This window comes from Erpetoichthys calabaricus (genome assembly GCF_900747795.2).
Source record: "Erpetoichthys calabaricus chromosome 1 unlocalized genomic scaffold, fErpCal1.3 SUPER_1_unloc_2, whole genome shotgun sequence".
Lineage (NCBI taxonomy): Eukaryota > Metazoa > Chordata > Cladistia > Polypteriformes > Polypteridae > Erpetoichthys > Erpetoichthys calabaricus.
This window is the reverse complement of record NW_026261585.1, coordinates 889,065-1,017,927: the sequence shown is the minus strand read 5'-3', so window position 1 is coordinate 1,017,927 and position 128,863 is coordinate 889,065. Positions and strand designations below refer to the sequence as shown.

Here is a 128,863-nt window from a genome sequence, read left to right as displayed (position 1 = left end):
TCTATATGCGCAAAGCATAGAATTATTCAACTAAAAATTATATATTGAGCTCATCTGTCTCGCTTAAAACTGTCCAAAATGTTTCCAGGCCAGGATCCAACCTGCGAGCGCTGCAACCAAGCTCCTGCCTCACTGGGTCACATGTTCTGGGCCTACACCAAACTAACATCATTTTGGACAAAAATTTTTAAGTGCCTCTCAGACAGCCTTGGGGTCACAATCCCTCCTAACCCACTAACAGCTGTGTTTGGGGTCCTTCCAGATGGACTTGAATGGAGAAGGACAAGCAAACGGTGATTGCATTCACTACACTCTTGGCACGCAGACTTATTTTGTTAAATTGGAAGAATCCTAATTCTCCTCTTATAAGTCAGTGGAAACTGATGTTTTATATTATTTGAAATTGGAAAAAATCAAATTCTCAGTTAGAGGATCTGTACAAAATTTTTTCAAAACTGGCAGGATTTAATCAATATTATTTAGAATAAGAGAAATAACTATTACCGCATTTAACTCCCTTCTCCATCTCTTATTTATATAGATATTTACTTCTCCCCTTCTTTTGTCTAATGTTGCCTTATTAAAAAGCTTAAAGAAATTTTCCTTTAGCTAAGCTCTCCTTCTCAGGGGTGGGGTTTGATTTGTTTTCAAATTTGTTGGGTTATAAATTGATCTGTTTGTATGGTATGATTACAATGAAAATTAATAAAATAAAAATATTAAAAAAAATATATATAAGCTGTGAATAAGCGGATGTCTTAATGGTATTCACTTCATGTGTATTTTGGATCTATTATTTATTTATTTATTTATTTATTTATTTATTTATAAAAGTGTTCAATGACATCTCTATTATTACTGAATCAGGCGGCGCTGCAGTCCTTGTCCTCCTTGACCTGTCCGCTGCCTTTGACACCATTGACCATGAAATATTGCTATTGTTGGACTTAAAGGGGCTGCTCTTAACTGGTTCAGGTCAGATCTAACTGGTAGACACTGTTCAGTGACTTTAAATTCCTCTTCTTCATCTACTGCTCCTCTTAAATGTGGTGTTCCTCAGGGATCCATTTTGGGTCCTATCTTATTCTCCATATACCTTCACCCTTTTGGAGTTTTTTTTAGGAAATTTAACATTTCCTTTCGCTGCTATGCTGATGATACACAGGTTTATATTCCCGTCTGCAACTCTGCAATAAATCAACTGCACAACTGTCTTTCTGAACTAAGATCCTGGATGGCTAATAATTTTCTTAATCTGAATCAAAATAAAACGGATCTTTCTGTGCAACTTAATACAGGATGTCCATATATGGCCTTATTTATATTAGATGAACACGTCATCAGCTGTATGCTAAACATGCCTCGGTATATTCATACACTCCCGTTGTGAGGGACCGCTAGACGTTACTGGGCTGATCGAACCCCAGCTGGACTAACTCTTCAGATAGAAAGAGCAGCAGCCACACCAGAGAGTAGTGTGAACACCAATACAGACTCTGGAGAAAAGATAATAGATAATGTATGTGTGTGTGTGTGTGTGTGTGTGTGTGTGGTTGGGTGGTGTATCTAAACAGAAAAAAAATAAAGAAGGAAAGAACTACATTAAGTACATAAATACCAATGAGCTGCGAATACAAACAAAAACGATCAAAATGGCAGCACTGATCCATTACAGATTACCCAGGCAAACGAATTACAAGCACCACATTTTCAGATCTTTAAACCTAAACTGCTGTTTGTTAAATGACCAGTAGATGGCGCTGTTACTCCAATTTCCCAATGTGGTCACTCCGTGAGGCGCAGGACGGCGTTCGTCTACTAAAAGTGAAATGCCTTACGTTTAAATACAAATCTGTACAATTGAAACAAATCGAAATTAGCTTCTGATATCAAATTAAGCACAACGTATTGCTCTTCAGTGTTATCAGTGATTATTATTAATAACCTGAAACGGGGTTATCATGGCGCACTCACATATACGAGAACAACATGTTATTAGACGTTGAAGTGTTGGTTATAAAGTTAAAGTGCACTAAACGTGTTAATGACTAAAGGAGACAGAAAACTTCAGCAATGGACAACAATCAGTTAGCGGGTTTGGAATCAAACGCTGAACAGAAAGCTCTAACAAGTATGGAGTAGCAGAGGAGCAGCAGCGGTGATCACTTGTAGGTGATCTTGAACTCGACTGAATCCCCCGGTCGGCTTGTCTCTTGTGTTTAAACTTCGTCTTCTTTGCTTCATCACGGCAGGATGGCTCATATTTTATCCATTTACAAGCTGCATCTCATCTACAGTAATAATCTCATCTAATAATATTATATTCACACCACACACAATTTAATATCACAAGTCTTTGTTTGCACATAGTGTGAAAAATATTAATCTAAACCTTTTATACCTTGTCATGTAAAAACACAGAGTATCAGTATGCCCTTATAATAATAATATTTATGTTTCTATTCTTTATTTTTCTCAACACAAATTTGACACGGTTGTTACATTACAGAAAAATGTAATTTCTGTGGTATGAAAATATAATCGATATTCCCCCCATATCCATCTCAAAACCTGTGAAGATAATTAAAGTGAGGTGACATTTATGAGAAAGGTGACATGGAGGGAATGCCAGAGACAAGATTGTGAGAAGAAGGACCACAGTGCTGGTCAGAAATGCTGACATGAAAATAACGAATGTGACACAAGAATGTGACAGTTTTTCTGGCTTTTGTGTTTGATGAGACACTAGAGTGAGGTACATACTGTATAGTGCTTTGGTGGGCTTTTATGCTAAATGTGTCCATGCATTCTCCATTAAACACACATTGGACTGTGACTACGTGGTGATAACGACTGGACATTTCCCAGTGATGCTTTGACTCTTCAGTTATTTGTTACAACTCAAGCAATCGCAAACATTTCTCCAAAATCAAGACATGAATTGTGATCTACAACCTGCAATAAGTCCCCCTTTTGAAGAAGGGTGACCAGAGGATGTGCTCCAACTATAGGGGGTCACACTCCTCAGCCTCCCCTGTAAGGTCTATTCAGGGGTGCTGGAGAAGAGAGTTTGGTCGATGGTCGAATCTCGGATTCAAGAAGAACAATGCAGATTCCGTCCCGGCCGTGGAACACTGGACCAGCTTTACACCCTGGCCAGGATCCTGGAGGGGGCATAGGAGTTTGTCCACATGTGTTTTGTGGATTTGGAGAAGGCATTTGACCATGTCCTTTGAAGCATCCTGTGAGGTGTGCTCCAAGGGTACGGGGTACAAGGCTCGTTGCTATGAGCCATTCAGTCCCAGTACTGGAGGAGCAGGAGCTTGGTCCGCATTCCCAGTAATAAGTCAAACTCATTTCCTGTTGAGGTTTGGACTCCACCAGGGCTTCCCTTTGTCACAGATTGTGTTCATAAGTTTTATAGACAGAATTTCTAGGCGCAGCCAAGGAGCGGAGGGGGTCTTGTTCGGTGACATCAGAATCTCATCTCTGCTATTTGTGGATTACGTGGTTCTGTTGGCTTCATCGGAGAGTGACCTCCAGCTCTCACTGGAGCGGTTCGCAGCCGAGTGTGAAGTGGCGGGGATGAGAGTCAGCACCTCTAAATCCAAGGCCATGGTTCTCAGCCGGAAAAGGTAGAATGCTCTCTCCGGGTTGGGAACACATTACTGCCAAAAGGCGAGGCTGTCGATTTACCAGTCGATCTACGTTCTTACCCTCACCTATGGCCACAAGCTTTGGGTAGTGACCAAAACAGCAAGATCGTGGATACAAGTGGCCGAAATGAGTTTTCTCCGCAGGGTGGCTGGACTTTCTCATAGAGAGAGGGTGAAGAGTTCAGTTATCCCTGAACGCCTCCCTGGGGGGGTGTTCCGGGCATATTCCACTGGGAGAAGGCCAAGGGGCAGACCCAGGACACGCTGGAGGGACTATATCTCCCAGCTGGCCTGGGAACGCATCGGGGTCCTCCCAGAGGAGCTGGAGAAGGTGGCCAGGGAGAGAGAGGTCTGGTCTTCCCTGCTTATGCTGCTGCCCCCGCAACCTGACCTAGGATAAGCAGTGGATAATGGATGGATGGATGAAACCTGCAATGATTGATGAAGGAAACTGATGTAAACCCATGAAGGTAGTTTTTAGGGGGAATGAAATGAATGTATGAAGAAAAGTGATTAACTATCATCAGTAAAGATGTAAAACCCTTAGAAGGAGACAGATCTGTGATAAAGTCCATAGAAACATTCTGCCATGATTGAGATGGATGAAGAAAGGGCTGCCATAACTTTACAAGAAAACCCAAACTTTGCTAAAACATCATCTCTTGTTTCTTTGCACATATTTTCCCATTTCCAAAATGGTGGCCAAGCCATGGTGCAGACAACTCTCTAGGGGAAGAACACCCCAAAATCAGTGTTCCAGGTCACTCCAGGTGCATTGAGCACAGGGCTTACAACCCAATCTCAGAAAACAAAAGTTAACGTAGCAAAGTCAAATAATGAAACAGGTGGGATGGCAGATCAGAAATGAGCCGAGTGTAGGTGAGAAACAACGTGTGGCTGCTGCTATAATTTACACATGTCCAGTCCTTGGGGCTTCACATTTATCCACTCCATTGTTGTGTAAATCAAACAATGTTAATTTTCTAAGTTTTATATTTTCAGAGGTATAATATGAAACTTTAAGACAGACACAGTAAGAAAACTGTGTGTTTCCACAGCTTTATTAATCCACACACACCAACTTATAAAGCTTTCTGTTCACATTAACCCCTGCAACCCAACAACCCATCCTAAAGAAACAATATCCCATTAAAACAGAATCATTATCGACCCCTACTGTTAACACAAAAGCTAATCTTGAACTACAAAGTAAATTTAACATATCTTCAACTTAACAGGACATAAAAAACGTCAATGCAAAGCCTGGCTCACACATACCCGACCCCTAACTGTTTTCTGTTCCTAGAAACAATTACCATAACACACAAATCAAAGTCATTAGAAAATTAAGAAATATGCCTCATTCTGCTTCTTGCAGAAGACAGATCTTAGTGATTTGTCTACCAAATGTCATTGCTATCGTCTTCACATAAACTTTACAGACATATTCATGTTCATCTGGAAGGACTCTGTTTCTAGGTAGGTCCGCCATTAGTTGGTGACCAGTTGTGCTATGCACCATGTGACAACTTTTACACTTGGACAGGACTCGCCTGTTTCAAGAATTAGCTTCGGGAATCTGGGACCTTTGACACAATCGAGAAGAATATGATAGCACCCAACGTGATGTATTTCTTTAGGAATCTCTTGTAGTATTAACTCTGACACATGATGGTCTTTTGCCATGACAGCAGGGCACTTGGCTTTCTCTGGCATGGCCGATAGACTGAGTCTCCCTCCAACACAAAGAGTTCCATCTTGAGGTATCAGATTTAGATTGTAGATGTTACATCTGTCAGCACATGCTCCCAGCTACTCTTCTTCTTTTGTAGAGTTGAGATTTCCTCTTGATACTGACAATGATGGATCATTTTCATCTCCGCTTGCATAAGCTCCTCAGTTCTTTGTTAGTTGCATTTGAGAAGACAACCTTCCTTGGTGCAGCTGGCGTTGTTGTGGAACTTTGTCTGTTTCACTCTGTGCTCTGTTTGCACTCAGCTCCTCTCTCATTTTGGATTGGTTAAGTAATATCATTTTTAATCTAAAGGACCATGCCACTGTTCTTTTAAGTGTCATCCATAAGAAGAAGTACTCTATCAGGTGATTAACTCTATCTACCCTTTCATTAGCCACAACTGAATTAACCAGGACACTTCTCTTTATCTCAGGGTCTTTTGTAGTCAGGTCTGCCAGGGGATCTCGACATTCTGCCCTTCATTGGTTGGTTTGGTATGAAAGTCGGGCCCAAACAGTCAAACCTTGTTCTGCATAAAGACATCCACATTTTGGCCATTAGATGCATAATCAGCAGGAATGATTTGAGAGCTCACATACTTCCATTGAGACACCTTTGACGTTTGTAGAATAGCTGATACCTTATTAGCCATAAATGTGCAGAATCTTGTTGTCTCATTGTTAATATATTTAGTTACTGTCTGTCCAAAACACAGAATGTTGTAATGGCAGCTGTAGTTCCTTCCTTAGCATTCTGTCCATGCATTCTGCTGAAGTTGATGCTGTTAATTCTAATTATGGGATGGTTATGAGCTTGACTGGCCCAACTCTAGCGTTTTCATTGACAAAGCAGTTTGCTACAGTTCTGTTGAAGTAGACATGTGACTGTGTCATACCCTACTTGACTAGCACCAGAGAAATGATGCAACGGAGCAGAAACCGCTTCACCAAAGCATGCTGGCTTGAAACATCCATCAAGTCCAAATTCACCTAACAGATGGAGATCTTACATCCACCTGGACCACTGCTGAGTGAGGTGTCCTGGCACAGTGTCATCCCACCCTATTCTCAACCCACACAACTCTTGTAAAATGCTTCTTGCTGGCAAAATCACTGGTGCTAAGAATCCCAGTGGGTCACATACAGAGCTCACCATGGACAGTAAACTTCTGCTTAGAGATTTGGTGTTGATGTCAACTCTAAACTTGAAGCAGTCAGACTGGATACACGCCTGTACCCCTAGTGCTCTTTCAGTAGGAAGTAAAACTCGATCGAGGTCAAGGCCTGTTATTTCCTTTGCCCTGTCATCTTCAGCAATGTTTTCTAACACAACTTGACCGTTGCTAACCCACCTTGATATCTTAAAGCCTCCTGTCTGAGAGATGCAGCTTTCAGATTGTGATACAGAGACACACTTTGTCCAGCTGATTTCACTGACTTTTATAGAAAAGTATATTCTTAAAGTTGATGATCTGCAGATATTCAAAGAGAATCAGGAGCGTATATGAAAATAAGCCTTATATCCTGGTGCACGTTAGTATAGTCTTAGACCATGAAGGAGTTAATTAAGAAAGGACACCACTGATTTTAACATAAAAGACCAGCCTGCCTGCCCTTTTACTTGCTTTGTTTTGAATTTCTGTGAATCGAGGATGTTGTGTTCTGTGAAGGAGGTGAGCTGACGAGCAGCGAGATTTTGTTTTAGGAACACAAGTGCTGGGCCTTCTGCCTGACATACTGTAGATTAAGCAAGTTTCTCTAAGCATTCAAGGGTTAATGATGGGAACACTATAGGCAAGTGTGTGTATAAATATCTCTATTTATATTGTGGTGGGCGGCCGGGACCTAGGCCAGGCTGGGATGTCTCTTTGACACTGGATCTGGGGGAGCAGCCATGGGATGCATACTACATCCCCCAGAACACTTGCTGGCAGCCACAATTCGGGGCCACAATTGTGTAACACCGGAGCTCATCCCTGTTGGGCTTCATGGCCACCATCAGGGCAAGCTGCACGGCTTCCTGAGCCCATCTGGGCAGCAATACAGTCACACCAGGAGTGCAGCCTTAATTAGGTTAATTATCACCTGAAGCTCTTCTGGGTGGGCTATAAAAGGAGCCTACAGCCACTATTTGGGGCGCCACAGTCGAGAGGAGGAGGACAAAGCTGCCAAGGAGGAGTGGAGGAGAAAGACAAGTGACATTTGTGCTGTTTTTCTTTTGAGTGTGTTTTGGGGACTGTGAAGGGCCTGTGGGACACGAGGAAGACAAAAATTAAATCTTTTTGTTCATTTTAATACGTGCCTCTGCTGTCAGTCTGTGTTGGGTCGATGCCAAGAGAGCGACACAATACATAAAATCCAACGTCTGTCTGTATGTCTGTCCACTTTTCACAAGAGAACTACTTAACTGATTTAGATCGGGTTTCTTTCTATAATTTGCTTCAACATTCCAGTTGATTTTGTGACGTCTCTCATTGCACGAAGTATCATAATTCAGTTATGGTACCAATTTATTTGTGCAAATCCGAGGGGAGAGATGCAGGACCCTCCTCACTCACGTGCCAGCCTCAGAGCTTACCTTACCTCCACTTAGCTAGCGAACGAGAGAACTACTTAACAGATTTAGATCTGGCTTTTTTCTATAATTTGCTTGAACATTCTGGTTGATTTTGTGACTTGTCTCATGGTGCTAAGAATCATAGTTCACTTGTAGGAGGGATATATTACGCTAATCTGAGACTGAGGCTGTGGGTCAACGGTGGGGGGATACGTGACGTCAGCAGTGGGGAGCCAGGCGGGGCCCTCCTCACTCACACACCAGCCTCCGTTCAAGTCGCTCTTCCTCTGGTCACGTTTCTGAGTGTACCTTACCTCCGCTTAGCTAGAGATACCTGTTTGATTTTTAACGTTTGTCCTGTTTCACTGCTACGCTCATATATATATGTAGGTTAAAGAAGCATTTAAGTTTATATGTCTGTGCCTCTTTATGAATAATAATAAAGTTACAGAAGTGTATACTAAACCAGTTTTAAACTATGTAAGCATTAATTGTTATGGGCCTGTGCTTTTATTTCACGTAGTCAAGAGGCAACACGCCAAGCTGTCCACAGCGTAGCCCTTATCAGTGAAGCTGCGCACTGCCACCTAACTGGCATGGCTATCCATTATGTCAGCTATAAGAGATGCTAGTGCAATGAGTAAACATTAACTGAATTATTAATGAAGCAGTTCAGTTTACACAGGTGGGTTCTATGGAGTCCAAAGTAGTGGTGAGAACTAATTAACTAAAAGCCGTCAATCTTTAACAGCTCAGGATTAGGGAGGAGTGATCAGGTGACGCTCACCTCAAAGAGACAAATACATCTTATGAGCCAAAGGGATTTTAATGAAGAAACAGATAGTGAAGGGTAAATTGTTACGAGAAAGTTTATGACGGCAGGATATTATTATGAGAAAGTCGACAACATCTGGTGATTGTTATGAGAAAAGGTGCTGAGCGAGGTCATCATCATGAGAAACCCTGGAAAGCAGATGTTGGGAATCTGTGTGAAGGGGGGATATTTTGTGATGACAATTGTAATAAATCTGAAGCTCACTGAATGCTCGGGTCTCAAGTCATCTGAGCTGAGTTTGTGTGTGCGCCGTACAATAAAGTCTGATTCTGCTGCCTGTCCCGAGACTCCGAGTGACTTCTTTTGGGCTGAGGGTGCTGAGTTGCTTCAGCACTTTATGCAGATATCAACAAAAAAAATTGTGCAAAACTGTGTCTACTAATGGAGCATCAAATAAATGCCTGCTGTCCTCGGCACATTGTCTGAGAGCATAACTAGCACAGCTTGGTGAGGAGGTGGCACCAAACAATGGCACTTGCATTCCTTTAATGTAACTATCTGGCCACCATAAGAATCAGAGTAAATCAGCATCCTCTGAAGGAACACTAACCTGGAGGAACATGGCTTCCACATCAGCCATTAATGCCATAGATTCTTGGCGGACCCTCATAATGACACCAATCAGTGTGCTAGTAAGGTCTGGCCTCTGAAGAAGCTCCTCATTTAGTGTGGTCCTTTGAATAGAAGCTGCACAATTGAATACCACACACGCCTTGTGTTTCTTGGGCTGGTATACCCCATGATGCAGAATGCACCACACATTTCCATCTCTGTGACTGCAGACTTTATTTGGATCTTTTTACTACATAACCTTTAATGGCTATTAAATGTCACGGATTTGCTTGAACCACAACTGAGGTAGAGCAGAGTCTTCTTGTCCACAAAGATCTTCAGCCTTCTCAGCACAGAAGAGGGTGCAGATGGCCATCATGTCTCCTTCAAGGCTGCTGTCCTTGGAAATCAAACTCTCTGCTCAGTGCTGGATTAACCATATAAGCAAAGTAAGCACATGCTTAGGGCATCAAGGGGAAAGGGGGCACCACAAACATTTTTCATTGCCGAATTTATCACATAAATTATTAAATTAATTAAATGTATAGCCATTTTCAGCAAAAACAAAAAATCGTCCCAGTTTGAGGAAAAAATATTCTGGTAAGTCTATTTAATTCTATTCTTGGATATTTTTACATCATTTACATTATGTAAAAGTGAAAACATCTGATTATTATTGGATAAAATTGTTTATAAGCTTTTTACTAATAAAGATTTATTAACAAAATTTTCATAAAATATTCTTCAAATCTTGTACTAAGAACATGTGTAAATAGATTTGCTAAATTGACACAAAAGCCATAAATAAATTAAATAATCAAGATGGTAAATCTACGGTTTTCAAGTGAAAATGAAAACCGTACATTTCAAAAAAACCTTTAAAATCGACCCCAAATGTTAAAATTTGTAAAATTTCGTATGCCATTTTGTCTTCAACAGTAATTTCTCAGCTGAACTTCAGCAGTTTCATTTATATGTGCGCCATAAGTTCAGTGCAACAGAAAATGTAAAAACAAGATTCAGTCATGCAGAACTTTATAAAATAATTTTAGAAGGCAATATTGAGTGTGCTTTTCCAAATGTAGACGTTGCCTTTCATATATTTTTAAAATTAATGGTCACAAACTGCTCAGCTGAGCGCTCATTTTCTCGGTTGAAATATATTAAAAATCCCCTCAGAACAACTATGCATCAAGGCAGGCTGGATGCCATATCTCTGTTATGAAGATCTAATCAAAGAGTTTGCAAGGAAAAAAAGTAGGAGAAAATTATTAAGATAAAAATAAAATGAAGCATACAAAAATAAATATTATTTTCCTTCTTACTATAAGTATGTTTGGTTTAATTTCGAATTTTCGATAATAAAATAAAATTTTATTTTCTAGTTTATTATTGTTTTAATATTTTGAATTACTAGTGTAAGGGGGCACCAAAATTACTTAATGCTTAGGGCATCTAAGGGTCTTAATCCGGCCCTGACTCTGCTCCATTCTGATGTGACTCAGCTTTTCCTCTGTTTCACTTTAAAATGGCCTCTTCCTTCTCTCCTCCATTTATTGTCACCCTTTGTCCTATTTGACTCTCCCCTTCTGTCCCCATCTGTCCCCTATCTCTCCTGTCTCTCTAACCATCTTTCTCTTTGTAGTTCTTCTTCATGCACCCTTGTTTGTCTCTCTGTCTTTTCTCCTCTGTCACACTCAAAGTCCATCTGTCCACACTCTTCTCCTTATTCAGCTGTCCAGGAGATGCCCACCTTCAATCTGTGGTCTCATGCTCCATCATCCAGGCCCTCAGTAATTGGACTGTCATCGCAGTTCCACTCTTATTTCTTATTATGTGTTTGGTGTCCTCCATTCCTCCATTTTCTGAACCCACTCAGTCCAGTTCAAGGTCAACATCGAGTTCAATGCATGAGATTCAACCCTGGGTGGGCTGCCAGTCCCTCACACTTTCTAGACCAGCATGCCTGAGTTCTCCTCGTCTTGTCCTTTTGCTCTCATTTCTTTTAAAATGGCTCAGTTGTTCAGGCCACTGCTTTCTAAAGAGGACACGAGTGAAGGTGACAGCGAGGTGACAATTAGGGAATGACAAAGAAGACAAAGAGACCTGAGCCGTGTGTGTGTTGAAGTGTCACAGAAGTCCAAACCAGCACATGGTAGAGTCTGTTCAGTCACAAACAGAAGATGACATGAATTGTGTGCAAATGAGGCAGTGAACAAGGAGAGGAGCAGACATGGGTTCAAACAACACCACATGATGTTGAGGAGCAGTAGGTTTATGAGGTTTCTGCTCAGACCACCATCAGCTTGACCTGTGATGGCCTGGTGCCTATACAGAATTTGACACCAATGCCAGGATTGGCCTCACTCTCCATCACCCTACAACTGGACTGTCCATCCATGTTTGCTCCTGCTGCTCCCCTCGGTGGGATTCTGACCTCAGCTGGTTTTAGAGGACAATTCTCACTGTGGTCCTCTGGCTGGTGAAACTCAGGGGTCTCTGGTCTGAACTTGTGAAGTTTAGTGACAAGTTCAGGGTGACAGGATGGAGAAGCACAAGTGAGTTTAAAGAAGAAGCACACAGGCTGACATGAGGACATGGAGAGTTTATTAAATGTGTAGGAGAGCTGAGGGGATTATAAAAGAAAAAAGAGGAGAATTTAGAGAGAGTGGACAGGGAGCGCCGTCACTGGGGTCAGTTGATCAGCATGTTCAGTCTTCTCATATCTTGATATTCACCTGTCGTCCAGTCCTGTTCAGCTCCTCCTGTAGTGACCTCAGGTTCTTCTTCTCACTCTCACTGATCTCATTACCAGACAGCCTGTGAAGGACACAAGTGTGAGTTACAAACATAAGAGGACACCACCTCACACACTGTACTATCACAGTGACACGCCCACTCTGGTCAACTTCCCAGAATTCTCCTCAGTGTCCCTAAGTCACATGACATGTGTGTCACCCTGCCGGTCACTCAGTTCACAGTCCAGTCAGGTCAATGTCCTCACAAGGCCTTTTGGTTTCATCTCATCTCAGTGAAGGTGTTCTAGTCAGGCCGGGGGTCCTCTATGCCTCCTGCTGACAGTTTTATGTATTTCTTTATTGTCCTTCATTGTTTTTATAACATTGTTCTGTTCATTTATTATTTGTTTAATTCTGTATTATCTGTTATATTTATTCTATTTCATTATTATTTAGTATCTCTGTGTGTGTCTTGCAGTTCTCTCACATTCCTTGTATTTTGTGGTTTGATCCCAAGACGCAGGACCACCTGCCCCCCAACACTCTAAAGGCTGCGGCTCATTTGACTGCTCTGGTGATTGGTGGTCTTTGTGAGTATTTTGCTCTTTTGTTTTTAATTCTGATTATTGTCTTTGAACCTTTGGCTCTTGAGTTCAGATTCTCTTACAGTTTGTGCTTTTTGAATGTTGTTAGCTTTGGATTGCCTTTGGCAGCCCCTTTGGCTCTTTTGTTAATAAACCTCATCTTTTATAAAGACCACTTGAGGACTTGTCTCTGCTCCAGCTGGAGTTTTCACGGTTCTCCCTCTGGTCAGACTCACTTCACGCCTCTGAGACTCTTTTTGATTTTATTTTGAATTTAAAAGCCTGAGCTCCTGTCTGAGGCCTAGTCAGGCCTGAAGCCTCCTGTTTGCCTAGGGTGGGCTTGCCTGGGGTGACATTTGTTTGGTGGGCTATTCTAGAGGCCTCACCCCTTTGTTATATTGTTCTGTTAGAGCGATCACAACAGAAGGTGGTCTGTCCAGGTGACATGGTGTGGACCCCTCTGTGGTCACTTCCTGTGTCCTGCTCTCTTAATTAATGTTCAGTCTCTCTCTTTATTATTTTCTTTCCCACTCCTCCTCACTCTCATGTCTTCTCTCATTTTCTGTCCTCTTGTTTCTTCTTGTTGTCCTCTCACCACCCTGTCCACTGACATTGGCTCTTCTCTGTCTTGTTAGTTCCAAGTGACCCCCATAACCCTGTCCACCCTCTCCTCCTGTCCACTCTGCCTGCTGTCCTGATCCTGTCACCTCTCCTCCCTGTGTCCTTGTCCCTCTGTCTGTCCACCTTTTCTGCTCTTCCTTTTCTCAGCTCATCTCACACTCCTCCTCTTTGTTGTTCTCCTTCTCTCGTCTCTCATCATCTTTGTTGTCCTCCCTGTCTGTCACCTCCATCCAGCTCCACTTGTCCACTGCTCTTTGTCCTTCTCGTCCCACTGCCTGTCCTTCTCCTTCCTTCAGTCAGTCCATGTGGTGTCCTGTGATCAGTCCGTCCATCAGGCTGTCAGCTGTGACTTCATAACCCCACACACCTCACCCTGTTTACTCACCTCAGTGTCTTTAATTTACAGTTTGGGGTCCGCAGACCCTCACACAACTGATGAGCTCCTGAATCTCCCAGGCTGTTGAATCTCAGGTCCAGTTCAGTCAGCTGTGAGTGTGGAGAAGAGAGGACTGAGGAGAGAGATGAAGAACATCTGGAGGTGAGACCACATGTGTCCAGGCTGTGGAGATAAAGAAAGAGAAGTGAGGACATGAGGAGGGAGACATACAGACAGACAGACAGAAGGCTGCAGAGCTGAAAGGCTCAATGACTGCTGGCATTTTTACTTTTTACTGAGCCTGTTTGAACCCGAGACCACCGCTGTTCTTATAAATAAGGCACCAAACACCTGAGAGGGTCTCCTGTCTTCATGCTGTACTGACAGGTGAGAAATCATTGAAACGGACACACGGACATTAATACTGGAGATGAACCTCAAAGAAATGAGACTGACGGCGTCCTGCACTTGAGAGGCCACATGGACTTGTAGAAGGTGACAATGGGGTGGGGGGGGGGGGGGGGTGACAAAGTGGGATTTCTTTGTGTCATTCAGGACTCAGGATGTGTAGACATTTTGTCTGATTTGTAGGACATCATGGAAAGACAACTGTGAGACATTCTGGTCACTGAAGAGCTTAACACTCAGCTGTTTGTCATGATGGACTCTCCTCATGTCACAGTAATTAGATGATGATGATGACACTCTGTTGGTTTAAAAGGACAAACATCGGGCCTGACTTTAGGAGTGATAACATGATGGACATGGAGGACAAGACTGACACGTGACACTTCTGTCTTCGGCCACTCAAACCTCACATACTGACCAGTAACACTGACCAGCTGACCTTTGTCCACTAAACACCTCAGTGGTGCTGAGCTCAGTTTTCTTATTCCTTCTACTAATTTGTAATAAAGCAGGAGGACGAGCTTCAAAGTGACTGTCAGCATCCCAAAGTCCAGTCAAGTGGGCACAGAGGTGGTCTGAGTGGACTGTGAAGAGACCTCCATGACTGCTGACCACTGCTTTCCATTCACAGCTCTGCCCATAAGTGATTTGATCAAAATGACGACAAAGGAAATCCGCAGCACTTTATCAGCTGACTTCACAGGACATGTGGGGGTCACAGGAGTGACATGTTTGTGTCATCACAGTTTCAATTTGTCACAACAGCAGCTCATTTCTTTATGTCCTGCCTTTTCAGTGACGTCTGTTTGAAAAAGTCAGGACAGGCCAGTGGACAGTAAGGGGGTGGACTAAAGATGGTGGGGTCTTTACAAGCTTTTATTAATAATGTCAGAAATATTCAAAAAAATGTAAAAAATGTTAAAGTCAATGGACTTGGGTTCAAATTATCAGTGCACACCAAAGGCCATCAGTCACACAGACGTCACCAAACCTGCAGGTCCCCAAGTCCTCTGCTCTGCTCAGCTCTGCCCTCTGGTGGTGACGCCCTGTCACTGCTCTCCTTCTATTTATTTCCAGCTCCCACTTCTCTCTTTTTTCTTCTTCTCTTCACTTCCAACTCCCGAATCCAGTCAGGCAGGTTTGAGTCAAGTCTTAAATTTCAAGTCCCAAAGATGTCATAATGTGTTTGACACCAAATTTACATTTGCTATTTCTTAAATTTACAGGAATCATTTATTACATTTATTGTTATATTTCCAAACAATTAACTCCATGTTAATACAAAGATGGACCCAGAAACTCAAAATGAAGGCAAGCGCCATTCACACAACTGCAAAGAAAATTTGTCTATTGGGGTGTGTTTTGTTGGAGTCATCACTTCCACTTTTGCTTTGTTTCATTTGACTTCATTAAAGGGGGACACCCAGTTAGTGCCTGACATTACGAAGCAACTTGTCCAGGTCTGTCCTCCAGTCACCATATCACAGAACAATATTGTCTGTTTGAATTACGTGTATTGTCCTTAATTATATCCATAATATCTGTTCACTGTTGCAATTATCTATAACTTTATACAGGTGCTGGTCATAAAATTAGAATATCATGACAAAGTTGATTTATTTCAGTAATTTCATTCAAAAAGTGAAACTCGTATATTAGATTCATTCATTACACACAGACTGATGTATTTCAAATGTTTATTTCTTTTAATGTTGATGATTATAACTGACAACTAATGAAAGTCCCAAATTCAGTATCTCGGAAAATTAGAATATCAATTAAGACCAATGCAAAAAAAGGATTTTTAGAAATGTTGGCCAACAGAAAGGTATGAACATGAAAAGTATGAGCATGTACAGCACTCAATATTTAGTTGGGGCTCCTTTGGCCTGGATTACTGCAGCAATGCGGCGTGGCATGGAGTCGATCAGTCTGTGGCACTGCTCAGGTGTTATGAGAGCCCATGTTGCTCTGATAGTGGCCTTCAGCTCTTCTGAATTGTTGGGTCTGGCGTATTGCATCTTCCTCTTCACAATACCCCATAGATTTTCTATGGGGTTAAGGTCAGGTGAGTTTTCTGGCCAATTAAGAACAGGGATACCATGGTCCTTAAACCAGGTGCTGGTAGCATTGGCACTGTGTGCAGGTGCCAGGTCCTGTTGGAAAATTAAATCTGCATCTCCATAAAGTTCGTCAGCAGCAGGAAGCATGAAGTGCTCTAAAACTTCCTGGTAGACGGCTGTGTTGACCTTGGACCTCAGAAAACACAATGGACCAACACCAGCAGATGACATGGCACACCAAACCATCACTGACTGTGGAATCTTTACACTGGACCTCACGCAACGTGGATTCTGTGCCTCTCCTCTCTTCCTCCAGACTTTGGGACCTTGATTTCCAAAGGAAATGCAAAATTTACTTTCATCAGAGAACATAACTTTGGACCACTCAGCAGCAGTCCAGTCCTTTTTGTCTTTAGCCCAGGCGTGACGCTTCTGACGCTGTCCCTTGTTCAAGACTGGCTTGACACAAGGAATGCGACAGCTGAAACCCATGTCTTGCATACGTCTGTGCTGGTGGTTCTTGAAGCACTGACTCCAGCTGCAGTCCACTCTTTGTGAATCTCCCCCACATTTTTCAATGGGTTTTGTTTCACAATCCTCTCCAGGGTGTGGTTATTCCTATTGCTTGTCCACTTTTTTCTAGCACATCTTGTCCTTCCCTTCGCCTCTCTATTAATGTGCTTGGACACAGAGCTCTGTGAACAGCCAGCCTCTTTAGCAATGACCTTTTGTGTCTTGCTCTCCTTGTGCAAGGTGTCAATGGTCGTCTTTTGGACAACTGTCAAGTCAGCAGTCTTCCCCATGATTGTGTAGCCTACAGAACTAGACTGAGAGACCATTTAAAGGCTTTTGAGTTAATTAGCTGATTAGAGTGTGGCACCAGGTGTCTTCAATATTGAACCTTTTCACAATATTCTAATTTTCCGAGATACTGAATTTGGGACTTTCATTAGTTGTCAGTTATAATCATCAACATTAAAAGAAATAAACATTTGAAATACATCTGTCTGTGTGTAATCAATGAATCTAATGTACAAGTTTCACTTTTTGAATGGAATTACTGAAATAAATCAACTTTGTCATGATATTCTAATTCTATGACCAGCACCTGTATATAGTGAGCAAGTGGGGTAGCTTGAGGAAGAGAGATTTTGAGTGTATTCTCAAGCTGATCAGGTGAGCAGGATCTGTGGCTGGCATGGAAATGGACTAGATAGATAGATAGATAGATAGATAGATAGATAGATAGATAGATAGATAGATAGATAGATAGATAGATAGATAGATAGATAGATAGATAGATAGATAGATAGATAGATAGATAGATAGATAGATACTTTATTAATCCCAATGGGAAATTCACATACTCCAGCAGCAGCATATTGGTAAAAACAATCCAAAGAATATAAAGAATAATTTTATTTCTTCAAATAATTTCAACCCATTGATATCACGACTATCTCCATCCGTTAATATAAAATATCTAAATCCAAACAATATTTTTTAAGTTCTTCATCTGCCATAAATTTTAATTTTAGAATATTGTACAGAAATCCAAAGTAATTCCCTGTTTAATTGCTGAAATCTTTCTTCAATTGACATCGTTGCTTGATCAATGATTCTTAAAAATAACCAGTATAACATTTCTTCTTAGAATCTTTTATAGTTTAAGACTTAATTTCCCAGCGTGGAGTTTGCATGTTCTCCCTGTGTCTGCGTGGGTTGGTGTGTGTGTCCCCTGAGGTGGGATAGATAGATAGATAGATAGATAGATAGATAGATAGATAGATAGATAGATAGATAGATAGATAGATAGATAGATAGATAGATAGATAGATAGATAGATAGATAGATAGATAGATAGATAGATAGATAGATACTTTATTAATCCCAATGGGAAATTCACCTACTCCAGCAGCAGCATATTGGTAAAAACAATATTAAACTAAAGAGTGATAACAATGCAGGTATACAGACATACAATAACTTTATATAATGTTAACGTTTACCCCCCCGGGTGGAATTGAAGAGTCGCATAGTGTGGGGGAGGAACGATCTCCTCAATGTGTCAGTGGAGCAGGACGGTGACAGCAGTCTGTCACTGAAGCTGCTCCTCTGTCTGGAGATGATCCTGTTTAGTGAATGCAGTGGATTCTCCATAATTGTCAGGAGCCTGCTCAGCGCCCGTCGCTCTGCCCCAGATGTCAAACCGTCCAGCTCCATGCCAACAAGAGAGCCTGCCTTCCTCACCAGTTTGTCCAGGCGTGAGGCGTCCTTCTTCTTTATGCTGCCTCCCCAACACACCACTGCATAGAAGAGGGCACTCGCCACAACCGTCTTATAGAACATCTGCAGCATCTTATTGCAGATGTTGAAGGACACCAGCCTTCTAAGGAAGTATAACCGGCTCTGTCCTCTCTTGCACAGAACATCAGTATTGGCAGTCCAGTTCAGTTTATCATCCAGCTGCACTCCCAGGTATTTATAGGTCTGCACCATTTGCACACAGTCACCTCTGATGATCATGGGGTCCAGGAGGGGCCTGGTCCTCCTAAAATCCACCACCAGCTCCTTGGTTTTGCTGGTGTTCAGTTGTAGGTGGTTTGAGTCGCACCATTTAACAAAGTCCTTGATTAGGTTCCTATCCTCCTCCTGCCCACTCCTGATGCAGCCCACGATAGCAGTGTTATCAGCAAACTTTTGCATGTGACAGGACTCCGAGTTGAATTGGAAGTCCAATGTATATAGGCTGAACAGGACCGGAGTAAGTACAGTCTCTTGCGGCACTCCTGTGTTGCTGACCACAATGTTAGACCTGCAGATCCTGAGAAGAACATACTGAGGTCTGTCTGTATGATAGTCCACAATCCATGCCACCAGGTATGAATCTACTCCCATCTCTTTCAGCTTGTCCCTAAGGAATGAGAGGTTGGTTGGTGTTGAAGGCGCTAGAGAAGTCCAGAAACATAATTCTTACAGCACTACTGCCTCTGTCCAAGTGGGAAAGGGATCGGTTTAGCATTTAGATGATGGCATCCTCCGCTCCCACCTTCTCCTGGTATGCGAACTGCAGAGGGTTGAGGGCGTGGCAGACCTGTGGCCTCTGGTGGTGAAGCAGCAGCCGCTCCATGGTCTTCATCACATGTGATGTCAGAGCGACAGGCCAGAAATCATTCAGCTCACTAGGACGTGATACCTTTGGGACTGGGGTGATGCAAGATGTTTTCCAAAGCTTTGGGACTCTCCCCTGTTCCAGGCTCAGGTTGAAGATGCGCTGTAGAGGACTCCCCAGCTCCAGCGCACAGGCCTTCAACAGTTATGGCGATACTCCATCTGGACCCGCTGCTTTGCTGGCACAAAGTCTCCTCAGCTCTCTGCTTACCTGGGCTGCTGTAATTGTGGGTGGGGATGTCTTTCCTATGCTGGTATCAGCAGAAGGATGGGTGGAGGGTGCAATACTCTGAGGTAAAAGTGAGAGTGGGTTAGGGTGGTCAAACCTGTTAAAGAAGTTGTTCATCTGATTTGCTCTCTCCACGTCTCTCTCGATGCTGGCACCCCGCTTTGAGCTGCAGCCAGTGATGATCTTCATCCCATCCCACACTTCCTTCATGCTGTTATTCTGCAACTTCTGCTCCAGCTTTCTCCTGTACTGCTCTTTCACCGCCCTGAGCTGGACTCGGAGTTCCTTCTGCATGCGCTTGAACTCATGCTGATCACCGCCTTTAAAAGCCCTTTTCTTCTGGTTCAAAAGGCCCTTGATGTCACTTGTAATCCATGGCATGCTGTTTGCATAGCAGCGTACTGTTCTTACTGGAACAACAATGTCCATACAGAAGTTGATGTAGTCAGTAGTGCAGTCAACAACCTCCTCAATGTTCTCAATATGTGAGCCCTGCAGGATATCCCAGTCTGTAGTTCCAGTCTCTCAGAGCCTGCTCTGCCTCAGGGGACCACTTCCTGAATGAGCGTGTGGTTGCAGGTAGGACCTTCACTTTTGGTTTGTAGTGAGGCTGAAGCAGAACCAGGTTATGATCTGCTTTCCCAAGCACTGGCAGCGGGGTGGCGCTGTATGCGTCTTTAACGTTTGCATACAGTAGGTCAATAGTCCTATTTCCCCGGGTGTTACAATCCACATACTGGGAGAAGGCAGGTAATGTTTTGTCCAGCGTCACATGGTTAAAATCTCCAGCGATTAGCAAAAGCGCCTCGGGGTGTTGTGTTTGTAATTTAGCAGCAGCAGAATGGATGATATCATCTGCTATCTCCACGTCCGCCCGAGGAGGGATGTAAACAATAACAACAATGACGTGTCCAAACTCTCTGGGCAAGTAATAGGGACGCAGACTTGACATAGATAGCGAGTCCTCCTCCTTTCCGCTTTCCGCAGGTACTTGCATCTCTGTCCGCTCCAACTGTGCTAAACCCGGGTAGCTCCACGTTAGCATCTGGGATGTTAGTTGTTTGCCATCCATCCATCCATCCATTGTCTCCCGCTTATCCGAGGTCGGGTCGTGGGGGCAGCAGCTTGAGCAGAGATGCCCAGACTTCCCTCTCCCGGCCACTTCTTCTAGCTCTTCCGGGAGAATCCCAAGGCGTTCCCAGGCCAGTCGAGAGACATAGTCCCTCCAATGTGTCCTGGGTCTTCCCTGGGGCCTCCTCCCGGTTGGACGTGCCCGGAACACCTCACCAGGGAGGCGTCCAGGAGGCATCCTGATCAGATGCCCAAGCCACCTCATCTGACTCCTCTCGATGCGGAGAAGCAGCGGCTCTACTCTGAGCCCCTCCCGGATGACTGAGCTTCTCACCCTATCTTTAAGGGAGAGCCCTGACACCCTGCGGAGGAAACTCATTTCAGCCGCTTGTATTCGCGATGTCGTTCTTTCGGTCACTACCCATAGTTCATGACCATAGGTGAGGGTAGGAACATAGATCGACTGGTAAATTGAGAGCTTTACCTTGCGGCTCAGCTCCTTTTTCACCACGACAGACCGATGCAGAGCCCGCATTACTGCGGATGCCGCACTGATCCGCCTGTCAATCTCACGCTCCATTCTTCCCTCACTCGTGAACAAGACCCCGAGATACTTGAACTCCTCCATTTGGGGCAGGATCTCGCTACCAACCCTGAGAGGGCACTCCACCCTTTTCCGGCTGAGGACCATGGTCTCGGATTTGGAGGTGCTGATTCTCATCCCAGCCGCTTCACACTCAGCTGCAAACCGATCCAGAGAGAGCTGAAGATCACGGCCTGATGAAGCAAACAGGACAACATCATCTGCAAAAAGCAGTGACCCAATCCTGAGCCCACCAAACCGGACCCCCTCAACTCCCTGGCTGCGCCTAGAAATTCTGTCCATAAAAGTTATGAACCGAATCGGTGACAAATGGCAGCCCTGGCGGAGTCCAACTCTCACTGGAAACGGGTTCGACTTACTGCCGGCAATGCAGACCAAGCTCTGGCACCGATTGTACAGGGACCGAACAGCCCTTATCAGGGGGGCCGGTACCCCATACTCTCGGAGTACCCCCCACAGGATTCCCCGAGGGACACGGTCGAATGCCTTTTCCAAGTCCACAAAACACATGTAGACTGGTTGGGCAAACTCCCATGCACCCTCCAGGACCCTGCTAAGGGTATAGAGCTGGTCCACTATTCCGCGACCAGGACGAAAACCACACTGTTCCTCCCGAATCCAAGGCTCGACTATCCGACGGACCCTCCTCTCCACGACCCCTGAATAGACTTTTCCAGGGAGGCTGAGGAGTGTGATCCCTCTGTAGTTGGAACACACCCTCCGATCCCCCTTCATAAAGAGGGGGACCACCACCCCGGTCTGCCAATCCAGAGGCACTGTCCCTGATGTCCATGCGATGTTGCAGAGGCGTGTCAACCAAGACAGTCCTACAACATCCAGAGCCTTGAGGAACTCCGGGCGTATCTCATCCACCCCCGGGGCCCTGCCACCAAGGAGTTTTTTGACCACCTCGGTGACCTCAGTCCCAGAGATGGGGGAGCCCAACTCTGAGTTCCCAGGCTCTGCTTCCTCATTGGAAGGCATGTTAATGGGATTGAGGAGGTCTTCGAAGTACTCCCCCCACCGACCCACAACGTCCCGAGTCGAGGTCAGCAGCGCACCATCCCCACCATATACAGTGTTGACATTGCACTGCTTCCCCTTCCCGAGACGCCGGATGGTGGACAAGAATCTCCTTGAAGCCGTCCGAAAGTCGTTCTCCATGGCCTCCCCAAACTCCTCCCATGCCCGAGTTTTTGCCTCAGCAACCACCAAAGCCGCATTCCGCTTGGCCTGCCGGTACCTATCAGCTGCCTCCAGGGTCCCACAGGACAAAAGGGTCCTGTAGGACTCCTTCTTCAGCTTGACGGCATCCTTCACCACCGGTGTCCACCAACGGGTTCGGGGATTGCCGCCACGACAGGCACCGACCACCTTACGGCCACAGCTCCGGTCAGCCGCCTCAACAATAGAGGCACGGAACATGGCCCATTCGGACTCAATGTCCCCCACCTCCCTCGGGATGTGGTCGAAGTTCTGCCGGAGGTGGGAGTTGAAGCTACTTCTGACAGGGGGCTCTGCCAGACGTTCCCAGCAGACCCTCACAACACGTTTGGACCTACCAGGCCTGACCGGCATCCTCCCCCACCATCGAAGCCAACTCACCACCAGGTTAAACAAAACCTCCTATGATGAAAAACAATTTTGGACGGCGTTTTCCCTTGCCCGGACGCGGGTCACCGGGGGGCCACTCTGGAGCCAGGCCTGGAGGTGGGGCTCGATGGCGAGCGCCTGGTGGCCGGGCCTGCACCCATGGGGCTCGGCCGGGCACAGCCCGAAGAGGCAACGTGGGTCCCCCTTCCCATGGGCTCACCACCTATGGGAGGGGCCAAGGAGGTCGGGTGCAGTATGAGTTGGGTGGTGGCCGAAGGCGGGGACCTTGGCGGTCCGATCCTCGGCTACAGAAGCTGGCTCTTGGGACATGGAATGTCACCTCTCTGAAGGGGAAGGAGCCTGAGCTTGTGCGTGAAGTTGAGAGGTTCCGGCTAAATATAGTTGGGCTCACCTCGACGCACAGCTTGGACTCTGGAACCAATCTCCTTGAGAGGGGCTGGACTCACTTTATTTTAGTTTACTTTAATGATATGTCACTTTAGTATTTGTCACATTAATATTATGTTTAATATCATGTGCCACCTGTCACTTTGATAGTCGTATGATTTGCACAATTCTCACTGCGCTGGAATTATTGTATGAATGATGAATGAATGAATGCCATTTATTGTCACTATACACATGTACAATGAGATTAAAAGCAACTCCTGCAGTGCAGACATATGCGTAGAACACAACAAATAAATAAAACAAATGGTGCAAAAAGTTGTAAAAAAGTTGCAAAAAAGTTCTGCGACGCTATATACATATGGAAAGAATAATAACTATTGCACTATTGGGTTATTGCACATTATTTAAATATAGCACAATAATGATGATCATGTGCAGTGAGTAGTGGATGCTGGACCCTGAGAGTAATGATATTGTACAGTATACATATATTGCACAGTTATTATCAGTACCATTTAGATATTGAATATTGCACAGTTGATGGATGGAAGGAAGTCCAGGGGTTGGCAGAGGCGTAGCTAGGGTTTTCAGCTCACGGGGACAACTGAAGATTTCGTGCCCCCTCCTGTTTGCCAAAATGAAATGGGTAAGGGAAATTTAGCACCCCCTGGATGCTGCGCCCAGGGACAGATGTCCCTTCTTGCCCCCCCCTAGCTACGCCACTGGGGGTTGGGAGGTTAGACTGTGTAGTCAGTGCATGTGTGAGTTTAAAATGGTTATGGCTTTTTGGAAAAAACTGTTCTTGAGTCTGTTTGTCCTTGTTGTGATGCCCCTGTAGCGCCTCCCTGAGGGCAGCAAGTCAAACAGATCAGAGCCAGGGTGGAAGCTGTCCTTGATGATGTTTTTGCTCTGCTGAGGCAACGGGAGGTGTAAATGTCCATCAGGGATGGGAGAGGGCAGCCGATGATCTTCTGTGCTGCCTTTACTACTCGCTGAAGCCTCTCCCTGTCTGACATGGTGCAGCTGCCGTATCATACTGTGATACAGTACGTCAGCAGGCTCTCGATGGACGAGCGGTAGAAGGTCAGTATCAGGTTGGAGTCCAGTTTGTGCTCTCTGAGGACCCTCAGGAAGTGTAACTGCTGCTGAGGCTTCTTGATGACTGCTATGATGTTGTCTGTCCAGGAGATGTCAGCGGAGATAAGGACGCCAAGAAAACGGAAGGTATGGACCCTCTCCACACACTCGCCGTTGATGTAAAGGGGGGCTAAGTTGGTGCTGTGCCTCCTGAAGTCAACAATGATCTCCTTGGTTTTCCTGGTGTTCAAAGCCAGATTGTTCTTTGAACACCAGGCTGCCAACTTCAGGACCTCCTCTCTGTAAGCTGCCTCGTCTCCCTTTGAGATGAGTCTGACCACTGTGGTGTTGTCAGCAAACTTGACAATGAAGTTGTTGTTGTGGGCCAGACTGCAGTTGTGGGTGTAGAGACAGTACAGAAGGGGGCTAAGCACACAGCCTTGTGTAAAAACAACAGGAGTTTCTGTACTACCTAAAACTGACATCTCTTCTGCTTACCATTTAACTTCTCCTCAGCAAGCCAAGAGACCACCAGCAAGGGCAGTCATCCTTCACATCGGCTTCTGCCCCAGCCACATTAGCTGGTCACCACTGATGACCCCAAACTCAGCTTGTGTTCCCACCAAAATCCCATGGCCTTCAGCAGGGTGCCTCGTGAGACCTTCTCCTTTATCCTAACGCCATCCCTCAGCCTTCAGCAGAAGCCCACTCGGTGCAGTTGGTCACTCTTGTTCCTTGGACACAAAGTAGGTTTTGAACTTACCCCTTGAGTGCCGTGTGCTCACTCCTCTCACAGCCACTTCTTGACCTCCACTCCCCTGCATCAGATCAGCAAAAATTCTGCATTTGCTTTATTTCTCATTTAACCTCCGTCTCCATCTTCTCATTTGTCTCATTTTAAACTCACTTGGGTGCAGGTGTCTAATTCCACACCCCAGAACACTAATGAGGAAACTGGCTGAACCACACGTGTCTGCAGGTGTAAAGTGCGCTCCGCCAATTCACCACCAACACTCCAGGGCTGCTCTGCTCCCCCACACGACCACATACACCTACGCCCCTCTGAGTCCACCATTTTAATTTAAAAACCTGCACACAACCACTGACCCCTGACATGTGTCACCACACAGCTTTGTATTTAGTAGTAAAGAGAATAATGCAGTGACCAGAGTGACCAGTGGGGCACAGGACTATTGTGACAGGTGTCCTTAGTGACGTCAAATTATTCAACTCTCCAGTCGACCATTTGAGTGTCTGCTGGCATTGAGGAAGACCCTGACTGACTGAAATGACAAAAGAAGGATTTGTGAGGCAGAGGGTTTGGATCTGTGATGACATCAGTGAAGATCATGTGTGTATAAAAATATCAAAAAGGCGCTATATACTGGATTATTGAGAAAGTCATGTGACAGCCCACACTGATCGTGGTGAGATTCTTGTTTTAATGTCCCACAAGAGACACAAGTGTGAGTTACAAACACAAGAGGGCACCACTCCTCACACTGGAGTATCTCACTGACACGCCCACTGAGGTCACCTTCCCAGAATCCTCTCAGTGTCTCTAGACGTCTACTGCACATGATGTGTGTGTCCACCTGTCGGTCACTAAGCCCACTGACAGATATATGTAGATGTCCTGTGTAGACCTGGGGGTTATGTCTTGTAGAATGATGTCGGCCTGTTCAGTCCACTTGGCTATAATGGCGGTCACTTCCTGTGTCTCCCACCTTACTGTCCATACTGCCTTCAGTCCTAATCCTCTCCTCCCTATCACCTTCTCTTTCTGTGTATGGCTGGCTGGTCATTTCTACTGCTGCTGTCCACCTTTCCTCCTGTTCCTCTGTCTGTTCTCCTCTCTCTCCTTCTCTTGTTCCTCTGCCTTGTCCTCCTATATTATTCGTCCTTTCCTTCCATCTGTTCATCTCCTTCTATTCTCTATCCTTATCTTTGCTCTTCTATTCTCTTTGTTCCTATCTGTCACTCCAGTCCAGCTCTTGTTGTCCACTCCTCTTTGTCTTCTGTCACTTTAGTCGTCTCTTCTCCTCACACTGACTGTGTTTCTCCTCCTTCTTCTATTTTAGTGATTTTTAACAAACTTTAGTGAGGACATCAGAGGAGTGTAAGGGGGAAAGTGACAATGGAGGACAGGAACAAGTACAAGATTAAAATAAAGAATGGACAGCGTGGGCTTGTGGGACAAGAAATAAAACAACAGTCTGGTCATAGAGGATGAGGAGAGTGACCAGTGTGGTGGAGGGGCTCAGGGTCACAATGCTGTCTTTATGAATTGAATTATTAAAGGAAATCTGCAGTTGTGTCACCTCACGTCACTCTGTCTGTCCATAAGGGACACTGCAGTCTGTCCTGATTAAACACAGCGTTTGTGTTGTGGGAGTGGAAAAGTCAGAGCCATAATGTGACAAGAAATAAAATTCATGAGACACACACAGACACACACGCACACACACACACACGCACACACACACACTCACACGCACACACACACACACACACTCTTGTTGTTCACTTACTCCAGTCTTTCTAATTTGCAGTTTTCACTCCTCAGCCCCTCACACAGCTGATCCACTCCTGAATCCTCCATGTTGTTGCTGTTGCTCAGGTTCAGATGAGTCAGTTGTGTGTGTGGAGAAGAAAGAGCTGAGGAGAGAGCTGAGCAACATCTGGAGGTGAGACGACAATGAGACAGGCTGTGGAGAAGAAGAGAGAGAAGTGAGGACATCAGGAGAAACAAACAGAGAGACCAACTGAAGGACAAACAACACAAAGTTTCAATGGCCACTTCTATTCTGACTTTTCACTGAAGTGCAGTGTGAACACGAGACCACTGCCATTCTTATAAAGTAAGGAGCTATATACCTGACAGGGTCTCCTGCCTTCATGTTGGACTGACTGGTGCCAAGTCATTCAAACTGACATGTGGACATCAAAACTGGATAAGAACATCACAGAAATGAGAGTGACGGCATCCTGCACTTGTGTGACCAGATGGACTTGTCACAGGTGACCATGGGGTGAAGATGACAAACTGGAATTCTGGTCTGTCATTTACCACTCAGGACTGGCAGCTCTAGTGGTGACCAGCAGCAGGTCAGTTTGTCTCTGTCTTTGTTGAAGTTTTTTTTAATTTTTTGATTAATTTTTATTATGAGTTCATTTTCTGATCAGTTATAAAGGAATATGTGTGTCCCTGAAGTGTTATGGAGTCTCCTCTTTTATTTGTTTGTATTATTTTGGTGACACTTTTTCACTTCACTTGTTGTTGTCCCGATGCGTCTTCTATTCACCTGAGTGATTCAGTTCAGTCAAATATGAATACAAAATGGGAGACACTGAGCTTTAGGAGGAGACCTCTGAAGAGCATTTTGGGGTTTATGTTGACACAACATTGTCATTGACTAAGTAAGGTACAGAAGCAATTAAAAAGATAATATAAAATGTGAGGTTATATCATAAAAACTATTAAATTTAAATCAAGGGACATAATACTCTTACTTTATAATTCACTACTGATAATAATAATTCATTACATTTATATAGCACTTTTCTTAGTACTCAAAGCGCTATCCACACAGGGAGGAACCAGGAAGCGAACCCATAATCTTCCACAGTCTCCTTACTGCAAAGCAGCTGCACTACCACTGCGCCACTGAGAGCACACCTGGAGTACTGAGTGCAGTTCTGGTCTCCTCAGTACAAGAAAGACATAACAGCACTTGAAGATATGAAGAGCAGAGCAACCAAGTGCATTATGGGACTGTCATCATCAAGTTCTTCCATGTGAACCCTGAATACCACGAGGACTGACTGAGGTCACTGATGTTAGGTAGAATGCCTAGAGAGGGCTGGGTGGTCTCGTGGCCTCAGACCCCCCGCAGATTTTATTTTTTTTCCTGCCATCTGGATTTCTTTTTTTGTTTTTTCTGTCCTCCCTGGCCATCGGACCTTACTTTTATTAATGTTAATTAGTGTTCCCTAATTTTAATTTTTATTTATTTCGTCTTTTTGCTCTTTCTTCATCATGTAAAACACTTTGAGCTTCATTATTTGTATATTAAAATATACTATATAAATAAATGTTGTTAGGCAGGTTTTGAGTCAAACCTTAAATTTCAGCTCCCAAAAAAGTCATAATGTGTTTTAAACCAAATTTACATTTGCTATTTCTTAAACTTACAGGAATCATTTCTTACATTTATTGTTACATTTCCAAACTATCAACTCCATGTTAATACAAGGATGAACAAAAATGAAGTGCAAATAAACATGTAATGAGAATCAATTCTCAAAGTGCTGCTGAATACAACAATACAAGAAGTGCAAACAAATGAGCGGCCAGTTCTATGTATTGTCACACATGTGTGCCCACCTGGAGATGACCTTACTGTCTCTGTGAGGTAAGTGATACCACTCTGAGACGAGAGGGGGCGCTCACACTGACTGTCTCTCCTTATCACCTGCAGCTCTGAGAAGAAACCAAATGAGGGGAACTGACTCAGCCGCAGTGCCCAGAGCTGCCACTGTCCTTCTGGGTGGGACTCTTGAAAAGCTGCTGGCCACCCAGAGGATGGAGTCTGCTGTTGGACCTGAAAACTCGACACGAAGCAAGCGCCATCATGTTCACACAACTGCAAAGTCAATTTGTCTATTGGGCTGTAAAGGTGTGTTTTGTTGGGCCATCGCGTCCACTTTTGTTTTGTTTCATTTGACTTCATTAAAGGGGGACACCCAGTTGGTGCCCCGACATTACAAAGCAACTTGTGCAGGTCTGTCCTCCAGTCACCATATCAGCAGACCAATATTGTCTGTTTGGATTATGTGTATTGTTCTTAATGATGTCCATTATATCTGTTCACGTTGTAATTATCTATCACTTTATATAAAGTGACCAAGTGGGGTAGCTTGAAGAAGAGAGATGGTGAGTGTATTGACAAGCTGATCAGATGAGCAGGATCTGTGACTGGCATGGAAATGGACTCTCTGGTGATGGTGGCAGAGAGAAGGACACTGTGCAAGCTGCTATCTGTTATGGACAATGAACATCACCCACTATACACCACCATAATTAATCAGAGGAGTTTGTTTAGCGGTAGGCTGCTATCACAGAACTGCAATATGGACAGATACCAGAGATCTTTAGTCCTCAGAGCCATTAGACTCTTTAACTCTTCATCACAGGGGGTGGTGGTTGAGTTCTGGGCCTGACGCTCCTTCTCTCCTCCTAAGCTGTATTGACTGTATTAGCTGGGCACCACATCTGATATCTCACTATTGGCTCACTGCTCTAGAAGTTTTATTTTGTTTTTTTTGTTATGGGTCACTTCAAACATGTTATCCTATCAGCATAAGTCATGTCACTTTATTTTATTTTACTTTAATGATATGTCACTTTAGTATTTGTCACATTAATATTATGTTTAATATCATGTGCCACCTGTCACTTTGATAGTAGTATTATTGGCACAATTCTCACTGCGCTGGCATTATTGTGTGTATAAACAAAAAGAGTTTCTTTGCCACCTAAAACTGACATCTCCTCTGCTTACCATTTAAGTTCTCCTCAGCAAGCCAAGAGACCACTGGCAAGGGCAGTCATCCTTAACATTGGCTTCTGCCCCAGCCACCTTAGCTGGTCACCGCTGAGGACCCCAAACTCAGCTTGTGTTCCCACCACAATCCCATGGCCTTCAGCAGGGTGCCTCGTGAGACCTTCTCCTTTCTCCTAACGCCATCCCTCAGCCTTCAGCAGAAGCCCACTCGGTGCAGTTGGTCACTCTTGTTCCTTGGACACAAAGTAGGTTTTGAACTTACCCCTTGAGTGTCATGTGCTCACTCCTCTCACAGCCACTTCTTGACCTCCACTCCCCTGCATCAGATCAGCAAAAATTCTGCATTTGCTTTATTTCTCATTTAACCTCCATCTCTATCTTTTCATGTTTCTTTCCTGTTCAGTTTTGCTCTTGACTATCCTGCTCAGCTCATTTTAAACTCACTTGGGTGCAGGTGTCTAATTCCACACCCAGAACACTAATGAGGACACTGGCTGAACCACATGTGTCTGCAGGTGTAAAGTGCGCTCCGCCAATTCACCACCAACACCCCAGGGCTGCTCTGCTCCCCCACACTACCACATCCACCTACGCCCCTCTGAGTCCACCATTTTAATTTAAAAACCTGCACACAACCACTGACCCCTGACATGTGTCACCACACAGCTTTGTCTTTAGTAGTAAAGAGAATCACGCAGTGACCAGAGTGACCAGTAGAGCACAGGACTAGTGTGACAGGTGTCCTTAGTGACGTCAAATTATTCACATCTCCAGTCGGCCATTTGATTGTCTGCTGGCATTGAGGAAGACCCTGACTGACTGAAATGACAAAAGAAGGATTTGTGAGGCAGAGGGTTTGGACCTGTGATGACATCAGTGAAGATCATGTGTGTATAAAAATATCAAAAAGGCGCTATATACTGGATTATTGAGAAAGTCATGTAACAGCCTACACTGATCGTGGTGAGATTCTTGTTTTAATGTCCCACAAGAGACACAAGTGTGAGTTACCAACACAAGAGGGCGCCACTCCTCACACTGGAGTATCTCACTGACACGCCCACTGAGGTCACCTTCCCAGAATCCTCTCAGTGTCTCTAGAAGTCTACTGCACATGATGTGTGTGTCCACCTGTCGGTCACTAAGCCCACTGACAGATACATGTAGATGTCCTGTGTAGACCTGGGGGTTATGTCTTGTAGAATGATGTCGGCCTGTTCAGTCCACTTAGCTATAATGGCGGTCACTTCCTGTGTCTCCCACCTTACTGTCCACACTGCCTTCAGTCCTAATCCTCTCCTCCCTATCACCTTCTCTTTCTGTGTATGGCTGGCTGGTCATTTCTACTTTTGCTGTCCACCTTTCCTCCTGTTCCTTTGTCTGTCCTCCTCTCTCTCCATCTCCTCCTCCTCTGCTTGTCCTCCCAATTTACTCTTCCTCTTTGTAATTCTGTTCATCTTCTTCTCTTGTCTCTCCTTATCTTTGCTATTCTGTTCTCCTTCTCCTTATCTGTCAGTCCAGTCCAGCTCTAGCTGTCCACTCCTCTTTATCTTCTGTCACTTTAGTCGTCTCTTCTCCTCACACTGACTTGTGTTTCTCCTCCTTATTCTATTTTAGTGATTTTAACAAACTTTAGTGAGGACATCAGAGGAGTGTAAGGGGGAAAGTGACAATGAAGGACAGGAACAAGTACGAGATTAAAATAAAGAATGGACAGCGAGGGCTTGTGGGACAAGAAATAAAACAACAGTCTGGACAGAGAGAATGAGGAGAGTGACCAGTGTGGTGGAGGGGCTCAGGGTCACAATGCTGTCTTTATGAATTGAATTATTAAAGGAAATCTGCAGTTGTGTCACCTCATGTTCATCTGTCTGTCCATAAGGGACACTGCAGTCTGTCCTGATTAAACACAGCGTTTGTGTTGTGGGAGTGGAAAAGTCAGAGCCATAATGTGATAAGAAATAAAATTCATGAAACACACAAACACACACACACACACACACACACATACACACACACACAGACACACACACACAGACACACACACACACACACTTGTTGTTCACTTACTTCAGTTTCTCTAATTTGCAGGTTTCACTCCTCAGCCCCTCGCACAGCTGATCCACTCCTGAATCCTCCATGTTGTTGCTGCTCAGGTTCAGTTCAGTCAGTCGTGAGTGTGGAGCAGAAAGAGCTGAGGAGAGAGCTGAGCAAGATCTGGAGGTGAGACGACACCAAGACAGGCTGTGGAGAAGAAGAGAGAAAAGTGAGGACATGAGGAGAGACAGACAGACAGACAGACAGAAGGACAAACAACACAAAGGTTCAATGGCCACTTGTATTCTGACTTTTCACTGAAGTGCAGTGTGAACACGAGACCACTGCCATTCTTATAAAGTAAGGCGCTATATACCTGACAGGGTCTCCTGCCTTCATGTTGGACTGACTAGTGCCAAGTCATTCAGACTGACATGTGGACATCAACACTGGATAAGAACGTCACAGACATGAGACTGATGGCGTCCTGCACTCATGTGACCAGATGGACTTGTCACAGGTGACCACGGGTTGAGGATGACAAACTGGAATTCTTGTCTGTCATTTACCACTCAGGTCTGGCAGCTCTAGTGGTGACCAGCAGCAGGTCTGTTTGTCTCCATCTCTGTTGAATTTTTTTTTTTAATTTTATGATTAATTTTTATTATGGGTTCATTTTCTGAACAGGAATAACGGAATATATGTGTCACTGAAGTGTTATGAAGTCTCCTCTTTTATTTGTTTGTATTATTTTTGTGATACTTTTTCACTTCACTTGCTGTCATCCCGATGCGTCTTCTATTCACGTCAGTGATTCAGTTCAGTCAAATATAAATACAAAATGGGAGACACTGAGCTACAGGAGGAGACCTCTGAAGAGCATTTAGGGGTTTATGTTGACACAACATTTTCATTGTGTAAGTAATGTACAGAAGAAATTAAAAAGATAATATAAAACATGAGGTTATATCATAAAAACTGATGTATTTAAATCAAGTGACATTATACTTTTACTTTATAATACACCAGTGAGAGCACATCTGGAGTACTGAGTGCAGTTCTGGTCTCCTCAGTACAAGAAAGACATAACAGCACTTGAAGATATGAAGAGCAGAGCAAACAAGTGCATTATGGGACCGTTATCATCAAGTTCTTCCATGTGTACCCTGAATACCACGAGGACTGACTGAGGTCACTGATGTTAGGTAGAATGCCTAGAGGGGGCTGGGTGGTCTCGTGGCCTCAGACCCCCTGCAGATTTTTTTTTTTTTTCCTGCCGTCTGGATTTCTTTTTTGTTTTTTCTGTCCTCCCTGGCCATTGGACCTTACTTTTATTAATGTTAATTAGTGTTCCCTAATTTTAATTTTTATTTATTTTGTCTTTTTTCTCTTTCTCATCATGTAAAACAGTTTGAGCTCCATTATTTATATGAAAATATGTTATATAAGTAAATGTTGTAAGGCAGGTTTTGAGTCAAGCCTTAAATTTCAACTCCCAAAGAAGTCATAATGTGTTTAACACCAAATTTACATTTGCTGTTTCTTAAGTTTACAGGAATCATTTCTTACATTTATTATTACATTTCCAAACTATCAACTCCATGTTAAGACAAGTGTGAACAAAAATGAAGTGCAAATAAACATGTAATGAGAATCAATTCTCAAAGTGCTGCTGAATACAACAATACAAGAAGTGCAAACAAATGAGCGGCCAGTTCTATGTATTGTCACACATGTGTGCCCATCTGGAGATGACCTTCCTGTCTCTGTGAGGTAAGTGATACCACTCTGAGACGAGAGGGGGCGCTCACACTGACTGTCTCTCCTTATCCACCTGCAGCTCTGAGAAGAAACCAAATGAGGGGAACTGACTCAGTCACAGTGCCCAGAGCTGCCCCTGTCTTTTTGGGTGGGGGTCTTGAAAAGCTGCTGATCACCCAGAGGATGGAGTCTGATGTTGGACACAGAAACTCAACATGAAGCAAGCGCCATCCTGTTCACACAACTGCACAATAAATTTGTCTATTGGGCTGTAAAGGTGTGTTTTGTTGGGCCATCGTGTCCACTTTTGTTTTGTTTCATTTGACTTCATTAAAGGGGGACACCCAGTTGGTGCCCTGACATTACAAAGCAACTTGTGCAGGTCTGTCCTCCAGTCACCATATCAGCAGAGCAATATTGTCTGTTTGGATTATGTGTATTGTCCTTAATTATGTCCATTATATCTGTTCACCGTTACAATTATCTATCACTTTATATAAAGTGAGCAAGTGGGGTAGCTTGAAGAAGAGAGATGGTGAGTGTATTGACAAGCTGATCAGGTGAGCAGGATCTGTGGCTGGCATGGAAATGGACTCTCTGGTGACGGTGGCAGAGAGAAGGACACTGTGCAAGCTGCTATCTGTTATGGACAATGAACATCACCCACTATACACCACCATAATTAATCAGAGGAGTTTGTTTAGCGGTAGGCTGCTATCACAGAACTGCAATATGGACAGATACCAGAGATCTTTAGTCCTCAGAGCCATTAGACTCTTTAACTCTTCATAACAGGGGGTGGTGGTTGAGTTCTGGGCCTGACGCTCCTTCTCTCCTCCTAAGCTGTATTGACTGGATTAGCTGGGCACCACATCAGATATCTCACTATTGGCTCACTGCTCTAGAAGTTTTATTTTGTTTTTTTTTTGTTATGGGTCACTTCAAACATGTTATCTTATCAGCATAAGTCATGTCACTTTATTTTATTATACTTTAATGTTATGTCACTTTAGTATTTGTCACATTAATATTATGTTTAATACATTTGCCACCTGTCACTTTGATAGTAGTATTATTTGCACAATTCTCACTGCACTGGCATTATTGTATGTAAAACAACAAGAGTTTCTGTGCCACCTAAAACTGACATCTCCTCTGCTTACCATTTAAGTTCTCCTCAGCAAGCCAAGAGACCACCGGCAAGGGCAGCCATCCTTCAGATCAGCTTCTGCCCCATCCACCTTAGCTGGTCACCGCTGAGGACCCCAAACTCAGCTTGTGTTCCCACCACAATCCCATGGCCTTCAGCAGGGTGCCTCGTGAGACCTTCTCCTTTCTCCTAACTCCATCCCTCAGCCTTCAGCAGAAGCCCACTCGGTGCAGTTGGTCACTCTTGGTCTTTGGGCACACAGTAGGTTTTGACCTTACCCCTTGAGTGTCATGTGCTCACTCCTCTCACAGCCACTTCTTGACCTCCACTCCACTGTATCAGCTCAGCCACAATTCTGCATTTACTTTATTTCTCATTTAACCTCCATCTTCATCTTTTCATTTTTCTCATTTTAAACTCACTGAGGTGCAGGTGTCTAATTCCACACCCCAGAACACTAATGAGGACACTGGCTGAACCACACGTGTCTGCAGGTGTAAAGTGCGCTCCGCCAATTCACAATTCACATCTCCAGATGGCCATTTGATTGTCTGCTGGCATTGAGGAAGACCCTGACTGACTGAAATGACAAAAGAAGGATTTGTGAGGCAGAGGGTTTGGACCTGTGATGACATGAGTGAAGACCATGTGTGTATAAAAATGTCAAAAAGGCGCTATATACTGGATTATTGAGAAAGTCATGTGACAGCCTACACTTATCATGTGGTGAGATTATTGTTTTAATGTCCCACAATAGACACAAGTGTGAGTTATAAACACAAGAGGGCGCCACTCCTCACACTGGAGTATCTCACTGACACGCCCACTGAGGTCACCTTCCCAGAATCCTCTCAGTGTCTCTGACGTCTACTGCACATGATGTGTGTGTCCACCTGTTGGTCACTAAGCCCACTGACAGATATATGTCGATGTCCCATGTAGACCTGGGGGTCATGTCTTGTAGAATGATGTTGGCCTGTTCAGTCCACTTGGCTATAATGGCGGTCACTTCCTGTGTCTCCCACCTTACTGTCCACACTGCCTTCAGTCCTATTCCTCTCCTCCCTGTCACCTTCTCTTTCTGTGTATGGCTGGCTGGTCATTTCTACTGCTGCTGTCCACCTTTCCTCCTGTTCCTCTGTCTGTCCTCCTCTCTCTCCTTCTCCTTCTCCTCTGTCTTGTCCTCCTCTTTTATTCATCCTTTTATTCATTCTGTTCATCTCCTTCTCTTCTCTCTCCTTATCTTTGCTATTCTATTCTTCTTGTCCTTATCTGTCACTTCAGTTCAGCTCTAGCTGTCCACTCCTCTTTGTCTTCTGTCACTTTAGTCGTCTCTTCTCCTCACACTGACTGTGTTTCTCCTCCTTATTCTACTTTAGTGATTTTTAACAAACTTTAGTGAGTACATCAGAGGAGTGTAAGGGGGAAAGTGACAATGGAGGACAGGAACAAGTACGAGATTAAAATAAAGAATGGACAGAATGGGCTTGTGGGACAAGAAATAAAACAACAGTCTGGACAGAGAGGATGAGGAGAGTGACCAGTGTGGTGGAGGGGCTCAGGGTCACAATGCTGTCTTTATGAATTGAATTATTAAAGGAAATCTGCAGTTGTGTCACCTCACGTCAATCTGTCTGTCAATAAGGGACACTGCAGTCTGTCCTGATTAAACACAGCGTTTGTGTTGTGGGAGTGGAAAAGTCAGAGCCATAATGTGACAAGAAATAAAATTCATGAGACACACACACACACAGACACACACACACACACACACACACACACACACACACACACACACACACACACACACACACACACACACACACACACACACTCTTGTTGTTCACTTACTCCAGTTTCTCTAATTTGCAGTTTTCACTCCTCAGCCCCTCACACAGCTGATCCACTCCTGAATCCTTCATGTTGTTGTTGTCACTCAGGTTCAGTTCAGTCAGTCGTGAGTGTGGAGAAGAAAGAGCTGAGGAGAGAGCTGAGCAACATCTGGAGGTGAGACCACATTGAGACAGGCTGTGGAGAAGAAGAGAGAGAAGTGAGGACATGAGGAGAGACAGACAGACAGAAGGACAAACTACACAAAGGTTCAATGGCCACTTGTATTCTGACTTTTCACTGAAGTGCAGTGTGAACACGAGACCACTGCCATTCTTATAAAGTAAGGCGCTATATACCTGACAGGGTCTCCTACCTTCACGCTGGACTGACTGATGCCAAGTCATTCAAACTGACATGTGGACATCAACACTGGATAAGAACATCACAGACATGAGAGTGACGGTGTCCTGCACTCATGTGACCAGATGCACTTGTCACAGGTGACCACAGGGTGAGGATGACAAACTGGAATTCTTGTCTGTCATTTACCACTCAGGACTGGCAGCTCTAGTGGTGACCAGCAGCAGGGACATTATACTCAAACTATATAATGCACTAGTGTGACCACATCTTTAGTGTTGTGTGCAGTTCTGGTCACCCTGATATAAGATAGACATAGCAGCACTTGAAGCTGTGCAGAGGAGAGCAACCAAGTGCATCATGGGACTGACAGACATGTCTTACTGTGACAGATACAGTGAATTAAACCTGTTTATCTGAGCAGAGGAGACTGTGTGGGGACCTCATCCAGGTATTTAAAATCCCCAAAGGCATTGATAAAGGAGATCCTGCAGAATTCTTTCAGCTTAAGGGTGAATCTCATACTTGAGGACAGAAATTAAAAGAAAGTGCATTTAGGACTGAAGGCAGGAAGAACTTCAGTATGCAAAGAGTTGCGTGACTCTAAAACAAACTACTAAGACATGGAGTTGAAGCAGAAACCTTGACGAGCTTTAAGAAGAATCCGGATGAGCTATTGAGACAGCTTAGCTGTTAACTAAACACACAGCCTTGATGGACTGAATGGTCTCCTCTCATTTGTCAAGTGTCTTATGTTCTAATGTCACTTTACTTCCTCTCTTGTATGACCCCTTGTAGAGCACCAAGACTCATGTGAGGCTCCTGTTTGTAGATTTCTCTTCAGCCTTTAGCACCATTCAGCCTCACCTTCTAGCACAGAAACTTATTAAAGAATTTAATTTTGACTTCAGTTTGGTAGGATGGCTGATTGACTTTTTAAGAGACAGGACTTGAAGAGTGAAAGTCAATGGCTGTCTGACTGACATGTTGTCCTCATCCACAGGTCCCCTCATGTCTGTTCTTTCTCCTCTTTTGTACTCCTCTACACTAATGGTGGTCTCAATAAATTTGAGGACAGGTTCATCTCAATATGTGCTGATGACTCAGTGATTGTTAGCCTACTGAGTGTGAATGAAACCAGTTCTGGTCCAGTGGGAGATGACTTTGCGAACTGGTATGATGAGTCTTTTCTAAACCTCAATGTTACAAAAACTAATAAACTACTAAACTTAGAAGCAGCACCAGTCACCAACAAGAAACAATCACCAAAGAGCAGGCAGTGGAGATCACTGACAGTCATAAATATCTGAGGACAATCAAAGACTCACAGCTGACTTTTAAGGGAAGCACAGAAGCCATCGGCACAAAGGGACATCAGCAGCTCTACTGTTGTGGATCACAGGGGTGTGTACAGCCATCCTGACACCAACACAGACATGCTGGGCACAAACTGCCACACAGCACACCTTTATTTATAGGTGGGGAAGCTTTGCTTCTTTGCTTCCTATGAAGAACACAAAGTCCTCAAGACAAAAACACAGTTTCTTTCTTTCTTTCTTTCTTTCTTTCTTTCTTTCTTTCTTTCTTTCTTTCTTTCTTTCTTTCTTTCTTTCTTTCTTTCTTTCTTTCTTTCTTTCTTTCTTTTTCTTTCTTCAACTCCTGGGTGTGCTCCAGGTGGCTCATCAGTATTTCCTGGACTCACTCCCAGGTGTGGTGGAAGTCCACTTTAGGTCTCTGCAGCTCCCCCTGGCACCCCCCACAAAACCCAACAGGGCTTCACCAAACTCCAAGTCCCAGTGTGCCCTGTGGGAATCCGTGATGTCACAGCCACCCAGAAGGGCTGCCCTCTAGTGTCCCAGAGGAGGTAGTGCCTCACAGTTGCTCTCTGCCCCTGTCCTTCCAGCTGGGTAATGGCCAACGCCACCCATCACACTGTTTAAGGAAGCTGAGTCTTTGTAATGTGAGTCCTTCCATGATGACACTCTTTTATAAATCTTGTATTTAGTCTTTTGTATTTATAAACTGCTAGCCTGGTTTGGATATCTTAATGTCAAAAACAAAAAGAGAATAAACCAAACTGTAAAATGGAGCAGTAAAATAACAAGGACTGGACAGTCCGATCTCACAGACGTGTTTAACAAGCAAGTGTTACAGACAGCAGAGGGTCTTCTGTCAGACACAACTCGTCTGCCACATTCACAATTCCAGGTTTCACCATCAGGTCACAGGTTGAAAGTTCACAGGATAAAAGGCAATCAGTTCAAATTCTGTTTCACTCCAACTGCTATTAATGTTTAAAATAAATTCAGTTTTAATAAACACCCACATCCTTAAATCATGAGATGATGAAGAGCAGCATTTTCATCAGTCATCAGTTAAAAGTAAATGTTGGTTTAATTCTGATGTCTAATATGTTCCACCAGAAGTATTACACTCACTACTATATATTATTTATTTCTGATAAGTTTATGTTTGATGGCTGTGTATTTTGTGATGTGTCCTTAACATTATGTTGTGGTCTCTTCTGTAAAACCTGATGAAAAACTAAATTTCCCTCTTAGGACAAAAAAACTGAATTGAATTGAAGACACTTTGTCTGATTTGTAGGACGCCATGCAGAATGAGGGTCACTGTTGGACACTGGAGAGCTTGATGCTCGACTGTTTATCCTGATGGACTCTCCTGATGTCACACTAACCAGACGATGAGGACACTCTGTGTGTTTACTGTGACACTGTTAAGGACACAGACTGGACTGAACTTTAGGATCAATGACATAATTGACAGTGAGAACAAGACTAACATGTGACACTTCTGTCCTCGGCCATTCAGACCTGACACGCTCTCCGGTGTCATTGACCAGCTGACCTCCATCACTAAAGATCTCAGTGGTGTTGAGTTCAGTTATTTTAGTCCTTCTACTAATTTGTCATAAAACAGGAAAACAAACTTCAACATAAAACATCAGATAGAGTTAAAGTTCAACCTTCAATCTAATCTTAGTAACAATCCCAGTAAATAATACTAAGCATGACGTCACATACACAAGAACCTCAGATGTTGTGCCACTTCATTCACTCACTTCATTACAGACATACGACAGTTGATCAGCCTTATTACTGGGGTGTAGAAACTGCTCTTAAATCTCACAGTTCAGGTGTTCATAGTTCAGTAGCACCTGTCTGATGGATGGAGGGAGACAAATGTCCATGATGTGCGACTGGGGTCCTTTATGATTTGTTTTGCCTTTCCTAAAGAAGTCTTGGCATCATGGATGAAGTTTATTCCAAGATGACAGATCAAACACATCAAACTTCAAACTCTGAGGTTGCAGGTTTAAAAATTCTACCACTGACACTGTGTGACCACAAGAGAGTCACTTCACCTGCCTGTGCAAAAAGAAAGAAATGGAGCCAATTGAACCTCAAATGTTGTATGTCACCTCTGATAAAGGCATCAGTCAAACAGGAAGTGATAATAAAAATAATAATCAGCCTGATCTGCAGGTCTTCATGCCCCTCGCTCAGCTCTGCCCTCTGGTGGTGAAGCCCTGTCACTGCCCTCCTTGTAAATATTCCCAGCTCTCAGTTCTTTTCCCTTCTCCTACTCCTCTTTTCCCAAGTCCTCAGTTCCCATCTCATTTTCTTTCTCCCACTTCTTCTGTTTCCCATAATGCCTTGTGTCTCTGCTGACCAGTCAGTTGATTGTTCATTCATTTGAATGAAGTTTGTGGTGTTTGGCAAACTCAGACCATTGACTGTAGTCTCAGGTTCAACATCAGTCACCATTAGTCCATCCAAGTTACTAATCTGCTTATCCTGAGCAGGGTTAAGGAACAGCTGGAGTCTATACCAGCATGCATCAGGCACAAGGCTGGAACAACACCTGGACAGGAGGCCAGTCCATCACAGGGTGAACAAACACACACACACACACACACACACAGATCAGTTAATCATCACCAATCCACCTAACATGAAGATCTTTGGACTGTTAAAGGAGACCAGAGTTGCAGGAGGAAACCCATACAGACACTAGGAGGACATGCAGACTCCATGCTGTGGTTGGCTGGTAGCTCCTACTACTGCTGTCAGCCTTTCATCCTGTTCTTTTGTATGTCCAGCTCTCACTCCTTCTCCTAATCTTCTTGTTTTATTTCTCTTTTGACTTTTCTCTCTTTCTCTCCTTTTCTTGTCTCTCCTTATCTCTAATGTCCTACACTCATTGTTCCTGTCTGTCACCTCAGTCCTCCTCCAGTTTGTCCACAGCCACTCTGGTCAGCTCTTCTGCCCCCACTCTCAGTGTTTCTCAGAGCCATAAAGTCAGCAGAAATACAATTCAACAAAACACACACACACACGCACACACAGACACACACACACACACGCGCACACACACACACACACACACACACACGCACACACACTTGTTTTTCTCTTACTTCAGTTTCTCTAATTTGCAGTTTTCACTCCTCAGCCCCTCACGCAGCTGATTCACTCCTGAGTCATCCATGTTCTTATTGTTGCTCAGGTCCAGTTCAGTCAGTCGTGAGTGTGGAGCAGAAAGAGCTGAGGAGAGAGCTGAGCAACATCTGGAGGTGAGACCACACCATGTAAAGCTGTGGAGATGAAGAGAGAGAAGTGAGGACACGTGGACAGAAAGATGTTCGGTGGTCTCAATAAGTGACATGATGACTACAAGCAGAGCTGGATGCTCAGGTGTGTCACTGAACAGCAGGCTGCTGTTAGCATTTGAACTGAAACACAATTTGAACTCCTCACCATTGTTGCCCTTCAAGGCGCTATATACCTGAAGCATCTTCTGTCTGTCAGGTTACCCTGAGTGATGAGAGGACGTTAGCCATCACACTGGACAGGAGTCTCACACAGCAGGACTGACCTTGTCCTCCACTTGAGTGTTCAGATGCACTTCTCTGAGTTGGTGACAGCTGAGTGACAAACTCAGATTTCTGTCCATCATTCAGGACTCAGGGTGAGGACACAACTGAAATGATTGACAGGAGGCCATTTACAAACACCAGCCTCTCCAGATGTTCAGTGACAGCAGCTGTAAATCAGTCAGCCTTTATTTTATAGAGTGCTAGTCACAAACTAACAACACAAACAAGAAGACAAATAAACACAACAAGCACAAAGATAAATAAGTGACAAGGGAGAGGTGACAGGAGAGGTGATGGGACACGGGTGGAAATGACAGTCCAGTCCAGGAGGGACACACAGAGGATCACCGGCTGCTCACAGTGACGCTCCACTCTGTCCAGTCATCTTCTCTAAGGCCTGTCAGCCACCTGAGCTCAATGGACAAACTCCACTCAGCCGGCTGGTGTCACGGGTTCAAGGTGATGGGCTTGTTGTGTCATAGTGATGGTCTCTCTTACTGTCACTGCACACACCAGCTGTCACAGACATGGTGGACTGAAGAGCTTTGGTGGCCAGTAGAGAGTCTGGACCCTGGACAGGCACCCACTGTTCATGTCCAATTAAGCACAAAATTAAAAAACTGAATAATAAATAACAGAGAGGATGAAATAATAAGACATAGAAAAATCAAAATCAAATGAAAAATAACGTGTTTGAGTGTCACTCTGACAAAGTGGACAAATGGACGCAGTTTACAAATTAGAATTTGTGTACAAATATTGATGAAGACATTGCAGATAAAAAATATGAAGAGAGACAAAGCCATCCCCTTTATTTTATATAGCGCCTTTCAATCCAAAGTCACTTTACATTTCCAGTTGTCTCCTTGTGTTCTTACTCTGAGCACAGACAGGTGACGTGACTCACTCAGGGTCACACAACATGTGACAAGCAGCACCTGAACCCGTGTCACTGGGATGTCAAGTGCGGCACCTCAGCCACTGGGCACAGAACTGGGAATTAGGATTGGCCAGAATGACAGAGGAGGTAGGACATGAGCTGTCAGTCAGCCTGAGAAGGTGTGAAGAGAAGGCGGCCATCTCAGTGAATTTGATTTATCAGGCCTTTGATCAAATGGGACGCTTTGGTGTCTTTAGATGACCTAAAAATGTCAACTGACTGAAGTGTTTGATTATTGTGTTGTTAAACATTTGGTCAAAGTGTGAAGGTAAAGGAGGGCTGAAGTGACACACAGACACTCAAATGTGTGACATGAACAGGACAGTGGCACAGTGGTTAGTCACACATCAGGGACCAGGGAGCAAATCTGAACACACGACTGAGCTCTCGGCTCTTGCTGCTGATTCTTTTTTCATTTTTATGCTGATAAGACTTCAGGGGTGTTGGTGGCTTCACATTTATGAGTCAAGTACTCAAAGACGTGGTGACTCTAAACCTCTAAAGTAAAATGTGTAAAAATGAGAGTGACATACAAGTGACAAGGGCCACAAATCAAATGTCATTGAACAAACTCTGAATTGTCACAGATCTACAAACACTGAGCTCAGTTTGTGTGCTCAACTCACAACTGAAATCTTCTTAATGGCCGACGAGAAGATGAGCCAAAGACGAAGTCAGCTGACAAGTCAGCACCGCATTTCAGGCCTTCGTTAGGCTGTGGACTGCAGGACTTGGGTGGCATCGGACATTTCACTCCTTCAAAAGCTTCAAGGCTGAGGTGAGCTGCTCAGTGGTCTTGTACCCCATGTTTGTCTTATTGTGTTATTGTGAAGATTTGCGTTTATTTTTTTTAACTATGTGAATATTGCAAAGTTATTCTTGTATTGTAATTCTTTAGTGTTTTTGAGTTATTTCTGTTTTGACTTCTTCTGAATTCTTTACACTTTGAGGTAGTTGATGATATTTTATGTTTTCCTGTGACGCCATCTTCAGTTCTTGTGTGTCACTATTCTGTGTGTCTGTTGTAAAGGAGTTGCTACAAAGTGACACTCAGGGTCACACTAAGCGTTTTGTCAAAGATCAAGGAGTATAAAGTTCAGTCCATTGGACTTCTGTGTTATCTGAGTTTGTGGATGTGACATAAAGAATAAGCACACGTGTGTGTAAAAGTCAGACGTCACAACTGCTGCTTTGTGTTTCCACTGCGAGTTTGGATTTCACTTTCAGTTTTGACCCTCGGCTTTTTGATCTTTACAGTTCTGATCTCCTGTTCTGGCTCTCGATTCCCATCTTTCTCTCAGTCCCTTTTCTTTCTGTCATTTGATTGTAGTCCTGATTTAAACTCCGATCATTTAAAATGAGTGACTCAGTGAGAGAAGACGAGTTTATAAAGATAAGAAGCCCCTCTAGGGAGAGGTTAAAGATTTAAAGACCCCGATGACACAAATCACAACTACTTTGTGACAAACTCTAACTGATCTTTCTACTTCAAGTGCTCACACAAATCAAGGTGCTGGTGGTCTGCCAGTAGCTGGTGGGAGTCACGTAAAGGACCAGCCAGTCCTCATATGATTTATTTTACCGGAGACCCTAAAGATGGAGGAGATGTTTGAATTAACAAAGGACGTGTTTGATTGTCAGCCAAATCATGATTCTAAAAATCAGCTCATGTTGGTCATTTGATGTCACTGCTTGATGAGAAGCCACCTGAATGGACATTCACAACGACAAGACAAGTCACAGTGCTGGTCATCTGTTGAGGATTTGGTTTGTGAATTTAGAAACATTTTAAATATGGCTGTCAGATTAGAGGTGGCAGTCAGTCGATTACTAGAATTCAGACAAGACATTCAGTCAGTTAGTAATATAAAGTGACATGTGACATGTGAGCCCATGAAGTGGTCAGAATGATGACCTTCTCAGGTCACTGCTGACCACACAAAGCTGGCACACCACATGGTGTCAGGGCTGCCAGTCCTGATGGTGTCGACTCTCAGGTGTGACTCCATCACAAATCTGCTGCTAATGTCCTGCTGTCATATGGACAGGCCAGTCAGCTACGCGACGATCATCGGGGGGTTTACTTCTGAACTGCTTTACACTCTAAAGACCTTAAGTAGTCAGTTAAGATGGTGGGATTTGACCCTGAGGCCTGGAGATATGGGGTAGCAGTGCTCACCTCTGTGCTGCCCCCCATGAAGGGATCACTTTGACTAAAACGAGTTCCAGAGGTGAACTCCATATTTCTACAGTAGGAGTGCGGACAGCCGGAGTTCAGAGGTTAGGATTGTTAATGAAAACTGAAACTAAAGTGGCAAAAAAGTGTTATGTTAAACAAAATAAAAGTGAAAATAAAAGAGTGAAAAATAAAAACTAAACTGAAACTAAAATTGCAAACAGAAAACAAACTGAAATGAAATACAAATCTGCTTTTATCATTTTTTTGAATAACCAGACCAGAGTTCAACAATCAATTAGTTGACAGATTTTGTTGTTTTCCATTCCTGTAGCTCACTCTCTCCGTTGTTTTCTGTGTGTTTTACAAATCTGTTTCTTTACTTGTGCTAATTGTATATTTATGATCATCAATACTCACCTGAGAGTCTGTCCCTGCGCTATACACACACACTGTATGCTATTGTATTGTACTCCGCTCAGCTCTGGGCGACACTCCAAGGCTGGACCTTCACCTCCACTCACCGGCGGGCGGGCGGCCGAGCACTTGGACTGACGGACTTTAGCAGCACAGAAGGGTCTGTGAAGTGTTTGAGGGTCAGTGCTGTCTCTTCATGGCGCCTCTTCATGCTCAGCGCGGACTCCTTCATCACCGACTGATCACCACAAAGATTCTGCTACAGGCTGTTTATTCTCCGCCAACTCTACGCTCTTTATAATCAGCATTTTAATTTCTAAAGACATCACTTTACACTTTCATGACATACAAGGCACAGGATATAAATTACTTTAAAAAAAGTATTAATATGACCGCAGCACACGTGAAATAACTGAGCACTCACGTATGATTACTTTACATTCTACAGCACACGTGATGTCAGCGACAGACGACGACTCTTCTGTGGAGGGCACTGGCACAATGGCAGCCCCCTCAGACTGGCACTTCAATTATTAGATGAGCCATAGTGTGTTTTATAATAACTTTATTTAAAAAGAGATTTAGTTTATAGAAAATTGTTAACAAAGTACGATAATTTTGGAGCTTGTATTTCCATTAAAAAGATTACATTTTTAATCTTGTTTTCTATACAAAGATGTTTCAGTGTTTAGGTGTGAGAGGTTGCAGCCCCACTTGTACTTGAAATGTTTTATCAACCGTAAATAACGAGACCACCTTGAGTTAGTAGCGAGTTCTTTCTTTTCCTTATTTTTGAAAGTACAGTATTCCCTCCTCCATCGCGGGGATTGCATTCCAGAGCCACCCGCGAAATAAGAAAATCCGCGAAGTAGAAACCATATGTTTATGTGGTTATTTTTATATTGTCATGCTTGGGTCACAGATTTGCGCAGAAACGCAGGAGGTTGTAGAGAGACAGGAACGTTATTCAAACACTGCAAACAAACATTTGTGTCTTTTTCAAAAGTTTAAACTGTGCTCCATGACAAGACAGAGATGACAGTTCCGTCTCACAATTAAAAGAATGCAAACATATCTTCCTCTTCAAAGGAGTGTGTCAGGAGCATATAATGTCAGAGAGATAGAGGAAAGCAAACAAATCAATAGGGCTGTTTGGCTTTTAAGTATGCGAAGCACCGCCGGTACAAAGATGTTGAAGGCGGCAGCTCACACCCCCTCTGTCAGGAGCAGAGAGAGAGAGAGAGAAAAACAAACAAGCACAAATCAATACGTGCCCTTCGAGCTTTTAAGTATGCGAAGCACTGTGCAGCATGTCGTTTCAGGAAGCAGCTGCACAGAAGGTAGCAACGTGAAGATAATCTTTCAGCATTTTTAGACGAGCGTCCGTATCATCTAGGTGTGCAAACAGCCCCCCTGCTCAATCCCCCTACGTCAAGATCAGAGAAACTCAGCGCAAGAGAGACAGAAAAGTAAGCCGGGTAGCTTCTCAGCCATCTGCCAATAACGTCCCTTGTATTAAATCAACTGGGCAAACCAACTGAGGAAGCATGTACCAGAAATTAAAAGACCCATTGTCTGCAGAAATCCGCGAACCAGCAAAAAATCCGCGATATATATTTAAATATGCTTACATATAAAATCCGCAATGGAGTGAAGCCGCGAAAGGTGAAGCGCGATATAGCGAGGGATTACTGTATTTACTTTGTTGTCCTAATTAGTCAGAATGATGTAAGTGTGGCATCACTGTGATTTGATTTGGCTTTACACGGCTGGGGGGCTCCATATTCCTGACTACACCCGCGGTGCACGTGAAGGACGCAGCTGCTGCCATCGGACGCCAATATGAGGCTGCTGGTGATTTGTGATTGACGAGTGAGGAGGTGAAATAAAACAAACTCAGCAATCGGGGAGAGACGACCGGCCGGAGGAAGTTGGTTTGTTGCCCCTTTAGTTCTTAGAGGAGTTCATTAGTGCTAACCGTGTTATTCTTATTAATGGAGAACTCCCAGAATGAATAACAAGATGGCCGCATGTTACTTTAGTGTTGCAGACAGCTGGTTCATTTACAAACCTGTGACAGCAGACTGAGGGGGGGTTTTCAGTTCAGGAGGAGAACTGATTTGGGAGAAGCGGCTCAGGTTTAGTGGACGGAGCGCTCAGGTTAGACGGCTGTGGTTTGTCTCGCCATTGGGAGACACTTTAGTCAGCTGATGGCTGCTGGGCTCTTAGAGATTTATTTATTTATTTGTTTATCTATCTATCTATTTCATGTTTTTTTCAAAATTATCGATTTGAATGAGTGCAACAGGTGAATTCTTTCCTTTGGAGTTTTGCTATTGGTTGTTTTTTTTTTATTATTATTATTTTTTTTCCTGTGATGAACATTTTCTTTATTTTTGAATGCAATACGTCTGTTGCTACATTTGTCCTAATTAGTAATTGTGCCATCTCTGACCAGTGTCTGACCCCGTCACCTGCCTGATGACATCTACTGGGGGGCTAAGGAGTGTTTTGCTCGCTTATCTCCTGCCATGGCACACACCACAGGTTTTTAATCGATGAAGACCCCACATGGGTTGTGTCCCCGTCACTTGTCACTGTTCTGTGGACACTGAGTGTGTTTGATCTTTCATATTCTCCATGATGAAGAAGAGTCTCATTATTACCTGTAAGCTTCTTTAGACAAAAGTGAACATTCTACAAATTTGTAACTTACTTATTGTGATTAAAGTTATTGATTCCTGCAGCTATTAATAAAATTGTTTTAAAAATAACACACTACAAAAATTACAAAACAGGCTTTCAATGCACAGACATATCTAACAATAACACAAAAATGTCTTTTCTAAAACTGTCTAATCAGTTCTACTTTTTTCATTTCTCAACAAAGAGGGTCTAATAGTGAATTTCTATATAAATTATTATTTGACTACTGTTGTTATTTAGCTGCTGTTGTGGCTTTCAGGTGGCACTGTGACACACACATGGACCCTCGTCTATTTGTAGGCCTGACACCCCCTGATGGACACACTAATGTCACCCTCTGTGTCCACAGGCAGTCACACTAAACTCATGAAGGTTTTATTACTCACTTGACACGTCTGCAGCAGATGAGCCCCGGCGCCAGTCTCCTGATGCACTCTGAGGTGAGGTTTGTCTCTGACAGGTTGAGCTCCTCAAGTTCTCCACAGCAGCTGATGACAGAGCCCAGCACAGCACAGTCCAGAGGAGATAAAATCATCTTACTAAAGCTCATCTTTAAATCCTTCCCAATGGCGTCTCTGATTAATTTCTTATTCTGAGTCTCATAGAGCCACTGACACACTCGCAGAGCTTCACTTTTATCTTGTCTCTGTAGCGACTCTTCAGCTTTCTTCTTCACCCACTCCAGTATCTGTTTTGCTATCTTTATCTTAAACTCCCCCATGACTCCCTCCAGTGTTTTAAACACAGAATATCTGGCCAGTCCTGCTAAAAATCGAGTGAGAATCTCAAACCGGCCATCTTTACAAGACTCCAGCTTCTCAAGCAGCTCCTCGATGCCCCCTGATGGATCGAGGTAGAAGAAGCAGGCGGCCATGAACTCCTGCAGGGTGAGGTGGTAGAATGTGTACATCGTGTGCTCCAGAGTGCTTTCTCTCTGAAGGATTTCTTTGAGGAACCCTGAGAGGAATGGAGAGGACAGGACTGGCTGGAGACCAAAGGTGGACATCTCAAACTTGTCATAAAACACAAGAGTTCTGTTGGCCACCCCATAATAAGCCATCTTTCCTAGTTTGACCAAAATCTCTCGTTGTTCCTTGTCTTCTCGCTTGTGTTTGGTGAGAATGTTGTGAAGGAACATCACAAAGAGCTCAGTGACAGTTCTGGGGGCAGCTCCTCGCTCTTCTTCAGGTGTCATGAAGTGGCTCTTCAGCACAGAGCAGATAATCCAGCAGTACGAGGGGTTGAAGCACATGGTGTACAGGATGGCATTCTCCTCCATGTACTGAAAAGCCTCACAGCCCTGATCAGCATCTCCAAAGAACTTCTTGAAGTACATCAGCCTTTGTTCAGGGAAGAACCCCAGGATCTCTACAAATCGATCAACTCTCTCCATGTCCAGGTCCTCCAGGGCTGTTGGTCTGGTTGTGATTAGAACTGTACAGCCCTTTAGCAATGTCCTTCTGACCAGGCTGGTAACCAGAGAGTGAACAGGGAAGTAGTCATCTGGGTTTGAGGGGAGCTTCCTGGGTGTGAAGTCCAGTTTGTGTTTGTACTCATCCAGTCCATCAAATATAAAGAGGAGAGATTTGGGTTTCTGAAGGATTTCTGTCAGTCTTGGGTCATTGAGATATTTATAGTGCCTTACAATCAGCCTGGTCAGAGGCATCTGTGGTTCTGTCTCCGTGTCTAGTAGGTTGAGCTCCCTGAATTTAAACAGGAACACAAATGCAAACCTCTGGTACTGAGTGCCTCTGGCCCAGTCAAACATTATCTTCTGGACCATGGTGGTCTTCCCCATTCCAGCCACCCCACTGACCACTACAATGTGAGGGTCTGTCTCACTTCCAGGACTCCTCCTAAAAAGCTGCTCAGTCCAGATTCGCTCACATTTCTCTTTTGTCCGCTCCTCTATGAGCTTTGCATGTTGTCTTCCCATTTTCTCAAGTTCATGGTGCCTCTCACTGTAGGTTCTTTTGAACTGTTTAAAGACCATCAGCTCTGTGTATCGTGTCTCAAAGCCCATGGCTCTGGTGCATTGATCTCCAGGAGATGCCTGATCCTCCAGAATTGTTGTGGAATCAGACACACCATCTCTGTGTGTCTCATGGAGGCCTGAAAGTGATAAAGAGAACTTGTGAAAAACAAATTGGACATTTTGGAGTCTGACTTTGATGTTTGGATGCCAGATGATGCCAGATGATCCATCACCTTGCAGTCAGGATCACTGAACTTGAGGAGGTGGCTAACCTGTGGTGCAGTAGGAGATTACAGATCTTGCCCAGGTGTTTTTCAGGGGGAAAGCGTGAACCTGAGAGGAGACTTCAAGCAGACAGGTAGAAACAGGTGTGTCATTGTTGGACATGCAGTACACACAAGGCTACAGGTGCACACTGGCCAATGGCTCCAACCCGGAGTTGAGAGTTGACAACCACTGTCAGGTCTCTGTGGAGCTTGACGGTGGCTCTGACAATTCTGTGGTGGAGGAGCTCCAGCGGGTCAATTGAAAACCAGTCACCTCAGAAAGACAAACGTAGTGAGAGTACAGGACTCAGTCTCTACAGGGATTGACATTTAGGTTTGTGTTCTTGTGTGCTCAGACTCTTGTAGGGTGTGCTGCCTACCTGATGGAGAGTTGGGACACCTCCTTGGAAGGGTGAACAGTCTGGTGGCAAGAGTGGGGGGGATTTAGTTCTCATTGGCCATATTAGAAAAGAAGACAAATGTGTGGACAGACTGACACTTTGACAATCAAGGAGTTAAGTGCCAAACTGAGGAGTGGAACTGACAAGGTGGTCATTTCTAAAGTTCTGACTTTTCAGTCCATATAAGACTGAGGGGATTAGAAAGTTTAAATGCATGTCTCATCCTGGGGTAGGACAGAAAGGTACTGGTTTATGGGGCATTGGGATGACTTGATAAGATACATTTGATCAGGAGGGACACCAATGTGGTGGGTGTTGGGGTGTTAGGTGGGACATATAAATAGATAACTCAAAGATCAGGGTGGGGGAGAAGGTAGCAGGGAGGCCAGGACAGGCCTGATTTCACATAAATGGATACCCACTACAGTGTAAAAACAAACACAGAATCAATTCAGAAGTTTCTACTCAAAGAGTCAAAGATAATTGAGTAATACATTTAAATCACTGGCATTAAATGCAATGAAAAAATAATAAACTGTATGAGTTGTTCTGTGGAACTGAACAAACAGTGGGCTGAGAAAGTATTCTGACTCCATCCCTTTCTGCAAATTTTACTATGTTGCAGATTTAATTTTAAATAGATACATTTGACATTTCTGCCTGTCCATTAACACTGAATAACCCATAATGACAAAGTGAAAACAGGATTTATTAAATATCAAAAACCATAATCTCTCATTAATACAAGTGTTTATCCACTTAACTAAATACATTGAAGAAGCCCCTTTGGCAGCATTTCCAGCTTCAAATCTTCTTGCTAAGTCTCTATAAGCTTTGCACACCTGGATTTGTTGAGTTTATCCCATTATTCCTGGTAGATCCTATGAAGCTCCATTAGATTGGAATTTCCCCTTGGGATTAATAAAGTATCTATCTATCTATCTATCTATCTATCTATCTATCTATCTATCTATCTATCTATCTATCTATCTATCTATCTATCTATCTATCTATCTATCTATCTATCTATCTATCTATCTATCTATCTATCTATCTATCTATCTGTCTGTTTGTCTAGATTAGATGGTAACTGTCTGTAAACTGCCATCTTCAGGTCTCTCCACACATGTTCTATGGGGTGTAAGACTGGGCTTTGGTTTGCCCACTCAAGGACACTCAGAAACTTGTCCAGAAGCCACTCTAGTGTTGTGGAGTTTATACATTGAAAAAACTGTATGGAGTGATCTCTGCAGCAGGTTTTCTTCATTGATCTCTCAGAATTTGGCTGCATTCCTTATCCCCTCAATTCTGGCCAGTCTCCCTGTCCCTGTACCATCATGCCAAGATTCTGTCCCCACCAACCTTCACCGTAGGATTGTATTAAACAGCTAATGAACAGCACCTGGTCATTGCCAGACAAAGTGCTTGGAGTTCTGCTCAAAGAGTTCAGTTTTTGTCTCCCCAGACCAGAGACTCTTTTTCCTCACGCTCTCAGAGTTCTTTATATGCCTTCTGATTAAGAGGGGCTTCCATCTAGGAAATCTCCAAAAGATGCCTGATTGATGGAGTGCTGCTGAAATGGATATCCTTCTGGCAGGTTCTCCAATCTCAGCAGAGGACTTCTGAAGTTCTAAGAATGATTGTGGGATTGTTGGTCACCTCCTTGACCAAGGCCCTTCCTGCCTATCTACTCATTGTGGATGGATAGAAAAGTCTCCATGAAGAGTCCTGGGGTTTCATGTATAAACAGTAAATGTTGCGTACTCCTGTTTCCACGTTCAATTGTGATATATAAAGCCTAAACTTGCCGTAAAGCCGTGCACATTTTCACACCAGCTAAATGCTTGGTGTACACAAGTTCTCTGCTCTGTTTTGCAAACTGGTGGCACCCAGCGTCAAATCAATGCTTTTGTTCAAGTGTGATTTGCCTTTCTTTTTTAGGTCCACACCCCTGACGTGGCTTTATCAAATACACTGAAATTGACCGCATATTGTTTATTAGTTTAAGGCATCTGATTGTAATTAACCTGTAACAATATAATGGTCCACGGAATGGCCAAACTATTCCAAATATCATAGCTGCTTAAATTAAACGATTTTAAGATGAAGTTTATGATGTTCTACTTTATGACAAAATAAACTACCTGATCAAAGTGGAAATTTTGAGAATAAAGTTGACATTTAGAGCTTTTTTCCCCCCTGTGTCCCAATTTTTTTTTTCTCTGTACCCTAATAAGCTTTCATACGACACTCAGACGGTGGGCTACAACTCCCCTTTTCATGGCGACTTTGATATCTGACAACGTCTTTTTTATTTCAGGCACTGTGCAACTTTGTGAACTTGAGCTTTCGAGTTTCTTCAACACTCTATGTCATTCGATCAATTTCCATTTGTTGTTCATATCACTGTTTAACCCTTTAACCGCCAACTCCCTAAATATTCCCCACGCCAGGCGAAATCTTAACAATTTTCATTTTTTTACTTTTTTACATTTTTTTTTACATTTTTTACATTTATTCAAGCAGTATTGACCACTAAATGTTGTGCAAGTTCTAGAAATGGGCAAACACATAATAAAACACAAAATGTACCTTTTCTCAGGCTTCTGGATTTATTGTCAACTACAAAAACGGAACAGTCAAAAGTAATTGAAAAGTCAAAAGTAGTTCAGTCAATCATAGTTTCATTCCCAGTATTTGAGTTTGCTGTGCCACAGGCCAAAGCAGGGAACTGCACAAAGTCCTGGATTGCTGGGACACTTTGAGCAGAAGGTCTTGACGTCTCTACGCTGACCCTTCTTTGAACAGACATGACAGCGTTTTTCTGAAAGTCCAAAGTCCTTACATTCATCTGGCAACACTGCTGAAATACTACTCATAGGATCTTCTTTGCCAGTGTATACACGAAATCTATAAATGTAACCTGAATTCTCAGCTAAGCAAAACATCTTGATACCAAACCGTGCCCTTTTCAATGGTAGATACTGTCGAAACTGTAAGCGGCCCTTCCACAACAATAAACTTTCATCAACTGCAACTGACGGTCCTGGCATGTAGGGCAACTGAAATGCTTCAAATAAATGATCAATCAAAGGACGTAGCTTGAACAAGTGGTCGCGGTTTGGATCTTTCTTATCTGGCTCGTTTCTGTTGTCATTCAAATGAAAGAATTTCAGCAGCAAAGAGAATCGGTTACGTGTCATGACAGCTGCAAAAATAGGTGTTGCATACATAGGATCTGTAGACCAGTACATCTCAATATCTGGTTTTCTGATTATTCCCATCAACATCAAAATCCCAATGAATTTTTTCATTTCGTTTTCATCAGTGTCAAACCAAGCATGAACACGGGAATGTGGAGGTAAATTGGGATTTTTCTCAATAAACTGTGCTGCATACAGATTTGTCTGATGAACAAAATGTCTGATCAAATCAGGTGACACAAACAGCTCATAAAACTGCTCAGCAGTGTAATTGTTTACATCAACAGTAAAGCCACACGTTCCCTCAAACGAATGCAGAAAAGGTAGTTCACCACGGGCAGCAGCCCAGCTGAGATGCTGGGGATACACCCACTCATCGCCGTCATCCGATGCGTCTTCATTCACAGTATCATGCAGCGCACGTTGCTGCTCATCACTGTCGCTAAAATCTTCTTCAGAACTGCTACAATCATGATCAGAACTGTCCAAAATCGCCTGCAAAGCCTCACTTGAAGTCAGTTTACGTTTCGCCATATTCACAGCTGTTACATGCGAATCACGTCACATAACCGGCCAAAACAACCACAGACTTGTCGAAATACAACGTAGTAATAATACCCACGCCAAACCGTCAGTTATACTACTTGCCAGGCATTCATATAACCACAGGCAAATGTGCCGGATAATTCCGGCAGTATGGCGTTAGCAATAAAACAACGGTGCCGGATATATCCGGCAGAGGGCGGTTAAGGGGTTAAACCAACAAATAGTACGTTTTTCTTTGCCTCCACTTGGTATTCGCTGAAATTCTTCTATTTTCCCCCATACTTTTGCCATTGTCTTTTCACAGAACGCTGAGCTTAAGAGCTATTTATATTGATTTGCATATTCAAAGAGGTGTAATTCTGGGAGGAGTTTGGGGTGGGGCGGCAGGCGCGTGCACAAGTGTTACTTTTCACAATGACCAAGATTTATGGAGCAGAAGTAATGGAAGTTGGCGAACGCACAGATTTAAGCATCTGGATTTTTTTGTGCGTGCGCACATTTCCACTTTTGTCCGTGCACCATGTTTTATTGTGAATTCTACGCACACCGTTATGCATGAGGCTCCAGGTGTTTTTAGACTTCTTCCAAATACACAATAAGTGTGGCCATTGAGCTCCTCTGAACACTCAGAGCTTTAAAAACGGTTTTATCCCTTTGCTTCATTCCATGTTTCACCACAACTTGATTGTACAGAGAGTTCCTTGTACTTCATGGCTTGTTTTTTGTCGTGATATGCAGTTTAATTTGTTGACTCTTTGAAACACAAGGACACGTGTGCCTTTCCGAAGGATGTCCAATCAATTCAGGGGCCATGGGTGGACTCTAATCAAGTTCTTGAAACATCTCAAGAAGAATGAAAACAAACAAGAGGCACCTGAGCACAACATGGAGTGTCACAGCAAAGGGTCTAAAGACTTCTAGAAATGAAAGGTTTCAGTTTTTGATTTTGACTGTTTTTTTGCAAACCTTTTAAAAATCATCATGTCACTTTCTCGTTAAGGGTTATTGAATGTACAATGAAGTGCAGAAATGGCCAATTTCTCCATTTCAAATTAAATCTACAACAAAATAAAATGTGCAGAAAGTGAAGGGGTCTGAATATGCCTGGAATCCACTGCACCTATAATATTACCAGTAATGTACAGTGAATACACTTGACTTGAGCATTCATAGTTTTCATCCTCTTTCTTTCTCTATGTTTAGCATTCGTTTGCTCGGAGGTTGATGCGCTTGTTCCTTCCTGAGCAGCTCGTCTTTTCTCCACCCTAGCGGCCCGCTTCTTCTCTTCTTCCGTTGGTATCTTTTCATGTTAAAACTGATTAAGTCAGTGTTTGTGTTGCAATTACTTAGTACATTTTCCTTAATTTTTCACTTAAGCTGACACTTAAGTCTTCAGTCTGCCTCAAGAATGATTCAAGATATGAAGAAATAGGGGAAGTGACGGCGAAGGTGGTAGGGAATGAGAACGGCGCCCGTACACATGTGCCACACAGCTGCCCTGTTGGCTGCTGCTGTGAGTTGATTTTACATTAAAATAAAATAAAAATAAAAAGAGGAAAATCCTTGGAGGTCAATCATCACTGAAAGTGGAGACTAGATGTCACATAGTGTATGTGTACCAAATTTCAGGTCAATAGGTCAAACGGTTTGCGAGCTACAGGTGATTTAAAATCCTAGACAGACAACCCAACAGCCACAGTAGCGTATTATAGAAGAAGATAGCAGTAGTGGGAAGTTAAGCAAAATGACCCGTTTATTGGCGGACTAGAAAGATTACAATATGCAAGCTTACGAGGAAGGGCGGCACAGTGGCGCAGTGGGTAGCGCTGCTGCCTCGCAGTTGGGAGACCTGGGGACCTGGGTTCGCTTCCCGGGTCCTCCCTGCGTGGAGTTTGCATGTTCTCCCCGTGTCTGCGTGGGTTTCCTCCGGGCGCTCCGGTTTTCTCCCACAGTCCAAAGACATGCAAGTTAGGTGGATTGGCGATTCTAAATTGGCCCTAGTGTGTGCTTGGTGTGTGGGTGTGTTTGTGTGTGTCCTGCGGTGGGTTGGCACCCTGCCCAGGATTGTTTCCTGCCTTGTGCCCTGTGTTGGCTGGGATTGGCTCCAGCAGACCCCTGTGACCCTGTGTTCGGATTCAGCGGGTTGGAAACTGGATGGATGGAAGCTTACGAGGAAACTCAGGCCCCTTCATCATGAAAGATGTTGATTACAAAGGCGTGGGGAGTCACCATGTATATAAAATATAATTTAAATGTAAGGCGTCTTCATTTAGACGGTGAGCTACAGCTTAGTGAGGATGATTGGTACGATGAGACAGCATTAGGGACCAAGGACTCATATCTGGTGTGTGTTACAGACCACCTAATGACATCAATAGTTTCAATTTACATCCTTTTATAATATTAAAAACACCAGTTTAAAGGGGGATTTCACAGTTCTGGGAGACATTAATTACCTGAATGTTCTATGGGTATAGAATTGACTCAAACACAAGAAGCAAACAGATGTGAGGAAAGGAACCATATCAGAACTTGATCACGTTAACAGTGGTGGTCATCAGGGGTCAGTGTTGGGGGTGATGCTCTTTTTAATATAAAAAAAAATGATCAGACACTTCACTTTGACAAAGATAACAAACTGAGTGTATTGGTAGATAATGCAGAACCAGAGGGATCTGGATAGCATAGAGGTTTGGGCAGAAATGTGGCTGATGAGATTTAATGTAAATTAATGATTTATGTGTTACATGTAGGAAATAAACATTTTAGATTAAAATACACAATCAGAGGTCTGAAACTTGAAAGAAGAAAGGCCTGGGAATTGTAGAAAAATGAGCATCACTTACATCAAGACAGTGGACAGAAGCCAAGAATAAGGCTACAGGATGCCAGGTCATATAGCGCCCCCATGTGGAGCACAAGTCACGTTAGGTTATACTAAAGCTTTATGACACACTGGTGAGGCCTCATCTGGAGTGTTGTGTGCAGTTTTGATCTTCAGGCACATAAAGTCTGTTTCAGAGCTAAAGAAAGTCCAGAGAAGATCAACAAGGCTGATTCAGGACTGACAGGTCTGCACTATGAGGAGAGACTGAAGGAGTTCAACCTTTTCCGTTTAAACAGAGGCAGATGAAGATGTTTTAACGTTATGAAAGTAATTTCTATGGTGGATGAATTTTATTATATTAGATGGACAACACAGATGTTAACATTTTTCTCCAGAAAGAGAACAACAGACACAAGGAAAAAGTGTGGACTATAGGACCCTTCAAAAGCTGACAGTTATTTTGAAAAATATTGAATAAGATTAGTGAGCTTTTTGAGATGAATGGCCTGATCTCATCACAATTGTTCTAACTGAGGAGCAGAGTCATGGAGGAGCTGATGACCGGAGACACAAGACCAGTGACTTACCTTTAATACGATCGTCAATGGGAGTGGGCTGGAGACTGGCCTGAATGTTCATCAAGAGGTCTGGTCCTGGTGAAATAACAAGAAAAGTCAGTTACAGCAGTAAAGGGGAAGATTAACAAAAGTATACAGAAGTACACAGTGAGGTATACAACCAGGAAAATATCAAGAATGAAGGTGCACTTTGTCTGGCAACAATGAAGAGTTAACATCTGAAAGTAAAGAACAAACCAGCAATGTGTGTCCATATTGGGAGGTCTGCAATTAACTGTCCAGGAAAAAAGACCAAGAAAATGACACACCAGACAGTATTAGGAACAGCAGACATATTGTGTGTTTATCATGCTGAGGAGAGCAGGAGGCAAAGTGGAGAGCAGGAACTCTTTACTGAGGCCTCAGGGGAACAACAAGCTTCATGGGGATTTGAGGGGGAAAATCTGAAGAAAGAAACATGGATGAGCATGAGTGTGGATATCTGGGGGCATCTAAAGCTAACATTTACACACATCAACATCAGAGGTGTCAGAAAACAACAGAATCTGTGACATTCTATTAAAGTAAAGAAAAAGAAAATATTATTACTGATCATCCAGGTGGGCTGTAGGTGCAGGCTTATAAAATGTAGAAGGGGCGACATGCCAGTTAAATGTGCAATCATGACAGGTGGCACATAGTTGACAGTAGCACACCAGTTACTAAATAATATGGTAGGACCACTGACCACTTTAAAGATTTTAATAGACACAAAAAAGAGAAAATGAGGGGACCTGGAGGAAGGGTTGGCATTGATGGTCAACAATCAGGCGTCTCAGTGTAAGTGACGGACCTGACAGTTGTGTGTCCAGTGGCCTACAGACAGTAATGCTGTGTTTTGTGTTCCTGTGACCCTCACTTTGTTTCCTTTTGTGATTTCTAACATTCAGTGTTTCCTTGTCACACAAGATTCCATTAACTCACCGCCCTCTGTCACCTCCTCCAGTATTCTTGTCATGTTTGGTGAAGGAAATCTCACAAGTTCTTCAGCCAGTGCCTCCCACAGGCTCACCAGCACCACACTGTCCCTCTTCATTATGTCACTGATGAAGGACTCCACACCTGCCCGCCCCTGACCCGCTTCTTTGGCTTTGAATCTCTGAAAGACAAGTGGGTGACCAGAAGGCTAGTTTAAAAAAGACCACTGGGGGAGCAGAGCAGAGTGGTCAGTAGGGTCTGATGACCTCACAATAACAGAAAGACCTGCTATGGAGGGTTGGGCTGTCCCAGATGATTCCCCTGAGCTCACCATTTCTGCTCAGCTCTCTGTGCCTCGTACTAACAGAGAGACCTGCCTACCTTGGCCTCATCATTGGTGAGGATGTTCTTGGTGGCCAGGTTCTGCAGGATACTCCTGATGTCGTATTTAATCACATAAGCCAGGTAGGGCTTGTAGAACTCTGTGATCTTGAGGAGATCCTCATGAGAGAAGGTTTGTATTACTTTAGGAAACCTCTGTGTTAAACCTGAGATGGAAAGAGTAAAGATGAAAATTCAGAGATGCAGGTGTGATGGAGGCTCAGGGATCAGAACTCAGTCTGACATGACCACCTCTCTCAGTCCTAACTAGTGGGCTCATCTATTCACACAGTAAATATGAGAGAATAACATCAGTGACAGGCTGAACTGGTCTCATAACACAGTGGAGCTGGTGTATATTAGAAAGGGCAGAGGAAACACTTTTTACTGAGCAGACTCTGCTCCTTTAATATGAGTAGTTACATTCTTTACATGTTCTACAAGTCTGTGATAGCCAGTGTGGTTTGCTCGGTTAGTAATATCACTTCAAGAGAGGACCACCTAATCAACAAAATGATTATCAAGACACTCAATCACTGACCACAAAGCTCACTGAATGAGCTCTGATCTCCAAGGCTCATAGATCACAGCTGTCTTGGTCACCATAGTGTGGTCAGCTTCCAGCTCCAAAAGAAATGCTCATTCATGACTTTAAAAGAAACAGCAGCCTATGGTGATAAAACTGAATCAAAGGTCCTTTCCAGTCACAGATCCGGTGCTTTATTTGCTCATCAGATTTAACCAGAGTTCAGTTTGGGGTTTCAAGCCTAAACCATGAATGTCCTTTTGTTGTGTGATGGAGTCTCCACAGACATTTCAGCTGATCCTTAAATTATGTCTTCATTCTCAGATGCCTCAGATGACCACAATGCTGGTAGATTCACAGTTTTTCCCTTCATTTTACTGTTCAGGTGGTGGTAGTGCAGTCAGCTTTCTGCTCCTCTTCTTATTCTGATTATCTGGCCTTGTGTGCCACAGAATGCCAAGCCAAATGGGACAATGCCAACTTGTCCTAAACAGGAGTAGAGCTACTGGCTCACATCACAACCAACTTTTGCTCCAGCAGTAAATGTTTTTTTTTCTAACTTTAACGCCCCAACTCTTTCATCAGTGTATGTGTGTGCATTATGATTTTGTGACGTCTATAATATAAGACGTCTATAAGCCTGCACTCCACGAAGAGCGACAGACAAAACAATCTGAACTGAACTGAAACAGCGACGTCACAGGATCAGCCTGTCAGTTTATGTCTGATTATTGAGGTGCTAATGGTCGGCTGTTCCAATGTTTGAAGAGTGAGGTGAGTGGCAATTCAATGTCATGTGATGTTGATGCATCCAATCAGGTTGGCCTCCTATTTTTCATGTCATCTCTCAGCCAATCAAAATGCACACACAACAGTGGTGAAGATGAGGCACAATTGGCAGAGTTGGCTTTTGGGGTAATTTTCATAATAAGTTTGGACTTCTTGAAGAACAAGCCCCCCGTTCTTTAGACAATTGGCTGCAATGCCTCTTTTGTATGTCAGGTGATTTTTAAAGTTGTCTTGTTGTTCTCTGAACAGTTGACTTAATGAATCCTGCATACAAGGGACTGATGGGTACTAACAAGCCTGCCACTCACCTTTTAGTGGTACAACTTTAGGTAGCTACACATTTATCTATATAATAAAAGCCATCGTGGCGTCCGTGTCCGTGTCCGGGTCCAGGTTCCTTTTGGCTGTATAGCCACCCCCGTAGAAAAGCCCCAGTCCTTCCCCTCTCAGAATTCCTGCTTACCCCCCTCCATTCTTTCCCCTTTGTGCACGTGAGTATTTCGAGCCCCGCGTCTGAGTCGGATGGTTCCCCTGGTCACCAATTCGTGTGTTTCAAGCCGCGATTTTCTATTTTCTCCCTTCCGGCCCACTATGCCTTTCCGTCTTCAGATACCCATGCGCACTTGTACGGAGGAGACCTTATCGAACAATGCCGAAACGAAAGGCAACTGAACCTGCTGCTGCGAGAGAGGACACATTACAGCGTCATCACGAAGCAAAGAGACAAAGGCGTGCCAGTCGCTCGCAAGAAACGGACAGTCAGCATTCACACAGATTAGCTCAACGACACGTCTCTACCGCACAACGAAAGGCAACTGAAACCCCTTCTGATTAGTCTGCGTCCCACACTTCGTGAATCATGGGTTTTGTTTTGAAATTTTGTTTCCCATGCAAAAATCAAATGCGGTGCGATGAAGGACCCAGTTCACGACTGGCAGCCGCGTTTAAACAGGGAGTCCTTCAACTGTGGTCATCCAACGCGCAGCGTAGCGTGCGCCGAGTCTCTAGTATTAGTAATAAACTAGAAGAGCATTTAAACGTAAAGGTGTTCAGGAGTCAAATGAGGTCTCTGTCTCTCTCTCTCATGTTTTCGGATTCATTGTGACTCCTAGAAGGAAAACCAACCAACTGCTGGGCCTGGAAACGTGTGTAAGCCATTTGTTAAGCAGAATTTGGGATTTATAAAACACAAACTTGATGTGTAAGTTGTGTTAAAGTTAGAGAAGTATGTGAACATCATTAAATTACACTTAGACTATTGTGGAGTTGGCATTTCAGGTACTGTAAGCAGCAGTGAAGTGAAGTGAACAGAAAATCATTTTTATTGCATCTTTGAATGCAGAGTCAGTCACACTGTGATGTTAGTCTGTTCTTCCATTTGTCCGTTTTCTATACCCGACTCTTCTAAACCCATAACTGAACTGGGATTGAGCCATTCATCTTTGATGGAATCTGTAATGTCGGCTCCAGGATGTCTAAATCTGCTAGTAAGTCAGTCATCTTCACGAAATAAAACACATCTACCATTAAAAACATCTAAATGGCAGAAAAATCTTATATATTTTAAGTCTGTTTCTCTATGTGTTTTAATTGTGGTAAAATGAACACTTTCTTATTTTAAGAAGTTAGAAGACTAAGATCTGTTTTAAAATAAACACTCACATTACAGGCCTTATCTCCCATTCTGTGTTTGTCTCGTCTTTCCATCTTGGTGCTTTTTTCAGTGTGCATAGCATAACATTCAGATGCGACTTAATTAACTGATTTAGTAGGGTGTTGTATCATGTCAGCCATTAGGAATGCAATGAGAAATCAAGCAAAATGACCCCTTTAATTGGCTAACTGAACAGATTACAACATGCCAGCTTTCAAGGCAACTCAGGGCCCTTCAGGTAGTTTGTAATTAACTGATTTGGTTTGACTGATAATTAGCTGTAATTAACTAATTTGAAAGTTGGAGCATTTTCTGTTATTGCTTCATGAAAGAGACAGATATCACATTTTTATTTTTTAACAAGTTATATGTGCGATGTGTGACAAAGGGTTGCTCAGAGCGCTGTGCTGTTGTACAGGCAGGCTTAAGAATCAGGCAGACATGCACCGCCATTTCAATGATTTTACAAACAAGAGAGATCAATAAGGCTGCTGTGTGTTTAGATTTTCTTATAAATGTTATATATATATATATATATATATATATATATATATATCTTATATAAACGTCTATGCATGGAAGTGTGGGTGTCTGTCTGGCCCAGAAGTTGAGCGTTGGAATCGGGGTAAGGTCTCCAACTCCAAGGATACACAAGCGAGATGAGCACGCCGGCAAACGAAACCTCCAAAGAAACTTTCAATTACCTGACATCTCGACATTTCAGTTTTTTTCTTATGATTTCAGTCATTTCTAGGACCTCGTGCTTTTTACAGCACAGGCTTACACATCCAATTTATATATATTGTGGCAAGCGGCTGGGTTGGTACCCAGCCGGGACTCCCAGAAGGTCTGGAGGAGGGCTTATGCCTCGTCCAGACCAGACAGACAGACAGACAGACAGACAGATAGATAGATAGATAGATAGATAGATAGATAGATAGATAGATAGATAGATAGATAGATAGATAGATAGATAGATAGATAGATAGATAGATAGATACTGTACTTTATTAATCCCAAGAGGAAATTCACCACGAGGGGGCGACTGCCATGGTGGCGGGGATCACAGGAACAGAGTTTAGATGCTTAGCCCTATAGTGGCCTGTGGTCACCACCAGGGGACATCCAAATGCCTGAGGAGCCCTGGCCCTCAGCACTTCCACCACACCCACAAGTGCTGGGGACAAGAAGACCAGGGTCACCCGGAGTGTACCAGGGAGTGCCAGCAGTTGCACATTGGGAGGCACCTGGAGCACATCCATGTTGGTTTAAAAGGGGTCGCCTCCCTCCATTTGATGGCTGAAGTCGGGAGAGTAGAAGGACAGAGCTCAGGAGGAGAAGAGTGGAGGTGGCCAGAAGAAAGGCATTGTGTACAGGGCCTGGACTGAGGGTGATTGGTGCTGTGGCACTGGGGTTGTGTGTGCACTTGTAAATATGGAAACTGTAAATAAACGTGTGGTGGTTGGTATACCATCGGTGTCCGCCTGTCTGTGTCAGGGCTGTTCCCCACTATATATATATATATATATATATATATATATATATATATATATATATATATATATATATACAGATCGGAGTCCACACCTGAACTAACATTGGGGAGGCTGTTCCATTAATATGAAGCAGACAGGAAGAACTGGGAATTCATGGACTGGAAATGAGATCATGAGGAGGAGGGTTCTGGGAGGCGGAAGAGATGTCACCTGTAGGCAGGACTTGTAGCCCTGAAGTGACCTTACTGGGAGGGTTCTTTGGTTGGTCTGCAGAGGGACAAAGGGAGAAAGCATTAAATGACAGTGCCAACCCCTGGTTTGGATAAGAAACAACATTATTTAAGAGAGAAACCATTTCCGATTTGCACATGTGTGACTATAAAGTGTTGTTCGCTTTTCTATGATTGTATCCACATCAAGAGCGACTCGTCATGTTTTATTGAAAATTGTTTCATCATGGCTGGGATCTATCACACAATCTACCTTTTTCATTTGCAGAATAAGTTGGTTTTTTTTCACATGTGATGTGACATGCATGTAGCTTGGCTCTTTCAGGAATATGTTAATTTTTTAACAAAAAACGAAAGTCAGTTTATTTAATTTATTTATTTAATTTATTTATAAAGCACTTTAAAAACAACCTCAAGGCTGACCAAAGTGCTGTACAAAGAAAAACAACACATAAGAGCTGAAGACATTCTTAATAGAAAGTATACAAATAGCCACCATATTATACAGGGTTAAAAGCCAGAGAGTAAAAATGTGTTTTTAAAAAGGATTTAAAGGCAGCTAGCGAAGGAGCCTGCCTAACATGCAATGGCAAATCGTTCCAGAGTTTTGGGGCTGCAACTGAAAAAGCTCGCTCACCTCGGAGTTTGCATCGTGCCCTGGGAACGCGTAAAAGCATCTGGTCTGGTGACCTGAGGGAGCGAGAAGGTACGTAAGGGTGCAGCAGTTCCAACAAATAAAGAGGGGCACACCCATTAAGAGATTTAAAAACAAATACAAGGATCTTAAAATGGATTTGAAAACGAATTGGAAGCCAGTGGATGGAAGCCAAAATCGGGGTAACATGCTCATGCTTTCTTGTGCCAGTTAAAAATGGAGCAGCAGCGTTTTGCACCAGCTGTAGGCGAGCCATGGAGGCCTGGCTAATTCCAAAAAGAAGCGCATTACAGTAATCTAGACGAGATGTTATAAAAGCATGTATCACTGTTTCAAGGTTGCGCTTAGACAACACAGGCTTGATTTTTGACAGCCACCTCAACTGGAAAAAGCAAGATTTTACCACTGCATTCACATGGCTATCAAGTTTGAAAGTGGAGTTCAGTTTTACACCTAAATTTGTGATCATTGATTTCTCAAATTGAGCCACAGTGGAAAGGTCGATGCAGGGGGTCCCACTGGTGCTATTGGGCCTAAATAGCATGACTTCTGTTTTGTTCTCATTAAAATTTAGAAAATTTACTGCCATCCAATAAGGCAATCAAGCAGGGGCTGGACAGAACATGGACCTTGGCGCTTCAGAGGGAAATACACCTGACAGTCATCTGCATAAAGATGAAAGGAAATACCGTGTTTCCGAAAAATAGCGCAGAGTGGCAGCAGGTACAAGGAGAACAGAAGAGACCCCAGGATGGAGCCCTGTGGTACCCCCCAGGGGAGGGCAACAGAGGTGGAAGTAAAATCATCAATACTGACACAAAAACTTCTGTCTGAAAGATAGGACCTAAACCATTGGAGAGCTAAACCTGCATGGCGGCACGGTGGCACAGTGGGTAGCGCTGCTGCCTCGCAGTTAGGACACCTGGGTTAGTTTCCCGGTTCTCCCTGCGTGGAGTTTGCCTGTTCTCCCCGTGTCTGCGTGGGTTTCCTCCGGGCGCTCCGGTTTCCTCCCACAGTCCAAAGACATGCAGGTTAGGTGGATTGGCGATTCTAAATTGGCCCTAGTGTGTGCTTGGTGTGTGGGTGTGTTTGTGTGTGTCCTGAGGTTGGTTGTCACCCTGCCCGGGATTGGTTCCTACCTTGTGCCCTGTGTTGGCTGGGATTGGGTCCAGCAGACCCCCGTGACCCTGTGTTCGGATTCAGCGGGTTAGAAAATGGATGGATGGATGGAAGTCAATGCAATAAGTTTATTGTTATGTGTATTAAAATACGATGAAAGTCTTATATGCACTTTTCGTCATGCAGCCCACTGAGAATCTCGTTCTGCTAGCTATGGAAACAATAACACAGAATGTAATGAGCAAAGAAGTAAGCACAGTTTTAGGAAATTAGGAAAAAAATATTATTTTAGTGGCCATCTTTATGGAGCGGCATGGTGGCACAGGGGGTAGTGCTGCTGCAGTTAGAAGACCTAGGTTCACTTCCAGGTTCCCCCCTCTGTGGAGTTTGCATGTTCTTCCCGTGTCTGTGTGGGTTTCCTCCAGGTACTTCGGTTTCCTCCCACAGTCCAAAGATATGCAGGTTGGGTGCATTGGTGATTCTAAATTGTCCCTAGTGAGTGCTTGGTGTGTGTGTGTGTGCGCCCTGCGGTGGGTTGGTGCCCTGCCCGGGGTTTGTTTCCTGCCTGTGATGGCTGGGATTGGCTCCAGCAGACCCCCGTGACACTGTAGTTAGGATATTGTGGGTTGGATAATGGATGAATGGATGGACATGTGCATGTCATTCAAAGCCAAGGCAGAACATAACCACAAAAAAAACAATACTGCAGGAAAACAAGTAGAACATAAGTGATGGGTGGGAAGTGGAGGGAACTTGGGGGTTGTTGGGGTTGTGATTGCAGGAGGGTGGGCCACCGCTGCTACCTGAGCAAGGTTCCCGGGCCAGTTGAGAGATATCATCTGTACAGCATGTCCTGGGTTTGCCCTGAGGTCTCCTCCTAGTTGGGAATGCCTGAAACAGCTTCCCAAAGAGGTGTCCTAATCAGATGCCTCGACCATCACAACCTGCTCTTTCGAATGTGGAGGAGCAGCAGTTATACTATGAGATCCTCCTAAATGCCTTCACCCTTTCTTTATAGGTGAGCCCAGACACTCTGCAAAAGAAAATAATTTCTGCCATTTGTATCCACAGTCTAGTTCTTTCATTCACTATGTAAAGCTTGTGAGATACTTAAACTCTTCCACCTCATCCCCAAAATGGAGACTGCACTCCACATTGTTCCATCTGGGAATCATGACCTCAGACTTGGAGGTACTGATCCTCATCCTGACCACTTCACACTTGACTGCAGTCAACCCTAGTGAACACCTGAAGTCACAGCACGATGAAGCCAGCAGGACCACATCATCTTCAAAAAACAGAGATATGATCCTGAGGTCATCTAACTGGACACCATTCTCTCCTTGGCTGAACCTAGAAATTCTGTCCATAAAAATTATGAACTAAATTCGGTGACAAATGGGGGGAGTCACACACACCTGAATTGAGTCGGATTTACTGCTGGCAATGCAGACCAAGGCTTTACTCCAATTGCACAAGGACAGAATAGCCCACAACAGTGGGCCTGGTACCCCATACTCCCAAGGTACCCCCAAAGGGCTATAGTGGGGTGTTGTGACGATCATTCTTCAGAAATAGAAAAGGCATGTTTGTTTAAACTGAATCCTTTGCCACTTCAAAGTGGATGTATTTGGTAAGTTTTTATAGTTTATTAAATACAAGGGGGCTCCGCCCCCTGCTCACTTCGCTCGCCTACCCCTGGCATTGGGTATCCTGAAATACATTTGTCGAGCTTGTTCGTTTTGGAGCTGTACCCGCTTTGCTTGCGGCATTTCAGACGCACGTTGTAGGCGCCTATGTTTGATTATATCCAGGCGGGTTCGTGTTTGTATGTCCGTCAGTCGAGCTCGTTCGTTTTGAACCCGTGCCTGCTTTGCTTCCGCAGTTTCAGACGCGCGTTGTAGGTGCCTGCGTTCATTGATCTTATCCAGGCAGGCTCGTGTTTGTATCTCCGTCAGTCGAGCGGATATTTATCTAAAGGAGGCAGTCTAACCTGACCCTCTTGACAACAACGTTTAAACTCATTAGTTGTATTGCCAGTTGTTTCTTCATTGAAGTTAAGTGAATGACAATGACTGCAAACGATATTCATTCATCCTAATGAATTTTCATTAATAGTGGACTCATTGCAGAATGCGTTGTCAGCTAATTGGCGGAATTGTTTAGCGGCTGTTTGTCATTCCTTTCTTTGCCGTTTATCTATTGCTTCTGCTGTTTGAGAGGCGCATTGTAGGTGCCTGCGTGCATTAATTCTATTCAGGCGGGCTCGTTTCTGTATGTCCGTTAGTTGAGATGTTTCGTTTTGGAGCCGTGACTCCTGTGGTTGCGTTGTTTGAGAAGTGCGTTGTAGGCGCCTGCGTTCATTGTTTTTATCCAGGCGGGCTCGTTTTTGTAGCCCCGTCATTATGCTGTTTAGTGTGGATGTTTAGTTCAGAAGCGCGTTGTAGGCGCCTGCTCCTTTTCGTACTTTCCCGCGCCTTCCGTACTATCTTTGTGGACCTTTGGGGCCTCCGTAGCCTCTTCCGTTTGACTCTGGGGTGCAGCGCAGAATCCTCTTTTTTGTGTGGCTGTGTCGTTAGTCGTTAGCTATGAGCGCGTTGTTGCTTCATGTCTTATTTACATTATTTGAGCTCTTTCATTTTTCATCCATGACTCCTTCATTTATGGTGGATCAGACTCCGCTTGCGGTTTATGAGACGCGAGCTGTAGGCGCCTGCGCACTATGTCTCCTGCGTCCATCGCCGTGTACCTGCGTCCATGCCATCCGGTTTACCATTCTCGGTTAGTAATATGGATTCTTCTTGTAAAATGGTATTAGACTCAATTGCTCTAAGCAATCCTGCCTGATATGCCGTGCTCTTCTTATGTGGATTTGTGGATTACCTGTAGAAAGAGGCAGCACAAAGCCCCCCTGACTCCGGACCCTCTTTGACGGTGTCATGCTCGCACTGCACTGCATTCTGCTTTTGTGAATGGCTGTGTTTTTAAAGGTCGCTCTTATCTGAAAGCTGTGGTGCTTCATGTGTGTCTTTTAAGGAGCACTGCAGAAGCACCAAGAGCAGAAAAGTAAAAGAGTGATGATAAAGAGCACACTAATATGACATGAACTTACTGTTAACAGCACATATGGAACATTTAAACAACATTCAACTATGGAGTTGTAAAAGCACTGCTCAGTGGCAATCAGATGTGAAGTCACAAAGATTAAAACACAAGCAGCAAGATTCCAGCACAGTGAGTGATAGAAGCAAGCAGTCCACACACTCAACATTCACAAAGCAAATAAAATGTTAAAAAATAATAATAACACACAAGGAATTTGGTTTTGTGCATAAAGTGTGTGTCTTTCAAACTGTTTGGAATGAATATTTTGAAATTCAAGAAGAAAGTCTCCATGTTTTTCTCACCAGACAGAGCAGCAATGTCTTTCTCAGATCTTCCTTTAATGGAGATCATTGACACAATCTTCTTACACAAGTCGTCTTCACTCATCTTTAGGTTTTGTGGTTTAAATGACTTTCTTCTAAAGGCTCCTTTCACCAGAGTTCAAGTGGGCTCTCAGCAGGCTAGGACTGTGGAAACAAAATAGAGAGGACATTAAAATTAAAATAATGACAACAGTTGAGTAGGGAGATGGCAGACTTAGGTGTGTCACTCATTTGAACACTTAAAGGACATGATCTCCATGTGAAGGTCCACAAACATCTGAGTGTTTAGAAACTTAACAAGAGACTCAGGAGTTGAACTCCAGTTGTGAACCTCGAGTAAGAAAACAATAAAACATTTTTGTGACATGTCAACTCAATGACCATGTCCACTCCTGATCAGTCTGGAGCCCCTTAAAGTTCTCCAGTGAATGTGGGAGCCTGCAGGGTTGAAGTCACAGGAGGTTGTCCTCACGTTGTTTGACAGTCTTAACACCTTTTGTGGAAAGAGAGCTGCTGCAACTTCACAGAGAAGCTTCACTTTTACTGTCAATCGCAATAAATGGTGAAATAACAACCTCTGTTAGAATCGGCATTATAAAATCAGATAGATTACTTTTTCATTAATTGATATTTCATTATCTTATTAATAACTTCACTTCATAAACATAAATATGGTTTCATTTTTTACTTCCTCCAAAATGTCCTTTCCTTGACACATTCATAGAGCTTCAATACAATGTGCTGTGAAGACCCAGCTGTTGTTCATCTTTGACAATAATGAACCAGAATATTTTCCCTTTGACATCTAGCAGTGTGATTTCTCTGAAGTGGTCAATCCTGCCAAATTCAGTTCTTTAGGAACAAAGTGTCCCTCTGGAAGAAAAAGTAGGAACATCAGCTTTGAACACTGGCAGAGTGACTACAACACCTTAGATATCCTACTCAGAGCCTGTAGACAGGTTTTGTACATTTTATACATGATGCCCGATAGTCCTGTGTAGATCCTACTTGAGCTTTTTCCACTACTGCCTTTACTTCTTCATTGGCGAAATCTGCTGTGCTGTAAGGGGTGTGTGGTTTAAAATTGGTAATCAAAGAGGTCATTCCATGCTGGGTTCCCCATGTGCTGCTGCTACCTTGTCTTCAACTTCTTCCTTACAGCTCACCAGTTTCCCACTTCTTGGCTTTTCCAGCAGTTTGTCTATGAACTGAAAGGGGATTTTGTAAAAGGCTTTTCTCTGTCGCTACTCCTCTATTTTCTTTTTCCAGATCATTTCTGTATCATTGAATGCTCCAAACGTCCTCATCCTTTGCACTACCTTAGAGCTTAGCTGGCTCAGGGCTTCCTTTTCTGTATCATCTGCTTTTTGACACTTTTCTTGAGTGTCCTTAGTTTATGAAGCCTTTCACTGCCTCCTACTGGGACCTGCTTACAGTTCGATTGTCTTACTTTCCTTCAAGCCAAAGGCATCACCACATGCCTGACACACAACCTGTACCATGGCATTAATTTCCTTGGTAGCATCTCCTTTCAGGGTGCTACCCAGTGTGATATGTATGTCTTCATCCAATTGTGCCCATTTATGATCTGCTGCCAGTGGTAAATTCAGCCATGGCTTCCTCTCGATATCCATTATGCCTTCGGATTCAGATTCTCTTCTTGTGCTCTGAGCAGATTCAGCAAAGAGTTCCGGGGCTCTGCGGTTTGATTCCTGGCCCTGATCCTCCATTGACTTACAAACCATACTAAGAGTTGACATTCTGAGGGATAGTAAGTGCTTTGCATGGTTGAATTTGCTCATTGCACTTGGACTTACTGTACCTTGGTGAATCTTTCCACCTCATTTATTCTTGAAGACTCTTGCCACATCCAAACTTGTACTCTTGTATCTTGTAAGGAACCTCAGGCGTAGGTGGCAATGACGGTTTGAGTGGTAAGTCCATTATATCATTCTTTGCCACAGGTGCATTTGACTTGGATAAGTGGGAAAATGATGTTTCATCTCATCTGTTGGCAGATAATTACTAGGACCGATATGTTCTCAAGGTTGTGATGGACCTTGTCCTCTTTTTGGAAATGAGGGTTATGCACTCCACGTCTAGCATCAGTGTAAGTTTTTGCTTTTTTTTTGCTGTTTTTGAAGGAAGATCATCAGCCTTGCAGTGAAGAGGATGAGGAAAGACATTGAGATGTATTTTTATTTTTCTATGATGAAGGGGAAAACATGTGGTGTAATAGCATGTGGTGTTATATGATACATTGGAAGACATTCTGAGAGAGTGCAGGTCTCCAGGAATTTGTTTGTAAGATAAGAGACTGAATGAAGCCTTTGAGATCACATTGAAAACTTTCAATGCCCTGTTTGCAGTCAGATGGTATACAGAGATGTGTATGTGATGAATATTATATCACTTGTGTTCAGAAATACTGCGGAGTCTGCAGATGTGAATTGACAAGTGTTGTCTGACACAAGAGTGTGCAGATTTCTGAAGATCTGGTAAGACTGAGATAAGGAAATGTATGACAATTTGAGTGGAACTAGGAACAGTGAAGGTAACTCCTGGCCACTTGCAATGATAGGCAGTCAGGGTTAGTGTATAAGTATAATTTCAGACAGCTGTTTCAAATCGACCCCAACATCTATTAACAGTTTCTATCAGGATTCATATGGAAATGGCACAGGTGTAGAAAAGGGAATTGGCTGTCTTATGAGAAGATTGGCAATGTTGAGAGTTTTTAACATGAACTTCAACCATGCTGTCTATATCTGGCCACCAATAGAGATGACACACACGCACTGTCTACTTTATACATATCTTTGGTGACATAGACAAGTGAATGCAACCAACATGTGACTCTGAGAGAAAGGAGCAATGAGGCGAGCACCACAGAACACATAACCATCTTGTACACTAAATTCATCTCGTAATCAGAAATATAGTAACTGTATCAACAGCATTAAGAGAAGATGGCTAACCATTGGTAATCTGAGCTTGCAAGGCAGATAAAGCAGAAGCAAACTCACCCAGTGACAGGGCAGTTAGAGCAGGAGACTAAATCACCACAAAGTCAGCTTTATTTTGGATGTTATTGATTTTAATAACAAATAACATTCCATACAAATAAGTCAAGTTTTACAAAACTTGGTTCAAAACAAATCAAACTCCACCTATGAGAAAGAGAGCAGGCCAGCAGAGTAAAACTTTAAGCTAGTAAAAATAAGTAAATAGATAAATTAATACATGAATAAAAAGAGAAAAAAAGAAAAAAAGGAAAAAAAGGGGGAAGAATCTGCTTCTTCAATTTAAAAGCTTATTCTAAACGTCATTGATTAGATCCTGCCAGGTTTTGAAAAAGTTCTGCACAGATCCTCTAACTGAGAATTTGATTTTTTTCCAGCTTCAAATAATATAAAACATCGGTTACCCACTGACTTAGAAGAGGTGAGTTAGGATTCTTCCAGTTGAGCGAGATAAGTCTGTGTGCCAATATTGAAGTAAAGGCAATCACAGTTTGTTTGTCCTTCTCCACTTTAAGCCCCTCTGTGAGCCCACCAGACACAGCTGTTAATGGATTAGGGGGGATTGTGACACCAAGGCTGTCTGAGAGGCACTTAAAGATTTCGGTCCAGAGTGATGTTAATTTGGCTCAGGCCCAAAGGATGTGACCCAGTGAGGCTGGAACTTGATTATAACGTTCACAGGTTGGATCTTGCACTGGAAACATTTTGGAGAATTTTAAACAAAACAGATGTGCTCAATTTTTAATTTTAAATTTAATAATTCTATGTTTTGCACATATGGAGCTCGAGTGAATTCTCTGCATTGCTATATTCCACTCCTTTTCTGATATGTTGAGTGAGAGATGCTTTTCCCACTGTCCTATTGGATCTTTGAAAGGCAGGGACTGAAAAATGTTTTTATATATTACAGAAATGCTGTCCTCAAGACTGATCAATATTTTTTCCGGAATAGAGGTTGGTGGGAGGTAAGGAGAATTGGGCAGGTTCTGTTTAACAAAGTTTCTAATTTGAAGGTAGTGAAAGAAATGTGTTGCTGGAAAGTTAAATTTGTAGTGTAATTGTTCATAGGCTGTAACGACGTTGTCTATGAACAGATCTCTAAGTGATTTAATCCCAAATGTTTTCCAGACATTAAAAACTGCATACATTTGAGAGGTTGGAAGAAGGTGGTTCTCATGCAGAGGTGTAGAGATAAAAACTTCCTACATTGGTTTCATATTCTGAGTGAGTGAAGCACAATTGGGTTGTTAGTATATTGGCGATGACTTGCATTTATTGGGGTACAAAACAAAGAATATAAAGAAGTACTGCAGGATTTTATTTCTATTGCAGACCAAGCCTGTGTGTGTTCATCTGTTTGTGTCCATGTCCAGGTTTTTATAGCTTTTATGTTTGCTGCCCAGTAATAAAACTGAAAGTTAGGTAGAGCCATGTCACCTTCTGCCTGAGGTCTTTGTAGGGTCGCTCTTTGGATACGTGGATGTTTTGAATTCGAAATAAATGAGGTTATGGTTGAATATAATTTCGAAAAACATTTTTTATTGATGTATATTGGAATAGTAGTATTACGTCAGGCACATTCTGTCAAACTGTCAATCATGACAGTCAAAGATGATTGATGATCTTAAGCCCCGCTCCTTTCTCTGATTGGTGGATTAAAATGATATGCCCACCCCCTTTCCTCGGATTGGTGGATGACAGCATATTATTTAACTGTGTGTGATTTTTAAAGGTCTTCTATCGAGCTAGTTAGCTCATGCTTTACACGCTAAGCCTTAAAAATCCTTTAACTTTAAAAGACCCACCGGTCCCGGACAGAGTAGTGGCGCGCTCCCGCACCGGGGCTCAGACAGCATTGGGTCAGAGGAAGGGAGCTTACACACAGATGTATGCGTTCTGTACACGCAGAGCCTGTCAGCTTTGAGCTCATGTGTCAAGTGTGTAGAGATAGAGAGAGCAGGGGCTGCTGAAAGCAGGGCAGCTTGTCTTTCTGTGGGAAACCTGATTCACTGCTGCTTGAGGAGTTTCTGTGAGATGGAAAGCTGCTTGACTTAGATAAAAAAAGCGGTTTACAAATGATAAAGCAAAGGTTATATAGATATTTTAAAATAATAGATAGATAGATAGATACAGGGGCATGACCCAACACAGTATATGCAGGAATGGCTATAAGGTAGATCTGGCCGGCAGGAGCATGTCTGGGCATGAGAAGGAGAAGGGGCCGAGAAGTGAGGGCCAGCCAACAGGTGCTGCCTGACCAGGGGCCAAGGCAGAGGCAGGTCTTTCATGTCCGGACATGTCGATCGGGAGAAGGGGCTGAGGGGTGGGAGTCTGGGAGGGGCGCATCATTTAAATACCCCAATCAGGTGGAGGGGTGGGATTAAGGCGAAGTCGAGGGCGGGTTGTCCTTCACCAATCCACCGACGGGGGGGCGGGGTCATCCTTTAAATCCACCAATCAGGTGGAGGGGCGGGGACAGGCTGTCATTCACCAATTTGAGGAAAGGGGGCGGCCACATCATTTTAATCCACCAAAGGGGCGGAGATAACAATAGTGTCATACTTACAAGATTTAATAGTAGGCAAGAAATTGTTATCTATAAAGAGAATATCAATTAATCAGTAGCAGCACAGGTGAGTAGAAGGAATATGCTCTTGAGTTTGGGTTTAGAAATCTCCAGGGGGTTATTTTTCGTACGTGGATTACTCGTTTAGCCGGATGTAATTGTTGATGATTTGGCCTGATCCTGGATCTATCGGGTTTCCAAACTCTTGCTGGATGTGTTGTCATAGCAGCACCTCCAAATGTTCAATGTAAGCAAGGATTAGCTCACACACTTAATCAGTGTCCGTTCATGGAATTCATTCAGTCATGACTTCGCCGTTCATGAATGAGCGACCAATTGATATCGGTGCGCAAATTATAAGAAGAGAATTTCATATAGAGAGGGTTTTGCGCGATCGGTAAGATCCTTTAATGCTCCCGGAGGAAATTCTTTTCGAAAGATACCGCTTTTGCCGAGGGGGAATATTGTACCTCAAAGATTTATTAGCTCCATATATTTGAAGTCAAACTCGGCAAAGTCGGGCTCTCACATCCATACAGACAGTATGCATTGCTTTGAGGTTTCTTGCAAGCGGCACTTTTTTTATATACTGTAGGCGATGCGGAAAATTTAACTAAAAGTGCAGTTTGCCAGGCAATTCGTAAAGTCTGTTTGGCTCTGAAATATTCCCTTCGGGTTTTCATTGTGTTTCCTGGACACCTGCGTGTGCAGACAATAAAAGAGGCGTTTCATGCCATTGCAGGTAGGTAATACACAGGCTAAAACACCCACAGCTCCATAAAGAATCTCACAATCAGCCTAACATTCTCATTATCCAGGATTTCCAAATGTGATTGGGGCACACGGGACTGATCAGAGTGGAGTTTGATCAAACATTATTCATTAGGAGGAGAGAGGTACATTTTCCAAATAATCAGACACAGTGTCTTCATCAAATATTTGACCTTCGTCAATATCTTGTTGGTCAGACACGGGTTCTAGGGATATGACATCCCCTGCAACTGACCCAACAAAAAAAAAAAAAAAAAAGAGGGCTATATGGAACATACCTATGGCACACATCGATGACAAATATATGCAATGACCATCCTTTACCTGAACTGAAGTGACCACTGCATCCTGCCACTGGTTCTGAGGAGGAGCTTCCCCCTGGAATGCCATCAGAAACAGGGCGATGGGCATTTTGCTGGAGAGCCAACTCTTCAACAGGGGTTAGGTCTGGACCGCGTGGACCTCCACCTGTTTTTTTGCTTGTCTGCCTTCTTATTAGCTTTAAAATTAATGTTTTTTTATATTATGATTATTTATGTCAACAATTCTTTAAATAGTTATATACCAATATTTACCAGTTTTAAGTATATTCTTGTACTTCACTTTAACCTGTTCCCATGTTCTCCTTGTGCTCACGTTTGATCTGGAATTATGACATATTAAATAATTAATCTGACACATAGGAAATGAAACGCTACATTCAGTAAGTACAAAGCACACCACTTAGCATTTAATTTGTCGGGCACTTTTTGCCAGCCGTCTTTTCTGGTTTGGGCTGCTTTTGCAGTGTTACCCCTTGTGCATATTAAATCTTGAAATTGTTCATGTCCTTCGAATGAAAGGTCTTGCTCCGCTTGTGTGATAAAAGGTGCCTATTCTTTCGTCATTTTGTTACAGCCTATCAAAGACTTGCTGATCATGTTTTCTAGACTCAATATTTATGGGCCTTTTAATCAGCGTGGGCGCACGCATTCATCTCGGATGATTAGATCCAGCTAGACTAATCTACTACACGACTGCGTTTGAAAAACCGACTTATCCCGGATGAGTTTCACCGGCATTAACTCATCCAAGATGAGGCATCTGATTTCGGATGATTTAAGTGACGAACGGAAACTACCCCCCTGGGGTCTGTTAAGTTGTGATTAGTTACAAACTGTGTAATTGTCTTTGCAGTGTTAGATGTCATCGCCCCTGTTGTAGGAGACCTATCTAGTCTGGATTTAAAACACAATTAAAGCCCCAGCCATTATAAAATTATGAATTTTTGATGTCCCTATCATTCACATTGGGTGCATAGATATTTATCAAAATCACTTTACAGTTAAATAAATTACCCATGATAATCACACATCTCCCTTCAGGGTTAGATACTACATCTGATACTGCAAATGAAATTGTTCTGTGTATGAGAATTCCCAAACCTCTAGTTTTCTTTGTAAAGCTGGAATGGAATATTTGTCCAGTCCAGTCTCTGTGCAGCTGAAACTTATCCTTGCTTAATAAGTGGGTCTCCAGTAAAAATACTAGTTTAACGTTTGGTCCTGTTAGGTGAGAGAATACTTGCTTTCTCTTTAATTCGTGATTCAGACCTTTAACATTCCAGCGCACAAAGTTAACTGTTTGGTCATGGAGACATTGCTTCTGAACCTTTGTTGTAATTTTGTAGTCTTAACTGAAAATAAGACAGTTTTGACCTTAATTTCCAATTTTCCCAGGAGTTATTGCCATGTAGCCTATTGTTGCATTGGCGCTTATAATTATAAGGATTAAAAGGACAGATTAGAGATAGCTTTCTCTCCCCCCTAGTCCCTCCACCCATTTTGCTTTCCCACATGAAGCTCAACCACACTTCACAAAGTCCCAGTCCTCTGACATACCTAGAGACAGAGCACGTCCAAAACAAAACAAGCCCCGCAACAGCGGCATATGAGGATAAGCATCTATATATATAATTCACTAAAACAGCCGACCATTGGAAGGCAAGGCGCAAGACAGAGCCCCGCCCGCCAACTCACCGAGCCCCGCCCACCAACAATTCACTACGCACGACACGACAGAGTCACGCCAGCCAACTCACCGAGCTATGCCCACCAACTCTAAGTCCATTGGATACGCACGACAGAGCCCCGCCCGCCAACTCACCGAGCCCCGCCCACCAACAATTCACTACGCACGACACGACAGAGCCATGCCCACCAACTCTAAGTCCATTGGATACGCACGACAGAGCCCCGCCCGCCAACTCTATCCCCTCGCAAACTTTTTTACATGCTGCATACAGTGATTCACATCCGTGACAAATATGCTTCTTCTTAGATGGTCCTACCGCATCGACCCTCGCTCTCAAAGCATACACACATCGACTTCTCAACTGTGACTCCGGAACAACTCAGTACGCGAGCTATATTAAGCATCACCAACGAAGACTCGCTACACCGTAATGAACAAGTACTGAAACTAATCCCTACCGACGAAGTAACTTTCACCAGCATTGCCTCCATCATCAAAAAAGATCCCGCAGATCAAGTTTCATTCCCCTAAGAATTTCTTAACAGTCTTACTCCCACTGGCATGCCTCCGCATAAACTCAAAATTAAAATAGGTTCAGTCATCATGCTTCTCAGAAACCATCCATGGCAAGCAAGATGCACGCAAGACAGAGCCACACCTGCCAACTCACAGAGCCCCGCCCACCAACAATAATTTACTAAGCAGCCGTGTGCGCAGATGATTTCCGCACGTGTTCAGTCTCTCCCTGTGCATTCCCTGTGTAGCGAGCAAGCAAGCGAGCAAGCCAGAGAGAGAGAGAGAGAGAGCACGACACACACACACACACACACACACACACACACACACACAAGAGAGTGAGACGCACACAAAGGCGCAAGAGAGAGAGTGACATACACACAAAGGCATGAGAGAGAGGGGGCTGGACGCATAATAATAATAATTCATTACATTTATATAGTGGTTTTCTCAGTACTCAAAGCGCTATCCACACAGGGAGGAACCGGGAAGCTAACCCACAATCTTCCACAGTCTCCTTACTGCAAAGCAGGAGCACTGAAACTGCACCACAAAGCAGTTAAAGAACGCACCGGGCTCAATTTTGTTTTCACTTCTGTTTACAGCGATCGGATCGTAGCGTGCATTGTTGCAATGTTACTTTTCTTGGTGGCTTATTACATTACGGATGTTTCACATGTTCATTTTTTTCCCTGTGCTTAAAACTCATTAAAAAAGTGTTTCTCAACTGTGACTCCGGAACAACTCAGTACGCAAGCTATATTAAGCGTCAACAACGAAGACTCAATACACCTTAATGAACAAGTACTGAAACTTATCCCTACCGACGAAATAACTTTCACCAGCGTGGCCTCCATCATCACAGGCGATACCACAGATCAAGTTTCATTTCCTGAAGAATTTATTAACAGTCTTACTCCCACTGGCATGCCTCCGCATAAACTCAAAATTAAAATTGGTTCAGTCGTCATGCTTCTCAGAAACCTCATGCCAGCAAGAAGTCTCTGTGATGGCACTAGACGGACTGTTACCAGCATTCACCGCAATGTACTGGAGTGTAAAACTATCGCAGCTCCTACTTCACAAACTGTCCTTATTCCCCGGATATCCTTGACCCCTTCAGATTCAAATTTGCCTTTTACTTTTACACGCAGACAATTTCCTGCAATGACAATTAATAAAGCACAGCGACAAACTTTCAAAACAATATGCCTGTATCTGCCAAACCCAGTTTTAAGTCACAGACAATTGTATGTTTCTCTCTCCAGAGTTCCATCTTTTCATTCACTCACAGTCGTATCCTCAAACCCACCCCATTTGGACAATTGTGTCATTCAGGAAGTGTTCACCCATTAATAAATAATTATGTGGCGTATGTTATGCTGCGGGTTGGCTAGTAAAATATAATCTTCAACAGTCTTGAGAGAGTAAACCCAGGGAATGATGTTAAACAGTAGCCATGGGTAAGCTTAGTAAGCCCTAATACAATAAACCAAGGGTATAATGTTAAACATCCATCCATCCATTTTCCAACCCGCTGAATCCGAACACAGGGTCACGGGGGTCTGCTGGAGCCAATCCCAGCCAACACAGGGCACAAGGCAGGGAACCAATCCCGAGCAGGGTGCCAACCCACCGCAGGACACACACAAACATACCCACACACCAAGCACACACTAGGGCCAATCTACTTTAAAAATATATATATATTTACACATACATACATAACTTCTTATATAATACCGTGGCTGTCCGATTGCCTATCCAGGATTTTAAATCATTTGTAGCTCGCAATCCGTTTGACCGATTGACCTGAAATTTGGTACACATATACTACGTCAGTCATTACCCAACCCATTATATACTAACACAGGGTCACGGGGGTCTGCTAGAGCCAATCCCAGCCAGCACAGGGTGCAAGGCAGGAACAAATCCCCTGGCAGGGCGTCAGCCCACTGCAGGACACCCACACACCAAGCACACACTAGGGATAATTTGGGACCGCCAATACACCTAACCTGCATGTCTTTGGACTGTGGGAGGAAACCGGAGCGCCCGGAGGTAACCCACGCAGACACGGGGAGAACATGCAAACTCCACGCAGGGAGGACCCGGGAAGCAAACCCAGGTCTCCTTAATGCAAGGCAGCAGTGCTACCACTGTGCCACCTTGCTGCTCCATATACTACGTGGAGTATACTATCTGCTTTCACAGTGATGATTGACCTTCAAGGTTATTCCTCTTTTTATTTTTATTTTATTTTATTGTGGAATCAACTCTCAGAAGCAGGCTGCAGGGCATCTGTGTGGCACATGCGCATGGGCACTGTTCTCATTCCCTGCCACCTTCGCCGTCACTTCCCCTACCTCTTCATATCGTAAATCATTCTTGTGGCAGATTGAAGACTTAAGTGCCAGCTTAAGAGAAAAATTAAGGAAAATGCACTAAGTGATTGCAACACAAACACTGTCTTAATCAGTTTTAACGCAAAAAGATGTCAGCGAAAAAAGAGAAGAAGCAGGCCGCTAGAGTGCAGAAAACAAGAACTGCTCATGAAGCAGCAAGCACATCAACCTCTGAGCAAACGAATGCTAAACATTCAGAGAAAGAGTATGAAAACTATGAATGCTCAAGTCAAGTGTATTCACTGCGCGTTATCATGGAGTGCGGGGTTACTGGTACTCATATAATTGTAATTAACCATAAACAAAATGTGGCTGAGAAGGGAAAAGGATGTATAATTACGGTACTAGTAACATTGCAAATGGATCAAACAGCCTGTAAGATCTTCTTTGCCATGCCATCACAGGATGCAACTCATGATCGTATTTTCAAAAAAGTCTTGGGTTTATTGTCAGAAATGGTCTCAGCAGTAGCAGGGAAGGAGAAGCAAAAGAGTCAGTCGGCAATGTGATTCTGTGACCCCAGATGATAAGTGTAGTTAAAACAGTGCAGTCACACTGCCCAGCATGCCACCCACATGGACAGGAAATTTCAACCCCACAAGCAAGCCCCCCATTTCTCAACAGCCCACATACATCCAAGATCCTATTTATCAATTCTGGAATACTCAAAGTGCTTTCAACTTTTGTGTTGTCGTACTTTGTATAACTTAATGATTGTATAACTAGCACACCAACACACCTTTATAATGCATTTTTTATTACTATGTATTTTCCTTTTGTCTTTCATTGACAAAAAAGAACAATAGGGAATAATGCCATCATTTTGCTGTGATAAATAATATTAATTCTTGGATATTTTAATGGACAGCATAGCTTTAAATGTTTACCTTTTGTAAGGACCATAGCAGTATAATTTAACACTAGAATTCCTGAAGCCTTTGAAAGCTTATGTCTTTGTAGACACAGAACACACATGAAATACAGGTGTTCCAAATAACGTTATATTATTTAACTTATACAGCTGCAGGTACCTCACTCCCAGATAATCAGGGCTTGAGCTGGAGGACTCTTTGCCCAAGCTGAGCTCCATCAAAAGAGGGGATGGTTGGACAGATGGGGATGGGACAGCAGGCTGCTTGCTGCTTGTGCTGATTGACACATTTACAAAACAAAAGACACTGATGGAGAGGTGCAAAAGGATTTAAGGTGGCCTGGGATCATGAGTTTAGGAATTCTAGTGTAAAACAACTGTAGATTTCAGAAATCAGAAACATTATATATGCTAAATTGACAAAAAAGTACTGTGATGACAAACAGATAATTTAAATGTTGTATAATATTAACTCTTGTTGTTTTCAATAGAAAACTTATAATGTTTTATAATTTTGTAATGGATATATTTGATTCATTTAAAAGGTAACTAACTAACTAACAACTCCTCTGGACTCACCACCTGCAGGAGGAACAGGGTCTTGCTACAATGTGACTTGGGCAGTGGTCAAAGGCAAGGGCCTTGGTGGACTGGAACCCAGACACACAGATTGATGTGAAATGTCACCTCTCTTGTGGGATAGAAGCTGGAGCTGGAGGGTGAGGTGGAGAGCTACCAACTAGATATACAGTAGTATCACCCACTTGGTTAGTTATGGAGGCAAACCCCTTAATAGAGGCTGCATTCTCCTTTACTCTGGAGTTGCTCAGGGTGAAAGGAGTCAAGCGAGGGTGGGCTTCTTATTGTTCATCTGCCTGGCCGATGCCATGTTGTATTTTGTCCTGAAGAACAAGAGGAATGCATCTTCAGAGGTGAGGAATGCCATCAGGCTGAAAAAGGACACCTTCCATGTATGGTTGGCACAGCAGACTCCTGAAGCAGCAGAGACGTACCAACAGGCCAAAAGGACAGTGGCCTTTTTGGTCAGGGAAGCAAAAATCTGGGTGTGGGAGGAGTTTAGAGAGACCATGGAAAGTGACTATCAATTGGGGTCAAAGATGATCTGGCAAACCTTCAGGCAACTCAAAAAAATGGAAGGGAGACATTCACCCAGGCTTAAGAGTGTGCTTCAATTATTGAGGTACAACATTCCTCATCCTTCCTGTAAAAGCTTATGCTAGAGTACTAGAAAGGAAACACTACCCAATCGTCGAACCTCAGATCCAGGACGAGCAATGTGGATTCATCCAGGCATTGGAATAGTGGGCCAGATCTTTACCCTGCCAAGGATTCTGGAGGGGGCATGAGAGTACAGCCATTCCAACTACTTGTGTTTTAAGGACTTAGATAAGGCGTATGACCATGTTCCTCAAGGACATCTGTGGGAATGCTGGGAGAGTATGGCATTCCATGGCCCCCTAATAAGAGTTATCCGGTCTCTGTATAATCACAGCGAGAGCTGTGTCCGCATACTCTGAAAAACACCAACACTATTTCCAGTCTTTGTGGGAAACCAAACTTGTGATTTTCATGGACAGGATATGAAGATGTACCCTGGGGGGTGGGGGGTCCAGTTCGATAACCTTATAATTGCATTGATAGTTTTTATAGACAATGTGGTCCTGTTGGCTTTATCTGGCTACAATCTCCAACATGTATTTGGAAGGTTTGTGACCGAGTGTGAAACGGCAGGGATGAGGATCAGCAAATCCAAATCTGAGGCCATGGTCCTTAGTAGGTAAAAGGTGGACTGTCCTCTCTGAATGGGAGGTGAGTTACTGCCTCAAGTTGGGGAGTTTAAGTACCATGAGTGAGTGAAAAAGTGATGGGGAGATCGACAGACAGATTGTGGTTGCGAATGCAGTTATGCGGTTGTTATACCGATCTGTAATAGTTAAGAAGATGCTGAGTCACAAGGCAAAGCTCTCTATTTACCAGTCAATCAACATCACTACTCTCACCTATGGTCATGAGCTTTGGATAATAACTGAAAGAATGAGATTACAAGCAGCTGAAATGAGCCTTTTCCACAGGGTAGCTGGGCCCTCCCTTTGGGATAGGGTGAGAAGTGCAGACATCTGGGAGAGGTTTGAAGTAGAGACTCTGACCCTTCGCATTGAGGGGATCCAATTGAGGTGGTTTGGTAATCTGATATGGATACCTCCAGGATGCCTCCCTGTGGAGGTTTTATGGGCATGACCAGCTAGGAGGAGATTCTGAGGACGACCCAGGGATTGCTGGGAGGAAAATATCTCCCAGATGGCATAAGAATGCCTTGAGGTAGCACAGTATGAATTGGCATGTGTGACTGGGGAAAGGGATGTATGCGCGTAACTGCTAAGACTGTTACCCCACCATCTCGGCTTTGGATAAGTGCTGGAAAATTAAATGAAATGTGAGTAACAATACAGCAACATTAGATAACAGCTTATGAGATGAAGCTTTGTGCCTCAATTACCAAGCACAACTTGCCTCATTCCTCTTTGGTGGAACCGAAACTGGCTGAGATAAACTTGGCTTGTCGATTTGGGCCAGGCTGACTCACTGACTGAACTTCATGGCATATCACCTCATGTTCACAGTAACAGAGTGCTGACTGGATGACTAAATAAATATGAACTGAACATTTCAAAGTATTTAAAGTTCAAACATGAAACAACAACCCTACAGACCATTACAGCCCATAGGATGCTGACAGAGGAGCACAATGGAGCCGAGATGGAAGAGTGGACAAAACCTATTATGTGGAGTTTAGAAGCAGCTAGACAGAGCTTATGGCAAGAAGTAAACTGTGGAAATTACCTCAACCACTCCAGAAAAATGAAGAATGTCACTGGTGATGGCATTTCCTGGCATAGCTGAACCATCGATTGTATGTGCTGTTTGAGGATGTCCTATTGTGCTCATCTGTCACTGTTCTACTGGCTGTAATGGAGTGACATTAAGAGATTTTACAGATTGAAAGGGTACGTTTCTACACACATTTTAAGAACTGACAAATTATTACAACTATTTGTTGTTGACATCATGGATGCTGCAATTCTTTTGGAAATTAGTTTAGCTTTGACCAAGCTATCATCTTTGATTTCAAGTCTGTTATGATAAAGGCTCCTTTTGTAATTCTTTTTTTCTTTTGTAATATATATACAGTATATATTTTGAACCTGGGGAGGAAGTGGTTGGGTGTAGCACACTATGCATAACTGCAGTATTTGACTAATATATTTATGTAAATCTCCTCCACAATCAGCCTTTTTGTCATTTTTAATGGTTGGCTTGTTATCTGAATTAGTAAAACTTACAGCTGCTCTCCTTCACATCATACTTTGGGACAGTTTTTCTGTTATGTGCAGTGGATGTCAAACTTTTGCTTGCTATGTTATGGGAGACTGCTGAAGTAATAACACTAAAGAGTCGCTTATTCTTCTTGTTTTTCTGTTATTTGTCTTAAAGTTCAGACCAGCAGCATCTGCTGGTACACATCTTCAAATATGGAGGTGCCCATAACATTAATGCCAGGACTACAGGAAAACTTATTTATCTATTTATATATTTATTATTCATTTATTTTGGCATTTACATTGACATTTATTTGCTTGGCAGATACTTTAATCCAAAGCGATTTACAACAGAGGTAAACATAATCGAGTAACATTAGGCCTGGGCCTGTTTGAACAGCAAGTGTAGTAGGACAGGAAACAAAAGATGATTGCCACAAATGCAAAGATGTAATAACTCATACATTTACAATCATAGATTATAATCAACAAAGTAGTTAAACTTAAACTACAAGTTAATCATCAAAGTAAAAGATGACAGAGTATAGTTGTTTTTTTCCCAATCCATTAAACAGATATTCACAGCACAGATGGGACTTCAATTGCTTCTTAAATACATTGAGGGATTCAACAGGACGGATGAAGATTTGCACCTTGTTCCACCAACTAGGATCTACATACAGTAGAAAATAGGAAGTGTAGGAAAAGAGTCTGGAATGAGGCTTGATGCCATACATAGGTGGCATCACCAGACGCTGTTCACTGGCAGACCTGAGTGGGCGAGAAGGAGCAGAGCACCACACCAGAGTCTCCATCTACACAGGTGCTGACCCATTTGGTATCTTGTATTAATCCTCAAGGGGAAAGTGTGTTTTTGTATGACCTTTTGAGGTCAGAGTGCAGGGTCAGCATTACACAGCACCCCTGTAGCGATGTTTATGTTCAGGTTCTTGCTTAAGAGCCCAACAGAGTTGGATTCCTTCTGGCAGTAGCAGAATTTGAACCAGCAACCTTCCAGATGCCAGTGCAGACCCTTAGCCTCTGAGCCACCAAGATTTTCATTACCAGCCTTTTGTTTTATTATTTAATTAATCTTTATTTTAAGAACAATTACCTGTCCTATATATGTTATTTTTAACTAAGACTGGTTCAGGGTTGATGTTAGTACATTAGAACGTTGAACAGTCAGAGAGCTTGTCTGGTCCTGAGTCAGACACTGTTTGTGGCCTTTACATCAACACCATCTTATTTAATGGCTGCTAATGAAATCTGTTTGTGTCCGCTCTCAGAATGGGGGCTCCCTACACATCAGTCACAAAGAACTGCAAAAGTGGGTTTTGAAACTAATGAACTGGTGAGATTTCTTTAAACTAAAATGGTAAATTTACAAGTGACATGAAGTAAAAAAGAAACAAAACTAATTTTGACTTTAGACAATACAGCATGTTTGATGGAAGTCTTAGGGTATTTGTGTAAAGACCAAACAAGACCAATAACAACTAGAAACTGCCTGCCTTGAAGTACAATGAGCAATGAATTGGTGCAGGGCCTGTAACAGCCGTGATCTGTCAGAGCTGCACTCAAATAAAACCAGAAAAACAGGATTTACAGGAAACACACGGCTGGATCTCAAGTTACAAGCAGGGACTTCTCAGGTACTGTAATTATTATGGGCCTCTTCAGGAGTCTGTGACAAAGCTGTCAGCTTGTAATTCTTTAACACAGAAAGCACACTGTAGATGTGTTCAGGAGGGGCTTCATTCTCACATATCAAAGACACATGGGGTCTGACATATCAGAATTCTGATTGAACAAAATGGACTGCCAGACTCTTCAAGCACTGCTGTAGTCAGCGAGTGAACAAAATGAACACCAGTTTGACTAAATAGTGAGATGGGCTACAACCACACGGTGCTCACTTTGGACTCAGAACAGAACTTCAGTACACAGCACCTTGTCTATCTGTGCCACACTTATGGGGGATTTCAGAATTCCTAAGTAATCAGTGCTTTAATATGAACAGTTACATGGATGGAGCCTCAGATTCACAGTAAGCGTTTCCTTCTTGCACTGTTTGTGTGGATGTGATAAACCAAACACTTACAAAAGATGACCAATTCATGAAACTTCATCCTACTTTGCAGACCCCGACTTCAATGATTTCTTTTCAGGTAAAATTGCCCAGCATCTCCACTCAGGTCGTCTTTTTAACTGTGTAGTCCTCATTTTATCACAGCTAGATAATAGAAGTATGCACTACTGTTTTCTTGTTCTACTTGAAACCATTGCTCAGGTGTTAACAGTCAGCCATGTAGATCCTGGTCTCCACTGTATCCTGACCACAGCATCCTCTGCCCTCAGACCAACATTTTCAAATCTCTTGTTACCAAATCTCTCTACCTAAGCATCTGCCATCCTTCAAAAGTCTTTTCATCCACCAACAGCATGCATTTCTAATTGGGGTGTCCATACCATGTCACCCTACTTTCCATGATACCCCTGACATCTTGCGGATATCCTTATTTATTTTTTCTCTTTTCTTTCTGTCCTGATGAACAGCTCCTACATCTTCTTGATGGCCCAAATCACATCCTCATACATCAGCACTGTTTGGACTCCTGTCTTATGTAACTTACAGTTACGTTTTCTTGACAGTCTTTCACCATTTGTACCTCCTCCCACTTTCTTCCATTTCTCAATCCTGCATCAGTTCCATGATGGCTGTTTGACAACCACCTCTTGTGTCAAACACCAAGGTCAGATATGAGACTGGACTGATTTGTTTGAGCTCGACATTTTGGCTCTCTACAGCTCAGATTCTCTTATCCCTTCCTTTATGGCACTCAATAACATCAGCCTTTCCAGCATTTACTTTAAATCTTTTTTGTGTTTTACTGAAAAATATTCATTTTAATACCTAAACTTTAAATTACAGTGAGACAGCAAAGTTACAATCATCAATTCTTGGATTCTTGGTCTAGGAATGGCTTCACTATTAACATCCTAGTGTGGCCTCCTCTTTATTCACAAAGAAGAAATTCCAGCGATTATGTTCTTCATTTCCATCCTAGTGCTTCACAGTGGTGACAAAAGTAAAAACAAAATCGCCCCCCTAAAAAAAAACAAACTTCCAGCTCCCATTATTTATTCCCAAGCACATATATTCCTAAAGCCATTTATCAAATACCACAAATGACAATTCACAATGACACTTGACACTGTTGTCTTTTACACAAAACCCCAACAACACGCCACACAAAAACACCGCTCAGAGTGGCAGAGCAGTTCCTCAGGGTGATGCTAAAAGGGAATAATTTTTGGCTCCCAAAAGACTCTTCCACAAGAAGGTTCCAGAAATAACTTTTATTTCTTTAGATCTGTAATCTGCTCTATACAACAAATAACCATGAACAGATGGTAACAGCCTTGAGAAGCAAAGTTCAGGTTTTCTTGATCTATGAATGTCCTGTGTGGATGATGACCCGGACACAGACAGGCAGACACGTTCAACTCACCTACAACACATTTATTTAAGTGCTCCACATTTACAAAAGTGCCACATAAACCCCTAAAGTCCCCAAAGTCCTGGCCACAACACAAATGCCTTTCCTTCTTCAGGCCGCCTCCTTGCCTCCTCCAAGACCTCGGCCTTCTTCCACCCATCTCAAGTCCCAAATGAAGGGAGGCGGCCCCTTTTATCATCACCCAGATGTGCTCCAGGTGCCTCCCAACAATCTTCCACCGGCACTCCCCAGTGTGGCAGAAGTGCCGGCTGCGCACCTGGAAACACTCTGGGTGTCCCCGATCCTCTTCCCAGGTCCAGGGCTCCCAAGGCATTGGGGTGCCCCCTGGCGGTGACCACGGGCCCCTACAGGGTTGCGCTTCCAAGCTCCCCATAGCCGCCAGGGCAGTCTCCCCCACATGATCTGGGAAGGCGTAAGCCCTCTTCCGATCCTCCAGGGCATCCTGGCTGGGTCGCCCCCCCAGCCACCCGCAACACCTGCTAAGTAGTCTACCATACAGTAAATACTTCATTTTGTTTTTCTTAATATCAGGCACAGAGTACAAAGAACCAACTTCATATACAAAAACCCTTTTCACAATGAAACATTCTACAATCACCCACACAACCCACTAATGAATTATAAAATGCCAAACCGGGGTATTCTGAAAACTTTCCTCTTCTACAAACGTTTGCCTTCATTGTTTTTTTTTTAAAATTTACTCTTTATGTAAAGCGACCTTGGGTTTGTGAAAAGTGCTCTATAAATGTAACTTATTATTATTATTCCATGAAGAACATTTAGCACATGAGCCACATTTATATCAAGACTCTAATCTGAGCTGGTATTGCTTCCACCAAAGAGAATTAAAGCAAGAAAATGAAGTGTCAACCCTCAGCCTGGCACATGCCAGCGTAAAAGTGAAGTTGAGCGTAATGTCAGGGAGTTCACAAAAGTCCCATTTGATGAGAAGAGAACCTCACGTAAAGTTTCCATTTTTTTTGTTCTTATTTTGTGGAATTCTTGTTTAAATTAATCTTACATGTTCACTACAAAATAATAAATCATCATAGCCTAAGCCATTGATTGAAAATGAGCTCCATTTCAATTGTCATTCATTTCCACCTTTTTCCTGATGTTAATTGGGATTTCTCACTATTCTCACTATTGATTAAATTATTAATCTGCCATTAGTTACCAAGTAGTAAGACTACATTAAAAACTCTATCGTTTATTGAAAACTGACCATATAAATCACATTTAAATTATTACAGCTTTTGTTCCCATTGCTATTTTTGTTAGTGAAAGACAAAAGGTTATTTTAAAAAGTTAAAAAAGGTGTGTGTTCCATATTAACATCATTATATACTGTGTATATATATATATATATATATATATATATATAAGAGTACCAATTCTAAGTCAGAGTAGTTCAGAGATGTGTAATGTCCAAGAAAAGAAAGTCACACTTAAAGAGCTTACAGGACCAACCCTGGTGGGCTCCTGCTGTTGTATTTTAAACCTTCAGCACAAAAGAGGGTTAGAAAATAAGCCCCTTGTCATGATAGTATTTGTATGTTCATTGTAAAATAATAAAAAGTAACACAGATACAATTGCATGTACTTCAATAATTAAATACATTTGAACTCTTTATTATTTTTATAATAGTCCAGTAGTAAAATATTAAAAATTTAAAATGTTCTGCAATTGAGGATACGCCAGTAAACAGAAACGCTCGTTATAACAATTGTCAAGTCTGGTCTGGCACGCATGGTGCTGATTTTCACAAAGATGTCTGTGATTACATTAAAGGCCTAAAACGGTGGGCTGCTTTCAAAACCCTTGTGAGATCATCCACGGTGTGTTTATTCCTTAAAAGTCCATTGAGTGAGGAGCTCAGACTGTCTGCAGCAAAGAGAAAAAGGACAACACAGACCTCTTGGAATCTGCAAAAAAAACAACTTTCTATGCGATTAGATGAAGGCAGACATTGCAAAGACAACTCACTGGATCTAATCCTGTGACTGCTGTGCAAAACCTTCCCATCAATTTGACTTTTTTTGTTGACTTTTTGGTAAGTGAATCACTGTACAGTGCATTCTTCTAAAGTTGTACCCATGACAATGGCCTCCAGTTGTGTGTTAATAATGGCACCGCCAAGCTAGAGGCCGATGATGTAAAATACAAATCATTCATAGCATCAGTGCACAGGTCTGTCCTTTAAAATGACACTGACGTGAATGGCCAGTCGTATCGTCCAGGCTGACCTTCTGACGACAGTAAACTCCTCCACAGGAGTGGCACTGAGACATCGCACCGCTCACACGAAGCTGCTGCTTTCTTAGATTGCTAAATGCACAAAATATGTTTGCATGTTTATTCTAGGAATTCTGCTGTATATTCTTGTATATAATTTATATTCATGTTGCTATTGAATACTTACATGTTTTAAGTATTTCAAGTAAGACGGTCATAAAATAATAGGTTTACATATTTTTATGTGAATAATGCCATTAATATTTAATTATGCAATGCACAAATTCAGAACTGTAATGTACTCAGGCATTGAGCTGGATGGCCTTGTGTCCTCTTTCGTGTTTCCAATTTGTGTTATTATTTATCAAAAATGATTTCCTAATCAACTGCTGAAAAGACCACCATTGTCTCTGTTACCTATTCTTCTGTTTTATGACAATTAAATAAACTCTTCATCTTTTCAGAGCTGTACCCTAATACCAGAAGCGTAGCTAGGGCTTTCAGCGCCCGGGGACAACTGAAGATTTTGCGCCCCCTCCTGTTTTCCAAAATACAAATTCTAAAATTTCGTAACATCAATTTGGCGCTCCCTGGATGTTACACCCGGGGACAGATGTCCCCCCTTACCCCCCCCCAGCTACGCCACTGCCTAATACATCATACATACATTGCATTACACTTAAAGTCGGCTTATTGATGATGTTGCTCCCTCCTCTGATCTCTGATTGATGTTATCAGTTATGGTGCTCACATAATCGTGGATTGCCGAGGCCCGCCTTGAGTTAACGTCAAACACGTGGTGTTCGTGTAGCTGACTCACAATTAATTGGAAAACACTTTAAATCAAGCAGAGTTTACTCAGCTAAATCATGGAATACCATACAGAAGTTTTAAAAAATCACATATCACAGTACACAGCACATACTTTACAAAACCCCACACACACGAATCACAATACATAAAGCCACAGGAACACGTAACACAAACCAAGAACATCAACCCTCCTCATTATTACATCAGAAATCCAGTCCCTGAATATACAGCAGATCAAAATATGCAAAACAAACAAAAATACACAAAACAAATTGACCCCAAATTAATTAAATACACACTGTCAATGCATGTAAGTTAGATCTTTCCCACAGATACACAGTCCCTCAAGGCCCACCAGTATAACTGCTCCAGTTAGCCCACTGCCTATGGTATCTGACAATCTGCCCTCAGGATTAATTCAAGATGCCAGTTGAGTTGTAAGCCTTCCGCCTCTCATCTTCCCTTTTTTGACTGTAAAACAATATTTATTTTTAAACATGATACTCAATCACAGGATGTGTTCTGGTGACCCTGACATGCCAAGAAGGATCTTGCAGTGTAGGCAATAGAAACTGTCAGGGTACAAGTTAGTTCAGCAAGTGGTGCAGAGAAATAAAAATAAAATACCACACTTTTACTTATGTAGATTTGTTACAATTTGATGATTCTCTGCTGACTTTGACACAATAAAGGCCAATCTGTCCAGGGAATCACCAACATGAACAGGCAACAAGAGGACAAACTACTAGTGACCTCTGCACCAATCTCATGGAAGGCCAATGATCTGCTTTCAGAGATCAAAACAAAATCAAAGATTCTCAGTTAAAAATCTGAAAAACTTGTCAAAACGCAGCTGATCTAACAAGCTCTAACAAAAAAGAAGTTTGTTTCCATCACAAAATCTTTGCCAAATCAAACAAGAAGCACCTAGCAATGTATCCCTAACCTAAGAGAGAGGGCACACTGGGCCGCCATCTTAAAGAAGGCCATTAAATGATGACACATGGTAGCAATAACATCATAACCATAACCAATATGGCTGTCAAAATAACCCAAATCATACAAAATGGTAGTGTCTGCCAAAAAAGCCAAATTAAATCCTCTGTGATCCAATGTTATAAAACAAGAAAATGTGAAACCTGCCAAGAGGTGAACACTTTTCAAAGGCAAATCTTTAAATATGTTTAAAATAAAAAGTTAAAACGGCAGAAGTGTATTCAGCAATACACAGGCCAACACACCAAAGCCAAGAAAAAAGGCCTGAAAAAGACGTAAATGGGTCGAAGAAAATCAAAATAAAATCAAATCCTAACAACCAGCAGCACAGAATGCAAGAGCAGAAATTGCCTTAAATAAAACAAAAAAAAATAAAATCTACATTTATGGCAGCAGTAAACAAAGTGAAAAACATGAGATAAAACTCAATCTGACTTGATGGAGATGTCAATAGCATGTTGGAATCATTAGAGATTTAGAATTAGAGACATTAGAATTCTACCTCAAACTTTGTGCCAAGCATTAATCACTGTCTTTGCTAAACAAAATAAGGACTTATTACAATGTGCATCATACAGACCTCACTTTTGAATAATGATATTAAGATACTCTCCAAAGTTCTAGCTAGAATGATTGAGAAAGTGTTGCCTTTGGTAATATCACAAGATCAAACTGGATTTATTAAAGGCTGACACTTAGCTTCCAATTTCTGACGCCTGTTTAATGTAATATATTCACCAGCAAAGTCTAACACCCCAGAGATATTATTATCGTTGGATGCAGTAAAAGCATTTGTTATGATTGAATGGAACTACCTTTTCACTACATTAGAGAAATTTAGGTTTGGCCCGAACATTTGTGCATGGATCAAACTACTGTGTAGCAATCCAGAAGCTTCAGCTTGTATTAACAACATTAATTCAGACTACTTTAAACTAGAACGTGGTACCAGACAAGGATGTCCCTTGTCATCACTGCTATTCGCAATCGCCATTGAACCACTGGCAGTTCACTGTTGAAATGCTTATGAGATAAAGGGGATTATCAGAGAAGGACTTGAACAGAACATTTCTCTATATGCAGATGATATGGTACTGTATATATCAGACCCACAAATACTGTGCCTACAGTCCTAACAGCACTTACAGAATTTCAAAAGATCTCTTTTCTCAGAATTAATTTGAATAAAAGTGTGATCTTTCCAGTGAATTCTCAAGCATACCATATTAGATTGGACACCTTCCCTTTTATCATTGCAGATCAGTTTAAATACCTAGGGGGAAACATCACAAGTAAACATAAAGCTCTTTATCAACAGAATTTCACCCCCTGTATGAAAAAAATTAAGCACGACTTATATAGATGATCAACCCTTCATCTCATTATATCTGGAAGAATTAATGGTGTGATGATGAATATCCTGCCTGAGCTTCTCTTTTTATTTCAAAACATTCCAATATACATTAATAAATCATTTTTTAAGCAATTAGATTCAACCATAACCTCATTTATTTGGGACTCAAAACATCCACGTATCCAAAGAGCGACCCTACAAAGACCTAAGACAGAAGGTGGCATGGCTCTACCTAACTTTCAGTTTTACTACTGGGCAGCAAACATTCAAGCCATAAAAACCTGGGCACAAATAGATGAACACACACAGGCTTGGTCCACAATAGAAATAAAATCCTGCAGTACTTCTCTATATTCCCTGCTTTGTGTTCCAATAAATGCAAGTTATCGTCAATATATTAATTGTGTTTCACTTACTCAGAACATGGAACCAATGTAGAAAGCATTTTAAGATGGAGAATCTTTTATCGGTGGCACCTCTGCATGAGAACCACATTTTTCAGCCCTCGCAAACATATGCAGTTTTTAATATTTGGAAAAGATTTGGGATTAAATCACTTAGCGATCTGTTCATAGACAATGTCTTTGCATCCTATGAACAATTACAACACCAATTCCAATGAAGTTGGGACGCTGTGTAAAACGTAAATAAAAACAGAATACAATGATTTGCAAATCCTTTCCAACCTATACTCAATTGAATACACTACAAAGACAAGATATCGAATGTTCAAACTGATAAACTTTATTGTTGTTTTGCAAATCTTCACTCCTTTTGAATTTGATGCCTGCAACACGTTCCAAAAAAGCTGGGACAGGGGCCTGTTTACCACTGTGTTATATCACCTTTCCTTTTAACAACACTCAATAAGCGTTTGGGAACTGAGGACACTAATTGTTGAAGCTGTGCAGCTGGAATTCTTTCCCATTCTGCTTGATGTACAACTTCAGCTGCTCAACAGTCCGGGGTCTCCATTGTCGTATTTTGCTCTTCATAATGCGCCACACATTTTCAATGGGAGACAGGTGTGGACTGCAGGCAGGCCAGTCTCGTACCGGCACTCTTTTACTACGAAGCCACGCTGTTGTAACACATGCAGAATGTGGCTTTGCATTGTCCTGCTGAAATAAGCAGGGACGTCCCTGAAAAAGACGTCACTTGGATGGCAGCATATGTTGCTCCACAACCTGTATGTACCTTTCAGCATTAATGTGCCTTCACAGATGTGCAAGTTACACATGCCATGGGCACTAACACACCCCCATACCATCACAGATGCTGGCTTTTGAACTTTGCGCTGATAACAATCCGGATAGTCCTTTTCCTCTTTGGCCCGGAGGACACGATGTCAATGATTTTCAAAAACAATTTGAAATGTGGACTCGTCAGACCACAGCACACTTTTCCACTTTGCGTCAGTCCATCTCAGATAAGCTCGGACCCAGAGAAGCCGGCGCCGTTTCTGGGTGTTGTTGATATATGGCTTTCGCTTTGCATGGTAGAGTTTTAACTTGCACTTGTAGATGTAGCGATGAACTGTGTTAACTGACAATGGTTTTCTGAAGTATTCCTGAGCCCATGTGGTAATATCCTTTACAGAATGATGTCGGTTTTTAATGCAGTGCCGCCTGAGGGATCGAAGGTCACTGGCATCCAGTGTTGGTATTCAGCCTTGCCGCTTACGAGCAGAGATTTCTCCAGATTCTCTGAAACTTTTGATGATATTATGGACAGTAGATGATCCCTAGATTCCTTGCAATTGTACGTTGAGAAACATTGTTCTTAAACTGCTGGACTATTTGCCCACGCAGTTGTTCACAAAGTGGTGAACCTCGCCCCATCCTTGCTTGTGAACGACTGAGCCTTTTGGGGATGCTCCTTTTATACCCAATCATGACAAACACCTGTTTCCAATTCACCTGTTCACCTGTGGAATGTTCACAACTGGTGTTTTTTGAACATTCCTTAACTTTCCCAGTCTTTTGCTGCCCTTGTCCCAGCTTTTTTGGAACGTCTTGCAGGCATCAAATTCAAAATGAGTGAAGATTTGCAAAACAACAATAAAGTTTATCAGTTTGAACATTCGATACCTTGTCTTTGTAGTGTATTCAATTGAATATAGGTTGGAAAGGATTTGCAAATCATTGTATTCTGTTTTTATTTACGTTTTACACAATGTCCCAACTTCATTGGAATTGGGGTTGTACATTCCAAATTTAACTTTCCAGCTACACATTTCTTTCACTATCTTCAAATTAGAAACTTTGCTAAACAGAACCTGCCCGATTTTCCTCATCGCCCACCTTCCTCTAAGCTGGAAAAAATATTGCTCAGCTTCGAGGGCTCAGACACCATCTCTGCAATATATAAAATTATTTTACAGTCCCTACCTTTCAAAGATCCAAGAGGACAATGGGAAAAAGATCTCTCACTCAATATATCATAAAAAGAGTGGAAGGTAGCAATGCAGAGAATTCACTCGAGCTCCATATGCGCAAAGCATACAATTATTCAACTCAAAATTATATATCAAGCTCATCTGCCTCATTTAAAACTTTCCAAAATGTTTCCAGGGCGAGATTCAACCTGTGAATGCTGCAATCAAGCTCCTGCCTCACTAGGCCACATGTTTTGGGCCTGCACCAAATTAACATCCTTCTGGACGAAAATTTTTAAGTGTCTTTCAGACAGCCTTGGTGTCACAATCCCTTCTAATCCACTAACAGCTGTGTTTGGTGTTCATCCAGATGGGCTTAAAGTGGAGAAGGACAAACAAACTGTGATGGCCTTTACTAAACTATTGGCACACACACTTATTTTGCTAAACTAGAAGAATCCTAACTCTCCTCTTTTAAGTCAGTGTGTAACCGATGTTTTATATTATTTGAAATTGGAAAAAATCAAATTCTCACTTATAGAATCTGTGCAGAGCTTTTTCAAAACCTGGCAGGATTTAATCGATAATATTTTAGAACAGCATTTCTCAACCTTTAAGTATTTGCGACCCGAGTTTTCATTACAGTTTTAATCGCGCCCCCCTAACATTTTTTTGAAACCCTAATAAAATTTATTCCTATATTTTTTGCTGCCGATACACCGCTACAAGTTTAAAATTTTCCTACGAATATCGAAATTACGCCACATATGGCAACATTCACGCCCCCAGTTTGAGAACTGCTGTTTTGCAATAAGCTTTTAAAGCGCTGGGGAAATAACTCTCTTCGCATTTCTTTTACTTCTCCATTCATCTTTCTCCGCCTATTAAACTCATCAATTTAGGTATGTTTACAAGCTTTAAGTTTTACTCCGTTGGCCATGCTCTCTTTCTCAGGGGTGGGGGTTGATTTGTTTTCAAGCGTAATTGTATAAAAATTGATCTATTTGTCTGGAACGATTACAATAAAATCAATACAAATTAAAAAAAAAAAAAAAAAAACTCAATCTGACTTGATGGAGATGTCAATAGCATGTTGGAGTTGTTAGAGATTTAGAATTCAATTTTCTATTACACATTAGTCCTCAGACTTAATGCACTGCTATCTGGATTGACAAGAAACAGTAAAATAAAGAAACAGCAAGCATGGCAGCCGAGAGCAGAGACGAAACATGAAAATGAGAATTTCACTCTGCTGTGTATGTGTGACAATACACTAACATTTAACAAACAGAGCAAGGATTTTTACATTTTACATATATCATTACATTTCATTTTTCTTTTGCTATTTGCAAAGCAGACACTGCGCTACAGAAAGAAATGAATGTCGATGTTGTTTAAAAACTCCAAGCCAGACAACTCCGTCCTGCTCTGCCAGCTCAGTATAATTTAATGTCTTTGTTACCAACAGTCAAGTACGAGATTCTGAAAGTCACCTGTAGCCCCTCCAGTGTCCTGCTTGACTAGAATATCACGAGTTACTCTGAGCAGTATTATTAGCTCCTTACCTGTTTATGTCTCTGATGTCCTGTGAACTGACGACGTGACTTTATTCAATATGCCGCTGCGGCCCCTCGACTTCAGCAGGTGTTATCCATTGTGAGGCCAAACCTGAGACTGCAGCAGGACTCGGTGTGTGTAATGTCAGCTCTCTGGCTGCTCTTCTACATTACAAACACACTGTAACAAGGAAGTGCAGGTTTGTGAATAAAGTAACAAACAGGAATGCTGTCTGGTGAGTCTTCCTCAGTCAAGGGGGCCACTTTACCACCCGGTGCTCCTTAGTAACAGATGCTAACAGACACAATTACAATACTGACGTGTGGGCCTTTCTTCAGATTACAGACACACAGAGTGGTGGCCACAGTGGCTCAGCGTCTGTCTCTTTACCCTCACAGGTCCATTTTCTCTTATTCATTGCTTCTGAGCACACACATTAAAAAGCAGGGATGAGCGACATGCTTTGTTTAAACTACAGTAAGTAGCTTATTTCTTATTGAAATTTATTATTTTTCAGGGAGTCATAAATTGCCAAGGATTTCTTAGGACTCTGTCAGTACAGGTCTGGGTTTGCTGTGTTCACGGTTCAATACAGTTATTTTTTTTACCATTATTAATTATCTTGCTTGAAGTGCCCTAATTTGTGATTAATTATTATTGTTATTTTTTTTCTGATTTTATTCCTTTTCATGAATGTCTCTGTGTTGTTGAGGACAACTGCACCATTGTTAAACCACCATGTAGAACTTTACGTTTGATACCAAAAACACCCCATTCACACTCCTCCAGTCAGACCTGAATGATTAATCTGAGGAGACCCGACTGTGGCCAATGTACAGTATAGACAGGCTGTGTGCGTGTAAAGGTGAACATCACTTGATCTCAGCTGCATGAAAAGATGTTTGATGAAAACTAGATGACTGAACAATTTTCCTTTCATGTCTGGACGGTGCAGTTGACCTTCCTGAGTGCAGAGCTTTCAGGTCGTTTAGTGGCAGAAGCCCCTCTTCAGTGTTGTCAGCGGAGGTCTGCTGTTGTGCTTGTATCAGTTTAGAATGAGTGACTGCTGCTCAAGGATTATTTCCTGCTGAATGAGGATCTCCATGATCAGAGCTGAAAGAGAAAAAGATGAATTAAGACGTGTTACAAATGTCAGTAATGTCAAACAGTTCAACAAAGGACAATCCCAGCAATACAACAGAAATACACACAGCATTCTGGGTTGTGCAGACTTCAGTTTTTTTCTTATATAAAAATGCTTGGAGGGCTTCAACAGCCACAGAGCAGAGAATTAGAAATCCTTTACTGGTCATTGTAAACACACCACAGCACACTACAATGAAATGTGACCTCTGTATTTCACCTCCTCAGTGTAGCAGCAGTGAGGAGCTGTTGAGCAGAACACAGAGAGCTATTTGGGGGGCTCAGCGCCTTACTTAAGGGTACCTCAGTTGTAATAATGAGAGATGGACAAGGATGATTGAGAGTGGAAGGTCACTAATCTGGTATTCGACCAAGCGACCTTCTGTTCAAATGCATGTGTCTCTAAACTTTAGGCTACCACTGCCATATTCTATTTTTTTTTAAGAAATATAGTAATAGAGTCAAGACTTGAGTAATTTTCATTGAAATAGTTAATATAATGTTAACATATTAACACACACTGCAATAATCTGAACTTTAAACCTCCACTTCATGACTGCCATGATATCCTCACTAAATTAAGTTCCCTTCACACGTCTGATTTGTAGCCTTGTAAGTTGCTGTAAGGAATGGTGGGACCACTGGGTTTGGCCTTGACATCGATGAACTACAGAAGTAAACCCAATCAACAGTTCTAGTTATACCAATCAATTTAAATAACAGAAGAGAGATATCTGCCCAGACAACACCTGCATATGTCGCATTTACCATTCCAGTCGTACTCACTGCATTTAAATAATGTCTACATGCATTGGCGCGTTGAAGTTCAGCAAATGATGGATCTGCTTATTCGGGCAGTTTTGTGGACATAAAGTGTAAGAACACACATCAACTAGAATTGCGACATATTAATATACATCAGCCTCAAGAGTCCTTATTTAAGTCTAACGTAGATAACTCATCACTGTCAAGAAACTACCTGCAGATGGAGTCTGTTACCATTGTGGGGGTGTCTGTTGGGACCAACAGTGTACAAGATAAATAAAATGCAGTAAAACATTTACATCCAACAAGAATTCTGAAGCTTTCAACATCCAAATATATCAATGGTGAAAATTTAAGGGTGGAATGTTATTCTGAGGGCGGCACGGTGGCGCAGTGGGTAGCGCTGCTGCCTCGCAGTTGGGAGACCTGGGGACCTGGGTTCGATTCCCGGGTCCTCCCTGCGTGGAGTTTGCATGTTCTCCCCGTGTCTGCGTGGGTTTCCTCCGGGCGCTCCGGTTTCCTCCCACAGTCCAAAGACATGCAGGTTAGGTGGATTGGCGATTCTAAATTGGCCCTAGTGTGTGCTTGGTGTGTGGGTGTGTTTGTGTGTGTCCTGCGGTGGGTTGGTACCCTGCCCGGGATTGGTTCCTGCCTTGTGCCCTGTGTTAGCTGGGATTGGCTCCAGCAGACCCCCGTGACCCTGTGTTTGGATTCAGCGGGTTGAAAAATGGATGGATGGATGGATGTTATTCTGAAGTGAAAAAATTAAAACAACAAAAATGGCCAGTGCTTCTCAATGCACTTCCATAGTCTGAATAGTGTGAGATACCGATCAATAGACATCCATCTTGGGATAACATTTGAGCAAAATATGAATTTCTCACCATCAAGAATTGACCTGCAGGTGGTGCAGGATACCTCAGTTAAGATGTTTCTTGGGGTCACAGATCTGCAAGATCAACTTCAACAGAACGCAGGAACACTTGAAAGTGAAAATGTAAAGGTGGAAAAAGTGATTTGGATGCTATAATCAACACTGGGTGTTAATGAGAGTGTTTCTCAGTATTTTGTTTCTCTGTGTGCACAGTTTGAGAAGCCTCCCCTTTCTACAACAACTCATGGATGCAGTGGTCAGCTGAGGATGTGACTACAGAAATAACTAACTGACCCTTGTCCTCAGCTACGTTGTACACGTTACATTCTGATAGGGCACCATGATGATGTTGTGGTCCAGCCACACAGGGCTGTGAGTGATTTAGGGCCGAATCATGGAGACCTTGGAAGACCCCGCTGCCTCCTCCTTCATCCTCACTGTCACCTGCTGATTGGGAAGCAGCCACTAAGAGTTGACTACTCAGCCTAGAAAAGCAAGAAAACAAAACCAACAACAGCATATTTTTTAAACATCTAACAGCACAAGATATTCATGATTTCCATCCTTCCTGAGATTTTCATTGTACTGTGTGAATGTGATGCTTCTGGCAATAAAGCCTGTGGTTTAGGAGCGATTTCCTGAAAAACCAACCCAGGAATATTCTGCTATTAATATGTGAAAAGGCCTACAGTGTAAGTGAAGCTGTGTCTCGCTAATGATGGTTTTCAGATTGCTTCAAAAAGCAGATACATACATCGTCCTCCTCTGCTTCCATTGGTTCAGAAACTCAGTGTCTGACTGCAATTCAGCCTCCCTGACTTTTCTCTGTCCCTGCTCAGAATTATCAGTTGTAAAGAAAAGGTGTGATACAGCATGCATACAGACATCATCAGATACAATTATGAATGAAGTTCAAGTTTTAGGAATTCCAACATCTGGAGTCCACTCCACAGTGTCCAGAGGGTTGGGCAGCATGGCCTGTTTATGACATTCACAAGTTGCTTTCCTCGGAATTGGCGTCACCAGCACACACCATCTTTCACCCACACACCAGGCGTGAACGCCACCTCATTTGTGCTATCAAATTCCAAGACTCTAAACTTACTGCTCTAAAAAGCAGAAAACAAACTGATCATAACCCAATGTCAAGGAGTGTCAGTGGGAGCCTTTCTAACAAAAACTTCCACATGTCAGATTTTCATGTGCTAAAAGGCAGGAGGGGCACAACATCATCATTGTCTTTATATAGCAATCTGGCACACCTTTGTATATTTTCATCCAGATCAGTTTTTCTAGTTGAACGATTAGAGACTCTGTGGGTTCCAAGCTTACATGAATTATGGGGTACTCAAAAAATGCATGTTTTCTCTTCTATTCTCTACGCACAATGTGCACTTTTCTTTGTGAGTGCAGGATGTTTACTATTAATACAGTGCTTTTGCCAGTCTCTAAATTGTAACATTAGAGGGACAAATGTGCAGAATTTCAGAGTATATAGAAAGAATGAGAAATCTGGTCTATACTCCATTAAAGTAGATTCCATGGTGTCTATAAAACGAATTACCAACCGTTCAGAAAAGAGCACCAGCCAAATGAGACTCCTGCAGCAAAAACAGACAGAGAATACCACTCACCTGATGCTGGACCACAAGGACAATGTCATCTGTCAGCCAGAATTGGCCGCCGGGCTCAGCATTGTCCCTATACCGTGACCTTCTTCTGCGAGTGCCGACACTCAACTAGAATCAGCACGACTGTGAATGTCAACTGGGATTAGATTAACGTTCGACATGCATTTGACATTCGCAACTTGGAGTTCCATATCTCCGAAAACAAAAATGATAACGTAATTGAAACCAATTGTGCATAGATTGACATTTCGCAACATTTTGCTCACAAGCTCTCTTTTCTTTTTTCTTCCAGAAATACACCCTGTGTTTCATAAAATTCAAAAAAGATCTCAGAAGATGTAAGTCTGAAGTGGTAGAGGATTTGTTAGACTTTGTAAACCTTTGTGCAGCTGTCAGTTCCACAAACTATATAAACCTTCGACTTCACCGTGTAAAGAGCTGCCGTGACTCAGTCGTTTTATTTAAGAGTCCACACTACAAAAATGCAATAAATTGAGCAACGTCGTATTATCTTACAGAAGTGTCTTCATGTGCAAATGAGGCTGAAAATCCAGTCGAGTTTATTATAATAAATGATTTTTACTGTCTGAAGAGAAACATTTAAAGTAGTTTAGTTGGCTGTCTCACATTTCCAAGACACAATAATTCAGAGATTCAATAAAAGACGATACATTATATTATGTTTTAAATTTATAATTAATAATTGGGAATAGCAGTTTATTGTGAGTTTTTTTTTCCTCAGTGATCAAAGCGGGTAGCAATGCCAGGCTTACCAACAGAAACTTCACACAGTCTACTTTCAGATAGAGATAAATCAAGATATGAACGAAACAAATGAACAGACAAGTTTAATGTGGATATAGAGAGAGGTGGAGAGAGTGTGTGGGGCTGAAAAGTAAGGAAGAAAATGCCAAGTTCCCCCTGTTGGGAAGCCGCGCATGCACACTGAAGGAGACATACCCCCACTGCCCACATCGGGATCTTCTGTCTATGCGATTTTCAGTTAATTTGGGACTTAGTCATTGTTTGAGCGTCTGAAAATGCTTGTCACCAAAAATCTCTGGGAAGGTGTCAGCTGGGGCCAGCGACCCCAGGGAGGTCACCGGTCCGACCACTGGACACGACCTGGGGAGATAGTTCAGAGCTCCTGCAGAGGCGGCCATCGGTGGAGGTAGGATTTCTGAAATGGCCAAGGGTCATCTGGGTAGTGCCTCGGGACGGCCACCAGCCAACGGTGGAAACTACCTGCCGACAGCAGAGTGAATCCCAGCCACCGTGGGTCGGTTTTGGCCCCTCAGCCTCCTCCAGGATAATAATAATAATAATAATAATAATAATAATAATAATAAAAATAATAATAATAATAATTCTTTGCATTTATATAGCGCTTTTCTCACTACTGAAAGCGCTTAGCAATTGCAGGTTAAGGGCCTTGCTCAAGGGCCCAACAAAGCAGAATCCCCTTTTGGCATTCAAATTGCCAGTGCAGATCCCAAGCCTCAGAGCCACCATTCCGCCTAAATGGTCCTGAAGGAAAGTGGGAAGGGCACTGGGCCATCCAACTTGGGCGGAGTGGTGGCTCTGAGGCTAAGGAGCTGCGCTGCACTGGTATCCCGAAGGTTGTCGGTTCAAATCCCTGTTACTGCCAAAAGGCCACTGCTCTGCTGGGCTCTTGAGCAAGGCCCTTAACCTGTAATTGCTCCAGGGGCGCTGTACAATGGCTGACCCTGCGCTCTGACCCCAAGGGGTATGCGAAAACTACCAAATTCCTAATACAAGAAATTGTATAAGGTGAAATAAAGAACAAAACTCCTTCCGCAACTCCACCAGGGGCTCTCTGCCTTCAGGAGGGGTGCGGATTTCACCCAGGCTCCACGGTTCTCTCCCGGGCACGGGCGGCCCGGCTGATGCTCCTTCTGGAGCTCTGGTGAAAGAAGCACAAAAAATGTTTGTAAGTCCCTCCCCAAAAGAGCTGTCAGGAGGGGTGCCGGCCCAAGGTGGATTTTGCCTGGCTGTCCACAGCCCCTTAGGACTTCCACTCCACATCCAGAGACGCTTGATGGCAACTAGTAATATGGAGAAACATATCAGCTGAGATTGGTCTTCTGAGAAAGGTACTGGGGTGCCCTTTTGCCTTAGCAGACCAAGGTGAGCCGAAAGCCTGCTGCCAGGGCTGACAACGCTCCCTTAGAAAAATGAATTAGACATGGGGGTCATGTAGATATCTTACATAACCATCTCCCCGATTTTTTACATGACCCCATGTCCGCTTTGGTTCTACATGACCCTCTGCCCATTTTTTACATGACCCAATGTCTGCTTTGGTTTTACATGACCCTGTGTCCGTTTTTTACATGACTCCATGTTTGTTTTGATATAACACAACCTTCTGTGCATTTTTTACATAACCCCATGTTCTCTTTGGTTGAACATGACCCTCTGCCTACTTGGACTTAGAAATTTTTGTTGCTTCCTCATTTTTTCACATGACCCATTGTCCAATTTTACTACATGACCTGACAGCAGAAGTAGTAATCCGAAGGACCATATCAGCTGGGAGCAGACTTCTGTGAAGTCTACCAGGGCGCCCTACAGACTTAGCAGAGCAGGGCGAGGTAAAGGTCTGCTGCCAGGGACCTCAATGAGTCACTTGGAGGAACCAGTGTAATGAGCCCCCGCCAAGGGTCAGGGAGAGGAATTTCTAAGGTCAGAGATTTGCCCAGGCTTCTTGGTTCTCCCCTGAATGAAGACTGATAAGGGAGCCACTATGTGTCCTTAGTTCCCTGGGCCTAGCCAGGTTCAAGGCTAGCCACAGGGTTAGGAGAACGGAGCTGACAAGGCAATGTCAGATGTGCACATGTCCACATGAGGTGTTTTCATCCTAAACAGTTAAACATGTTAGACGGCATGTATGCTGGAAATGGCAAAGTTTTGAGAAACCTGTAATGAGAATGAGCATTAAACAAGTAGAATAAAGGAGGCAAAATGATTTTTGTAGTTTAACCAAAAAGTGAAGCCTTATTCTGTGTGAGTAAGGTGCCTTGAATGAAAATCAGTTATGACAGCCAACTGTATAAATAAGGGATGCACCTTTTCTGCAGTGAGTATGCCTTCTGCTAATCTGGTAGCTGTGGGAGTCTCCTTTTTTACAAACAGAAATATAAAGAGATGACAAGTTTCCTCATGCCTGGTACTTTGAGGTGCATATCTCTTCTTCTTCTTCTTCTTGTTATTTTATCGTATCCTTCTTTTACGTGTTTTATGTGTTCTGATAAGTGATGATGGCTGGTAATTTAACCAACAAAAGTGGATTTTTAAACATTACTGGAAGACAGAAAATGCTGAAAATGTTCGACAGAAATGGGCTGGACAATTGCATACACCTCCACCAAGTAGACAAACAATTTAAAGAATACGCAGTAAATTAGACAAAACTGATATCATCTGTAATGCTCCAAAAATTGGTTGACTGGTGTGTAAACAACCAGGAAATGACTTGTTAGTGATTCTGTCATTTACACAATGCCCCAGAAAATCAAAAACAAGAGCTTTGTTTGAGTTGGGCATTTCCTGTAGTTCTTTGAATCATCTAATATGATGTTTATGTTTTGAAAATGTATCAGCCAAGATTGATTCATGGGTTAGTAAAGGATGATCCGAATCACCGTTTACAGTTCTGCAAAGTGGTTATAAATGAAGAAAGACAAGGCAATGGCATCATTGATAAAATTAAATGGTCCGATGAAGCTCAAATTAAACTTTCAGGTGCTGTACATTGCCACAACTGTGTCTACTATTGCACTGAAACTCCCCATGTAATGATAGAAGAACAGTTGAATCAGCTGGGGGTTACAGTTTGGGCAGGTCTTTCATGTAAAGGGGTACTTGGACCTGTTTTTTTCCACAGAACTCTTACACATGACCTGTATCTTAATATGCTGAGGGACACTATTTTACCACAATTACAGAGACAGCATCATAATGAAGACTTCTTCTTTCAACAAGACAGAGTTCCTCCACACTGTGTCGTGAAAGTGTGTGAGTTTCTTGATGAACGATTACCCAACAGGTGGATAGGTTGACGAGGGCCAGTGGAATGTCAGCACGATCACCAGACCTCACTCCAGTGCACTTTAAACGACAACCACGTATTGTGGATGAAATGATTGGCTACATAAGAGAAACATGACAAACTTGTGATGACAATAAAGAACTCTGTGCCAAAGTTTGTTTGAGTGTAGCAAGTAGGCTACAACAATGTGTACAGTTAGGTCCATAAATATTTGGACAGAGACAACTTTTTTCTAATTTTGGTTCTGTACATGACCACAATGAATTTTAAATGAAACAACTCGGATGCAGTTGAAGTGTAGACTTTCAGCTTTAATTCAGTGGGGTGAACAAAACAATTGCATAAAAATGTGAGGCAACTAAAGCATTTTTTAACACAATCAAAAACAAAACACAGCTACACGACTACTCTTACTTCACTTTTTTGTGTTATCCATACTTGTTATGTGAATATGCAGTAGTCTTTTATCTAAAAATGTCGATCAGCAGTAACAGTAAAGATGAAATGAAAATTCTCTGACCACATGAAAACGAAGTAGCCATGATTTAGTGAAGGATGCACCAAAAAAGAAGCAAAGTGTTTGGTTTGTGATTCTTTTTTTTTTTATTTTTTTAATATTTTTATTTTATTAATTTTCATTATATTCATTCCATACAAACAGATCAATTTATAACCCAACAAATTTAAAAACAAATCAAACCCCACCCCTGAGAAGGAGAGCTTAGCTAAAGGAAAATTTCTTTAAGCTTTTTAATAAGGCAACATTAGACAAAAGAAGGGGAGAAGTAAATATCTATATAAATAAGAGATGGAGAAGGGAGTTAAATGCAATAATAGTTAATTCTCTTATTCTAAAATAATATTGATTAAATCCTGCCAAGTTTTGAAAAAATGTTGTACAGATCCTCTAACTGAAAATTTGATTTTTTCCAATTTCAAATAATATAAAACATCAGTTTCCCACTGACTTATAAGAGGAGAATTAGGATTCTTCCAATTTAACAAAATAAGTCTGCGTGCCAAGAGTGTAGTGAATGCAATCACCGTTTGTTTGTCCTTCTCCAATTCAAGTCCATCTGGAAGGACACCAAACACAGCTGTTAGTGGGTTAGGAGGGATTGTGACCCCAAGGCTGTCTGAGAGGCACTTAAAAATTTTTGTCCAAAATGATGTTAGTTTGGTGCAGGCCCAGAACATGTGACCCAGTGAGGCAGGAGCTTGGTTGCAGCACTCGCAGGTTGGATCCTGGCCTGGAAACATTTTGGACAGTTTTAAGCGAGACAGATGAGCTCGATATATAATTTTTAGTTGAATAATTCTATGCTTTGCGCATATAGAACTCGAGTGAATTCTCTGCTTTGCTACCTTCCACTCCTTTTCTGATATATTGATTAAGAGATCTTCTTCCCAATGTCCTCTTGGATCTTTGAAAGGTAGGGACTCTAATAAGATTTTATATATTGCGGAAATAGTGTTTGTTTCCTCGGAATTGAGCAGTATTTTTTCCAGCATTGTGGAGGGTGCAAGGTGGGGGAAATCGGGCAATTTCTGTTTAACAAAATTTCTAATTTGAAGATAGTAAAAGAAATGTGTAGCTGGGAGGTTAAATTTTGAACGTAATTGTTCAAAAGATGTAAATATGTTGTCTATATAAAGATCTCTGAGCATTTTAATCCCAAAACTTTTCCAGGTATTAAAAACTGGATATACTTGCGAAGGTTGAAAGAGGTGGTTCCCTTGCAGAGGTGCCACTGATAAAAGATTTTCCATTTTAAAATGCTTCCTAATTTGGTTCCATATTCTGAGTGAGTAAAGCACAATTGGGTTATTAGTATATTTGCGATAACTTTCATTTATTGGAGAGCAGAGCAGGGAATATAAAGAAGTACTACAGGATTTTACTTCTATTGCAGACCAAGCCTGGGTATGTGCATTTATTTGTGTCCAGGTTTTTATGGCTTGTATGTTTGCTGCCCAGTAATAAAACTGAAAATTAGGTAAAGCCATGCCACCTTCTGCCTGAGGTCTTTGTAGGGTCGCTCTTCGGATACGTGGGTGTTTTGAGTTCCAAATGAATGAGGTTATTATTGAATCTAACTGTTTAAAAAACGATTTATTGATATATATTGAAATGTTTTGAAATAAAAAGAGAAGTTTAGGAAGGATATTCATCTTAACAATGTTAATTCTTCCGGCTAGAGTGAGATGAAGGGTTGACCATCTATGCAAGTCTTGCTTAATTTTTTCCATACAGACGCCAAAATTTTGTTGATAAAGAGCTTTATGTTTACTTGTGATATTTACCCCTAGGTATTTAAACTGATCTGCTATGGTAAAAGGTAGGGTGTCTAATTTAATATTATATGCTTGTGAGCTCACTGGAAAGAGTATACTTTTATTCAGATTAATTCTAAGACCAGATATCTTTTGAAATTCTGTTATGTGCTGTTAAAACAGCAGGGACAGTGTTTTCTGGGTCCGATATATATAAGACCATATCATCTGCATATAGAGAAATTTTCTGTTCCAGTCCTTCTCTGACAATCCCCTTTATCTGATGAGAATTTCGGCAGTGAACCGCCAGTGGTTCAATAGCGATTGCAAACAACAGTGGCGACAAGGGACATCCTTGTCTGGTACCACGTTCTAGTTTAAAGTAGTCTGAGCAAATTTTATTAATACAAACTGAAGCTTCTGGACTGGTATACCGTAGTTTAATCCAAGCACAAATATTCGGGCCTAACCCAAATTTCTCCAATGCAGTGAAAATGTAATTCCATTCGATCATGTCAAATGCCTTTTCTGCGTCTAATGATAGTAATATCTCTGGGGTGTTTGATTTTGCTGGTGAATATATAACATTAAACAAGCGTCGGAGATTTGAAGATAGATGTCGGCCTTTAATAAATCCAGTTTGATCTTGTGATATTACCGAGGGCAGCACTTTCTCCATCCTTCTAGCTAGGATTTTTGAGAGTATCTTAACATCATTATTCAGGAGTGAAATTGGTCTATATGATGCACATTGTAACAAGTCCTTATTTTGTTTAGGAAAGACGGTGATTAATGCTTGTCGAAATGTTTGAGGTAGTATTTGGTGGTCTTTAGCTTCTGTAAATGTTACCAATAAGAGTGGAGCTAGCTGAGTGGAGAATTTCTTATAAAACTCTACGGGGTAACCATCAGGGCCTGATGATTTCCCGCTTTGTAGTGACTTTATAGCGTCTAGTAATTCTGTTAGCGTTAGAGGTTTATCTAGTTCCTCAGCACTTAAAGCATCTATTTGTGGTATTTGTGAATTATCCAGAAATGCATTAGATTGCGTGTTGTCTTCTTTGGGCTCAGTGGAATATAAAGACTTATAGTAATCTCTAAATGTGTGCATTATTTTAATATGGTCGATGATTTCTTCTCCATTCTTGTTGGTGATTACTGGTATTGCATTGTGAACTTCTTGTTTATGAATTTGTTGAGCTAAAAGCTTATTAGCTTTTTCTCCGTGTTCATAGTAATGCTGTCTAGACTTATAAATAAGTTGTTCAGTTTCTTTAGTTGTTAAGATGTTAAGTTCTGTATGCAGGGCCTGCCTTTTCCTGTGAAGAGCTTCACTTGGACGCCTGGCTTGTTCTTCATCTATTCTAGTAATTTCATTTCTTAGCTCTGACACTTTCTTGGTTTCTAATTTATTTCTATGGGAAAGATATGAAATAATCTGGCCTCTTAAGAAGGCCTTTAGAGTTTCCCAGAGTGTTCCTGCAGAAACCTCTGTAGACGTGTTTGTCTCTAGGAAGAAGCTGATTTGTTTGGATATAAATTCTGTGCAGTTCTCGTCTGCCAATAAAAGAGGGTTAAGACGCCATCTGCGAGGTGAGTACGAGGGGCTTATTGATTTTAGCTCCAAGACTAGAGGGGCATGGTCAGAGATAACAATTGTGTCATATTTGCATGATTTAATTGTAGGCAGGAAATTATTATCTATAAAAAAATAATCAATTCTTGAGTAGCTATAATGCACTGGTGAGTAGAACGAATATGTTCTTGAGTTTGGGTTAAGAAACCTCCAGGGGTCTGATAAGTTGTGATCATTTAAAAACTGTGTAATTATCTTTGCAGTATTAGATGTCGTCCCCCCTGTCACGGGAGTCCTATCTAAGAGTGGATTTAAAACACAATTAAAGTCCCCAGCCATTATAATTTTATGAGTGTTCACATTGGGAATGGATGCAAATAGATTTTGCATGAATTCCTTATCATCAACATTGGGTGCATAAACATTTATCAAAATCATTTTACTGTTATATAAGTTGCCCATGACCATCACATATCTCCCTTCAGGGTCCGACACTACCTCTGATGCTACAAATGGAACTGTTCTATGTATGAGAATTCCCACGCCTCTAGTTTTCTTTATAAAGCTAGAATGGAACATTTGGCCAGTCCAGTCTTTTTGTAATCTGAACTGATCCTTGGTTAGTAAGTGGGTCTCCTGTAAAAATACTATTTTAGCGTTTAAGCCTGTTAGGTGAGAGCATACTTTCTTTCTCTTTAATTCGTGATTCAGGCCTTTAACATTCCAGCTCACAAAGTTAACTGTCCCATCATGGAGACATTGATTCTGAGTTTTTAATGTCATTTTATAGTTTTAATTGGTAATATGGCAGTTTTAATCTTAGTTTCAAGATTCCCCAGGAGTTGTTGCATGTTAGCCTGTTGCTGCATTGATATTTATAATTATAAGGATTATAAGAATAGATTAGATATAACCTGCTCTCCTTCTCTCCCCCCTTTATCCCCCCACCCCCCCCATTTTGCCTCCCCACATGAGGCTAGATCCCACTTCGCGATGTTCCAGTCCTCTGACATACAAAGAGACAGAGCACGTCCAAAACAAAACAAACTCCACCCTGCAGCGGCGTTACAGAATTAAAACAGAGATATCTTTTACAGTTAAATCCTTAATACTATCTGCCAAAAATGTTCTCATTAACAATATTTAAGCTTGAAATAATCTTCAGCGCTTTTAAGTTAAGATATTAAGATTAAAAAAAAAAAAAAAAAAAAAAATAACCCTGGGAGTGATTTTAAAAACTAGTCTAGGATAAACCTGGTAATTCATACTGTAATAGTATAATGGTAATTGTATAAATAGTAGAACAAGCATTAAACCAAGGGTATGAAGTTAAACAGTCTACTTTAAGGTATAGTAAAATAAAATAAATAAATAAAAAAAAAAAAAAAAAAAAAAAAGGAATAAAAAAATAAATAAATAAAACGAATCCTACTTTAATCACTTCCACATTTTCACACTCACGTCTATAACTCTATAACTCTGATTAAAACATAAACATATAACATATAAAGTCCAGATAAAAACAAAAAAAAAAAAAGAAAAATAAGAGATGTATAATTATAATACCAGTCTCTTTAAACATGGATCCAGCGGTCAGATCATAGGTCTTTCCCGTGCCTTGATAGAATACGGCTCTTTAATTTTAATTAACTTTCAAAAAAGTGTCGGAAACAGCTTCTTTAATTCTTTTTCAGCTTCTTCTTTGCTGAAGAAGATATAATGTCCATCTTGAACTTTCACTTTCAGTTTGGCAGGATACAAGAGGCTGTATTTGATATCGGCTTCCCGTAGCATCCTTTTAATGTCGTTGTAGGATCTGCGTTTTGCAGCTGTTGATGGTGAGAAGTCGGGAAAAATACGAATAAGATTATTTTCGAATATAATCTCTTGCTTGTGTCTGAAAAGTGCCATCACATCAAGCTTACATCTTAGTCGTTCGAAGCGGACAATAAAAGACCTAGATTTAAAGGCGCTTGGTATCTTTGTGCGATAAGCCGTGGCTATCTCATTGTCGAGTTTAAAGTCATCTCCAATTATTTTAGACAGTAATTCTACTGCAAATTTCACTGAGCTTGAGCTTTCTCGTTTCTCAGGTATACCCTCAATTCTTATATTATTTCTTCTGCACCCATCCTCCAGGGCTGCAAGTCTGTCTCCAAGTTTTTTGCATTCCGAGTTCGCAGCTGTGGCTTTTTCATCGGCGTTAGATGCCAGTTGTTCCGCTGTTTCCACTCGAGCCGTGAGTCCCTGCTTAACGTCTTCCAGCTGATCTGAAACGTCATTAATATGATCATCAAGCCTTTTCAGTTTGGAGTTAGTTTCTTCAATGTGTTCCACTAATTTCTCCAACATGCCTTTAAAGTTCACGTCGAAACGTTCAAATAGACGCGTTTCCTTATCTTTGTTATCCTTCTTGAGCTCAGTGGCCACCTTCTTAAGATCATTTGTGTTATCTTTCTTAAGCTCATTCATGGCCGTAACCATGGCAGTGGCCAGTGTAGTGTTCATCTCTTTCTGTGTAGCTATCTGTGTAGCGATCATCTCTTTCAGTTCGGACAGTTCGCTTCTGCTTTCGTGCTCCGCAAGTGAAAATGCAGCTCCTGTTACAGGCTCGCGATGAGTAGATGAGAGCACGTCCTGCAGAGCCCTTTCTAGTCTCGAATGATCCTCAGAAATCGGCGATCCCTCGCGACCTGTATCACTTGCGCCTTCGCTCCCATTTTCACTCTCGACTGGAGACGATACAATGGAGCGGGGTCCCAGGAATTCTGCGCACTCTTCTGCCTGTTCCAGGTCAGTCTCCGTGAGGCCATACCTTACACTTGCACTCAGGCCGGAAGTCTGCCCGGACTTCGATGCAGCTTTAGGTTTCTTTTCCAGTTCTTTCTGACTTTTCTTCTTGTTACTCATGCTTGTATATTGTAGTGGAAGTTCCTTGGTCGGGTTAAATACAGGATACCTCTAAATAATATGAAATACGTGGGAAAATACAGCCGCTGCTAGCGGAGCTCTGCTTCAGACGTCCATCTCCTATAAACGGAGTGTCCGTTGCAAACAAGGGTACCACTGATTTAGAATGACATGCTACCAGAGAAAAACACAAACATGGTAAACATGTCAGCTTTGTCTGCAAAAGTCACATCATTTTTTCACCTGAGACATTCATCAGAATATTTGAGGATATGTGCTGCTGAAGCAACATTAGCATTTCACACATCACCAGTCATATAAATCTATGTATTGCATTGCAGCTCTAAGGCATAGGCTGTTTGGTGGCTCTGAAACTGATGGCAATATTACGTGTCAAGAGAAAAACAGAGGCAATTATTAAAAATGTAATTGATCCTCACACTGTTACGTAAGTAGAAAACTCATTAAATGGCATCAACTGTTTTGGAATTGCAACTGATGCTAGTAACCAAGGTGCAGAGAAATGATTCCCAATAATCATTCAGTATTTTAATTGGAAAGCTAGTGGAACTCAGACTAGATTATTTGCACTGGACAGCATGCCAAGTGAAATGTCTGAAACGGTAGCTAATCATCTGCTGGAAACCCTTGAGAAATACAGTCTGTCATCAAAATGTGTTGTGTTTGCATGAGACAATGCAAATGTGAACTTTGAGGGCATCAACAGGAAAGAAGGCAAGAGGAATGTTGCTTTCAGAGTTGAAAATGAGTCTTAAGAAGCCATTGGTGGGCTTTTGATATCCAGCCCATGGTCTTCACAACTGTATTAAGCACGGTGCAGATTTAATGGAAGTTGATGTTGAAGCAATTCTGCTGAAGTTGTTCAACTCTTTTTCAGGGTTTTACTGTTGGCACGGAGACTCTAAAAGATTTCTGTGAATTCTTTGATGTTAACTATCAGCAGTTGCTATACCAGAGCAAAACCAGATGGCTCAGCCAGTTTCCAGCAGTTGTAAGGCTGTTGCAGTTATTCCCTATGCTAAAAGCATACTTTCAAAGCATAAATCAGCATTTATCAGCAGAATTTTTTCAAGAGTAGTTTTTCAGAAGTATATTTGTGGTTTTTGCATTCACTGATGTTAGCATTTCAGGCAAAAATTGCAGGTATTGAAAGGGAAGAAACATCAGGGTCTGAGATTTGTAGCATCCTACAGTCGACAAAGCAAACTCGGCTTAGCAGACAGAGTGAAACTTATTTCCCTGAAAGTGAGAGAACTTCTGCAAAAACTGTGTGAAGACATCCGAGATGAACAAAACAAGACATTCATGACAGAGATTCAGTCCGTGTACCAAGGGTGCATTGATTATTTGGAAAAGTGGATGACACCATTTAATGATTTTCAGTGCTTTCTTTGGATGTTTTTAAACAAAGTGAAAGACAATACATTCAATGATCTGTGGCCATGTGTACAGTAAATGAACTAAAAGGGTATTGTTGTAGACGATGTTCAGTTGTTTGACCAGTACTGCAACCGGAAATCATCAGCAGGACAGAAAGATGGCAAGTCTCCTTCATTCACAGTAGTGTTCATTCTTTCAAAGTTGTGCAAATGAATCCAGTTACTCAGAACTGCTTAAAATCTGTAAATTTTTAATTCCTGGGCACAATACCTACGTTGAATGAACATTTTCCTTGATGAACGCACGGTGACAAAAGAAATAAATAGAATGTTGACTCTGTTTGTGAGGTTGAGAGAAAGTGTGTAATACTAGTGTGTAATACTGGAGCACCTCAGGGAATTGTCCTGTCTCCCTTCCTGTTTACCCTCCATGTAACAGACTTCCAGCACAACACCAGATGACTTGACCATCATAGGCTGCATTAACAATGGAGATGAATCAGAGTACAGGAAGGTTATGGAGGACTTTGTCTTATAGTACAGGGGCAACAACTTGCAACTCAACATCAGCAAAACAAAAGTACTGGTGGTGGACCTCCAGGATGGCAATGGTCCTCTGAGACTAGTCACCATTCATGGGAAAGACATGGAAGTGGTGCAGAACTACACATACCTGAGGGTCCAAATAAATAACAAATTGAATTGGTGTGACAACACAGTGATGCTGGACAAGAAGGGCCAGAGTAGACTGGACTTGCTAAGGAGAACCAGGACTTTTGATATGTGCAGCAAACTGCTGGAAATGTTCTATCAATCTGAAGCAGTCTGCTAGGGAAGCCTGCTGAGCGCAGAAGAAGCACAATGCTTGAAAAAACTTACCATTACAGGACAAACTCTGGCTTTGGTGGAAGGTGCTGTGGAACAAAGGATGGCGGCAAAACTGGATGCCATCATGAAAAATCCCCTCCATCTCCCCAGGAGGTGCTCTCTCAGAGCACTTTTAGTACACGGGCTCTGCTAAGGAGCACCTCTGGGAGTCTTTTATGGCCACTGCTATCAGGCAATTCAATACTTCATCCTGCAGTACTCATTATGATCATTTTGAAATATCACCTTGAAATATATGCACAATATACAGTACATTTATTTATTTATTTAATTTATTCATGTGTTTGTTTATTTGTTTATTCATTTATTATTATTTGTCCTGTAAGTCTGTATCCTTGTTTTTACGTTTCTGCTGCTGTATATATTTGAATTTCCCCATCAGAATAATAAAGTGTATCTAATCTAATGTAATCTAATAAGTATATATGCAGGAATAAACAAACAATTACAACAGCTACTGTGGAGTTTGGACTGATAAAACATTTCATGTTGAGGAGGAGATCCTTAGAGAAGGTTGGTGTACCCTCTAAAATGGCAACCAAATCGAGACCATGGCAGATGGTAAACTATACAGATACTGTGGGCTCCAACTGAAAAAACTAATACAAAGCAAACAAATTAAACATACTTTTACACAAAAATAGAAATCACGTCTTTCACAAATTCTCCAAACACACGTACACTCACGGCACACAATGAAAGTCATCAATATATATGTCACACTGATACTCACATACTTTTTTGGAGTTATACACAAACAGGCCAACCACAGCTCCAAAGGAAAACATGGACGACATCACGCAGAGTAGCCCTTGAACAACTCACTCTTTCACGTACTGTGGAAGGAAGTTCTCTTGTAGATAGAACTAATTTACACAACACACAGATTAATAATTTAAGGACAGCGTACATAAAACACTACACAAAGAAACAGTTCATGCACACACAAACTCCACATCACCTAATGTTATGACTAGGAGTCCCAAAGCATGCAAGTCCCAAACACTCTTCCAAAAATGTCTACTAGGTGGAGATTTCCTGTCAAACCCCAGCTAGATTTAATGGTAAATGCAGGGTCTTTATAAAATAAAAATGTTTTAGTTTAGGCACTGCAAACATGCATCTATTACTCCTTTACTCTTATGTAACAATGGCTGTTTTGGTATTCATGACACTTCTTAAACATAAGTACAGTAGGTCGGCTATTCATGTCTATGCTGTGTGACATATTGACTTATTGTTAAAATGACTTGTTAATATGAAAGATTCACAGGTCTTGTACTAAATATGTAATGTTCAGAGAAATGTGTCTCAGTTTAACCACATCAAACCACTCCAAAGTAAAACTGTCTTAGTAGGTCACATAGCAGAGATGAAGAAACACATTACTGATGCTTTATACAGTAAGTGTTATGGAGACCCTAAGAAGTGTTTGTTAAGGTCTTGTTACATGATGGTAAATGAGTACTTGGTAAATTTCTGCAGCACCTAAACTAAAGTGTCACCAAAAGTGTAAACTCACAAAATACTCTGTTAAACTGTGCATCTCTGAAGAGCCCAAATGACATAACAGAGCTGTCAGCAACGTCAACCCAATGTGAACAAAGTCCCAAATACATAAACTAATGGCAACATCAAAAGAACAGGAAATCACAATAAGGACTCACAACTCTTCATTCCCAAGTGCATTTGAATGAACTGCCAGGAACTGCAGGAAACCCTCACCTTTACACATCTGAGAGCATCCCTGATAGTGATGAACAGGGGGTCCCACCACCCACAAAATACACAGAGCATAACAAAGGCAGCTAATACACAAAGAAACCAAACAATACCCAAAGTAATAAAATACATAAGCAATATCAAATTGCCTAATTTGCAATATTAACATAAACAAAAGTCTCAAACATGAACAAAGAAGACAAAAAACAAAGATTTGAAATCCAGCCAGATGAAGAATCTTGGCTACAATATAAGACTTAGCCTCCATACCACTGACAACATCACAGAAGACACAACAACCTCACAAATTTAAACACAAGCATAGACCCAGAAAACATTAAATGGCAGACATCCTCATGAATTTGAGTAGCTTTGTATGGATAAGATGGTATCAAAGAGCTGGCTATGCCATGGTGATCTGTTTGGTGGGATAGAAGGGTCCATGCTAGCCATACAAAACATACATGTGTTTTATAAACACAAGGAACTACAGAAGAAAATGTCTTAAGGATGCTAACATGACAGACAGGACATGCAGATAAGGCCACAAGAATCAGACTGTCAACTACAGACACAGACAGACGACATGACAGAGACAATCCAATGGCAGTTAATGAGGACTGGTACTGCCACACAAACTAGTAGACCTACACAAACCAATGATTAGAAGGATTAGAAAATGGCACACCTCACTGACCCTTATGAAAACTTAGATCAGTCAGAGCCTCAGAAGTTGAAGTCAGGTTGTGAGGACTTTGGCTCCCCTTCTCTAGCTGTGATTTCTAACTGTATTTAGACCTGCTCATTGACCATTATAGACCATGTGACATAAGGCCACTCAGATACACTCATCACAACAATGGCATCAGCGTCACTTGCAGTATATGTATATGTATTGCAGTGTGTGGCAGGGAAACGATCTCCTCAGTCTGTCAGTGGAGCAGGACAGTGACAGTAGTCTGTCGCTGAAGCTGCTCTTCTGTCTGGAGATGATACTATTTAGTGGATGCAGTGGATTCTCCATAATTGATAGGAGCCTGCTGAGCGCCCGTTAAACTGTCCAGCTCCATGCCAACAATATAGTCTGCCTTCCTCATCAGTTTGTCCAGGTGTGAGGCGTCCCTCTTCTTAATGCTGCCTCCCCAGCACACCACCGCATAGAAGAGGGCGCTCGCCACAACCATCTGATAGAACATCTGCAACATCTTATTGCAGATGTTGAAGGACGCCAGCCTTCTAAGGAAGTATAACCGGCTCTGTCCTTTCTTACACAGAGCATCAGTATTGGCATTATTATATTAGAATATGTTGGATACAATGTGACAAGTGACACGGCTCACTACTTTATTAACAAACTGCTGCTGACGTTATTTAGCACAAAGTTCACCAGCGGTAAAGCACTGAAATGCAATCTTGATAAACTTAATGAGTCTGCTTCTCTAAATGAGGTGACCCTGTCTGGTTTGTTAACTTCACAGCAGCTCAGGTCAGGGTAGTACTCAGGCTGGGATTGTTTGATCTGAACTGAGCCTCAAATGAAGAGCCAGTGATGAGTGGTGGGCTCTGAGACTGACAACAAAACAGAGTCCTGTCCTATTCACCAGTCTTTATCATCGCTGATAACCTTAATGTCCACATTGACATCTCTAATATAAGTTCTATTAATTGTGTTATTTGATCAACTCTTCATTTTTTTTATTGTGCTCTTTATCTACCCTTTAATTGTTTATAATTCTAATTCAGAACTTTGTCTTTCATGTATTTATGTATCTGTTAGTTGGTGTTTAATGTTTGCCATTGGTTTCAGTCCAGTGTTATTAACGTGATCTTTTTCTTTGCTTTCATTCCTATTGTGAATATTAGTGAAGTGCTTTGAGCACAGGAGAGGAGCTCTATAAATAAACTGTATTCTTACTGAGATCATGTCAAAGTGGCGAGTCCACACTGCTGTAAAGTGAGTTCTGTGACAAGGACAAGTGTGGTGGTCTTCTCAAAACGGAGAGGCTGGAGGAGAACTTTCAGAATCTTTCACTGATAAAGAAGCTCAGATATGAAGAGCTGAAAAGCAGGACGGCTGTAGGAGATCTTAAATAATAACAACTTCAACATTCATACGTGCAGGACATTTTCATACATATGTAGAACTCAAAGTACTTTACAAACAGTAAAATAAAAGTAAAGCTAGAAAAGAGGTTAAATGGAAAAATCCCCAGTTAGTTTAGTTTAGCTTTAAGTTTTATTGTCATATCTACAGAGTTCAATGAAACTCTCACTTGCATGTTTAATCACCACTCTCTGCTGCCATGATGAGTGTTTTATATTTTGCTGTGCTGATGCAGGCAATAATTAAATAATTCTAAAAATAATAAAAAATGCCTTTTGAGATAGAAGCCAGTGTTTACAAGGGTTGTTTGAAATAATATGCTTCTCTTTAGCACCAAAAATGAATGGTATTAGAACAAAAATATTTAGGATAAACATTATTTTCTTCGGGCGGCACGGTGGCGCAGTGGGTAGCGCTGCTGCCTCGCAGTTGGGAGATCTGGGGACCTAGGTTCGATTCCCGGGTCCTCCCTGCGTGGAGTTTGCATGTTCTCCCCGTGTCTGCGTGGGTTTCCTCCGGGCGCTCCGGTTTCCTCCCACAGTCCAAAGACATGCAGGTTAGGTGGATTGGCGATTCTACATTGGCCCTAGTGTGTGCTTGGTGTGTGGGTGTGTTTGTGTGTGTCCTGCAGTGGGTTGGCACCCTGCCCGGGATTGGTTCCTGCCTTGTGCCCTGTGTTGGCTGGGATTGGCTCCAGCAGACCCCCGTGACCCTGTGTTCGGATTCAGCGGGTTGGAAAATGGATGGATGGATGGATTATTTTCTTCTTTATTATATTTGAATTACAGTAATAAAAAACTAACACATTCTTTGAGTTGATAGAACTAAGCTTGTATCCCAAATTTGAACTTTAATTCCAGGTGAGCTCAGATTCACGTAGCCTCCTTCACTAAGGCCTACTGTGTTTCATTTTATATAAATGAGGTTCAGAAAGACAATGTAAGCCCTCCTATTCTGTCGTATTCCATTCACCCACAAATCCCACTCTTAGTCATGTTAGATAATGCATATAACTGTAAAAGTACATTGAAGAATGGACAAAAAAAAAGTTTTTAAAGCATACACACCTTTACTCCAAATTCTCTTTGTATATTTTAACCTCCATTGAAAGTTCACTTCCTTCCAAGTTGTATCCCCCCCTCTACTACACACACCCACATACAGATAAATAAAATCCAACAAACAAAACTGAATGCCATAATGAGTTTGCATTCCAGAGATCAAATGCAGACACAAAGCTGTGATAAGTTGTCAACATTGGTGTTAAAGTTCAAAATAAGGTGACTGTGAAATTAACAGTCCTGTGAACAAGTGAACATCCTGGTGTGTCAGAATGGCAGGCTGATCTTCTGATCTGAACTCATTATGATGAACAATGTAAAGGTAGGTTTCCTCTTTTCAGTTGGACCGGTACCTAAACCGTAGCTCCCCATTACTGGCCAATTCCAGCAGACTCCCCTGTACTCCAAACCAAACATGTCGCTCCCTGCACCTGTTTCAAAGCGCCACCTTTTTCTCATGTCTGTCTGTCAGTTCAGGATCATATCAAAGCCCCCAAAGTATTCTGGGATCAAGACTTTAAAGGGGCAGTAAAACAGTTAACAAAAAGAAAACAGCAGCAAACAATAAATGAAAAGGACTTACCTAAAAAGTCAATCCAAGGAAAGTGAGATCAACATCAGAATCCTCCAGAACAAGTCAAGAACCACAGCAGAGCAAAGAAAATCACAAGACTGACGAGAACTACCTGAATCTCATTTCTTTTTTTTTTTGGAATGTTAAGAATTGTTTTTTTAAATTCGCACTTTGAATTCAGTGTTATTGGATTTTGGATTCATGCCTTTAATTATTAAATTATTTAATAAAGTAACTGGATGATTTTTGTTACTTGTTTAATATAACAATTGTTGATATTGTTTAAATTATTGTTTTCTTGTATCTATAGATTTTTTTTTATTTTATTGAATTTATTAAAATCAAATAACACTTCATACACAACGCTCAAGTTTTACAAAAAGGAAAAAATAAAACATTTGAAACAAATCAACCCCCACCCCTGAGAAAGAGAGTTAGGCCAGCAGAGTCAAACTTTATGCTAGTAAAGACAAATGAATAGATAAAGTAATACACAAAGAAAGATAAATGGAGTAAAAGAGGGGAGAGAATCTACTTCCTCAATTTAAATGCTTATTCTAAATGTTATTGATTAGATCCAGTCAGGTTTTGAAAAAGTTCTGCACAGATCCTCTAAGTAAGAATTTAATTTTTTCCAATTTCAAATTGTATATAACATCAGTTACCAACTGACTTAAAAGAAGAGAGTTAGGATTCTTCCAGTTGATCAAAATAAGTCTCCGTGCCAATAGTGTAGTAAAGGTGATTACAGTTTGTTTGTCCTTCTCCACTTTAAGACCCTCTGTGAGCCCACCAGACACAGCATTAGTGGATTAGGAGGGATTGGGACACCAAGGCTGTCTGAAAGGCATTTAAAGATTCTGGTCCAAAATTATGTTAATTTGGTGCACACCCAAAACATGTGACCAGTGAGGCTGGAACTTGATTGCAGCGTTCACAGGTTGGATCTTTTTGGACAATTTTAAATAAGACAGATGCAATTGATATATAATTTTAAGTTGACTAATTCTATGCTTTGCTCATATGGAGCTTGAGTGGATTCTCTGCATGACTACTTTCCACTCCTTTTCTGAAATTTTGAGTAAGAGACCCTTTTCCCATGGTTCTCTTCGATCTTTGAAAGTGAGGGACTGTAAAATGGTTTTATACTGTTGTAAAAGGAATAGACTCGACACACTTAAAAAGGTTTGGGGCCACGCGTTTATTATTCCTGGCTGCAAAAGATTGTTTGTATACAGAGATGTTCTCTATACCGAGTCCAAAACAGAACTGTTTGTCAATATTGCGGTTTTAAGGGATAGGACAGGAGGTGATGTAAGGGAACCGGAAGTGATGTTTTTCAGTAGTCAGAGTAGGTGGTGGAAGTAACCATCTTTTAGGCGCCAGAACTGGAAATGATATTCTTCTGGGCGCTGGAACCGGAAGTGACGTTATCTGTTTTAAATCAGACAGATTTTCCCATGACTGGTCTGTAGAGATAACAGGAGAAGGTTTAGTGCACCCTGCCACCCCCTGGCTTGGCGTGAAATTACCTTTGCTTGGTTCATACAACGTCTTCCTAGACGCATGTGTGTGACACTGTATATTGCAGAAATGCTGTGTGAGTCCTCAAGACTGATCAATATTTTTTCCAGCATAGAGGCAGGTGGGAGGTAAGGATAATTGGGCAGGTTCTGTTTAACAAAGTTTCTAATTTGAAGGTAGTGAAAGAAATGTGTTGCTGGTAAGTTACATTTGGATTGTAATTGTTCGTAGGATGCAAAAAGTTGTCTCTAAGTGATTTAATCTCAGATGTTTTCCAGGCATTAAAACTGTGTATGTTTGAGATGGTGGAAAAAGGTGGTTGTCGTGCAGAGGTGCCACAGATAAAAACTTCTCTATCTTAAAATACTTCCTATATTGGTTCAATATTCTGAGTTAATGAAGCACAATTGGGTTGTTAGTATATTGGTGATAATTTGTATTTATTGAGGTACAAAGCAGGGAATATAAAGATGTACTGCAGGATTTTATTTCTATTGCAGACCAAGCCTGTATGTGTTCATCTGTTTGTGTCCATGTCCAGGATTTATAGCTTGTATGTTTGCTGCCCAGTACTAAAACTGAAAGTTAGGTAGAGCCATGCCACCTTCTGCCTTAGGTCTTTGTAGGGTCGCTCTTTGGATACGTGGATGTTTTGAATTCCAAATAAATGAGATAATGGTTGAGTCTAATTTCTTAAAAAGTGATCCTATTGATATATATTGGAATGTTTTGAAATAAAAAGAGATGCTTAGGAAGGATATTCATTTTAACAACGTTAATTCTTCCAGCTAGAGTGAGATGAAGAGTTGACCATCTATGCAAGTCTTGCTTAATTTTTTCGATACTTACGGAGAGATTTTGTTGATAAAGAGCTTTATGTTTACTTGTGATATTTACCCCTAGGTATTTAAACTGATCTGCAATGATAAAAGGGAAGGTGTCCAATCTAACATTGTGTTCTTGAGAATTCAATGGAAAGAGCACAGTTTTAGTCAAATTAATTCTGAGACCAGAAATCTTTGAAAATTCTGTAAGTTCTGTTAGGACTGCAGGCACAGTATTTTGTGGGTCTGATATATACAGTACCATATCATCTGCATATAGAGTAATTTTCTGTCCCAGTCCTTCTCTGATAATCTTCTTTATCTCATAAGCATTTCAACAGTGAATTGTGTGTGGCTCAACGGCAATTGCAATTAGCAGTGGTGACAAGAGGCATCCTTATCTGGTACCACGTTCTAGTTTAAAGTAGTCTGAATTAATGTTGTTAATACAAACTGAAGCTTCTGGATTGGTGTACGGTAGTTTGATCCATGCACAAATGTTTGGGCCAAACCCAAATTTCTCCAATGCATTGAAAAGGTAGTTCCATTCAACCACGTCAAATGCTTTTTCTGCATCCAATGATAATAATATCTCTTGGGTGTTTGACTTTGTTGGTGAATATATTACATTAAACAGGCGTTGAAGATTGGAAGTAATCTCTGTTACTCTGTATGATGTGAGGCAGAATGAACAGAATAAGAGACCAGAAGATGAGATGTAGTCAGAGGCTTGGACAAGAAAAGTTAACCAGAAAGTTAATCCTATTTGTCTTCAGTCCTAATCCTAATTAGAAACCAAAACTCATAATTGAAAATTCTGGAGTGCTACATTGTTTCCTACAATCATTTTACTAAACAAACTCACTAACATTTGAAAGTCCATGAGAATGCAGTTTTTTATATATATGTGCTTCTGAACCCTCAGTCCATGTGACTTCCTAGCTGTTCTGGGTCAGATCAAAACTCTTCTTTCTTATCCCGGAAGTACATCATTTCCTTTGTTGCTGTGACTAAGACGTGCTTCCGGGTTATAGGGGAAATAGAAGTCCTTGCTCCTTCCTGCAGCATCCCCAGGAGGACCCCATGGTATCTAGCAGGGCTGTGATGTAAAACTCCACTGTCCATTATGCCCTGCTGGAACTCGGGGCACCTCTATGTTGCAAGAAGGGCTCCACCTGGCGGTCTGGGGGTATTGGCCGGGATGAACGGCCGGCCATATCCCACATTAGATAGATAGCACTTTATTTGTCCCCAAGGGAAAATTATACTTTTTAACAGAAGTTTGATGTTAGAAAGACTAAATAATTAAATAAATATTGTTATGTTATGACAACCAATCAAACAACCGCACTTTTTTCTCATACATACCAGTACAACTAAAAAGAAAGAAAAACTTCTGACTTGTCTGAATAATTTGTCATCTGAAAGTTCTCAGTGTGTCAGAAAGAGGACATGTAGCATTGTCCACTCAGTTTTGTCTTCATTCTCTACTCCTCTTCTAACTCCATGGAGTCCAGAATACATCCCATAACTGAACTTGGCCTTTTAATCAGCCTAATAATTTGGTGGGCCTCTTTTGAAGTGATGTTTCCAGACCAGCACACCATCACAGGACATGTAAAGGATGTTGCTAATATCAAAGTTAAATCATGAAGCCATTTTAGGAGAGAACAATACCTTTATTGACACGTACAAGGAGCCTCTCAGTTCATGGAAAGAGAAGACTGACTTACAGATGCTGGTTACACTTCTTAACACTTTTAATTACGGAAATACATGATTAGTTTAATTTGTCATGTCCTTGCAAGTTACTGATAAATGGACCCTTGGAGTCAGGATTCTGCTCCATCAGATCATATTAGTTTTCTTATCAATATTTAACCTTGCAAAGAGTACCAGTGGGGCTGAGGTCACAGATAATCAGGGTTTAATTAAAATGCTTTCTAAGAATGTTAAAGGTAAAGCTAACAAAGACAGAAGTCATTGAGTATAATCAATATACTGTATAATCATATTTATCAGTAAAACTCAACTCTTACAATCCTCCCTTTTGTTCTTCCAGAAGAAGAACAATCAATCATTATTTACTTTAAGCAACTGATTTAGGCAGGTCTACATTGGCATAAGGCACTTCAAGTGAGAGGGTAGCATAACCAACATCAGGAGGGGGAACAGAAGTATTTAGCATGATTTTGGTGGCAAGTGGCATAAAGACTTGCACAGTATATTTAAGAATAAAGTGGCATAATAGAATGATGATGGCAAACTTTATTAGAGTAACAAAGACTGATTTTAACCAGGCCATGCAAAAAGAAAGAATTTCATTAAACCAGTCAGTTTTCAGTTCTGATGTCTAATTGGGAGCAAAAACTGGAACAGCCGCATAAGGAATCTCATTGGCCAGGTCAGATATATTGTGAGAAGTGTCCAGAATATAGCACCAACATTTCTGTCCTATCATCTTTCAGGTGTGTCCTTCAACTGCCAAAAGCATATCCAGGGCCTTACAATTTTGTAAAGTCACAGTTCTTGTAGCAAAATCCTCAGGCAAAAGACCTTAAAGGGCCTCAGAGGTGAGATTAGCTACCAGCTGTAATGCATCAGCCAGTTAATTTATGTGTGCCCCAGCAGAAAAATTGCTCTATATGGTAGGCCATCACTGATTGGAGTTATCTGAGGAACTGAGATGGAGGCATGTTTAACCTGAAGAGGAGATGGAACATGACCCGAATGAGCAGTCACATCAGGTAACACATAGTAACACACTATACACCAGTCTGAAGGCAGCCATATATATAAGCCCAATGGCCGCAGACAAAGCAGAAGTTGTTAGATGCCTCAGGTCTTTTGGTGAGCATACTTAGAATTAGACCCCAAAAAAGTTGAACAAGTGTACAAAACCCCTAGATTTTTATGAGAATGTATTTAAGCAGTTCTGACTTTCCCTTACAGAAGTGGAGGTGAAAGAACAGTTTCTCATAAAACAGTTTCTCATAAAACAGTATAGAGGTGTCACACCTTTAGAAGTCGAGAACTAAAGTGGTCTGGTGTGATTGGTAAAGGTGCAATTTTTCATTCAAGGGAAAACATAAGTGGGGAAAGGTCCATAGTCATTGTTTTGTCTTGGTAGAGTAATATTTTACACTACTTTCCCCTTTTGTATTATTAATGTGTAGCCTTTGTCAGAAGGCCTCAAATCTCACAGACTTACCACTGTTTATAAAGTACTGTACCATATAACTTCTCCCCACCTTCCCATCTACATCTATAACCTCAGGCAATTAGGTGTAGTAAAAGACAAGCAGGAGTTAAGTTACACTTTAAATAATGTATTATTGATAATATTCATAAATAATAACAATATGCAAAGTACATTTGAATATTGGCAACCATACAACCTGATAAATGGTGATATGTAGTTTCAGGTGGCACACAGACTTGTTAGTTACTTAACACTAGAATTACCAGAATCTACGAAAAAATTTGTACATCCGGCCCACCTTAAATCTCATCGCACCTCTCCGTCAGCGTCTTTTGTCCTGTAAATGTGCTGATAAAGACAAGCAGCCTGCTATTCCATCCCCACCACCGTAGAACATGCACAAAGTTCACCCAGCTCATGACTTGATTGATTATCTGGGAGTGAAGTGCTGGAGTTTTAGAGTGGAAATAATAGATCATTGTTTGGAACACATGCATTTCATATGTATTCCATTTCTACAATAATCTGTGTAAACACATTGTTAAAGCAGAAACATTTTTCATATTTTAGTAGTAAATGACAAAATGTTGGCATAAACTATATAATGTGTGAAGCTTGAAGTCCAAAAATCAAATAAACACTTTCACAAAAGGTTCAAGAATAAGACAACAGCTTCCATGGCTTCTCACTAATGTAACACTAATATTATATTGCTTTGCCTAAGTTACAGATAAAGACATACAAAATATTTATCAAATTGTATGCAAAATTTCACATCACAACACCAACATACCCCAGGGTTGTCATCCGTATAATAATTCAAAGGGCGAGAACTCCATCGAGGCTTGAGGGACTTGCCTGTAGGCAAAGAGAATGAGGGGGAGGAGTTGATCCCAATTCCTTCCGTCCCCGCTGACCTCCTTGCGAAGCATCTGTTTGAGAGTCTGATTAAATGTCTCAACTAGACCGTCGGTTTGAGGATGATACACCACGGTCTTCAAGTGCTTTATTTTAAGTAACTTGGTCATTTCCTTGAACGTGTCTGAGGTAAATGGCATCCCTTGATCTGTAAGGACTTCCTTAGGGATGTCGACTCCTACCAGTTCCCGTGTAATGGCTTTGGAAGTAGCTGAGCACAACGGAACAGCTTCTGTATATCGTGTTGCATAATCTACGAGGACTAATATATACTTATGTCCTCAAGCTGAGGGCTCCAGGGGTCCCACTATATTGACCCCTATTCACTCAAACGGGACATCAATTAAGGGAAGGGGAACAGGAGGAGCATGGTCCTTCCTAGGAATTTGCCGCAATTGACACTCTGGGAAAGAAATACAAAAACGACGAACCTCCTCGTTAATTCCTGGCCAATAAAATCAGAGCTTGATACGCTCTAATGTCTTCTCGGTACCCAGATGGCCTTGTAGGAGGTACACATGTGATAACTCAGAAACCTGCCGCGGGAAAGTTTGTGGAATTAGCAACAACTTCCATACCTCCCTCTCATGCTCACTGACCCGATATAATAAATCATCTTCGATAACAAAGTGGGGGCCCTGTGGCATGGGATGATGGGTGAGTTAGCCGTTGACTAGTACCGCTGCATTCTTTGCAAATTTCAGGGAGTCATCATTCCATTGCTCCCTTTTAGATGAGGCCGGCTTTTCTCTAAATTGATAACTTATTTCTGAGAGAGGATCCGGTCTGACCTCAAGGGGCGAGGAATCATCTTGATCCGTTGAGACGCAGTCTGATGACGTAATGGCCTGTGACAGATTGGGGACCTCCCCATCCACCTCTTGGTCCCCCATACCTCTCTCTGCCGGCTGAGTACACGACGTGGAGACAACCTGCAATGTATTATTCCTGTCTGTTACTAGGCCTAAATTAGGTTTGGGAGTGTTCAGTACTTCACTGTTTTTAGTATCAGACCAGTCCCGCCCTAGAATCACAGCGAAAGGTGGATTTGGGAGGACTGCTACAGGGATTTTTTTTATCGATCCTCCCTGGCTGATGAAACATCGAGGATGTTTTATAGTATCGGACATCTCCGTGTACACAAGTTATACTGGTCTTTAATTTCATCCACTGTTGCAGCAGTACAATGTTGCTGCCGGAATCGAAGAGGGCTTCCACCTTAAATCCGTTAACAACTACCACTCCCTTATAAGGCATTGACAGGGGGTTTGAAAGCACACACAATCCACCTCCCTCTCTCCATTTGCATTCCACCTTGTCCCCAAGTAAGTGTCGTGCCCAGGGACTCCGCACAAACTCCGGTTTATGCTGAGAGGACAGATTTGTAGGGACGTAATCTCCATAGCATCCGGTAAATCTGCTCTCCCAGATTGTAAGGCTGTCTTAGATGTTTCCACGAGTCTGATGAGCTCGTTCATACTAGAAAACTCTCCCCAGACCGGCTGGGTGAAATGGTCGGGAAGGTTACTCATAAAGATAAAGCAGGCTACTTTTCTCACGATTTGAAAGGTGGAGCACTCGGAGGGTTTTAACCACTCACCAACAGTTTCCCAAGGAGCATCAACCTGCTCTTGGGTAGATCTCTCGGGATCCAGCTTCCACATCTGCAGAAAACTCACCTGCTGGTCTGGGGAAACCCCACTTTTCTCTGGGGCCTTGCCCCCAGCGGGGAAGGCAGCCCTCTACTCTGAGAGAGCATAATAAGTCCCTGTCGCTTCCCCCACAGAGACCAGCCCATTTCTGTGTGTCCCATCAACACTCTCCCTAAGTATTTTACGTGGCCAGGGACTAGGCAAATGGAGTGGAGTCTGTACCAGTTCTTT

At 42.2% G+C, this 128,863-nt stretch overlaps 1 protein-coding gene across 11 annotated transcripts; it reads right to left on the bottom strand.

The window, feature by feature from the left end:
* Positions 1–11,294: 11,294 nt before the first annotated feature.
* On the bottom strand, positions 11,295–97,689 carry LOC114644775 (NACHT, LRR and PYD domains-containing protein 12-like). 11 transcript variants are annotated; one of them, XM_051921663.1, is made up of 12 exons: positions 97,527–97,688; positions 69,138–69,302; positions 59,262–59,428; positions 58,887–59,061; positions 57,933–57,998; positions 48,514–50,239; positions 41,430–41,606; positions 36,647–36,823; positions 31,918–32,091; positions 26,812–26,988; positions 13,663–13,836; positions 11,295–12,154 (listed from the first exon to the last, which is right to left on the bottom strand). In XM_051921663.1, exons 2-12 carry the CDS (start codon positions 69,220–69,222, stop codon positions 12,055–12,057), a joined length of 3,198 nt encoding a protein of 1,065 aa, XP_051777623.1. In that variant the 5' UTR covers positions 69,223–69,302; positions 97,527–97,688; the 3' UTR covers positions 11,295–12,054. The 11 variants fall into 11 exon arrangements, with proteins under 11 accessions (XP_051777623.1, XP_051777627.1, XP_051777626.1 ...); XM_051921667.1 differs by lacking the exon at positions 36,647–36,823 and having other exon boundaries at positions 97,527–97,689; XM_051921666.1 differs by lacking the exon at positions 26,812–26,988 and having other exon boundaries at positions 97,527–97,687.
* Between the last annotated feature and the right edge of the window lie 31,174 nt (positions 97,690–128,863).

What these genes read in the sequence shown, in the direction of transcription:
- LOC114644775 (XM_051921663.1), bottom strand. Translation starts at nt 69,222, where the DNA reads ATGAGTGAAGACGACTTGTGTAAGAAGATTGTGTCAATGATCTCCATT. An exon ending in GGAGGAGGTGACAGAGGGCG is followed by an intron (nt 57,999 to 58,886) that starts GTGAGTTAATGG and finishes TTATTTCACCAG; the next exon opens with GACCAGACCTCTTGATGAAC. An exon ending in TGCAAATTAGAGAAACTGAA is followed by an intron (nt 36,824 to 41,429) that starts GTAAGAGAAAAA and finishes TCTTCTCCACAG; the next exon opens with CCTGTCTCAATGTGGTCTCA.